A 144,100-nucleotide genomic window follows, 5' to 3' on the forward strand; every position below is an offset into this window, starting at 1 on the left:
GCATATTGCCTAAGCGTAAACACATGCACACTCACAACATTCTAGAACTGAAAGAATATGCTCGTCCCGTAAGCAAGTTTCCTTTGTACCTTCATAGACAAATAGAATGAATATAGACTGTCAAAGGAAAGATGGGCCGCTAGAGCGTGCTAAGTGTTCATCGACTCACCATCTGCTAACAGAAATATCACCCAAACAAAATGCTACCAACATATCAGACTCTTGTTTTGGATGATGTACAAAATCCTGAAATCCTGTAATTTTAACAAAGCCCACTTTTTAAAACGTTCCTGAAATTTACCAAACTCGGCAAAATAACGGAAAAACCCCTACTCTCCAAATGCCGGGGAATTCTCTAGAAGTTGGCAATCCTGGGTCCAACCACCAACTTCTCATGAAAACACTCGCTGGCGCTGCAGCGGTGTGCTCCGAAGCTACATGGCACTCCTAGGGGTGGACTTCAGAATATATGCTAAACACAGCACTGCTGTCGGTCTATATTCAATTCTTTTGTCTGTGGTACCTTACTTCTCTGTGGTGCTATTATCTGTTCTCCACTAAAAAAGATAAATTTAAATAAAAACTGTAGACTTGTTACATTCTAAATGCAATAATGTTTTTTTTTAAGTTCTCTTTGTTATGTTGTTCGACTGTGTTTCCATTTTCTACCAAGGTGAAAAATACATTTTAAATAATAGGCGAGTCAGGGCATAAAATAACATGTTTAACTGGGCGACACAAGTGTCACCCAGTCCTGAGATTTTGTCGCCCAGTGACTATGGGTGTTGCCGGCATATTTTTTTTTTTATGATCCACATTTTAAATTTATTGGAATTTAAAAAGTAACATTATGTAAATATTTTAGAGTAGGGTATTGAGGTATCATTTTGGCCCAAGAGGTTGTGAAGTGAGCCTTTGCCTGTCACAACTTTCTAGAATACGTAATTAAGTGAGATTAAATAAATGGACTATTTGCAAGCAAATATAATAGAAAAATTCATTAAAACATACTTAGAAATGTGTGATTTTCACTTTAATTTATGCAAAAATTCCAGGGGGAACCTTTGGACCCCCCTTTTTAATGGGGGTATCCCCCCCAGACCCCCGGTAAGTCCGGCGCCACTGTCGCCCAGTGGAAATCCCTTAAAATATGCTCTGGGCGAGTTTGTTAAAAAACTTTTATATGGTTCTTTATTGTTCAGTTATTTTGACCCTATCTTCCTTTGTTCATTATGTACCAACTTTTAAATGATTAAATCATGCTAATACATAAATTATATTCATATAATGCATATCCCCCCCCCCATTTTTAAATATTAAATGTTTTATTAATAAAGTTTTCTTTGAACATACACAATATAGATAGGTAGGTAGTATGTGTATAGTCGTACTCAATGGTAGCAGTAAAATATATCTAATTATATATAACCACTGACTTTTAGAGTAGACATAATAATCTATATGGACCAGATGTCGACAAATTGTTATTAAAATAGAAGGTGAATGATCCACTGAGTATGGTTCTGTCTAAATTAAATTCCCCCCTAATTTTTTAATAGGCCTACTGTAATAGTTGGGTTGATATGATTAGCCGTGCTGCGGTTACCATGGTTACCATAGGTTCTGGCGCACACCTTTGGGAGCGCCGTGTAGTTGCCGTAACTATATATTATGGCGCTCCCAGTGGTGTGCGCCAGAACCTATGGTAACAGCTGACGTCTATATTTAATTATTTTTGTATATGATATGATGACTAAAAATATGCTGTAGTTTCCAGTCCTTTCAGTTTTTTGCTCTTTAAACAAATGTTGGCTTAATCAACAGAAATTAGTACCTATTGTTATATGTAAAATCTGTAGGTTAACATATTCATAGTCATATTTAACCACTGCAAGTTACATAAATCTGTATTCCCTTGCCTGTGCTCCTATCCTACATAATCTTCTCAATGTTAGCACTCCATGAGGAGAAGTCGAACCAAATATTAACCTGTTGTTTTGCTTTGTTATATATTTTTATTTATAAATAATCTTAAGTCGCGGTTTACACTTTAGCATGTAATGCGTACTGCGTATACACCCACCGCTCTACCGCTATCCCAGCAGTTACACTATTCGCTGGTAGACGGTGCTGTAAGCGCTGTTGCACCATTCGCGCATGCGCAGACAGTCGCACGCACAGGTTGACGTCTCGAGTTGAGTTTCGCTTCTGTCAGTGTCAATCGGTGGACATTTGTTTTTGTGCGGTAGGTCTGTCGTCTGCTGTTGTCAAAGTGTTGGTGGCCGTGGTGTGTCATGAATTGTTATATTGCTACTTATCGGCTGAAGTGTCACTGCATTCGTCACATGGATTGTAGGAACTTGGACAGCTAAACCAAAGGTGAGGCAGGGCACAGGTGTTTACCACATCTTGTATATAGGTTACCCACTTTTACATCTCACTTCAAGGCAGTCGATAATAGAGATTGTTCAATTTCTCCAGTTAACAAATCCAAATCTGTTTGAATTAGGCTAATTGTTTAGAGGTATCTGTTTAAAAGTTTGAATTTTATCCGTGGTTTGTTTTTTCATTACGTGAAATAATTTGTTCACAATGATCAGGGAGTTGAAAAATCGTCATGCAAAACGTTTTTGTTAAAGGTTTTTTTTCATGTTTTGTTTCAGTTATTTTAGCTATTACCGTAAATATTTGTTCTGAAATCTTTTAAAAGCATAATAATAATGAATTAAAAATTTCCAGTGGTTTTACAATCTCACTGTGGATTCAAAATTAACTGTAGTAAATGCACACTAAATAATTTTTTTTTATTAAGATATGCCTAATTGTTGTTTTAGTTTAAACTTAATATGAAGCCTCACAATTTTATGCGTTAAGTGAATCATTGTTGGTAGGTAGGCTAACCATGTCAACTTCAAGGTATTTAAACTAATCGGAAATTATTAACATTTATATGTTTACTGTTTGATGACATATAACTAAAATACGAGATTGTTGCAAAATGATGTTACACCAACAATATTTATACTTTTCTTTAATTATCCATTGTTGTGATTATTTGTGACTCAAACTCTATTTGTGACTCGAACTCGAAAAATGGTACATTCGCTAACGGATAGAAAAGTAATGAATGCACATTCATTGAGCATTTTGCACTCAGTCGCTCGCTGATGTGAAGAAACATTCGGAAACATTTCATAGAATACTTTTTCCACGCGATTGCAACGTTTAAAAGCATTTTTGGTTGTACAGTTTTAATATAAATTTATTTCTGCATAAAGAAATACATTCCTTGTCATCTTTGCAAAAACCAAAACACCAACAACCTCTTTCCTTTTTTGAGTTGACTCAAAAATTATTTTAAAATGAAAAATGAAAAACATGGTCTATGTGCCCAGCCAAGTTATTATAAGGAACTTTCCTATCAAAACTAAATGTTTAGTAATTTGTTTGAAGTAATTTGTACAATGCACATTGAGTATAGGCCTACAGATTTTAAGTTCAATAGGTTGGCTACCGCGTTTCCCACTTTACAAGGTGTAAACGCATATGAAAAGGACGAATATTTAATAGTTTTTTTTTACCCAGAGCTTGTTTACATTTTGGTTTAAAGTGTATTATTACTTTGTATTAAAAACCCTCACAGTCGACCAGTTTCCAAGTTTTCAGAATTGTAGAGAAACTACCGTTTTTTCTTTTCCTCTACTCACGCAATTAATGTGTATAGTCAATGGCAATACCGTTGGATGCGATGTCCATTGGATTGCTCTGTAAACGATAATAAGACTATCGGTCAATGGTTACTGGTTCTGTCTGTTATTCACACAACACACGACATATCGCGTGTACAATATAGCACACCACTTCTTTCGATGTCATGGGAATTATCTCTTTGTTGTATGACTTGTATGAACTTACCGCTATCGTAGGCATATTCTTTTTATTTGCGTTTGTTTTACTTTCTACCAGTTTGATTTTACTACAGTCATTGACTTTATATCTACACGTGTAGATATAAAGTCAATGCTACAGTACAGCCGTTAATTGTTTTGATGTGCCAAGTGAATTCATGGTCAGATAACGGATATCAACAACTATAAAAAAGTACATGCGTTGTACCATAGTTAAAACTGCTATGGATCATAAACATAAACAAATGAAGTTTTTGGCCCGAAAATAAACATGATTTACCATTGCTTAAATGGAACTGCCAACATATTTTAATGCTATTAGTATAGGGGTTTTGTTTACTTTCGGGCCAAAAACTTCATTTGTTTATGTTTATGATTCATACCGGTATTTTTTCTAGTATTCGTGGATAAAACATACTCCCGTTGTACGTACTACTGTACCACAAAATCAGTAGTTGCAGGAATAGAATAGTTCATCTTTTTACCTCGTAGAAAAAAATTGTCTGATCGAGTCGAGGACATCAGCTGTCCATTTTAAACAGACTTAAAAATGTTGTGAGTGTTGGCTGTTCTTATTGTAATCGATAGGAATACTGTAACTGTGCATTTACAAAATGGGGGCAATGATGAGCATATTGAAAGTGATTTTAACACGCCAGAAGATTACTATAGTTATCGAAAATTAATAAATATCTTACAAATCTTTGTATGTTAATATTCCCCCTAACTACTGTAAAATTTTTAGACTTTTTTATTGTTATAGTGTTACCTAAACTCGTAACACGTAAAATAAGCGGTAAACTAAGTTCGGTTAATTGATTATTCAGGCAGGAAATGAGGTAGTGGTTCTCTTCCTTATCATCAGACTAGCTTCTTATCTCAACTGATAAGAGTCTTGGCTGTTCAAACAAGGTGTTATCATTCCATGGGCAAGGTAGGAAGACATTTTCTCTCCACTGCCTTATCTGTAACCTCTAGGTGGCACTGGTACTGCGTTTTCATATTCGTGCATACGAATCGTATGCATATTTCACAGAAAATCGAAGACCTATAGTTTTAGAACCCTGTCAGGTCGAATTAAATTGAACTCCGAAAATAGTTTAATTTAGGTTACCTTATTGCTCTTATAACTTACAACGTCTTAGCTATAAACAATCATACCTGTTGTACTAGTTTTTCACAAATCCCAACAGGGAAGTATGATTTCCCCCGCCCGAAAGACTTGCCTTGAGAGCCTAGACCGTGACAACCCAGCTAACCATCACTTCCTCTGTCGTTGTCCTGGTACTCCGTGCCCCCCCCCCCCCCCACTCTCTTTATAGCAGAGGAATCTCCTTTTCACTCATTGCCGAGCTTATAAAAGATTATTAAGGAGCTACTATGTGTGCTCTGTAAAATCACAGGGTAAAGAGTATTCCTAGCATTCTAGCGCCGCCTAGGAACTGGACTTGGGCCCAAAAAGTGTTAACTTAGCATTACATCTTTATCACTGTGGTAAGATTCAAAATATCACAAATCTTTAAGGGAATATGACAATCTATAGTTCCAACAAAAGAATCATAATGCCATATTTTTCTTACTTTATAGGTTTTTTTTTTGTCGTCAACCGCGTCGTCAAGTAGTCTCAGCCACTACACAGGATGAAACGTCTGGCAACAGTGTATAATTTCGTGACGACGCGGTTGACGTCGAAAAACACCACCATGAACTTTCTGGTCTTGCTTTTGTTTTATACCAAGAACTGAAAAACTTCCAGAATCTAGTGACTCTCGATGTTAAAAAGCGGGCCAGTGGCCTCGAAATATTCAGTATTCAGTGTTTTCTTTTGTGTTGTTTTGTGTAAAATGTGATGCCTACAATTTTTAAGGTAAGCCTGCTCACCCTGTCCTTTGTCTCATATGTCAACAACTAACTGATTGATTGGCTAGATATAACACAAAGTATCTCATTGGTACAACCAACAAATTATACAATACAGCACAATGTCTGGTCGCTCACTGTTACTGCGTTTTGCCACACGATCTGCGTGACATTACTGACATGGTGGCAAGTAGACGTGACAAATCCTAGTGGAGTGTGACAATAACAAGCTGAGTATTTCCTTAGCTCAGCACAAACCAGAAACCTCTTTGCAGTACGATATATGATACCGTTTGATACTCAGCAATCGTCGACTATTGGGTTGTCCTACGACCGCGATACAGTGAGGAAGGATCAAAACTTGTTGGGAATTGTAATGAAAAACGGGAGGAGTTATAAGAGCTATAAGATGGGATGTTCTAAGACTCTGTAAGTTTAGGGAACATAATATGTGCTATCAGGATGTAAATAGATGTTTCAATGTTTCACAAGCCTAAGGGAATGTTGTGCTTTCACAAAATTGATGGAAAATGTCCGCAAACCTAAACAACTCACCCTCACCAACAATAAACGTCAATCAATATATATTACCAATATATATACAACCATATATAAAACATATATTGAAGCGTATGTGTTTGTTTTCCAATCATTACGACCGAACAGAACCCAACCTATTTCATGATACCGTGTTAAATCTACCCACACTCACACACAGATAACACAAGTATAGTTGGTTTGTCCAATCAGAATGTCAACCAAAACCACTTTTGCGCGGTTTGACGCCCCCATTCACCGAGAGGTCGCGATATTTTTGGAACCAATATCAAATCTGGACGCAAGCCAAAATTTTATACTCACGCTCCCCCTCACTTCATTACCCATCCCATCTCTCTCTACGGCATTCTCTGATTTACAAAATTCCACCGGTATGGACTTTTGACATTTCGTCCCATCGTGGCAGACCTGAGATCAATCGTCAAACTATCATAACTTAAAAAATTTAACATACTTTACAAAAGGTTTTTCCGGGAAGTTGAACGTGTTTGCTACAAATGCCGGGTCGTCCTGAAAAGAACATAAGATTTTCCTGGTTTTCGAAAAATCACAAAATTTGATATTATTGATATAGCTTTAGAGAGAAGAAAAATATTATTACTAAAAATTACTATTGTAATATTAAACTGCAAGTTGCAAAGCAGCCAATTTGGAAACAATACTCTTGATTTTGAAGTAAGAGTTCTTCAAACCGAGTCGGTTTTAGTGTTCCTTATCCTTATTGACCCATCTTATATAATAGTACTTATATTTTTCGATTTGTGGGGTTCCTTTTCTTTGAATCGTCGTTAATACACAATTGAGAAGTTGGAACATCATTCCAGTTTACTCAAGGCTTATAAAAAGAGGCTACTACTTTTACCATCCTTGAGTTTGTTTATCTTCTATTCTGTTAATAGCTTTAAAACTGTAGCTCTATGTTTTTATGGAAACATAAATATCAAGTTTTTTTCGCAGATTTTATAAATAAGTTATTAGTTAGTTAAAAAAACCTTCAATTTTTTACAAATTTGGTTTGGTTCTTTGTTCCCGATTGTACACTGCCACACAGACGATAAATACATTGGAATTGGTTCGAAAGAAGTTTACTGGACTACTTTGACTCTTGGTCCAGTTTTCGTACATTGGTAACGCTTTAAATAAGAGGCAAAAACTGGCTAGTTTTCTATCTCAAATCGCATCACGTAGTTTCGGAGTTTAGAAGTTCCGAAGTTCCGTATCCTTCTCAGACGCTTTTGGATATAATTTCATACTCTTTGGACAACTCTTGATACTGCTTTTCGCGACTTGTCGCGTGGTCTGATCTCCTGCAAAAGACTACAATAATGCATCTCAGTCAGTTCATCTGCAGTTTTCCGCATCGATGAAGCATATCTCCCCCCAGGCACCGACCTTCAAACAATAACACAATGCTACATTCATACAGTTATGATACAAAAGCATGTCAGTGTTTTGACTAAGGATGTGCTGTGATTTCGCTAGTGAACCCGATAATAAGCTCTAAGGAGCTTAGTAGTTGGATTCATCGACTTCTTATATTTATTTAGTTTGTTAGTTATTAGTATTTTAAAAAATATAAAAAATAAATATTCTTTCATAATTTTTTTTTAACCTTGGGCGAAAATTCTATCTAATTTCTGAATGGACCTTATACTAAAAGCGCTCTTCAGAAATAAAGAGCATTAAAATACATAATGCGATGTATTTAATGGATCACGTTTAATGTATTGTTAATAATTGATTATAAGATCACCATTAATTATCATAGTCAAAACTTTTCAAATCGCAGCCGTAGATCTACCCATTGTAACATCAACGGGGATTTGTAATGTATTACAACACAAGTCAAAATTAGCATGCAAAGAATTAAAACACAGCCTAAGATTGTACAGTGTTTGGTTCATTTTTCCACAATACAATGGTGGTAAACTCCTGGGGTTTTCAAAGGAGCACTTACAAAAGTTTGAAGAAGTTCAAAGCAAATGATCTGATAATGAGATGCTTCGCTTCATTTCCTTTTGTCCTTTATGACGCTTTGATGGTCCATGAGAAGTGTTAGTGTAGTTTAATCAAAGGCGGTTCAAGTCCCAAAGGTCTCAACTGCAATTTTCCTCTGTTGTGTATTAAAAGAGTTGTGTATTAAGAGTGCAATGACTGTTTGTGCTCGTAATAAACACCAGATTTTTCCTAACACTATAATTAACTTATAATAACACAGATGAACTTTTTAGATGTAATATAATGTAATTTAGGTTATGTTTTTTGTTACATTATTTGCTTACCGGTTGTTAAATACTACCGGATCCGCGGCTGTGGTTGGTGTAGAAACGTCGACTGTGAAATCAGCTGATTAGCGATCGGGAATGATCCATCTAGAGTGGCAATTAGCTATTTCCGTACTGTTTACAGGTATGGCAATATGATCATTTCCATGCAGTGGTAAGAAAAAAACTATTTATGTACAAATTCATGGGTGTGTTTATTAATCAGGACAAATTTTATTCATCGATGTTCTGTAATAGCATAACACTCTAAAACATGATTAACATGCATATAAAAAGTACCACTTCATCAAAGGTTTGTGAAAATAATGTGTTTTAAAAAAAAAACTGGAAGTTTTCAAAAACCGTCAAACGGTTGTAAACTTTCCCTTAGTTTGTCATTTGGAAGGTTTACAAGCAGTGCGCCTATGTATTTTTTCAGGTCGTAGAGCTCCAGATTTTTTTCAGAGTTGTAGCCCAAAAAAAACTTAGACGGTCTTTTAGTAAAGTTTGCATTATTGGGTCCACATGTCCGAAAACTCCCCTAGCTTTCCTAGACTAAAGTTTGACAGTTTTTACAGATCCCAGAAAGCTAAGTCTGTCTTTTAGTGGGGTTTGCAATTGTCCCAAACTCCAAACTCTAGTTTGACAGGTGATGGTTTTGGTTTTGCAATCCAACATCTGGCTTTGTTATCAAGCTATTCCGACCCTTACCACATTTTCCTTCAGACTTGGAATTCTGGTTGGTATTTTATTTCAGAAATCGTCACGTTTTAGAACAGTTAGGTCTATTATCTTTATGACTGGCCAGAAATCAAGAAAACTCGTGTTCATTTTATCAAATGATGTAATAACTCGTTTTTTAAAACTCGTTCTTACTTCAATAATTAGGCGATTCTGGACCAGATTCCAGTTTTAATTGTGCTATCGAGTAATGACGCTATCTAGCCGCGGGTTTGTTCCCTAAAAAAAAGACATTAAAATGCAAATGGCATAAACACACAAAACAAACACATTCAACAACTGTGTTGACCCATTCATGTATATGTTTAGCAGCAAACACTAAAATAATCGGAATTATAATTCTAAGAGGAAGTTGAACACCGTTGGATATTTATATTGCATCATACTGGCAGTAGTAACTGTTTCCAGAAAAGTACAACAGTTAACAACACTGTAGACTGTTGTGACTTAAAGAATACTGTTCGTATACCTGACCTTGAAGCAATGGTAACTGTATTGTTTTACTAAACATTGCGTCATATCCGTCCGGTAATGTTGTGAGTTTTACGTGGGTTTTGTGTGAGCGTGTATGCATGCGTTAGCGAGCGTATCTTGTAAATGTGAAGAAGGACGGTCTCGTACGGGAATGAACTTTGCAATTAATTGAACTTTTTAACGTTCAACCACTCTATTTAATATTGTTTTGCGAATTTATATAAACCATTTCCATTTTAAGTATTATCTGACACCAAACGTTTATGGCGGTGTAAAATACGTATACATAGCATATTTTCTAAAGCGCGTGGCAACAACAATAGAACAAATCGACTACATTACCCTATCCATGTCAGAAAGTAAAAGGAGGCACGGGTCGATTTCTGTGGTCAGTGTCACATTCAATTGGGTCAGCTCTGAACTATCTGGACCACTGAACCGTATGGTGGGACGTGCAGTGTAATATTGTACAGTAATGTGTCGTTTAAACAATTATATGATTTTTTATGTGGTTATGTGATACGTTATTCAGTTATGTGACTTGTTATACATTTATTAAAATTGTGGTACAGTTAAAACGACGCGTTATTTAGTTATGTAAAGCATTATACAGTTATGTGACCTTTTATACATTTATTTGACTATTTATACAGTTACGTGACTTGTAATACAGTTATTTGATGTGTTATACAGTTATTTGACGTGTTATACAGTTATTTGACATGTTATACAGTTGTGTGACGTGTTATACTGTTGTGTGACGTGTTATACTGTTGTGTGACGTGTTATACAGTTGTGTGACGTGTTATACAGTTACGTGACTTGTTATACAGTTATTTAACGTGTTATACAATTGTGTGACGTGTTATACAGTTGTGTGACTAGTTATACAGTTATTTGACGTAATATACAATTGTGCGACGTGTTATACAGTTGTGTGACGTGTTATACTGTTATGTGGCGTGTTATACAGTTACGTACGTGATTTGTTATACAGATATTTGACGTGTTGTACAATCGTGTGACGTTTTATACAGTTGTGTGACGTGTTATACAGTTGTGTGACTTGTAATACAGTTATTTGGCTTGTTATACAATTGTTGACTTTTTATACAGCTGTGTGACGTGTTATACAGTTATTTGACTTGTTATACAATTGTTGACTTTTTATACAGCTGTGTGACGCGTTATGCAGTTATGTGACGTGTTATACAGCTATTTACAGTTGACGTTATATACAGTTGTGTGACGTGTTATACAGCTATTTGACGTGTTTATACAGCTATTTGACATGTTATGCAATTTTATTCGGTATATTAAGTTGTGTAACGCATACAGTTATGTGACGTGCTATGCAGTACCACTCTGCAGATATGTGATTGTTTGTTAACACAGAATAAAGAGTATACATTGATTGATCTACTATTTTTTGTGGCTATGGACATTCAGTTACGTAACGCATTTATTACTGTTACAACAGTCAGTTATGCGTTATGCGTTATGCAGCAGTGTGCTCGAAGGACCTTGGAGATGTGAACGGTGGGAGAGGCGCGTGTTTAGGTTGGCAACACTAACTGTAATAAAGCTGACAAGAGGAAGAAAGTAAAATATAATTTATAATCATTACTGTGTTATATGTATTTAGATGAAATATTCCACACCCTCCCTTTCTAATCGAGAGATCTTTTGAACAAAATGTTCCTAAACTTTACTGCAACAAGCCATGAATTTCGTTTTGTTTCCACAAATCCTGTGGATTACAACGGTGTGGATTTTTCGGGTTAATCAGATACATAGGTGGAGTGACAATAGTGATATTTCGTATCCGTGCAAGGTGCAGATGCAGAAGAAGAACGTCGTCGTGCCCCTACATGTGGCCGCCATGATGAAGGCCGCTCATTCTCTGCTAATTGAGTAATTGTAATTATGTTGACGTGTTTTCCTCTCTACTATGGTAATTAATTACATTATATATCTATGTATTTTTAATTACCGCTGTACAAGTGATTGCATTTTGACGCCCAATTATTTTACTGAAACAAACATCGATGAGTATTTTTATAGTAGAGTGATAGGAAAATAAAATAAGAATAAAATTAAAGAGCAAATAGTGTATTGCACCAAACAATAACATGGTAAAACAACTAATTTATTATTTTTTCAGGTTTGTGTTGGAGTATGTTTATAATCAAACTGACCTTCGTAAGTACGTACTAATAATTGGGTTTAGAAACAATTAATACAGTACAACAAAACTAATTTCTAAACTTATTTATGCAATTTATTATTCTACCGCGGAACAACAACACAATACAAACTGTATACTCTCCAATTTAAACTATTAAATAGGCCTACGAGTCTATGTGAGTTTAGAAATAAGCTAATGTTGTGGTATTTTCAATGTACACATTTTATACCTTAGATTCAATATTTATTTTTTACAAAGAATCATAACTCTTTAATAAATTACAATGGTCATTTTCCCTCCGTTTTTCCGCTACCTAAAATAACTGGCATTAACAACACCACTTGTTTATTACCGTAACACAGGCCACAGATCGTCAAATCGAATTTCACTGTGTACACCTGTGCACGTATAGTTACCTAGTTTTGCGATTCACATTAAAATGTTTTCAATTTGGTATTACACGTAAACATATAATAGTTAAAATTAATAATAGTTTATAATGAGTATAATATACATGTACGTCAACAGTGATGTCACTAATTGACGACGATGACGTAGTTATAGGGCAAGTATTGACGTCACGAGTAGAGTGATTAATATGACAGATGATGTTTGTGTTTGTGATGGACTACCTCAGGGCTCCATGACGGCACCTAATTTCTTTCAATCAATACGTGTTTAATGCAAAAAAGGTAATCTTTGTTTAGGTTTTTAATACAATTTTTCTTAATATTTTCTGACAAAATACCTTTTAATTATTATGCTTTGTTTCTTGAATCCAAACAAATAAAAAAATGACCCTCAACTTGAAGACTCTTAAGATATCCCAACGATCACATATAGGCCTACGAACTTACAATCAGTTGTACAATTACCATTGACTATATACCGTTGTTAGGCTTTAGTCAAGCCTCTTTACATTTAGCTTACTGTATAAATTACAAAATGAAACTTTGCGCAATTCTATACAAAACGTATACGAACTTTCTTTAAACCCAAACATAACCCTCCTAAATCTACATAAAGCTTCACAAACATCTTTTTCGAGTAAATAAACAAACACCATTCATTGTAGGCTACTGACCAGCTGTTTCATTAACTAAATTAAATTAAATCATGTAAAGATGTAAACTTAGGAAGCATGGCAGGCGTAGCCCTTTGGAAATCAGCCTTTGGGGCAGAGCCCTTAGGAAATTCGTCCATATCAATACTTTTCGGCAAATCTACACACTCTAAGCTTCATTTGTATGTGCCATATGCCTATATTTTTATTTGGTAAATGGCCTTAACCGTTTACATAAAATTTGATTGTATCACTTTAATAATATAATAGATACTAATTACTATGAAATAATATTGCTAAACACACACAGCATGGAAATCCGCTTACTTACAAAATGCATACATCATGTGTAGTAAAAGATTTAATTTTGCTCTTAATAATATACATAACAACCAAACACTGAAATTAAAAATAGTTGCAATCCTTCTTTACGAAATCCTGGTTTGAAACTTCAAATTCAAAAATTCAAATTTAATTATTTGTGATATTATTTCACATTCAATAATTTCAGATTCAAAGTTTACGATTTGTTTGAAAATAATTTTGAAGATAGAGGTTCAAAAAGCAAATTATGTTATGATTTAAATTTGAAATAATGTTAATGTTGCATAGACAAGTGCATCAGTATTTATTAGAAGTTTATCACGTTTTTCTTTTAAGTCGACCTTGTATTATCTGTAGCCAGCTGTAAGATATCATTCAAATTAAAAAAGGCAGAAACCCAACAAACTCTTGTTAACAAAATAGGTTACTCACTATTTTATGATTTAAATATTAACCTAATCCAAAGTGATCTCAATCATAAACATACAAGTACAACACGCCACTAACTGCAAGTACAGCATAACAATCTTTGACCGTATACTCTGATACCATGTACTGTCACAATGTAAGTTGCAACACAATATCACATGGTGCAGTGCATTGTTGCCATAATTCCCGATCAGCTGTTCCACTTGCCGCCATTTTGCTTTACGAGGGAAAGCCCGTGTGAGACCGGCTCCATAGAGTACAGACGTGGTAATTGACTTATGTAACGTATTAACGCACAGGTTTCATAAATGGTGCAATGTTTGGCAAAACCGCTCATTTGTTAGGGAGCGATATCGTGGGAGACTTTGGTTGATCTAGTGTATCAGATTTTTGTACATTTTATATTGTGTAGAATAGCTAATATTTAGTTTGTTTCGATTTTGTAAAATTCTATGATTCTTTGTACGTATGGTTTGAGAGTGTAGTATGTACACGGTAAGGTCACTCGTGTAGTATCCTTATATACAATACGTGAAGGAGATTTCTTCAAAACACTACTCCTCCAATAATAATGGACGGGTTTTTACAAACGATGTGTCAAAATTAAGTATTTTTTGTGTAGACGCCCCCTTTCACCAATTCCTGTAATAAAAGTCTTCGGGCTTTGCCCCATAGGTCTTCAAAATCCCAATGTATTTCTTGTGAAGAAAAGATGTTGTTTACTTAAACAGACGAATAATTTGTATTAATTACTGCTGTTCATAGTAAACACACATGATACACACAAGAGCATTCGTTTTCAGAGTGAGTTCGTTTTCAGTTTTGATAACTTCAGTGGAGTGAGCGTTCGTTTTCAGAGCGAGTTCGTTTCCAGTTTCGATAACTGGAGTGGAGTGATTGATTACATTATCGAGTCGACTCTTTTAAGTCATCGAAAATTGTGGCTGTTATTGTTTTTGAAATATAATGCATGTAATACTTTGCAATTGCTTGATTTCGAGCAACAGGTGCACTAGTGTTTGTTAATTAGGTTCTAAGTATGCTGTTGCAAAAAGATGGCGGATTCTCGCAATTTTCACTCCCTATGTCAAAAATACCTATATTTGGATTTGGAATCACCCACACATATAACACAAGGTGTGACGATTAAACCACTATTTCACTAGTTCCAGTACAAACGAGTTGCTATTCTCACTGCTCACTTATAAACAAGCCCATTTCTTTAGTCTTTACGTTTGTCCAATTTTGTTGAAAACACCTTTTACAACAAAATTACAGCAATCAATGTACTTCATGCAATAAGGGATTTCTCTGTATTCCTTTTTCACAATTCTAACAAACTGACTTTTATGATTGAGGTTTCGTTATTTTAAAGCTTATGACAAATATAGATGATTTAACCAACAACAAATTGTCCGAGATAAAGCAAAACTTCTCCATACATTCATGTAAATTTATATAAGAATTTGCTACAAATTAAGAACAATTCTCCAATCAATTGTATTAACCCCCAAATGACCAGCACTGTGGGATCCTATTCTGAAGACATTGCAGAACACAGGCCTAATCCTAACTGGAGCGAAACCGACTGAGTTAGGACACTTTCTACTGTGCAACCTGCTTTGTCTGGTATCTTGATCTTGATAAAACACAGTGTTGTCCTGTTGCAAATCTATCGGTATTTTGGTAATTAAAATTCTAGTTGGTTACTTAATTAAATATTTATCCGTGTATCACATTTGAGCAAGCACTCGATATTGTTTCACCCGAGCGATGCCTGGTAGAGCGTGATTGGTAATGTATCACCGTTTATCCTGATGTTAAAACTAAATTACAAGTCAAGTCCCTTCAAACGCACGCACCCCCACAGGTCTCCATCGGCACCCGTTTTGCTAACACTATAGATCCTCTTATTAGGGCAGATTGAAATTTTTCGCTTTACACTTAAGGGAAAAAGAAGAAGGCGGTAAAATTTCATTCATGAGCATATAGTTTTAGGTTTTACGGTACAATGTTTACAAGCTGGTTAACACGAATAAAGGGTAAACAAAACCTGTTCTAAAAATTAACAAAAAAATAAAATAAAAAAACTGGGCGAAACATGTTTTGAAAGATTAATGGCATGAAGTGTATTGTGTACACTTACTACTGACTAAGACTAGCCCCATGACTACACCATTTTGACCATTTTAAGACACAAAAATGCCACCGAGTCATTTAGCTATTGTGGTATATAGTCAATGGTAAAAGACAATAGCATGGGGGAACTCCGATCCCTCCTTTGATGTATGCTCCGATTTCCTTTTCCTTTTTGAGGCCAAAGACACCATCCGATCAAAAATAAATTTAATACATAAAATATTCATTTATTTTAACAACTTGTGAACCAGCATGATCAGACTGTGGGAACAGGGGTGTATGGGGTAACAATTGGGGTCTCCCATATTTGGACATTTTTGCAATTTCTTTAAAACTATTTTTTAGAGCTTAGTAACAATAAATTAGTTTATAAGCGTTGCTGTGTGCTTGTCTTCAAACCATTTTGAAGAGCTTAAAAAAACAATAATTTAGTATATTGAGTTTTGTACAATTATTGGTTAAGGGAAAATATAAAAAAACCGCAAATTAAAAATTGTTATGTTATTTCGATGGAGAATAAGCACTACATAAGAATACATGGAGAATAAGGTTGCTTGTTTATGGATATATTTTGAACAAATTTGGTAATTCTTTTTCTCATATAGGCCTACTGTTAACATTTGATCCAAAACACTCTACCCTTCCCTGTAGCAGCAAACCTAAGTACTGGTACTAAACTACATAATGCTTATTTAGAATTAACCATCAAGAGGATTCTATAAAAAAAAGAAAAGGATTTCGCTTCATCCTTAAATTAGTCTGTAATTTGTAGTTGTATGTATTATATGTTGGCGATATACACTATTGTATTTATCATTGTAAAATTTGTGCCTATGAAATAAAGATGATTTGATTTTTTTTATAGGGAATGAATATGTAATTTTTAGGGTGTCATTTTAAGGTGATATTTGAGTGAAAATCCAACCAGACAAATGGTAATTCGCTTAAACTACAGGTTTGCTGTGGCGGGGGTATTTGGCTTTGACTAATGTATGTTTATTTTTATTTTTTCACAGACTGGAAAATAACATAAATAAATTGGACGATATTTATTTATAAACTAGGCTACTGTAGTACCATAGAATATAGATAATATTTGTTCTGGGGTATTATAAACAAAGAGTGAAGTGCACACTGTTAAATCAACACTAAAATAAAAACCTTTATTGTACTTAAACGTAACCGTGCATAAACTCACGTAAAAAAGCTTTAGAATTTAAAATAATATAGAATAATAAAATAAAATAATAAAATCCTTCGTTATGACAGAACGATGGTAAATGCAACATTGTGCATTAAACTGATGTATTTAATTAACGAAAATGTTTACCTTGTACAGTATGTGGTGTTTCGAATCTGCATTGTTTGTTTATTATATTTGGAGTAGTTTTTGTTTATAAATAAACATCCGAACATTTTGATAGTATACTAATATAACACATACTCATTACTCCCTTTGGTATAATACACATAAACATGATTTTAATACACAGCCATTTCACTACGAATAATTTATTAATAACACATTATCTTTGCAGCTTTTATTTGCAGAATTTTTTCAATATTTATACGTCATAGCAAATTTTAAATAAACATTTCGTAAAAAAAATATGTCTAGACATGTATAAACAGTATGAACAAACTTCAATAAAAGTAGTTAAATGTTGGATTTTTTGTTGTACAGTTTCTTAACAAATATTTTGCAGCAATTTTATAAACAAATAATCAATATAACTCAAATACTATACTTAAGTATAATTAAAATCGTAATAATATAGAATGATTATGAATTTTATTCGCCTCTGAAACAAAAATAAGGTAAGAAAAGATACAGAAAATAAAACTATAATTTGGAGAATATATTGCTATCATTATTCCTCTCAGATAGGTAAAAAATATAATTCTCATTAGTAGAAAAATGCCAGTGCTCTAAAATTAATTATTTTCAAATATTAAAAGGAGTGGTTCACGTAACTAATACAATGTAAAACAATATACTGCAATTACCAATTATTAGGATAAGATGGGGACGTTACTAAACCCGTACACCACACTGAACATAGCCCCTTCTTGGAATAAACGTTGCTCCTGCAACTATAGAGACGTTCACTATGTACACAGCAGTGCTGCAGCGAGTATTGCTCGAGTTGCAGGCGCTGAAAAAATAACGGTTCTTCATACTATTTACAGACAATGTAGTAACCCCAATTGGTTACTCTATTGTCCTTGCAACAATAAAAACTACTGTTTATTGTATGTTCTGCGGGTATATCTTATAGTCCCTAAGGAAAAAGAAATCTTAGATCGAGGTTATCAGCTGTGTTAATTATTCCGACTTTTTTTCGAAGAAAGTAGTTTCAATAAAAAGTGTCTGCAAGCATGTTCTCTTGTATCACTAAAATATCTTCTTTATCGTTTGAACTTACATAAAACTATTAAATGGTTGCATTTTCGTCCCTCAAATTTCAGTAACGTGAAACTGGACTCTGGAGCTCGTGTCAAAAGTTATGAAATGTAGGTGAATCTCCAGAGTTTCCAAAAAAAACCTGTAATTAAATGCTTATATTGTTTATTTTTTATTATTTTCTGTCGCATCAAAACACATTAACTTTTATTATTTAGTCTACTTCCTATTATTGCACAGTGCCATTATAATAATATCAAGAAATTGTTGTACAAGCAAAACAGTTAATTTAGGACAACACTATTTTATGGCGAAACACTATTAGGTATTAAAATAGATTTATATTTTTATAAGTTTTATATAATACATCTATTCGGAATATAGTTAATTTTCAGCAGGTTGTGATAGACCGTTCGTTGGCTTACGCGATTGTAATGTAAACAGTTGGTTGACTCTTCTAGACATCAATGATGAACTGATGAACACCGAAAACAATCTCGTTACAGAATTGTAACATCGACGGGGTTTCCAATTAATTTTAATCCGGAAAACTCTCACAGAATGATAACCAGGTAGACTGTGATGTTAATTAATGTAAAAAACTCATAGTGGTTTATGAGTCTCTATGAACTTGAACTTCATTTATGTCCCGAAACTTGCTAATTAAAAAATTCCTTAAGTTGCGCTTTCAAATACTGTAATACGTACTTTAACTCTGTGTGCGTTGAGAATAAATAAAATATTTTAAAAGTAATTTGTTCACACAACAATGTTGTCACTTTAATAGTTTCAAACTCCCAGTGAATTCCCTAAAAGTAATCCCCCTGAAAATACCATTTTGTAATTGTTCCATGCCAATGAATACCGCCATAAGGTTATCTGTATTCATTGTCCATAAGTTACTGATGGAATAGTACAATAATACTTATTAACAAATAGTATTTATTTAGTTTCAATACTTTGGATCTTTGTAGCAGAATACGTTTAAGATGCTTTTAAGAAAAAGTAGTCTAAATTCTGTTGGATTTTACAGTATTGGGATTGAACCCGTTCCTCTGCACGAAGACTTGAGTCATGAACCAATTATTTTCTCATATAAAGGTTTTTCCTAAAAAAAATTGTAAGGAACATAATCAAGAAAATCAGCTGTAATGATGCTCGGAACGACTAAAAACAACGTAGGCCTAACAGTAAACATTCAAGCTTTTTCAGTATCGCAATGACGTCTTCTCCTCTCGGTAAATTCCATGAAAGGATTAGAGCAAAAATTCCCTGGACCTTATACCGCTTCCTGTCAAAGACTCAAGTCAGCTGTATTTTTACCAGGTGACAAGTCGCCCTCGCGGCATTGGATTCTCTGATACGCCAGTTAGTCCAGTAAATCTGTCATAAAATATGGGGTTGCTGTGCAAAAGGTCGGGTAGTTCTGATTTTTGGATATGTTGTTAGTATTGGGCCCATAACATAAAATCCAAGTTATCCACCTCGAGATGCTGCCGCTCGCCACGGGGCGCGCCACTTGTTATCGAAGTATCAAGAATATGGCAATTCCTATTGTTTTTCTCTCAATATCGCGAACCGCTCATTTTACCCAACATTTTATATTATTACATTAAAGAAGAATACATTTTTGACAGTTTAAGCCCAACAGCAAGTATATAGCGTAAATAATGGTCAAAATACAGACCATCAAAATAAATAAATTTTCCAAAGACCGATAAAAATTGTGGTTTTTTTAATATTTCCACAATATAGTTGTTTGAAGCAAACACCGTATTGATTTAGAGAGTATGCCAGTTTATTTGCTATTAATAGAAAATATATGAAAGCAAGATTAAAATTACCCCCACCTCAGCAAACCTGCAGACTAAGCGAATTTCCATTTGCTTGATTTGATTTTCACAAACCTATTTAAATAACATTAGGTTTAACTGGTGCCTAGGTTTGCTGCTATTGGGAGGGTAAAGTATATAAAATAATAATAGTATGATAAGAAACAAATAAATTTACCCAATTTTATAAAAATGTGTCTATAAATAAGGAAAATAACAATAATTAAAAATCTTCGCTATTGGAATAACTTGAGGTTTTTTAATTTACATTTTTTTAATTTTCTCCGTAACCAATAACTGTAAAAAACATGTTAATGTACTAAATTATTTGTTTTTAAGCTCTACAAAATTCTTTAATGATACAATTGTAAAATTGTATGTTTTGAGGGTTAAAAATTTAAAAAAATATTCTTACCGGCAAAATGCCTATAAAGCAACCGTTCCTATGGCCTTATCATGCCGATCATGCTTTGCGAACTCGTTTTAATAAATAAATGTGCGTGTGCATGATTCAATGATTTATATAGGCCATTAAGCAAAAGCAATAGGCTAAGTCACTTACAATACAAAGTAAATGATAAATAGTCCATCTCTTGATTCACAAATAAAAGTAATGTTTGTACCAAATTCCACTAAATCGGATGATGTTTGGGAATCATCGTGTTAACGGATGATAGTAACTTTTTTGGATACAGTTTAGTAAAATCTTTAGTTTTCTTTTTTGATACAGGGTCTCCAAAAAACTTACCTAGTTTGAAAATGTATTTATTTATTGTACTAGATACAAACTACTGTTCGACGACTGATACCATAGAGAAGGCAATGCTGATACATTAAATGAAAGGTAATAAAATAAAAGTTATTTTAACACTATCACACCTCAATATGCGAACCATTTGTAGCCCTGCAGACATGCAAGCTATTTTTACTCATTTTTTTATTAATATTTTATTTTTTGTATTATAATTTATTACCAAAACTATGTTCAAGGTCAAATAGGTGTACGCAACTTATTGCCAACGTACGAAACTAAAACTTTGAAGTATACTCTACACAGCACGAAATGATTATTACTCATCCATTTGAACAATATTATCGTGAGGTATGTTTAAAACTATGGAGTATTTTTCGGACACCCGGTATATATATATATATTTATATATGTTATAACAATTTGAACCAACAGTATTTTTGGCCTCTTAGAATACCAAAATGAAAAAGTAAATCGGTCCCGGGTCTAGGTATTACCATGAGACCTACTGTAATAGCGTATTCCCTATAAGGGAAATTTGCTAATAATCAGCATATCATTTATATTGAATGGTGTGTGTTGAGGAAACCACTATTGAATATTTTCATCAATTTCGTTGTCTCGAGCAATGGGAGAATGGCTCACGTCAACATGTTGCTCACTGTTAATGTTCAACTGACGTCATTTTTTATAATATTTCTCAACTTCCTACAGATTTGATGAGGACGGATCATCCCAAGCGCCCATAAGTTACAACCTTTTGTCTGTTATCCCTCGTCCCCGAGTCAATCCACCAGAGCTTTTCATTGTCTTTATGAGGGCCTGTTCGATGGCCTAAACAAACCAAATTCCACACCAGAACTTGTATGTACGTCTTGTAGTGAAATTTCCGATCTTTATGATTTTTTTTTTGTTCTTCAATATCAATCCTGTATTTCTATTCATATTCAGCATGTCCTGTATAGATGGACGCACTTGGCGTGGAAAAATTACCCGCTGCATGGAAGATCTGTAGAGTGATTGTAATTGGAAGATCTTATTTGCCTGATCTTTCAGCCTCAATAAACTGTTAACTATGTTAAACTGTTTTATTTTGTTTTCATGTGAAAGTATTGTACCCAAAGCTTAGCTTAAATGTTTATGTATAAACATTTGACAGCTTTGGGAAGAGTAGTTTTGCCGTTGAAGGTATATTTTGAAGGTCTGTTTTTCGGCATGTAAACCTACATTTATCAAAACGAGTTAGCGAAGCATGATCATTGAAGTATAAGACAAAACTTAGGAAATTAATTTATGTTTTTAGAAACGTACGCGAAATTCCTAACATTAATGAAATAAAAATGTTATACTATGCATTTGTCCAATCGGTACTTCAATATGGAATTATAGTATGGGGAGGAGGTAGTAGCAATATTTTAAAGCCACTGTTTGTCATACAAAAACTAATTATTAAAATAGCTTTTTAATTCAACAGGCGATTCCCTACAAATTTATTATTCAAAAACACTCAATTACTTTCGGTGCGTCAACTTTTTATCAAAACTTTACTTGTATATACCTACTCCAATCAAGATTCGATAGTGACGCCAATCACACATAACTATCCCACCACAAAAGCTGTAAATGTAGGTATGCAGGTACCCCGAGTTTTCAAGTCTGCAAACCTTATCAATGCTTTTTATATTGCGAATTTTTTGTATAGGAATATACCATCAGAGATTATAGATCTACAGGTTTCTCTTCCAGTTTATAAACGTTCGGTAAGCAGTTGGCTGTCGGAGATTGGTCTCGATCAGTCTGAGACACTTATTAGTTCAGTACACAATACATAATAATAAATACACAAGTACACCAAACAATATTTAGCGTACAGATATTAGTAACTGCAACTCCATTCACTCGACTACCTTTTACTTAGCATTAACTGTTCCTGTAGCTGTCTCATAGCTTAGTTGTAAATAGTATTTTGATTAATTAATTTTAATTTTTAAGAATATTTCTAATTTGATTTGTAATAGAGCTCGTCCTGCGCACAGGTCTTTTACGGCCAATGCGGGACTATTGTTCGTATTTTGTATATGTATATATAAAAAAAATCTTTGGAAATAAAACAGATTTTGATTTGATTTGATCAGGTCATGGGAACGGTTGCTTTATGGGGGTTTTTAGTTAAGAACGGGTTTTTCGTATTTTTGACCCTTAAAACATACAATTTTACATTATATCTCTAGACCATTTTGTAGAACTTAAAAACAAATAATTTAGTACATTAAAATGTTTTTTTTACAGTTATTGGTTACGGAGAAAATTAAAAAAATTTTAATTAAAAACCTCAAGTTATTCTAATAGCGAAGATTTTTTAATTATTGTTTTTTTCCTTATTTATAGACACATTTTTATAAAATTGGGTAAATTTATTTGTTTCTTATCATACTATTATTATTTTATATACTATATTACCCTCCCTGTAGCAGCAAATCTAGGCACCAGTTAAACCTAATGTTATTTAAATAGGTTTGTGAAAATCAAATCAAGCAAATGGAAATTCGCTTAGTCTGCAGGTTTGCTGAGGTGGGGGTATTTTTATTCATGTTTTCATTTATTTTCTATTAATAGCAAATAAACTGGCATACTCTCTAAATCAATACGGTGTTTGCTTCAAACAACTATATTGTGGAAATATTGAAAAAACCACAATTTTTATCGGTCTTTGGAAAATTTATTTATTTTGATGGTCTGTATTTTGACCATTATTTACGCTACATACTTGCTGTTGGGCTTAAACTGTCACAAATTTATTCTTCTTTAATGTAATAATATAAAATTTTGGGTAAAGTGTGCGGTTCGCGAGATTGAGTGAAAAACAATAGGAATTGCCATATTCTTGATATTTCGATAACAAGTGGCGCGCCCCGTGGCGAGCGGCAGCATCTCGTGGTGGATAACTTGGATTTTATGTTATGGGCCCAATACTAACAACATATCCAAAAATCAGAACTACCCGACCTTTTGCATACCAAAATGTCTTATTTTACTGGACTAAGTGGAATGTCGTAGTCAAGGTGTGTCGTTCCCCCTCCACTCACTCCAGCCACTCGTACCGTACGGCTTCGGCTTCACTTCGTTTCGTTCCGTTCCGTTCAGTTCAGTCGAGTTGCCGAGTTGGCGAGTTCTACACATGGCGGACAGTTGACAATAGTGTAACGGCTTTTTGGCGCTTAGCTGTCCCTTAGCCGTTGATTTCGCGAGTTTCGTGTCTATTTGTGTCGTTTTCGCGTTAAATTCTTCCGGTTTTGTGTTAAGTTTAGTGCTGTGCTGTATTCCAAGGTATCTGAGTTGGTTTCTAGGTTATGGTTTGCCTACCTTTCCCCTTGTGGAAGTATACCTTTTACCTGTGCTGACGTTTAGGTGGATTATGCAACAGTATTGATTTTGAAGGCGTTGAATATGTTTTAAATTGGTTCAATCAGCAGATACTGTGCTATTTATGCGATTTGGTGAAGTTACAATTACAAGTTTTGTCAGGCTTTTCCACAAAGGTCTCGGCCAAAGTTTGTTTGTAAACATCATGTTTTTGTTTACGTTGCTTCGTTGATTCTAGTACCTAACGTTGTAGCTTTGTTGTAGCGTAACCTATTCTAATTTACCTATTTTTTAAAGTTATTTTACAAAATTATCAGTTAACTTGTTTTACAAAACTCATTTCAAGTTTAATTACCTTACGTTGTTTCTTATTGCATGATAATGTTAACGAGACATTAGTACCTATTGGATACTTTGCACAGTTTTTTAAATTACCTTATCACATTTTAAGCCTAACTTACTTTATTTTTATAGCTTTCGTAAGTTTTCTTCAATCGTGCCCACCAAAACTTTCAATAATCCTTTGTATACTCCATTGGGGAAATGCAGGCAAAAATCTAGCTAATCATTTATTTCAGGAAGGGGTTGATAGGTATTATAAATTACGAATCAGTGATTATTAGTTAAATTTGTGATACTTCTGTGCAATGGGAGGAACTCAATCGACGCACGAGCCTTTGGATAGATCAAGGAGTACTTCGTTCAAACGACATGCCAGCTGCCGACATTCTAAGGTAGGTAAGTTAACTTTAGGGTGATTACAGAAAGAAATGACTTAACTTAATAAATAAGCTTTCCAACTACTACGTTAGTAAACATATAATCTCAAGTTACCTTGTTATATTTTGTTTAACCTTGACGGAACTGAGGTCTTAAATAATTCGCAAAGTGAATCTGGGCATTATTATTTTTGTTTTACTACGCTTTCGGCTTTAAAAATACCTCGAAATACCAGGGCTATACTACGTCAGTCTAATGGTTGTACATCATTGAACGATTTACTTATACCGGTATTGTTTTCGAGGTGTTGCTTTTATTAGATTCTAGCATCGAAATCGTAGTTCATCAGTTCATCTCATCATTATCAAAGCCAAAACCTAATCGTAGAGACTATAGGTTGGTTAGAGTTTGAGGTAAAACAGCCCCTCAAAGAGTTAAGACTCGAAGAAGATAGAGTTGATGCTTTGGGGAATTGGTAGTTTTATCTTAGTTAGGGTCACTACCACTACTTTTTTATTGCGATTCCGGTATGTTTAACAGTTAGTCTAGTTCATAAACAAATAACACAACCACTCTACCTACATCATTTAGTATTTAGTTCATTCCTATCCAACATTCGAGTTTGAGCATGAGCAGAAGGCTACGTAACTTGCTGCATCAGTTCTTTGGCGTGTTATGTTAGAAGACTGTACCTTTGTCTCCGTATTTATACAGTGCTTTAAACGGTTTGACAACGTTGTAAAAAGAATCCAACTATAGTCACAGTCCTCCCTGTGTGGTGAAGACCCACACGGACCAGGTGGCCTTGAAGACCTGTGGGGAGTACGATGACTCCCAGCTCTGGCCGACCTTCGCTTTTGTTGCTTTTTGTGGCTCAATCCTTGTCTCAGACTTGGGAAGGAATCCGAGGGGAATAGGGGATGCATAATGACGTGTCACGGTCACATCTTGGGGTTGATAGTGTAGGTAACTCAGCTGAAGTCAAAAGTAACAATGATGATTTTTTAATTAGGCTAAACTAATTTTGAGTCAATCTTTCATACCGTAGAAACTCAAATAACTTAGGATACATTACGGATTTAACTTAATAACTATGTAAATAGAACTTTTAAGGTTCCTTCCACAGCTGATCTTATTCCTTGGAAGATTGGCAATACTATGCCTTCACTAAATCTCCATACTCTTATAATAGCTAGCACAATAACACCCGCGACATAAAAAAGGCTAACCATTGTGTCACTTCCTGCGGAAATCTCCGCCCACTCGAACAATTGGAGACTTTTTATTGTAGAAGAAACTGCAGCTGTAATTTGGATTTGACGCTAAGTAATGTAAATTGTATTTTTACCTCCAAAAGCAAATCTTAAAGTTGGTGATCTAAAATGAGGATCAATAATGAATAGCAAAGTAAAAGCCACCTGACGTAACGTGAGAACCGTATGTATCCGTGTCCGGTCAGGTAAGGGGGGGGGGGGGGTGAGGGCAGGGGAGAAACGAAATGAACAGCTGCTGTATTTCTCCCTTCGGTGAGGACGCATCTGTCGTATCGTAGGCATTCCCTCGCTTACCAACAGTAATACAGCAGCACCATTGATAAAACATACTTCCTTTAGTTAGATTTCGAATCTTCGTGGATCAGCTGAAGACAATTTGATTGTTGTGCCTAGTTTCGTCTAGTACTCTGTGGACAGGGGTCGTGTTTTGTTTAAAATTAGTTTCTTGTTATTTCAGTCGCTTAAAACCTCGTTTAACCAAATAAAACGATCTTATGGTAAACAATAACTCGTCCCCTATTAACCAAAAAGTACCTAAAGCACAAATCAAGTAATTTTAACCCTAAAATAATATGCACTAAATTTCGTTGCCACTAGCGATCAATGTTACCAACATGAGCTAGACACGAAAAACGAGTTTCAAAATGTTGAATGGGGTGAGAAGTCTGTGTTAGTTAGTCTATGGCACCTACTACAGTACATCCATTTTAATAGAAAATTTTATGTTATATCACATCAATTGTCATAGTCCTAATGTTATGTTATATCACCTCGGTACCTAACAAGACTCTCATGGGAATTATTCAATAAGACTTATTATCAAGGTTGACTTCTTATCGAGGTTTGCAAAAACATGTAATTAGGAGGGGTAAATCACTTCAAAAGGGGTTTTGAAAATTACACTTTTGATCAAGGATGGCTTGTTAGTTAATACTAAGGGGAGAAAATTCTCGTTAATAGCATATTCTTTGACGATACGACTAATGTTAAAATTTAATAGAAATTAAGAGGGCTACAGCTAGTTTTTGCAGAACTTACAGTAATGGGGTGTCAACTTCATCATCCAGTTGTCAACGGTTAAGATTCTAAAATGTTTTATACAATTCGTGTTTTAACTTTTTAAATAGCATTCAGTTGGCTTAGCCTAACTGTTAAAAATTTGTATCAGATAGTTTAACCGGAAGTGACATTATGGATACAATGACACCATTGTTATTGTTTTAAATAGGTCTACTTAAGCTCATTGATCAAGATAGTGCTAATGTCCGAGATATCATTCTGGTTCCGATGACCTAGAACAACCAACTCGCCAACTGTCATGTCCACCGCACGAGTATGTTGATATTTAGGTAAGTTGAAAAATCCGTGAATACCCACACATGGGGAATATATTCCGAGACCAACAATGTATCTGGGCTGTAATCGCTGTTATGATGTAACATGTTTATACTCAGCCAAGAACACTTTTTACCGTTGATTGCATTGTATTTAGTAATCCATTAAACATTAGAATTTTGTCATTGACTATTGAAATTTTGCATCTCCCCTAGTACTGTAAGTGTTTAATTTCTCTTTTAACCATTATTTTCAGGGGACTAGTTTTAGGAGTTTTCTGTCTCGGTCACTCAAACCCAAATGAGAAAGAAATCGGTGACATTTCGATATATGTTTGTGTAGATTTTTTATTCAATAACTTTATACTAACTTAGGCATCCAGAAATTGGGTGCAAGAAATGTTGGGTTACTCTTTGTGAGGGTTAAAAGAATACTTGTTGCAAATATTGTCAAAATTCCATTTTCATCCATTTTGATTTGTCCCTACTGTAAGTAGCCTGTTGTATGGTAATAGTGGTTATAGATTGGGATTTATATAGGCCTATGGATTGACAGCATACACTCTGTATGAGGCTGAGTTTAACCACTAGGCCTATGTTCATTTAATTTTTAAATAGGTTATAACTTACAATCCTTACAACAACACCATATTGGTTTTGCGAAACGAATGTCTAGGGTTTTTTCGATCTCCTGGCATATTTAATTGACTTAATTGTTTAGAAGAAAAATGAATACATACATTACATAAGTACACGATACACAACAAGGATTTTCCATCGTGTGGTCCTGTCCTATGAGACAAGGAATTTTTCAGGCCATGAATAATCTAGGGCTAATATAGGAACATGCTAGGAGAATTGCTAGGAAGATTTGTTTAGCATTTTTGATCATTTTAAGTAAATTTTAGTAAATTAAATATTCAATTCAATAACGATTTATGCGAGTATGTATCGGGCATACTTGTAAAAGTTTAGTTAACATGAAAATTAACACTTGTAATGCTATAAAACCAACGTTTCTGTAATAATGGTTTAGTGCAAAATGGTATAAAAACGTCGAAGATCTACTAAGTCATGTACACTTAGTGTTCTTAACATTATATTCGTATGTTTTAAAATTAATTTTTACCTGTTTACAACTACGTAATTGTAAAACCAATTTGGAACACAATCTCGTAAGAGTACCTTCACCTTGGATAGATCGGAAGGAGAGCCTGTAAGCTTAGTCAGTCAAGTAGCCTCCGTGGCGCAATTGGCTAGCGCGTTCGGCTGTTAACCGAAAGGTTGGTGGTTCGAGCCCACCCGGGGGCGTTTACTTTTTGACGCATTTTTACTACTCTTAACATTTATTTAATATAATAAATTGAATTATAAATTTAATTCCATATCAAATTCATATTTCAAACCTTAAGGTTTCAATTTAATCATAAATAAATATAACCATAAATTTTTTGCGGCAATTTTTACTTTGCTTTTTTATAAATGCCCACTCCTTTCTGAATATTGTCTCCTGAAGTAACTATCAAATTTTGTTCATGACCCACTTTACTTCAATTCTTCTCGACCAGCCTAGTTTACGTCTTAAGCTTCTTTATTTTTGATCTTCATTTAAATCTGACGGCCCCTTTAACCAATTATTTTCTTATCTCCATATCAAAAATCCTGGTGTTTTATATTCAACAAGAATTTAAAACGTAAGTTATATTAAGCCCCACACTTTTATAAAACAATTTCCACTTTTACTACTTTTATAAAAGTTAGGTATCTATTTCAAATTATTACTGTACGAATAACTGTTCACTATTAAAATGAAATTATAGATTTTCCGATAAACCCACGGAGTTTATGGTTAGATATCTCTCAGAACCAAAAACGCCTTTATCCTTCAGCCACCCTCTGACACCCAAGTCATGGGCATCGATGTTCATGGGTTTAAGAGTAGTTCAAACTGTTATTTATTGCTTAAAAATCTAGTATTTTTCTGTTTATGATTGTCACAACTGCGATTATGAATCGCATATTCGATAGGTGAACAATCGAAAACAACTGACTGTATCAATCATATTTTTTCGTAAATTAGCAGCGTTAAACTTTAAGTTACTGCCAGTTCCTCTTCCTTATTTTCTTTGTCGGGTGACAATAAAACATCCATAGCTATAAAGATAAACTTCCACCTGAAAAGATGAAACGCAAATTGAATTTAACTTACAGAATACCGCCTAGGCTCTCGCTGAAATCTTGGGGAAACGGAGAACCGGGCACCTCTGGCCCTAATCCGCATATAGAAGTTTGGTTAGGTTAGGTTATAAATATGGCCCCTGAATTCACGACCAGTGGCCGGGACCCTCGAACAACAAGTATCCATCCATACTTATCCATGTTTGTTATATATCGATTTACATAACTCGTAATCATTTGTCTGTGGTATTTTACCTGTATGAATCGAATAGGTGCAAAAATAATCTCAATTATTCAATTGGGGTGATTTGTTGTCTGAATTTTAACTATTTAAAATATTCTAGATTCCAAGCAATGGTCAACAAAATTTCAACTTATTTTTTACGTAACCTTCGCAAGTTGTATACAGGGTGTCCATAAAAAACGTTTCAGGACTTTGGGAAATGAATCCCCATACTAAAAGGAAGAAAAAAGTGTATGGGAAGGTATGTCCGAAAATGCATATTAACCCAGATATCCGCCATTTTGTTTTTTATACAAAAATATTTTTATCTGTGAAATTTTTTATTTGACGATTATGAAATTTGGCATAGGCCTACATGTTAACATACACAAGACCTATAATAGAAAACATAATAAAGTTGTTCCGATTGTAAATTTCAAAATGGTGGCCGTTTTAATTTTTCTAACTTAAATAACTCAAAAACGGCTAATTCTACGAAAAAAATGCCAAGAATACTTTTTTTTAGCATTTTTAATTCCCTATCAAACGATACCAATATCAAATAGATCGGACAAGGCAAAGTTAGTCGGGGAACCCTTAATTTTTGCCTTATTTTTACACAAAAAACGTTATATTTCAGTTATCATTTGTCCGATCTTTTGATCTTGGTATCGTTTAGGGATCGATAGGGAATTAAAAATGCAAAAAAAGTATTCTTGGCATTTTTTCGTAGAATTAGCCGTTTTTGAGTTATTTAAGTTAGAAAAATTAAAACGGCCGCCATTTTGAAATTTACAATCGGAACAACTTTATTAATTTTTCTATTATAGGTCTTGTGTATGTTAACATGTATACAAAATTTCATAATCTTCGAATAAAAAATTTCACAGATAAAAATATTTTTGTATAAAAAACAAAATGGCGGATATCTGGGTTAATATGCATTTTCGGACATACCTTCCCATACACTTTTTTCTTCCTTTTAGTATGGGGATTCATTTCCCAAAGTCCTGAAACGTTTTTTATGGACACCCTGTATACATCGATGGTTGTAACACTGCACAGTGTAGTACAAGTGTACAGGTCGCAGATGGAATGCTGAATGTCGTAGTAACCGGTTTCATAGTTGCCTGACACGGGTGAAAGTACGCATACATTATGTCGGGTTACGTACAGACACGTGGAACATACGTTCAACGCGCAATCACAACGTAGGTCTACGTACGAGCAGGAATCAGCTGTCTGTCTATGAGACTTTATAGTAGACTTTTTTTATGTCTCCTCATTGACCTTTCAAAATTCGATTTTGTTGGTTCAAAAATGGATTAAAAGTTAAAGATATTACAAACACTAGCATTAAATTTCCTTATGTACTGCATTAACGACTGTTGCGTAGATATTGGAAATACCAATGAATAAAGTACTCTGTGCTGTTGTTTTCGAGTGTAGGTGTCCCGGCTACCGGTCGTAAATTCAGGGGCCATATTTATAATCTAACCTAACCTAACCTAACCAAACTTCTATATGGAGATTAGGGCCAGAGGTGGCCGGACTCATTCGGGACTCCAGATTGAACAAAAGCTTGATTTCATTCTTAACAAAAAATGAGGGAAAGAGCAAACAGTACGTGGTACTGTGCACAATTTTAAATTTGCCAATTAAAGGTAAAAAGCAAATTTTTGACAGTTAAAAAAATATTTTCTAATTTAAACTCACAAACAAGTACTGTATTTAAGGAACCCTCTTTACATTTTCTGACCTACTTTGTATACAAATAACAAGGTGCATTTAAAATTAAATTAAATTAAATTTAAAAAACGGATTTTGGGCCAATTTACTGAGCGATCTTGGACCTTAGGCCGGGTAATCCAAAAAGCCTTGTAATCCAACTTAGATTGGATTCGTCTTGGCGAACTTCCTGTAATATAATTCCTGTGTCCACTCCTGCAAAAAGTCAAACCAACAAAGTCTGTAGTGTTAAACCGTTATGTAAACAATTTAAATTTATTATTTGTGCTTACCCTTCTAATGAGAATACGATCAATTTCACTATAAATATTAGCTGGTCCATTAACTTAAAGGCGTTTTAGAAATATGCCCCTAATACCAATGAGTGGAGGGGCATCTGAACTTTAAAATAGTATAATACTATTGTGATGTCATCAGTTGTTTTCGCAAAACTGAAATGAATGGATTGCCTCAACGTAAACTTTGTGCAGTACTGGTTTTACTGTCTGATACATTTTGATTTTAACCCCGTAACAGTATACTGAATAGGTATGCTACCTGTACTCTACCTACATTGTAGGTAGCTACTAGGTGATACGTTATCTCCTTTACAGTACGTCGCCGCCGAGGCTTTTGATAACAGCTGATAACTGTAGGATGTTTAAACCAATTGCTTACGTCTACTAGTAGTGTAAACGACCTTTGAAACTCTCTTCTACCGTCATAGACTGTGTATTTGGATGTATTACGGAAGTTCCCCATATTTAGACAATATTTGCTTTTAGTTAAGTGGTTGTCTTTGTATTGGAACGGTTGGTGTTTTATTCATAGTGTACAATGTATATAAATAACATGTTTTCCCCAGTTATAAATATATTTTATTCTTATTACACCGTAATTATTTAGACCACTACTAAAATCCTACTCAGTTTATTTGTAGTTTTCGCTGGGTTAGGTTTTATTAAAACCAAAGCAATTTACCGGTTTCTTAGTTAGTAGAACATCATAAAGAGTGCGAGGATTATTGAAAAATACAACTTTACATAGACCTACTATTTGTTCGAACAATAAGGCTACACACTGTTAACAAGTACATTATATTAATGACAAGCACTATAAATGCAACTATTTAACAGGTGTATTCATGTGTGACCTTCACCTTATTACTATTATCCACTACGTCATACTGTTTCATGGAGCGTATCCCATTATTTCCAATTTTAAAAAGTAGGCCTAAAACGTCAGAGTTTTTGTTTAATTTTTCACAATCACAGAAATCGAGAGTAACTGCAACAGTCGAAATCGGCGAGTCACTTTCCGTCGCTCAGTGATTTTTAGCGTAAAAATTTAAATATAACGTCGTATCAACAGTAGATACTGTATAAATTCTTGATATGTAATGCGACATTCCTTTTGTTCATTAGCGCTATAGAAATTTTATGAAATCAATCGAAGCAGATTTCTTCTGAAATTTATGGTCGCGATCACCCTAAGGGCAGAGTTTACAGTTAACGTGTTGGATTTAAATGAGTGACGAGGTAGTTTCAGTTCGCGTTATTGTGTAGTCAATGGCTGGACACGAACTGGCTAACTTGTCTATTAGGATCTACAATCAGACAGAAAGGCCTTCAACAGGCGAGCATGCGATTTGAACATTTTTAGTAAATTAGTTAGTTACTTGGTTTTATAAGGTGCTGAAACTAAAAAGTTGTCTAGTATGCTAGCACGTACCAAAATAATTGTGATAGTTGGTATTATTACATGAATTCGCCACTAATTCTTGTGTAAAGCAGCAAAACACGTTGATGTTTTAAGCGAAGTTCGTAGCTTTTTAATATTTACCCATAGCATACCAGTACAAATTACAAAAAGTAAAATTTTGAAATGTTGTAATAACGTTAACAATAAACCTATGAAACGAAACATTTGGAACGATTGACCCAGTGGTTCTTAACGATATTGTTTAAATTCCTATGTTGGCACACAATACTGTATACAGTTTGGTATGAGCTGTTAGTGCAGAACTCCTAAAAAACCTTTTAATTTTGTACGGTCTTATTCTGTAAATAATTTTCTGTTTGGGATTTTTCTACATTCAAAATAGGCTCAATTTTATTTTCGTTTCAACCCAATCAGATGATCCAATTCAAAGGTATTCAAGTTCAAACTCGTGTGTAAATGTTTTTTTCAGCTCAAATGTAGAAACGATCATGAATAGGCTCCGCACAGTTTGAGGCTATGCATTGCGGCTTAGTGGTAAAGTGATTATTAGTTTTCTTTTTTTTCGGTTATTGGTTCGTCGTAATTACAGTAAACACCTTAAAGTGTTGGGATAAAAGACACATGGTAAAAACATACTAAACTGCGCAATCGTTAAATAAATCCATGCTAACTCCCCCTTTAGCTCTAGTTTACCCAGCTCTGTTTATGTTTTGATAATCAATGCCTGAACCTGAAGGCTACAACTGTTTGTCGTATACTCGCAGCTATACTCTGATCAGTCGACCATGGCGCTGTAGCTGTTTACTACAGCTTCTGATCGTGATCGTGGGCTTTCAAGGTGACGTCAAGGTCATGTCGTCACGTGACATTACGTCATTATGATGTCATTTGTGTCACACACTCACACATGTTCGTCGTTGAAACTCAAGATGTTTGGAGTTGTGCTGAGTAGATTTAATTGGGGACTAGTGATTAAATACTTAGTATATGAACAATTTGGTTCAACTATACAAATAGTGTTAATTTTCATAAATTAATTTGAGAATCTTTTGTTGCAAATGCTGTAACTTACGACATAAGATTGATTGGTAATAAATGTTTATAAAACGTCTATACAGTATAATGTAACCCCCTTTTTACAGACTTTGTTAAATAAATGAACTTATAATTTAGTTCTATTAAAACACTCTAAAAAGATAATCCAGAAGTGTTATCAAAAGAAAATTAGCTTCTCAATTTGGTAATGTTGAAAATCGATGAGTTGATTATTCCGTAAACTGATTATTAAGATCTTAAGTTATTGATAAGGAGGGGATGGGGTAGACTGGGTCATTAAAACGCAACTCATCCCTTAGCCATTAAACAGACCATTTACTCCATCTAGAGGAATATTAATGTTACGAATCTGCAAACTTGAGAGATAAAGTTAATCAATATAGCAATATTTGCCACTACAGTCCCTCAATTGTCACTTCAGATTGTTTTAGTCATTGGGTTACATATGCACTTTTGAATTCAATTAAAGTTTCTTAAAACTACTTAGAGTGAAGATTTAGCAACAGTACACGAGTTAGTTTCTATAATCAATGGTATTGAATTTTAAGTATTTAGCAAATCAATTTTTATTCCAGCAGTTTAGAAGTGTGAAATTAAGAGAGTGAGAATATTGAACGAAGCAAAATGTTACTACTGCAGTTGTACTTTTTTCCTTGCAGATCAATGTTTACCTCCCAAGCCCAAGATATTGCCCGAGGAGCAGAGCTCTTAAAGTGGATCATGGTGGATTAATTTAAATCATGAACATAAAACCTGCACAGCAAAATAATAACCGATTCATTTTCATGTAGCCCACACGATAAAAATGCATAAAAGAACTCTAGTTAGCATGCAGTTAAGAATTAGTGACGTAAAAAAATATTGGACTGAAGTAAGGATTTTTACGCCACACTACATTATTTTGACGAACTTCCCACGCAAGGATTTAGTCCAGAAAACAGCTGTTTGCCGCCAGCTTATTCAAATGGGGTTTCATTGCGTACTACTGTACTGTAATGAGTTTTGCCGGACACCAATCAGCTGATTATACTATATTTAGGTGGCAATGAATGGTTATAAACAAAATCATAACCTCTAAGTCCTTTAGTTGGTGAAAATATATAAGAATTTGTACAGATTTATTAGTATGGCGTAAACTATCGTACGTAACTCGTCCAAAATGTGTGTACCGGACTCGTATGGTAATCCCGTACTCGACTTCGTCTCGCACGGGAACAACCACACTCGTCCGGTAAACACTTATTTTCAGGACTAGTAACGTAATATACTATTTACTGTGTAGAACCTTTGTGGTAAACTGGTTAATGAGGTGATTCAAAATAATGTTCACCAGGAAACACACATTTTAGGAATGCGACCTTGGACGTGTGTTGACAGTTTAACACTTCCTCTGGTGTCATTGAGGGGTGGTGTAAAATGGAGTGCGTCAAATAGCCCCAGTGTCAACTAGTTGGCGGTCGCTGGGTCAATTGAGCAGCACGTCGGTAAAATGGACCAATTGAATAACTTAGTTAACCCAGGCAATTAGCTCTGGTTAAAAGTTAAGCGTCTCCTTTTTGTGTCGGGGTTGAGTCAAATGGGTTTTAGCACTGAAGTTTGGGGTTGGTAGTGTTTTAAAATGTTCAGATAAATGTATTAGGCCCTACCTTTAATAATCTTTTATTTACTTTACTACCGAGAACATATTATACTTTCATTTATTTCATTAACACTGATACTTCATATACACTTATACTTCGTTCATATTTTTTTCATCATCGTCGAATTCCTATTGAAATCTTCTTTTTACAGATACGTTCGCGAACCTTCCTCTTCTTTTAACAGATACGTTCGCGAACCTTCCTCTTCTTTTAGATACGTTCGCGAACCTTCCTCTTCTTTTTACAGATACGATCGCGAACCTTCCTCTTCTTTTTACAGATACGTTCGCAAACCTTCCTCTTTAATAAATATGCAACCAATTAATCATAAAACGGTTACCAACAATTTAACTGACATACAATTAATTAATGATTATGAGAAGGAACCAATACTGTAATAGTTTTACTTGAATATAAGAGTGACGTCGTCAAATAATATTGTTGAAAATGTCCATTTGTCTTTGTCACTTGATCCAACTGAAATCGCCACATTTATAACTAGTTTATGTAACGAGCTGTGGAAAATCGTGTGACAAGTAAGCATGATAAATTTCATAGTCGAGTCCATCCATTCCACACATCCATTCCACAATCTATTTGTAACTCTTTGTCTCATTTTCGTCGTTTTGCGCAGACAAACTTGTACGTAGCAGCTACAGGTACGGCACCCATTCCCGCCATTTTTCCCAGCGCCAATTATTGCCGGGAAACTCATTTCCTCCAGCTGATAATCTGCACGGTCCGCTCGCCTCGTTGATTACTCCATGTTTCACATTTTAATGGATTCGTTGACCGAACGTGCACGTGATTCGCTGTGATTGGGTTCAACAATGTGAGAGACAACAACTCGCCGCCGGGAGCCAATCACATTATTAGAGTAATTAAATGTCGTAAATTCATACAGTTTAGAGTCACTACGATCGTTAGTATGATGATACTATAACTGTTTGTAAACACCTTACTACCACAATGAGAAAAACTATACGTGCATCAAAATTTCGTTACAGGCCTGTAGATCTCCTTTTTCTGTGCTATTAGATCGGACATCACAAAATATCCAAGATATTTCAATTTCCATTTGATGGTACGATAGTAACAAAATGTTTAGGGGCAAAATGTTTACTTTGTGTTGTACCTTTAATAAGTTATTTATTTATTTGTTGTTGTTTCAGGTATGTGTGGAGTGTGCTAAATAAATTGAAACGGCGTTGGTATGTATTTTTGTTTAGAGATTATTTTATTTTAGTTAGTACTATGCGTGAGCAAATGGGAAATGTTTATTTAGAAGTGTGTGTGGCTAATACACCTTACCTTACTTCCTTTGGCGATTAAAACTAAGGTGTTTGGCTTCGCCAACAATGCCTCTCCAATGGTCTATCTTGCTGTCTCGGGGGTGGTTCCTAATACTTCTAGGTCCTTTAGCACCTTTCATCGAAGCCTCGGCCAGCTGATATACTGTACTTATAATATCATTCCAAATACACCACATAGGACACAATCGGTAGTGTTTTAAACTAGGGTTTAACTCAGTTAATAATCTTTAATCTCCATTTCCGCTACCCCAGCGGTCAGAACACAAGCCGCGCTAATTATATCTCAATAGAGGGGGGAAGTGAAGTACCCTTCCCCTACGAAGTTGAAGTGTCGGTGAAGTGAGGGCGCAATCTGTGTCCGATGATAATATCGTGGGAACAGCCTAAGGCCCCGTTTATGCACCAAGTGCGGTAGCGGTAGCGACAGCGGGAGCGATTTCTAACACCATTGAGTTAAATGGGGCTGTTTATGCACCAAGAGCGATAGCGATAGCGGTTGACCTCCCGCTGCGGTTTCTAATTCGCCCGCTGTGTAGTTAGAAATCGCAGCGGTTGCCTGGAATAGAGCGGTTTCCAACTACATTGAGTCAAATGGGTCTGTTTATGCACTGCGGGAGCGGGAGCGGCTGAAGCCAGGGTTGCCAACTTGATCCATGCGCACGTGCACCTAGGACAAAATAGTTGTGTTAATTATTTGGCAGAGTTTGAGTTGGCAAGACTGTGTCCCCCTTCCATTCTCCTTTAACCAACCGCTACCGCTATCGCTCTTCGTGCATAAACAGACTCATTAACAGCGGGAGCGGGACCGCTATCGCCCCGCTCCCGCACTTGGTGCATAAACGGGGCCTAAACTACCGGGTAGAGTACAAGCACAACACGAGCCGGCTTATAACTCTCACCCTTCTGTCATGTGTTATATCCATACTAACCCTGGGTAGGGATAGTTTTTGAAATAATTGCGAATAAAAAAAAAACATGCATGAATTTCGGCAAGTGTTCCCCGCATCTTTGACGGGTTAAAAAATTTGATATTTGATTATCTTCTCGTTCTTAAAAATATCTGAATTAGTAAAATACATGGTTGCACTTTAATCCCGTATTTAAACCTGAATGAGAATGCATGTTGAGAATAGACTTGTGTTTATAACTGATCAAAAGCGATGTTTGGGTCATTACTATTTGTTACAAACATCAAAGACAGTTAAGTCTAGTTCCAAATATTTGTCAAAAAGCAAATGAATTTTTCGTGGTTGTTCGGGATACCACACAGCGTCCCGTGGTCACGTTTCGTGGTAGTATGGGATGAGGGGGGAATCATTAGGTAGGCAATGTAACCTCTCAGTTACTGCTAGCTACTATATTTATAGTAGTCATTGAGTTGAATCGAGATACTTAACCTACATGCTCAAAAGAAGAATGCTCAGGAAAGATCTCAAATGACAATACTCGCTAGCTACAGGAGGGCACCTAAATGTTAGGCTAGAACATGGATTACCTATATAATTTTTTTTATATTTTCACCTTGCATATAAACTTCCGATTCTAATTGCGTCTCTGTTTTTGGTGAATATTTTAATTTTAATCGCATCGGATAACATAGAACATACTAACTATTTGATTTCGTAAAAATTGATCCGTCTCTACCAACTGATTATGAGTACTTACCGCTAAAATGTACGTTAAATTATTAAACGTTTTATTATATCGTTGTCTTATGTATCCAATTACAAATCGTATTAAACGTCGACTTAAATTACAAAGTTGTTGATGTAATATTCTAAAAAGATCCTAAATTCAAACAACGTCTTGTCCTACTCAAGTTGTTGTCTTGTAACTCTCAATTAAGATAATTAGTCTGGTGTTCGTCTTTAGCTTCTTCTCACGCAACTCGTTGTACCTTAACTCAATTAATTGCAGGCCAATTACAATTCGACTACTAATTGCCTAGTTATCAGAACCATAGCCCAAGTACTCTCAATAAATAGTTGTTATACCATCTTTAGGTAAAGCCAAGTTTTAAAATTTTGTGTGTACTGTACAACTTTTTTTGGTCTATTAATAACTTTTACATTTCATATAGTGCCGCACAAACCTTGTTGGCAATACTATAGCTTAATTCTCCTGGCCATAGGTTGACAAGGTTCGAAACGTCATCCATAATAAAACAAATTTTGTTTGGGTCCAGATAAATTTTTATTTTATTGTCGAATGAATATTTGATGGAAATTAGAAGGCTCTACTTTAAGTTTTAAGTTTGGAATTGTTTTGATTTTATGTACAGTAGTTTGTTAAACAGTGTTGTTAGGGAACTATCCAAGCCCTGTTTTTTTAGCCTCGCCTATCCACACAACTGGTTTTTGTTTCTTAAATATGCATAATGAACTAGAGCTTAATCAAGAGCAGCATGTCGACCTTTATGCGTTGTTCCATTCGCTGCATGATTTAATTTGAAGAAAAATATTTTTCAAAATAAAGTCTTAACCTTATTGTAGGAGAAAACAGCACTGCCACACGCGATGGGTGTGCATGCAATCATCCAAGTATCAAGAACTCGACTGTAATGACAGTGGAGTGAGCGGTTCAAGGCCCGGGAACCGGAGTTTTGCCAACGGGTGTCAGGTAGATGGGGGGATACCTTCGGCCACCTCTTGGTGCGGAGATTTGCCAACGGTGGTGGTGGGAGAAAGAGTGTGACGGAGGGAGGGAGAGCGATTGTCAGGGTTGGTTGTCTACGCTTGGCAGTTATCCGCTTGTCGCAGTGGGTTAGGTTAGGTTAGGTTAGGTTAGGTTAGGTTAGGTTAGGTTAGGTTAGGTTAGGTTAGGTTAGGTTAGGTTAGGATTGGTTAGGTTAGGTAAGGTTAGGTTAAAAATTCAATACATTTCCTTTCACAGTCAGAGGTACATAACTCCATTACTTTTGAACACAATCAGCATCCTGCCTGGTTCGTCCACCCCTAGCGGAAGCCACCCTCACGGTCACGTGTAATCTCTCTCTCTCCCCCTCCCCTCTCGCGCAACCCACAACCGTTGGCAAAACTCCGCAGTATGTGGAATTCATGGATGGGGACCCTTTCTACTTGATACCCGTTGGCAAAACTCCTACACTCTCAAGGCCCATGTTATGGGACCGGTTGTGCAAATTGTGTTCATGATCTCAGGTTTTCAGCCAATCTGGAGTTCATACTCTGAAACACCTTTGTATCTGATGAACTGACGTGACATCGGTGCATCTAAATGCGATGCTTTTATGGCGACTTTAGTTTGTGGACGGGAGTGTAGAACCGTTGATTGGAGTTCTAGTTTATGACATTACTTTATTCTCTGTAAATTGCTCATAATCTATCTATACTTATTTAATACGCAAGCAGGTTTTTTGTGACAATTACTCCTCCGAAACTACTGAACCAATTGACATGTTTTTGGTGTCATTGGAAAGAGCGTAACGTAAAGTTGTGCAGGAAACTTGCTTTTTAGGACAATAATTAGAGAGTGAGGCCTGGGGGCCCTCTAAAGTTTCGTATTTCTCCATAAGATTAACATGGGAAACAAACATTGTTATTAAACTACAGCTGTTGTCAGAAATGCTGTTCTGCTATTTAATTTCATTTGTTTACAAGGAGAATTGTTTTTGGTGCCATGTGGTCAATGAATTATACTTTTGCATATATTTTAAATGCTATACACTATATAAAATGATAGTACCTGTACTGTAATACATTAAGAGATCTTAATTTAAATAATCAATAAGCAGGATTGAGCTTTTGCCTACATGTTTCCTGGTAAGTGTGTTGTAACTGTTTCTCATAGTATTTATAGTATCTTGCAGTAAAACCGGATTTTTATTTTCTGCATTCTCACCCCGTAGCGAAGCACGGGCAGAGAAACTAGTTATTAAAATATGATGTAAATACCTGATTATGGTAATCCATAGATTCTATTCAGCAAATAACTTTGACACTAAAGTAATGTCGTACTCAGGTACTGATACTATGTCACTTGTAGTAATTTCCGGCTAAAATTTGTCACCGAAGAATAAGTAGGCCTACGTACATACGGACATAAATACGACACAAACTCATTTCACAGCTCATTTTGCAAGAGGCAAGCCTGCGGTAAGTTTGCCTCATTGTTTCTGAAACTAGTTACTCAGATTCTTATTCTTATTCGTTGGTATCTGCGTTGTTTCACATATACTGTAGTATATTTGCTTATGATGGTATGATAATGCACATGTTATAAACTCAAATCAACGACTCAATGACTAAGTAGGTATTTTCAACGAATTATAGCTATAGCATAATTACATTTACATGAATTATTTATGAGCAAATTAGTTCAGTTTGAATGTAAGGCGTGCTAAATACCCGTTTTAAATGTGGCCCTGGTGTACAATTTTGTCTAGTTTTTGTTGGTTCCATGGAATGTTGCAAATATCGTGTCCAACACCTAGAAACTGTCCTTCGTTCTTTGATGTGACAAAAACAAGTTGACCCTGTAATTATTGTAGTATTTTCCAATGTGCATAACTATCTAATAAGTGTATCCCAACTGTGCTAGAACATTTTTGTCACTTAGCTAAAAATGTACATAGCAGTTTAAAGTTAATTGAGTTTTGTGTGGCAGAGTCCGTGGTTGTTATTAGTCTGAAAGCCCAGAGACAAATAGTTGGACACATATCGAGGATAAAGAACTAGATAAAGAACTTTCATTGGAACCTTTTAACTATATAAATGACAACACGTGTACTATTTCTCTCTCTTAGTCATTTTCATTTTCTGTTAGATCTTCAGATAACCGTGTTTTTTGACAAATCTTCAAACTTCATTTAATTCGTACACTACTAATAACCATATTATAAAAATATTTTAAGTTATTGCCTTGCTTATTGGCTAACGAATTTGCTCCTAGTCTAGTCACTAGATACTAGTGGCCAGAAGCAGCATTTTGATTCACCAAGCTATTGCCTCCAAAAACACCGCCACTGAACTTTTGGCGGGAACGCCCCTCTACGCTGGAGGGGTAGAACAATGAGGGTAATTGTGGGTCACCATCGCGTTTGGTTCACACGCTCTTGTTGTACATAGAGGTGGATTGTTGTCAAGATCAAGTATTGGAAGAACCTTTCTGAGTAATATTACAAATGCAAATCGGTGGCAGTAACATATTATTTTGGATTTTTTTTTTAGTCCACGAAGTCGATTTTTTCGGAATGTGTTGACCACGAAGTCTAGTTCACGGTTATCTATAGTTCATATGTTCTGTTTTCTTTTATATACAAATTTGTCGTACTTAAAAAAATGGACGGAGGATGTTCACGATTTTTAGTTTTGGCATTAGCTCTGCAGTTTTTTACTAGCCCAGTTGGCAGTTTTAAAGTATTTTCGGGGCCGAGGATGTAGGCTTATTGCACGCTAGGCGTTTATTGGCGACATTATTGAACTTTTTCCGACAATGGTAATATTAACATAGAGTAAACAGAGGGTCCTCTTTATTTGTTATTTTGTGCTGCAATAGACGAAAACAAGCACAAACTTACTTAAATCACCTATTGATTTTGTTATGCTCTGAATATTGAAAAACCCCAATCACAGTCAACAATTAATTTGACTCTTCGCCTTTAAAAACCGATTTGGAAAAAACAACTTAAGGAAGTTAGATAAGTTGAACATTACATGGATTATGTTAATATCACGAGTTTTCCGGAAAATGGCGACTTTTCAAAGGCGGTGGAGCATAGAGGTGTCAAAAAAGCAATTGACAATTTATAAAAATTGTAAAATACTGTACTACGATTGTCTCGAGGTTTAAACTTCCGGAAATCGGTGACTTCGCGAAGGCGTCAGAGCGTAAAAGTGTCTGTCAAGCAGTTTGGTAGTTTTTCCATAGACGATGCACATTGAGGGCAGTTCACCTGACATGTTGACTCTATACTTCCGGTAGGACAGGAAGTGGTGAAGGACAGTTAGCGGGCACCACTCAGCTGATCTGGACAACGACATTGACCTTTGTAAGAAGGGTGGGAATATTTGGATAACCTATATGAAGCTCTAGCAAAAATGTTTTTTCTGGAGGGAAATGAAATGCTGAACTTCAGCATTTCATTTCTCTGCAGCAGGAGCTGCTGTGTCCTGCTGTTGCCTTCAGCAGCTGAAGGCAACAGCAGGACACAGCAGCTGATGTTTGGAACTTGACATTGGTATTTTTTGGCGGGAGAAAAAGGCTTCTGCTAACGAATTGTTCAAGATGTAACAGGAAGATGTAACTTTCCCTAAAATTGCAGTGGAACTTGCAGTGGCCATTGATTGGGTCGCGTGTTTATGAGTTATAAAGCTCTTGCGAAAAGACTATGACTTCTTTTTCAGCATGACATTAATTGGTGAAGGACAGTCAGTGGACTCAGTTGCTTTTTAGTAGAACTTTGATAATGAGATTGGCATACCCTTTTTTAACGGGAGCATGATGTCGCTACTAAAGTTGTTTAGGATCCATGGAAGAATGGCAAAGCAACCTGTAAAAATATAATAAGTTATATAGAAAGTGGAAAAATGATCATGAAAAGTATAGAGGTGGTGCCATAATAGGTAAAAGGACATGTATTAGCTACTCAAAGAATAATGAACGGTAAGGATGAAGGGAAGAAGTGACGAACTATATTGATACGGTATATATAAACTACATGAAGATTGTTTATGAAAGCAGCCTGATGGATACAATACGGGTCTAGCAATTGTTTAAAGAAATATTACACTACTTTTAGTAGTTAACAAGTTTTTTGAAGTAGAATAAACAAAAATAGTAACGAGAAAACGTTATCTTCATAAACCGGACCGAACTAATTCCCAAAATTGTCTAGTTGATTAGTACGAATGATAAATATACAAGGCAAAACTGGACAGTAAGAATGTATAATAAATAATTTAAATATGATTTGTATTGTGACTATTGGTCGAAAGTTGGCGTGTGTGCAAACAGGGCTTGGAATATTTGAATACATCAAAGTCTTGCAAAAAGACGTCGGCTTGTAGCATGCAACTTATTATTGTTTCGAATAGCTGTCTCGGATGTCAAACCTCAAAACATTCAGCTACCACATAATATGCACAACTGTTCGTTTTGCAGTACTTAATGGTCGTGTTGTATTATTTTTGTAGTAACTTTGCCGATTGGGAAAGATTCTTAGAAGGATTTCATCTCAGCTAAGGAGAATCTTTCAAGAAGCTGCTTGGTATGATCATTGACTATTGTATTAATCTTAAAGGCATGATCTTTGGAACCATCTGATGTTATAATTTGAGGTGTATCCAAATTAGAAGCACACTACTGTTTACAAATAAAAGCTACTCATTATGATATAAAGAATTTTTTGGCGTTTGTTGTTGTTGTGCTGGCCATTCATCTGCTAACAGTATACTCCTAATAATTAATAAGTGGTTACGCATCAAACCATCCATATTCTACACATTAGAGCAATTGTTTTGGGAGATTTTAACATTGGTCGGAATAAGTTAAAGAAATTGCGAATCAATATGGTCAGATCGTTTAAACCTACTTCGGCGTCCTATATATTGTTATTGTAGATTAAAATATTTTTGTTATTATATGGAAAAGACAACTCAGTTACCAATTTATTTCCAGTTTTTATTGCTGTAGCGTTAACAAACACGCTATCAAATATTTCTGTAGCATTATTTACCTAACAAATTCATTACCAGATGGAGCGTCAGTCGAAACATTTCTGGTCAGAAAACCATTTCATTTAGCGTCGCGAGAGAGGTTTTGATCTGAACGTGTTCATTACCCTCGACACGAACGTTCATTTATTGAACAAGTTGATTCGTGTTCATCTGTTGAATCATTGTGGGGTACTAAATAAATCAATTTGTGCGGTGAAACCATTCGTGGTAGGCGTGTTTTTTTAGCGTTCTTGAATCGGTTAGGTAGGCCTACACTAGATTTATGAATTTTCTAAACTGCTGCTACAACGCTCGACGATTTGAAAATCTATATATACTTTTTTATTGACAGAAAATAACATCTTTTAACCTCCAATAACAATACTAAAATACCCCCCGCCGCAGCAAACCTGTCGACTAAACGAATTTCCACTTGTCTGAATTGATTTTCAATTAAATAAATTTAAATAACATTAGGTTTAACGAATACCTAGGTTTGCTGCTATAAGGAAACTAATGAAGTGTGTTTTTTTTTTTTTTTGTAAAATATTGATACTGTAGTTTAGTATAAAATAATTAAATGTACCAATGTTTGATCAAAATATATCCATAAACAAGCAAACTACAACATTTTACAATATTTTTTATAAGAATAACATGGGAATTTAAAATTTAATTTTTTTTTTATTTCCTCCGTTACCAATAATCGTACAAAACACTTCTTGATGTACTAAATGAATGGGAGAAAAATTGGGTAATTTTATGTTTCAAGGGTCAAAAAGGAGAAAACCCAATTTTTACCCCATAAAACCCCGTTCCCATGGTCCGATCATGACGGTTCGCGATTATCCAGCCTTACACCTATAAACCAAATTCCATCAAAATCGGACAAAAAGTTACTCAAGTCATTGTAAACACGATAATTTATCATACTTTTCAATATAATACGACTTTCCACATATCCACATCAATTAACTGGAATAACAGCAGAACCGGACGATGCTTTAATCCTATTTGATTGGGGGGTTTATTTCATTTTGATATCTGTACAATTTCCAATCAAATATAACCCGTAATACTGAAAAATATTGATAAGCTGGATTAAATAAGTGATGCTATTTTTAGTAATGGAAAATTTCATTCAATCCAATTTACTATTTGTTACAATATAAGATTTTCCGAGTCTATCTCACCATTCTCACCTCACAATACTTGTTTCACTTCAGTAATAGCGTAAATCTTAATAGTTTCTTAGGTAGGCCTCTCGGTGATTTGGTATACTGTACAATTGTCTTCAAAGATAAATGTCTATAGGTTACCGAGAAACTTGAAGAACTGATGTTGGGATGTATCACCTTGTAATAAAATGATTATAAAATGCTGGATTAAATTCCTTAAACGTTAGATAAATAGTTTAATCGATAAACGATATAATACTTGACCTCATATAAAGTACCGTATTTTTATTTATTTAATAAAGACATTATTATTTCAACTATGAGAAATAATTTTAGAAAATATTTCGCCTGCAAGTGAACTTGTCAGTTAAAGAGGTCATTTTCTATTGGAAAGGTTGAATATTGTGGGTAAAGGTGTTGAAGCGACATCATTATCGTGTACCGCCTACAGTGCGATCCTAACTACTTAGGGGCTGATATTTTGTAACCGCATTGTACACAATACAGTGCGATCCTTACAACTTAGGGGCTGATATTTTGCAACCGCATTGTACAGAATACAGTGCGATCCTTATGTCCTGGAGGATTTGTATTAATATTTTTTCACCACACTATGATGTTTTTGGCTGTATTACATACGTTAATTGGTGGCTGAAAGTTACGTTTTGCTGGCCATGCCAGCTGTCATCGTAGTTTGGGGACCGAGCAGGTTTTTACAGCCCGGGGCCGCAAAATCAGCTGTCCGCTTACTTACTTAAAACATGAATGCATTTTAAATACACAATCAAAATCCATAGCATTGCAATAGAATTGTGTTATTGTCACCGTTGCCTAGCAACTATTTATTTTAATTTTTGCTGATTCCTCAAATTATTTCTTCACATAACCTTAAAGTTGCAGTTGTGTTGATTATCAGTGTGCATTATTATAGTGGTAATAGGGTAACAAAAAAATTCCCAACATGTAAAAAAACTATTACCTGTTTTGAGAGAAAGAATTAATTTTAAATGGAGCGAATGGGCACTTCGGCGTCTCTTAAAAGATATGGGGTTCAAGTGGAAGAAATTTGGTCCATAAAAAAATGTTTGATTGAAAGGCCCGACATCATTAATTGGAGGTTTAAGTATTTGCGAGAGATAAGAAAGCTAAGGGAACAAAAAAGGAAACTTTTCTATCTGGACGAAACTTGGATAGACAGTAATTTAACATTCCAGTAAATTTGGCAAAGACGTCAATGTCGTGTTACCTGATATGAACGCGTCAAACCGCGTGATTTGTCGTAGACATTGGGTCAAACGATGGGATTTTGCTTGTTTTCTTGATTTTTTGCTTAGGTTTATGGTAATAGGATTAATAACTTTAATAATAAGTTGTTTATTGCGATGAATGCTATTGAAACTGCTGTACTCGTGTACTTATTATAATAATAATGTACCGGTAATATGAATTCACCATAAGTATATTCATAGATCAACTAATTATTTGGGATTAATGCTTTCAAACTCGGATTTAAAAAGGATTTTATTGTATTGTATTTTATTGGTATTGTTACATTTAACTAAACAAAAATCATAAAGTAGAAAGGTTATTAATTTGCCTTAGTAACACTAGAAAATGGGTTTCCTTCAATTGTATGACTATGCAAAAAAATATTATGACATGGATTTATAAAAATCATACAGATATTAAATTAAACTAGCAGAGCATCGTGAAAACGACTCTATAGTAATTGTCGCGCGAAACGTTCAAGCGTAACGCCTTCAAACTACGAATAGGCCGGAGCTCAGGGGACTTCTTTATTCTCGCGGACAGTATAGTGCGGTGAAAAATAGCGTTCGTACCACGGACCGAAATGGTTTTGCAGCTCTCGATCGATTTAAGTTCTCGACTTCGTCTCGAAATTAAAAACTTCTCGAGCCGGCAAAACCTCATTTTCGGCCCTAGGTACGAAATATACTATTAACAGTTCGATTCTTACGACCTAGGGGCTAGTTTGTTATGACTGTACCGCTTACAGTACGACCCTTAAAACGTGCGGGTGGGTCTTGTAAGTTAAATTATGTGTTAATCTGTCGTTTAGCCCATTCATAAAATCTGCAATCAAATTGAACAGTTTCGTGATAACATGAAACAATTTATAATTTGTACAACTCATCACTAAAACTTATTGAATGCCTAAACTGTCTATGAATTGACTTCTTTCTGTTAATGATTTCTTGTAAAAAAAAAACTTACCTTAATTCTTAGGAGTGGATTACGTCAAATCAAGACGTTGAAATGGGTTTTTAGGAGATTAAAATATGCTTACAACGTAGGTTGTACCATAGATTAAAAGAAGTAGGTTGTACACATGAAGTGACATGATCATTCAGTGATTTCTTTAATCTGATATGGTATATTTTGTAGCCTCTGCTAAAGATGTCTTGATGTTACATAAAGTTCATGAAAAGAGGTTTTTAGTTGCAGTTTAGGACAGAAATACATATTATATTTGTAAGAACCAACCAAATGATTATATACACAGTAAAATGATACATTAAGAATTGTCAACAATTGTGTTTAATTTGTGCACAATTACAAACCAATCACCGCTGAACATCATTGCTCGAGTTGATCTAAATTGATCAGCAGACTTTAATTGCTTTTCAAGAAGCGCTTCTTTCTTTAACAGCACACTTCAGTAGAGAACTTGAAAGAAAATTATTTAATTTCATTCGATAAATTTTAAACTCACAATATCACGTTTGGTTTTAGTCTCCAAGACGTTCAAAAGTCTGACAAGATTTTAAAATCTCATCAAGTGTGTTAAGTTAACTCACAGTCAACAAAATTAAAAAAAAACTTAAAATTTTCACAGTAAGCAAGTTAGTATTACAAAAAATCAACCTTCTTCCTTGCGTCTACTTATTAATTACAATCGAAAACACACTTTAATAAACATTTCGCTTTGAAACGCTTAAATAGGGAAAACGTCTAGCCTAATTAAATTTCTGGAGACTTGTACTAGTTAGTATACCAGGAGTGGTCCTGGATTAGTACATCAGGAGTATACTTGAGTATACTTATATGTCCAGGAATAGTACACTTGAACCGTTACCAGGTTAAAAACACACCTTGGGTATGCTCAACACCCAGATCATGTTTTGGTATACACCGTTTGTGGTCTGCATTGTAAAACCAGGCTGGAGTACACATTGAGTATACCAGGAGTTCACCTTAAATATACCAGGAGTAGAACTCGTATACCAGTGTCCTAGTATAATTCATTAAATTATGTAATTATTGGAGTGAATAGGATTTTCTGAACAGCCCACCTCAAAAATACAAAAACTTATGCAGTGTCATTGGCAGTGGCGTTTTCACGATGACACCATTAACGTTGACGATGACGTCATAGTGCTGATATGGCATTGGCAGCAGGCAATCAGCTGTGCGGCATTAATAAACATGAATACTCATGTGTTTGGTAACCTGGCTGTATTCACATAACACTAAACACAACAGGTTGTTGTTAACCTGCAAACTTATCTATGTTGGGGCTACTGGGTTATTACATTTTAATTGATCTGTCATATTGCACAGAAAACAGCTGATTTCAATGAGTTGCGGGGCTAAGTATAGTATTTTTAATCCCTGGAATAGAGGAGACACCTGTTTTGTTGCATTGTTATTGTTTTTTTGGTTCAATGCGTTAGCTGACTGGGTTGGCCGAAAAACCGGGAACAGCGCACAAGATTGCAGCATTCTCTGGTGTTTCAAACAACGACCGGATTTCACAAACAGATCAACAATAAGAGCATTTTTTGGGGCGCCTCTCTCATTATTGCGTTCTAGCCAGTTCTAGCAGAAGATTATCAAGAATATATAGCATTTTGTAGTATTTCTGTATCTGTATTGTATTCTGTGATGTTTTATTGCATCGACTCGTGATGGCCCAGATTATATCGAGAGCACGGTGGAGGAGTTATGACAGCGCTGCAAATACCGAACTGCTCTTGCAGAGATTGTGAAAACATTACTTACCTGACCTATTCTATTATAGTTGCAGATCTCTATTGTAATACTGTAGTAGTAGTCCATCGTCCTTCGCGATTATGGTATAGGTAGTGTTCGTATAGCCTGTCCTTTTTTTATTTTGTCATACGTTGCAATGCAAGGAGCGTTGACCTTAAAAACAAAACAATGCATCAAATAATATTTAAATGACTTGAAAACTGGCGAAAATGTTAACTAATAATGAGTGAATGTCGATCATCGTTTAAAATCCTAAAAAGATATTTTTATAGTTTATATAGACCTACTTGAAATAACATTTTTAGTCACAGCCTCGAAACAGGCATACTAAGTTTCTGCTCAAGATTTAATGAATTAAATACCTTCCATAAGCAAAATTAAAACAAACAATTTGCATTTGCTTTAAAATGTAGAATATGGAGTTGTGCATTTCATCAACTTTGTGTATTGAAGATTTTCTGTACGCAATGGGGTTATATACACTTACTAGCTGAACCCGGCAGACGTTCTCTTGCCTTTGACTATTTATAATCCCGCGGGCTTTGCCCCGTTTAACTTCTTAATTTTCAAGATGATCTCGTTCGCATGGCTCAATCACGTCCTGGTTGAAGTTCGTTCGCTACGCTCACTCACCTTTAGGTTGGAGCTCGTTCGCTGCGCTCACTCACCTTTTGGTTGCAAATTAGCTGTTGTCATAAATGTAAAAGAAATAATAGTGCTGCACCCTGTTGGTAATCCTTGTAACTTTAATGCTATTGAACATCATAGAACAGAACCAACTTGTTTAATTGAAACAGCTGTTAAGATTCATTAATTCCATTTCTCATAAGGTTAACATGGGAAACTCCAGAGCCACTGGGGCGGAGCCGATTGGACGGATCACGAAATTGATGGTGTATAAACCTATTCCATGACATTCTACACGTATGTACCAAGTTTTGTGGCAATCGGTTCAGCGGTGTCTGAGTTTATCACTGCCAAACAAACAAATATACAAACATCATCTTTTATACTTATAGATTAAAAACTACGAAATCATATGTGTAACATAAATGACTGAGTGTAACGATTTGCTAACACTGAGTTATCTCGGGATTATCCGCCAACTAAGTGGCAACCGACAGGAGTTAGTCACAGTCTACAATATCCCTAATGTTGTCATTAGCCAACTAAATGTGTACCACCCAGTAGTCGGATTCCCACTATGCAGAACCCCATTGGCTATAACCATAGAATAAACCTGGGTCATAGTGTTGACTGTATACCACAATGGTATTATAAAGTCAATAGTAATTGGTTTTCGCCGACTGTGGTAGTAACGTACAGTAACCGCCAACTATGCGGGGACATACAGTAGTGGGTGAACGACTCATACCACATTATTATGCGTGTCGTCGACCCATCCCCAGCCATCAAATTGTAATCCAAGCAGGGACCGGCGCCTCCTAAATTGGGACTACTTTAATCTGCTGGAAATAATTTTTCTGGTCACCATTTTGACGATTGTTTGTAATCTTCAAACGTATAATTTGAGTGAAGTTTTGTTTTAAAAAAGTAATTCCATACGATTCGTAAGAAATAATTCACATAAAAACGTTAGACAAAAATTTTGGTAGATTATGTATGTTTTTTTTTTTTACAAAATTGTATTAACAACTGTTTTTATTTTCAGGTAAATTTCCCACCCCAACGAAATAGCTGTATATGTAAGTATGAATGGTAAGCGGTCGTGTTTTTTTACCATAATTCAAATTAATAGATTTTTAATATAGGCCTACTTTTAAGTTAAAAGTTAATTATTTTAAGTGTTTAGACAGACTGTCAACCCATATTAACCACCCTATATTTCTTCATTAATAAATTTTAACATTTGCCTTTAATTAACTGCTAAATTTAAAATAACCATCCTTTCTCAATTTTGGCTTTCCATGGGTGTAGAATGGTAATATTTGCAATGAATAGTTTTATTTAATGCAATTGTTATTTTTAACATGTATATATTTCTGGATTTCGCTCAACAAGACGGAGTTTCTACAGTTAACCCCAAATTTATCCATTTTTCAAAATATAAAACACTTTTTTGGAGGGGCACAAATAAATGGTCTCTATGCAAATAATACATACTATTTTACACCTAGTATTGCTTTATTGCTTGATGTCGAATGGTAGTGGGATGACTTTTAAAACTTCAATTAGTTACTACACGGCTACATTTGAATTCAATCCAGTAATTTGTATTTTTCATCTAGCCAAGCACACTTAGTAGAAATGGTTCTAATTTGACACCTAAATCCAACCACAGTGGTCTAATTACATGGTAAACTTCGAGCAAAAAGAACACTACAAAACCAAGTGTATTAAAGTACTCAGTTTTATTTAAGGCACGTCAACTTTCTTATTAAACCCCCCCCCCTCCCCACATACCTGGACCGTCGTATTTGCATGCCGAGGAATTTGTAATGAACCCTTCACATCGTTAGGCCTTTATAGCTGAGTTGTTTTCTGCCCTTCAGGAGTTTTTACTCGTACATTACTGAACTCAACGCAAGTTGAGTTTTGTGATCCCTTATTTTTGCGCAAGTTTTTCAAATAAAATTTAATTTACTTAATAATAGCTTATATTACTTCACCTCAGCTACATTATTTCACCATTGTTCGTTTTTAATATATTGTAGTTGTTAGGACAAAATTTTAGAGATATTTTACGCAGTTTGAAAAGATCTCGTATTACAATTGTCTCAGAAGATTGTAAGGAATATCACTTGGTTCTGATTTAGTCATAGTTTGGTGGTACTGTACAACATAGGCCTAAAACATTTTTACATAGTTGGTTCCGTTGGTTCCATGATAATGTAAATAAATATATAATATATATATATATTTATATATGTGTGTGTATGTATATATAATGTAAATATATACATATACTATAATGTTTACTATGCATATATAGCTTTCATTATTAACATGTGACATATTTTGATCCCCCGAGACAGTAACAAATCACTATTAACGCGTAATCTTCTGCTTGTCATAATTTATTTGTCAAGACTGATCATTACTTTGAACAGTCTGTTAACACTAGATAGCGTTGATATTATTAATATTGTTTGTTATTAGTTAACTTATCGTAATATGATTATCTGACATATGTATTTTTCTTCTGATTTGTGAACTCTCATAGTTTATTTTACAAAACAAAGCCTGATTTGTCAGGCAATATATTAAAATAATAATATTTATCGTGTTATTATAAAATAGTGCGTTACTGTTTATAAAGAAACGTTAGTTAATACCTTTATTAATACTTTTTCATTGAAATTGCGATCATACACAAAGTAGGTATTTTAAGCCAAGTACTGTATGAATGGAGATGAGTGTAGGATGAGTGGCGCGATCTTTACTAACGCCGACATTCCAGACCACAGCCACCTCTAGTGGCTGTGCGTAGACACATCTGTTAATTAATAGCCCATACATCTAATGGCAACTAAGGGACCTACAGTTTATAGTGGAATCCGAACCACATTTTTCCTTGGTATAAACGAATTGGTCTAATTATCAGGATAGTACTGCGGATAGTCGTAGTACTCAATTATACGGACGTTAATCCACACCAGGGAGTATCGCATCCACAGTGCATGCCAATAAATATCCACAATTCGTAACAACCTAGTAGCTGGATTACAGGACGACGCCACCGTCCCAGTCGGTCAATATGTTGTATTACTGGCGTTAACGTATATTTATCTATAAATATTAACGGGGATTTAAGCTTCATAAACGTGCAATTTCAACTAGAAAACATGATTTTAACAATCCCTGAGTCTTGAAGCATGTATAAGAGTTGATTCGATTCATCAAAAAGTTAGCGTCAAACTCCGTAAGACTGAATTTCAGGTCACAATATCTTTGGACGGTCGAAAACAATTGAAGAATTCTCTATTCTTATGGAGCAAATCCAGTTCATACCTTTTTGAACCCTTCAAACCTGAAGGTCGCTGGTTCGATTCCGAGCGAGATCGTCATCACATGTCATCCATCGTGATGCGAATTGTCACTTGGCTGATTATATCTAAACTGTCGATGTTTGATAGTAACAAGACCAGGGTTAGGACCATTCCTCTACAAAAAAAGTTAAGAAATATCAATGCGTTAGTGAAAAAATCTAAACCAGCTGTTCTGAAACAAAACCCTTTTTGAATACTTTGATTCCCGTTCCAAAGACACGGCTAGTTCTCATTGCAATTAAATTTTCTACCAATGTATTTAAAATGGGCCAGGGACTGATGGCACATTTGATATCACTGAAGTACTTTATTGTTGCACTTTTCTCGAATGAGATAAGTTTCAACACGTGAACCCTCAAGGGGTCTCTTAAGATAAAGTAGAGCAAAATATAATGCTGTAAAGTGTTGTGAATAATCTTAACTTCGCTCTCTGAATATTACTCCACAGTGTTGTGCCATGGTGTGGACAAGGGGCCAAAATAATTAACGAAGTACAGAAAATACTTCGAAATTAACCATAGGGATTTTCATTGTATGTCCAGTAAAATTTATTTAATCAGTTTCTTTATATATGTTTCGTAAATATATGACTAGACTGTACTGTAGTTTTATCAACAGCTTGGAAAATGAATCGCCACGATTTGGTGGTCAATCGTTCATTTTCTATTACTATGGAAATTAAGGAAAACAGGGACGGTTGCAATTAATGGTTTAAACGAAACCTTGTGTAAAGTAATTCATGAGAGATAATTTTACCGTTTTAAACACACTAAGGACATTTACTCTGTTTATGGATGCGAAAAATATTTCCTTTTTTAACCATTCGCTCATTTGTTTCCTGAGCAGTATTTTAATTTTGAGTAATATTCCTAAAAAATTTTGAATAGTTTTAGTAGGTACCTGTTAGAATTGTTAGTTTTAAAATTTATCTAGTACCTAAAGAAATTATTTTTTGAATCTTTAAATATTGAATTTAAACATTTGTCTTTGCTTTTTCTACGTTCATCGTTGAAAATAAGTAGTTTTTAATCAATTTACAAATTAGCTCACTCGTCCTTCATCATTGGACCACATGACACTGGCTACATAAACAGCTGATTTTTGTCTATAACAAAGATACGTAGATAATCTCCAAAGGCACTATTTTAGCTTTACTGCCTAAAAATGAATGATAATTAAATCTCAAGTATTTTTATTTAACAAGCTTACAATATTTATTTTCTAACTATATATACTTTTTTTCTAAATTTACAAACTTTATCCATAATCTACCCTACCTAGTTTTAAACCGAGACAGAACTATTTAAACCCCTATGACGGGTTTCCTGTAAAAGAAAGAATTATGAGAGCAGGTGTCTGGTCCAGGTCCGGATTCTTTGACGCAAGTTTAAAGAGACCGAGTGGCAACAATGGTGCAGACAGAAGGCGGCAGTTAGTGCCCGGCAGCTGGGGTCACATCTGCCTCCGCCGAGACTCCGGGCCAGGTGGAGAAGGAGGCTGATGGTGCGGGTGTTCGAGGTACGCGGGTCTGGGAGTCGCCTGTACTTGGGTTGGCGACTCCAGGAGAATCAGCTGGTAGAGTTACAGAGCCTTCTTCGGTGTTTGTTTTTCCAGCTTCTACTTCTGCATTGTAATTTTCATAGGACTTTTAGGATTATCGATTTATTTATGAAGTTAGGAATCTTTAAACTGGTGATTATACGAGAGTGAATTAATGCTCTGGATAAAAACTCGAACATTATTTTGATTATAGTGTTTTTTATAATATTTCGTGGACTACGCGTATGTATATGATTTTTTAGGCTTACAGGTCAGTAGTCCAAATTGAGTCAAACTATAGTGTTTTATTGTAAATTAAACACCGTAAACTGTAATCATATTTTGTAAAGTCCAGAGGTTTGGTCATCATTTTTAGCCCTATACTTTCTTGAGGTAATATATTTTTTTGTGTTCGTACAGTTAAAAAAAGAAGTCGTAGAAATATCCACAAATTAATATACTGTATGAGTCAAATCAAATTCGAATACGGGTAGCTTAGTACATAGTGTTTCTATATACGCCGTTCATTCTTTATACGACTTGGCAAACACACCTGTTTTGAAATATAATTGTAGGGTTGAAAAATGTAAACGCATACCCAACGAAGATACCAAGAACCTTTATTCTAAGCGCTACTTTGTATTTTAAAATTTTGGGACTTTGTGTTATCAGTAGTGGTTGACATCACAGCATTCACAGCTGGCCCGTTATCTCGCTTATCACTGTGGTTTACTGTAATAGCAGCTCATCCTGGCTGTTGCTGTGTGTTTTGTGTTTGTTTGGCGGCATATTTCATGCTCATAGAGCACACCATATCCACTGCCATGCTCACAAAAAACTCCGCCATGCCAGTTTTGGATATGTATATTGATTTTACGTTTATACTAGTATATTCATCGATGAGCAAGCCAAATTTCATCTCACTATTGAAATCTTTGGCTCCATACAGGGGTTTTGTTATTTACATTACAGAAGGCATAGTAATATAATAGTACAATTCAATTCAAGAGGGTTATCTTATGGAAATTGCAAAAACTATTTGTTTTGAATAAGTACATTAAATGAAAGTGTTGGAAGGAAAAAAGGTAATGCAGTTTCACAGTTCACTGTTATTGAACTCAACGTCTCCGTAGTAATAAGTTGTTAATACATTAGGTACAGTCTAAATTATACCGTTATTATCAGTTTCAATTACAACGGTATATAAATTTCTAAGATTCTTGGATGTTATACGCCGATGTCATGATTAAAGACGATAAAAAAATCTCCCCGACAAAATAACGTATACTGTAGTTTCAAAATATTTTCATTATCAATTTCTACAAGACAAAAAAACTCTCCTATCCTTTTTAACACATTCCATATGACGATTTAAAATCAAAGTCAATGAAGCCGTAGAAACACCACTTGTATTTTCTTTACAGCTGAAGTTTCAGTTCCATTGTCTACCTTCAGTATACAAAATATATTTTTTACATTCTTATAAAACAGCTTTAATCCGCTTGAATAACATTTTTATTTGTACTCAGACTAATCAGTGTAATATTTTGAAATGTGGTAGTTCTAATTTTATAATTTTGTCCTATTCAAATTTACCATACGTGTATGGTTGAGTTTGACCAGTGTAAATACGGCGAATACCAACGTTTGGAAACTCCAGCAGATAAAGGCAGACAGGAATGACTATTGACCAGAAGTCTTGATCCCGCATGCCATCGCCTTCGGCAGCATTCCAGCGTACAGCGTCTGGCGGACATTCCATCCCTTCTTTGACTTTAATTGATAAAAGTTACGCTCAATATTCAGGATAAAGTAATTTTTTCGAACCGTCTCTAAGGACCACGGTTGATGGAATTTAAGTAACACTATTGATTCGTTTTGCAAAGACATTAACGAGCTTTTATCTTTTGTTGTTTCTCAACCTCACTCAACCTTTAAATGATTCTAGAGTTAAAGGGTTTTTTTTCTGGAAATGGTTCTATTAAATTTTCTTGTGATCTGATGGATTTGATTATCAAGCTGCAAGGAACATGATGTGAATTACAAATGATTCGTTGGGTAAAGGTTATATGGTTTGTATTAGGTATTGTTAAAAGAGTTATAACATTTCTTGTAGAATACATGTTTATTATTTAGAGGATAATTAGGAATCGTCAACGAACCTTTGTTCTGCTAAGCTATCACTACATATACTTGCAAACAAGCTACGTCATGATAGGATCCCAATCTCGACGATTTTTTGTAGGTCTGATTTTTTTATTGATACAGTTATTAGATATATGTACAGATTGATGTTAGATATTAGAAAATAAATTAACGACAAAATGTTGCCCAATTATTAAAAATTAGGTATTTTAGTTTAGTAGTGTTACATTTCGTTTAGCAAAATGCTACGGCACGTGGGGTCTATGAAACAATCAATTTACATAAATTGTCCAGGCTTGTATCCTCAGATGTTTGAATCATTATAAGCATTGAATTAACTATATAGATTTTAATGACTCGTCCCATATCATTTATTTGCTACTCTAGGACCCATTCAACTTTCTCTGCCTTATGATACAACATGACTCATGCTCTTGTCGGTTCCAGGTAAATGATCTTGACTCACCTACCCGATGACTCACTGACTCATTGCGGAAGTAAGTCCTTTCATGTAATAATTGATATACTCACCGCTCATTTGCAAGTTATTTCTCATTCTCTGGATCACTTTGGATTGATAAGATTTAGACAATCTCTAGTTTGATTTGGAACTCCAGTTAACTAATTTTACATTCACCCTGATATTCCCACTAAATAACAAATGATAACCAATACTGTGAACACCTAATAATAAAGACTAAACTAACCTGTAAATAGGATTAGGAATAAAACCCAAAACAAACAATTACTCATTTGGTTCTAACCCAAGTTTGCAGTTGTTTAAAGAGTCACATAGTACTATTTCGTTTGTTTGAAACAAGTATACAATATATCTATTTAAATTCTTTTTTTACGACAATTTATGGCAAATCTAAATTTAAATTGACTATACTTTACAAATCAATATAGCATTTTTGCTGTAATTTGTAAGTTAGAAAAATTAATTCGTAAAATTCGGTATTAGGGTTTGTAGCCTGATCTATATATATAAAATCCAATGTATGTTTGTTTGTATGTTTGTCCTTTATGGACTCCAAAACCGCTCGACAGATTGTAATGAAACTTTTAGGCATTATTAAGCATTATTCAAGGATGGTTTGTGTGTAGTTTGGTGCAGATCCGTCAATAGGATCCGCCCCAGTGGCTCTGGAGTTTCCCATGTTAACCTTATGAGTACTCATATTTAAATGGAATTAAAGAATCTTAACAGCTGGTGCAGCTAAACAATTTGATTCTGTGATGTTCAATAGCATTAAAAAGTTAATATGTTTACCAACAGGGTGCAGCACTATATATTTTTTTTAATTTATGAGAACAGCTAATTTGCAACCAAAAGGTGAGTGAGCGTAGCGAACGAACTTTAACCTGGAGGCGAGTTAGCGTAGCGAACGAGCTAACCTGAAGGCAAGTGAGCGCAGCGAACGAGCTCCAACCTAAAGGTGAGTGAGCGTAGCGAATGAACTTCAACCAGGACGTGATTGAGCCATGCGAACGAGATCATCTTCAAAATTAAGAAGTTAAACGGGACAAGGCCCGCGGGTTACAGCTAGTATTAACTAAATGTTGCTTAGAATTATCAATTCCATATTTACAAACTTACTGGAAGTTGCAATGACGTAATAAGTTATTGTTTGACCTTGCTTGAATGCTCATGGGAAATTAACGTGTGGTAACGTGAACAACACTTCATTTAAAATTCAGAATAACTGCGGTATTCTTAAATGATGGACTCTCCCCTAAAATTTTATAGTATTTTAATGGTATTTTCTTGTTTTTACCTAGCCTGACGATTTTGTCATTCTACCAATTTGACGACCGTTGCTCAGCTAAAGCTTTCCTAACCCTAACAGATTATGGGCAACATTTTTGAAACTAGGCGAAAAGGATGAGCTCCTCAAAACCTGGATCAAACTTTGATCAAAGGGTCGCCATTTTTTACTTACCTTTCCATGTAGGATTTAGGTTTTAGCCCGGAACGTTTAATTATCCTACGTAATTGAAGAACGAGAGAAAGTTTTTGGTGAGGTACAGTGTGATTTATTTTTAACAGCGAAACTAGAACGGTTTTTTTAATCGTGTAAAACCATTCCGTCCTTGGAACGCATTCCTCGGACGTAATTTACCAGCTGTAAACCATTCACAGCTGCATTGTATGTGCCTTGCAGGTAGACATTGAGGGTCGGTCCTACCTCACGCGTTACGCATCACGAGACGAGCGTAACGCATCACGTGACAACGTAACGCTAGGAGGACAGATGCTATCTATTCTTGCCTCCCTCTCCCTCAGGGGTGCGGCCGCAAATAGCTGCGTTTTTGTGAGGGGCCACAGAGATGTAAACATTGCACTGCAGGTGTTTGTGAAGTTCAATTAAATGTATTTCCTTTTAGTTTCGTGATGTATCAGTCCAGTGAGCCGAATCCCCACTGTGAGGCTGTTCTAGGATTAACTTAATGTCTTCTCCGGACTGCAATTAATTTACGTGTAGAAGTTTAGGCTATCTTATATACGGACTAGCTGTAGCCTATAACGGGAAATAGGCTGCAATATATGCAAAATAGGTGTTGCAATTGGTTGGTCTTTTGGTTTGGCCAGTTGAATGGATGTTTTTGTTCATACAACAGAAATAAGTAACTTACATTTGAACATTGTGTCGATGACTCGATTCAACGATGTTAATTTTAATTTATCCATTGTTAAATATATTACGCCTTACTTGTAGTTGGTCCTTACCATGTATGAATTAATATAATATTACTTCATATTATTATATTACTTCTATGCCCTTAAATACAGGCCTACAAGAAAATATGGTAAACCTTTATTTATTCGTTTATGTTTTCACTCGTTTTTTACGGTTTTAGTAATTTATTTTGTTATTTACTATTTAATTCCTAGTAAAACTTAGTAACAATATAAAAATACAAAATTAATGAATCGTCAAGGGACTTGTCCTTTTCAGCAGTGCACATTAAATGATGGAAGTGACTCTTGGAAATGTGACTTTTATCAATGGTATTTTAAAAATTTTCAGCTTGCTGTCCATATGACTTAAGTCTGACGAATATAAGTCAACTAGAGCACCCGTGCGGCTCAATGAGCCGCATAGTATGAAATAAGGGAGTATGTTTTATCTATCTATGATGAAAAACTCCGAGGAAAACGTTATGCTTAAATTCGAGTAATTCCAGTTACATCTTTGAGTTGTTTAAACACTTGTGAGAAACTAATTTTAAATATCTCTATTTGTGTCGTAAAAGGTTCACCTACATTATTTCTACTCTTAGTTTTAACTGATAACTTCTAATGAATGCTAAACGATCTGCTTCAATTCGAGAGTTAACATGTTACAACAAAGTTTTTTCAGCATTGAGAATTGAAGAAAACTGTTGCCTTACTGATAGCCTGTGTTAAGTAATTTAAGTTTGGGTCATTTTATTTCTTTGATTTGAGACTTCCCTCTAATCAAACAAATTTTATCCGTAGATAATCCTGAATAGTTGGGTGATATCAACCATTTCATGTGCTCCTTACCAACTGGACAGCCATAATCTGCTTTGAATAGGCTAAAGCAGCCACACCATTGAAAGTCGGTTAACGTATTTTAACGTGTTGTCTGTCAGTCACAGTATATGCCCCGCATCAGAACGTTCTCACGTTGTTCAGGGGAATCCCTTTTTTAATACCTGTCCCAAAGATTTCAAAGTATGGATTCATTTGTCGAAATAGGTTGGATAACTCTTGTCTATAAAATTTGGATATCAATTTTCATTTTATCTTTTTGAAAAGCGTATACTGTATTATTTGCCTCTCCTGAATCATAAAAATAATCTTGACCGTAACTACTCGATCGTTAAATACATAAACATTAATTCCTTCACTTATGTTTGGTATAATATTGCCACTAAAACTTTCAATGGCAAATGAGTTTTTGAAACTTCTTATTTTTTACTTGAAATGTCTGGATTGTGTTGATGAATTCAGTCCAAAAACGATGTATAAGTTTGTCCGAGATACGGGCAACATAACCTGGAAGTAAACAATCCATTTGTGTTTTTCTCAATTGAAGTAGACCGAGTAATACAAAAGTTTACAATAAACACATAAGGTCCGCAAAGATTTGGTATAATCTTACTACTTGAACTTATCATAGTCAAGGCATTTTAATAGTTTCTACTAAATGTTTTGAAATTTCTCGATCTGTCAGTGCCAGAAGTAAACATTTCTTGCATGCATTAATTTGATCTGTGATTAGGCAAGTTTACTTTGCCTTAAAAACACTATGTACTTCGTATATTTTTTAACTTCCAAAGTAAGTTGAATAGTAACTGTCAAATATTATTCATCGCACCAAGTGAATGGGTATCTGTTAGACCAGGCCTCTCTTATTCTACTCTCCTCATACGCATAAGATATCTTATTATTAATTGTCTCCTCCTCCAGTTTTCAATATTTCTTCTATGAACTTGAGGCATTTTCTGTAACTGTTTAACTTGGTCTTAACCTGAATATTACAAACATTAATATTTACTCACCAAAAGCTAATGAGTGATAAACAGCTGTTTTTTGTTTTTAAATTGGTTCTGTGTATTTCTTATGGGGAAAACCTGACCTTTGCGAGGGTCTCACGCCCTTAGGAGTAGGAATTTTAAAATTTTAAAACCTTATTGCAAAACTACATATTGAGACGAATCTTTTGACACCTTAAACGTTGAAATTAGTCCACAAATAAGGGAGGAGTTGCGTTAACAAAATACGGCTTCACGTATTATATATATAGATTTTTATTCCAAAGAGTAAAGTCCAAGTGTCAGCCCGTGTGGCTTTGAAGTGTTCGTGACTTGGTGCCGTTTACTTGGGTGTAACTAGGGACTGTTGGATAATGGACCGTGAAACTAAACTACAGCTTGGATACAACAATGGATACCCACACCAGGGTCGCAATCTCCAATTTTATTCCACGAGTTTGTGCGAAAATTGTACAAATCATGATTTAAAAATACTCATGTTATTCTTATTAAGGATAAGGAAACTGTTGTTTACTTTTTATGGATATAGTTCGATCAAATTGGTTTTTATTTTTAATTTCATACCAGATTATTGATATTTTACTAAATTACGAGCTTTAAATTGTCTTCCTTGTAGTATCAAACCTTATTACTTAATGCTACTTAAATAGGAAATAAAAAAACCCTTCTGCCCAATGAAAATTCTCTTATTCTGCAGGTTTGCTGTGGATAAGATATTTATTAACTTAGTGAAACATGTTTGTAAATGATATTATACAGTATTTGATATAATTATCGCCACCGAATTCCATGAGATTGGTTTCTTCTAAAAACAACCTGTACAATACCAAAAAGTAAAAAAAAAAAAATTATAAGATCCAAATACTTCTAGATGTATTGTAATAATTTACGTGTAGTGGTCGTAGCATTTCCGCCCTTGATAAATTGCCTGTCGTGTGCCCCAAATGACACCCTGCGGACGTTTATAACCCTGTTTTATTTTCAACATCCCTTCTAAGGTTTACAAACTCATTTAACCTTGAATGACACATATGCCCTTTAAATTTTTACAGCTTAAAGTATTAGTTGAATCAATTGATGGAAAATAATGTGACTATAAATTATAGGCTAGTACACGTTTCAATAATTAAAATTGAAGTTTGTCATTGTATTTAGACTGACTATGTGTCCCTATAAGAAGATTGCTTATGGCAACGTCTGTAAACATTTCAGTGTATTGTCAATATTTATATTTTATACTATATCCTACAATTAGTTTAATATCAGCAATCAAATGTGGGGTTCTTTCTTACCATCGGAACTCAATCCTACGCTAAACTTACGAAATAGAACTAATTATGAAGTCAGAATATTATCGAGAAAGTGTATGATTGTATGGTATTTTAAATATATTGTTCAACTTAAATGAAAATATGGCTTTGAAATCGATACTTGCACAAAACAAATTAAAGAATCAACAAACTTGATATTGTCGAAGTAAGAAACGTTAATAAAACTTTCAATTACGTTAAGTTAACGTCGTCCAAAGGTTATGACTTGAGTCGTTACATTTGAACAACACACAATATTCGGTAGTACAAAACAACATGTAAAATGGTATACTCGATAACGAGGTAGGTAATGCGTTTGAATTATGGGTAATAAACTTAAGACATTCACCTATTTCCCAGAGTTGCACGAGCGCGGGAAGCTCCCTCATCAAGAGGTTATATTGGCGGGTAATTAATATAAACAAGCCCAGACACTGTCTACTGCGGAACTATAGTGGAATTCTTCATACTTGATGCTTACCGCAGGAGGGTGTATACAATGGCGATGGGCATCAAGTTAAAATAATCGTCTGGAGTGGTTTAATCGAATAAATAGTGTATATACGATGAATACGTAGTAGGTAATATGTATGTTGTAGAAGGTGTTATAGACTCAAGTCACAAGAATTGTCCCAAGTGATGCAATGAAAGATAACCAATGGCCTGATAATTAACGATTTCGTAACAAACCATTCACCGTTGATAACAAGGAGTCTGTCAACTGAAGATGTATTGCGTAATCCATTGGTTGAACAGACATTTATCCGACCCACAAGCGTAAATTGTCAAGGCTATATCTTAATAATTATTGTTATATGAATGAAAATAAATAAATTGCATAACCATTATTAGTGTGCGATGGGATGTCTCATGTATTATTCTAACTAAATATAAACCAAACTATGAAAATAATGAAACACGAAAAAGCAAACTTTAAATAAAAACTAAACTTTGTGAAACAAAAATACTGTAATTAATGTTGACGGGTAAAAATAAACACAAACGAAATATAAAACTATTTTTCAGATATACTGGAAACGTATTTGAATAACAGTAATTGTTGTTGTTGTGTAATTGTTAAATTACTTAATTCAACCACTTTTTACCTCGTTTGATTCTAATTTACTTGGGGAATACGCATAGTAGGGATATTTGCGTACCCTTTAGTTATAGTTGCCTTGTGTTGCTATTTTAACCAAAATATGAGTGAAGAATGAGTGTAAAATGGAGTGAGATGCCTTGTGTAGCTTTGTTGCTGACCAAGACCAGCTATAGTTCATTTAAGATGAGCCAGGGCCATTTTTAAAGCTTATTGGATCAGCTGGGTCCAGTTTCGAACCATCAAAAACCATACACTCTCAGGACCAAACCTGCGACCACTGTAAATTAGGCGAGCACTCTCAGCTTTATAAAATGTTTGACATTTTAAATTAAATTGGATCAAACTCAAAAACCACATTACTGATTTCAATGACTTCAGTGTACATTTCTGGATTTCTACTACTAAAGCAAATCTAGCAGTGCTTTCACGTGGAACGTAAAGATAAAGTGTAGCTACGTGAGTCATACCTGACACGGGTTTGATGCCACAAATACCACAATAGAACGAGTTTGGAGTTAGAGATCTGTTGAGCCTCTCTAGAGCTTTGTCTTCAAAGTGGAACAAGTAGAAGCTTCAGTTGATTCCGGGAAGAAGTGTTATTTCTGAGGCATCAAGCTGTAATTGGAGACTTAGTGAAAACCTCTCGCATTGCATATTGTGGTGGGAACATCCTTTGTCTTGCTTAGGTATTATAGAAAAATCATGAGTGCTTTTTTTAAGAGATTAAATTTATTTTTTTTGTATCCTTCCCCACGGTGCTGGGGCGTAAACTCTAAAAAAATATTATTACGTGGAAAACTATAAATTGAATGCGTGCATGAATTACTAAAACTTTATTTCCCTTATATTTAATGTATGATGAATATTTCATCGTATATTTTAGGCATTCTTTGTTGCAAAGGAGAGGAAAATAAAATTCACCTTCGACCTTTGTAAAGAGGGTCGTGATGTTTTCTTGTCTTAGTACATTAGAGCTGTACATGCTCTGTATCTCGACCTTTTCTGTCTCCACTGTACCGTATATGATGACTGATCTCGTATATCTACATTGATGAAACTTTATAAGTTTTAAAGTTTGGTCACCATTTTAAAAATTCAAACATTCTTCAACCGACGAACTGTTTAATTTGGATGCAGTTTATTCGTAGTTTGTGGTTAGGCAATTTGTATTAAACATGGATGTCGTGGCTATTTTTTTTTTCTTTCAAATCTCTCCTTAATTACGAACTTGTACTATATAAAGATACAAGTTGAATGATATATTTATCTAATACCCCCGCCGCAGCAAACCTGCAGACTAAGCGAATTTCCATTTGACTGATTGGATATACACTGAAATGTCTACTTAAAATATTACATTTATTCCCCATTTAAATAGAATTAGTTTAACAAGTACTTAGGTTTGCTTCATCAGGGAGGGTAAAACAGTTTTTTTTATTTTGTAAAATGTTAATAGTTAGTAAGAAATAAAAACATTTTCCAAATTTGATCAAAATATGTTCATAAACAAGCAAACTACAACAGTTTACTTATTCTCCATAAGAATAACATGGGAATTTTAAATTTACAATTTTTTTAAATTTTCTCCGTAACCATTAGGCGCATAATAACACTTCAATATACTAAATTATTTGTTTTTTAAGCTCTACAAAATGGTTTGAAAAGAAATTGCTAAATTTTATGTTTTTTGGGTCAAAAATGGGAAAAACCTATTTTTACCCCATAAAACCCCCCGTAAACCCCTGTTCCCATGGTCCGATCATGCTGGATTGCGAACTCGTTCGAATAAACGTAGGTTTACACGTTTGTACCAAATTTCATCAAAATCGGATAATTTTTGCTCGAGTTATCGTGCTAACGGACATATATATATGAATTTGAACGGATGGTGTTTTTGGCCTTTAGGGACCTCAAAACGAAAAAAAAGTCGGTCCCGCGCCCAGGTCTTACCATGAGTACTACGGTAATAGCTTATTCCCTATATGGGAAATTCGCTAAAAGGCCTAAAAGGATCGATTTAAACGAAGTGCTTCATTTTTAAATGTCCATTTCTTGCCTGTTTCATAAATAAGACAAATTCTTTTTATTCCAGTTTGAAAATAAAATTTCAGTGACTGATCGTTTTAGGAGCAAGAGAGTTGTGGAGGAAAGGAAATAGAGAATGAGTAAGAAAGAGAGTAAATGATGTTGAAAATAAATTTGACAGTAAATAGTAAGTTACATCAGTAATGCACGTAAAGTGTCCACGTTGCCCTGAAGATGGAGGACTAAAGTATCCGAAACGTCGGAAACTTATCCCAGACAACACGCTTCTTACCGTACGTCATTAGGATTAAGTCCATATTCTTCACCTCTCTGAATGACTTGAAATGTGCAAGTTCTAAGTAAAACCAATTAAGAAGCTGAAAACCTCAGATTTATTTACACCAGACACCAGATACAATTTTACGACGGGCAGATGTATGTAGATAATAGCCAGCAGCAGTGACGGTGACGTGGTAGATGTTGATAATAGATGGAGTAGAGGAGTAGATGTGACAGGCAGGACCTCGTAGGCGTGCTACTATCCAGGAAGTGTGAAGTGTCCTTCATCATTACTTTGTGACGTCACGGCGCCTGTCACCTGACACGTCCTTACCCCGTCGCAGCAAACCTGCATTAACACTTCACGTTGCTGAATAGTTGAAAACTGGTTGAAACAGATTCAATTTGACACCTTTTTACGTACAGGAAGATGGAAGAAAGAAGACTGTACTAGAATTTGTATTCAAAGGATTTAAACTAAAGATTATGAATTAAAGATTCTATCTAGAGCCAGAGCTCATCATGTTTCGAAACTGGACCCAACTTCTCCTATGAGATTTAATAAATGGTTCTGGAGAAAGCTGCGCGCGCACTACGGCGGCACGGCACGGACGGGCGGGCGGCACGGCAATTTTTAAAAGTTAAGCAGCGGCTACACTTGCCCGATTCGGTCCGGTTCGGTCCGGTCCTCAAAAATGCGGAACAATGCTTCCCATGTTTTTAAATGGAGGTGGCTACACTTACCCGATTCGGTTCGGTACGGTCCGGTTCGGCGCGGAACAATCGTCCAGGGAGCATTCATCCGCATTTTGGCGGAAGCATTCGGGGCGGACCGGACCGAATCGGACAAGTGTAGCCACCTACTCCCGAAATTCGGATGAGGATCGGGGGGTTCCGTGAGCGCTCGGCTATGAAAGTGATGAATTAAATTAGGAAAAATAGTTATTTCTAGGACATAGGCCTAAGAATTTAGGCAATAATGTTCATATATTGCCTCGATCATGGAAGACGATAATTATGTCTACACGACCGCGGCAAATAGTCAGAATTTTGTCGCAATATCGGGAGACGATTACAATGTCTACACGGCCGCGACGGATTATAGGAAGTGTACCGCGATTGCATGCAAATACAACCACCATTTTTTTATTTTTCATTTTTTTGGCACCCCCAAAAAAGCCAATTGCCTCGCGCCTTGGCACGTGCCTATTCGGTAAATCGGCCCTAGCTAAACACCTTCTGTATTGCTGCACTTGTGCCCCGTGCTCGTGTGTGTCCTCCAAAATATTGTACAAGTTTAGCTACCTCTTCTGGCCGGACCGAAACTATTCGTACAAGTGTAGCCACCCCTCACAAATTCGTGCCGGACCGAACCGAACCGGACCGGACCGAATCGGGCAAGTGTAGCCGCTGCTTTAATAACATTGAATGTCATATGAGTGCGCCCACTACGGCGGTACGGCCGGCAACGGACGTTCGGCAGCTTCCGCCGTTTGTTAAAAAGTCCGGGAGACAGAACTCCAGGACATTTCCGAGCTGCCGTGACGCCCGTACCGCCCGTACCGACCGGGAGCACTGCACACCGACCGGGCGGGCGGCACGGGACATCCGCCATTCGCAACTGATCTCTGTCAAAGTAGCAGTGTTTTCGTGTGTTGTAAACATAGATGTTAGTAAGTTGATTTTTCTCGTTGAGAAAAACCCCAAACTGTACAACATGCGACATCCGGAATATTTTAATAACGTCCGGCGTGACAGTATATGGGCAGAAATATGATCTATTATGAAACAATCAGGTAAGTTTTACACATGATCCTTCTACAAGATCAGGAAACAAGGTGTGGAACTCTCCAAAACTTAGTCTTTTCCTGTTTATGTGGTGTATCTAAAATCTTTGCTTGCACCTTCTTGCCACCTCTTCCTCTGCTAAAATTAAACCATTATCTACATCCATCTTTACTCACAAATTTTAGCTCGCAGACTGACAACTGTCCTAAATTGCGGATGTGCGGATGTCCCGTCCCGTCCGTCCGTGCCGTGCCGCCCTAGTGCGCGCACCCCCTCTTAAAAATGCCGTCCGTGCCGTACCGCCCGTCCGTGCCGTGCCGCCGTAGTGCGCGCGTAGCTCAAATAAACAACAGATTTTAGCCAGTAATGAAGCTATACATATTTTCACTGAATTCTACGTTAGCCCTGCATTCGTATTTAGTTTAAAATATACCAAAACGTCTGTTTAGTGAAGGATATGTCCTTTGGTACAACAAAGAAGGTAAATTGCTTTTAAAAGGCCATTAGCTTAAACCATGCAAATTGTAATACTTCATCAGTTAATATATTTGCACAAACAGCTAACTATAAAATAAATAAATTAAGGGAAACTCATCAGCACAGTGCTAAATTATGACTTAACGTTCTCTCATGAATTTCCACTACCGGTACCCTAAACCAATGAATCAACTCTCCTCAATACCTAAGAACATTCTGGACAACATTTTAAATTTGTATGTTACAAAATAAGCTAAACATCTCAACATACCTGTATTCCTATTGTGGTTCTATCTATCAGAGACAAGTGCAATCAGAACTATAAATAGAAAACAGAATGCTAAACTTGCACAAACAATAGAAGACAGTGGGTTGTCAGCAGTTAGCAGCGTTGTACTGGAATAGACCAATGATACCAACGCTGTCGTCTGTTTGGCGATGTATTTGCATAATAACACACGGGTGAAGCTGTTGCACAACATTATAACAGGGCATGAGCGTCATGGTCTTTTGATTAACAAATGAAATATTTCTATAAATATACTCTGTTTATATTTTTCGTACTGAATGTTTGCTAATTGAGGGTTGCAAATAAAATTAAATAACAACAATAAAGATTCGGGGCAAAGGCATCAGACGGGATGAATTTCCTTATCGACCCTTCACCATTTTATGTTAGAGTCGCATCATTGACTTTATATCTAGGCATACACGTGTAGATATAAAGTCAATGGTCACATATAAGGTCCTAGAAATCCTATTATGGTTCAAACATGAAATAAACATTCTTGTCATTGTATTGAAATGAGAAATTAAGCGTGTTAAGATAAGCAAACTATGTAAAAATATTTAAATATAAATACACTTTTACAATAAGTAATTCCGTTTTCTTTATGTTAGAGAGAAAACCGGTATTCCGTAAATGTTCCAAATATTTTAACTTTTCACTAAGCCCTTTTGTCTCATTGAAAAGCTCAGGAGCAACACTATTCTTTGCACATTGTTAAACGGGAAATTATCATTTACATTTTTAAAGGTTAGAGTTATGCAAACAATTTGAACATATATTTAGTACATGATTCCTATTTATACGTGAAACACAAAGGAAGAAATAAATTACCAGCGTGGTGCATGTTTTTTTAACTGTGTATGTAAGTTGCTCTCCATGTGTGGGTAATTTTTTCAGAAGAGTAATTTTAAGTATTCTTATCAATAGAAAAATAAAGTTACCACTAAACCAACTACTTTCAAGGAGACGTGGAAACAACGTCGGTATAATGACTCTTATTTATCACAGAAATTGCGACAATGACAGTACTGAAATACCCTCATTATGTCCCACTATGTAACCTTCAGAAATCTCCGTTGCTGGGGAAGAGGAAATTATACAGAATATTGTGATTCTGCGGCCGGTGAAGTAAAGTTTTATTTCTTGTATTTTTTTGTCACATAAATTATTGCTGGAAATTATATTGGGTAGTAATATTTTGATCTGGTTCGTTTAAACCGGTAATATTTTAAACCGGCACATTTTATTTTATGTTTAGTATATTGATTTGTATACAGTTGTTCTAAGTTAAATATGGATATGATAAAACTTACATTTAAGCTTTTTTGTCACCTTAAGTTCCAATTTTTGTGACATTTTATTTCTCACTCAAACCCGTATAAATCATTGATTCCAATCCGTCTAATGATAGTAAATTGCATTTGCTTTTTCAACGAATTAAATGAATATTCGTCTGTGGTCAACTACGGCCAAATACAAACAACAATAATCTTATTTATGTGATGTGTATTTTCTCTTTTCGATTTATATCTGTTAAATGTTTGTCAGACAGGTGAAACGCTTATCACGGGTGTTGTCACAAAACCCATTAAAACGGGTTGCAAACGTAAACGTAATGTAAAATGTATCTTTGCGGGGGCAGACGTGCCTGGTTTTGACAATTTTACGTTTTGATATGTTGTAATTGAGTAGTGAAACTGTCATGGGCGTCAGCAGTGAACGCTATCTCCGACACTTGATGTTTGTTTACATAAAAATACTAGAAACATATTTTCAGGTTTTTTTTCGTGTGTTTTTAAATGTTAGATGCAGCCGTGTAGGGAGGACGGTACAAATACATGTCAAAGAATGTTTTTCTTTGGACGTTTGGGCCTCAAACCATCTGGTAGTTTTTTGGCTAAGTATTTATGTCTATTTATTTATGCGATTCGAAAGTTGAAACCTTTAAAAACATTTTCGAACAAATGTCCTAAAACTATTTTCATAATTTTTTTGTATTAACTTATAAATTTTTACGTGCTCTATACTTGTTCTCTAATAACAATGTTTATACACTATTCTGTTATTCACGTCTATCGTTTAATTTACCGTAGTCGTTGGGTTTTAAAAAGTCTCATAAAAAAATTATTTTCTAAATTCCAATATTCTAGTGGCAATATGCTATGCGTTTTCAATACTTTGTACTTAACATTTTGATGCACAAATACTACATAGGCCTAACTGTAATTCTTCTAATTTAGTTCAAACGATTCAGGAGTAAAAAAATTTTACAGGAATTTGTAAGCACGAACACTACTAGGCCTATTTTAGCTCATTGTTTGACCCACGTGGATCTTAAGTATCTTTTTTGTCCGCATTTGATTTACGGTAGTTTATTTTTTTTAATGCCTCTCGATGGGAGGAAAACGTGGTAGTTACCAACTTATAATTTAAATTCTAAAGTATCTTTAAAAACGAAATTAAATTTACCTACTTTGACTATAGTGAAGGATTGAATTACCTACGATTGCAGAATATAGAGAGAGTCGGTTAATGAGATACTCGTATTCTGTCTTACTCTATATTCTGTGCTTCCATATGTTAAGTAACTTAATAATCCATGTGGTTGGCGTGATAATTTACCATGTTATTGGTTGATTTACCCGTTTGGAATAACAGACTGCAAAAGCACTTCTCTGCTGAACTGTGGAGTGTTGATACGATAGCGAGTTGTGTTTGTGTTAAAACACAGCAAGCAAACTCGTCGTCAAGCACATGGCTTGGTTGCTTAGTTATACCATAGTATAAACATACTCCCTTTGTCTGTGGTTATACCTAACATTACATACATTGGTATGTACCTCTTGGATACTGAAAATTGACATATCGTCATGGACCAGCTGTAGCCGATGTTTTATTCAAACAAAACATAATATTTGCGTCCCACAGAGTGTGCTGTGTCGAACTTGTATTTTATCCTAAAGTTTACATTTTGTTTACATAACGTTACTATTCCAGTTTGGGTTCGTTAAAAAGTTAACGTATACGATAGAAATCAGTTTAAATTCAGTGCACCCTGTCAGTGGCTCAATAATTCAAGAAAATTGTACAGTATTTCGCAACTGGCTACATCTTCAACTTGTGAACGGGACTCTTTTAGTAGTCATACCTTTTAGTAGTCACAGGATATAATTGGCTTAAGGTTTTCAGGAATTTCCCCCATAGGAAATATAATTCCCCACAAGAGCAGTATATCCATATTCAGCTCAATAATCAAAAGAAGAAAAACAATAAACCGTTTCGTTTTACAACACACATTATTTGCAATAACCTCTCTTTCAAAGTAAGTATGCATTTGAGATTAACTCGAACCTTAAACACATTCAAGAAGCAAGGGCCATCGAAGCTGCAAAAAATACCTATTACACCCAATGTGATTCAACATTTATTGGTCAAACAGATTTTAATCTATGAGACACCTCAATTTATTCCACAATCAAAAATATTTGTACCATAACGATACCTTATATATTTATAAATAAAAAAAACTTCGAACAAGTTCGTGGCTCTGTTTAAGGAATAACCGAATCCAGAAGAATGAAAATCTATTGTCATTTCAAAAGCAATATAACGTTATGGCCGAGGAGTGCTATTTGAAACACCCATGTGTTGTTCTCGTGCAACAATACATTCTCTGTTGTGGACAATGGCCGCCTCAACAATGGACCAATAACTGATCTCCAATAATACCAACACCGCTCTACTCCATTTGCCACTTCACATGTTTACATTGATTGTTGCTGTTGCGGTTCTGATTGGGCGTGGATTTATTTGATGCTTGTTTAATTCAACACATTTACCGGGTGACATAACGGAGAGTGTGACAGCTGGTAGGCAACGTGTTAATGGAAATGGGTGTAAACTTAAATATCTTTCTCCATAGATTTGCATTTTCTAGTTTAAAACGAAATTCGACCGCAATCTACACCCTCTAAGCTAAGCCATTCCAAGTTTCCATAAAAAAATATATGAAGTCAGGTTTTTGAATTAAGTTAGTTGCTGCATGTTAATTATATTGTCACCACTTCCTGCGATTTAAAAGCTATGCCATCAAAAACTACAATTTATATCCCTAACATTCCGTGGAAATAATACATCAGTTATACAACAATACCTAATAATAATCCCACTGTATGACGCATACCTGCATTGCCTATAGTAGATTCAAATCATATGCTTCAATAAGCATTCTGTATGCAGGAGCGACTTCCTGTGTTAACTTGACGTGAGCAAGCGAGCAACCAGGGTGGCGAGCATGTGTGATGAGCAAGCGAACATTGAGCAGTCGGATTAACACGTCATTGTGTACAATATTGAATTAATTTGTGGGAGCTGTCATCGGAATCAGGATTAGCTGTGTTTATTGCGGCTAGTTATGTGTACGTGTTTTGGGGTTCTATTAATCCACGTATAATTTTCGTTGAGAATAGCATAAATGCTACAAAACTAAAAAGGTAACTTATTGTGAAATTTAACACCTTTTAAACTTTTCATTAAAAAAATGTCATAGTGTGAAATCTACCAAAGAGAATAACATCAATCAGTAGCACCGTAGACTAACCAACACAAGTAGACTTCTCATCCCATTGTAAATTTTGAAGCACGTTTTTCGTGTCTAGTTCATGTACGTGACACAAAGGCGCTAGTGTCGATGAAACTTTGTTTCCATTATTTTAGGGTTAATTTCTTGATTTGTGCTTTACTGTTTGGTTATATAACTAGGGTACAAGTTATTTTTTATGATTAGATCGTATTATTTGGTTAAACGAGGTTTTAAATGGCTGTAATAACGGGAAACAAATTGTAAACAAAACACGACCTCTACATAAACCGTACATGAACTAACAATAAAATTGTCTTCAGCTGTTCCATAAGGATGAGAAATCTACTAAGGGAGTATGTAGTATGTTTTATCTATGGTAGCACATTCTTTGCGTAAACCTTTTTGAATAAAACAATTGACTATAAAACATTTGGTACAGCTGGTCTTTGTGGATGTGATGGCAACTTCAGTATCCAAAGTCAATGGCACCTGTACATATTTTCCCTGTATGAAAGAGAATGTAATGGTGGTATAATTTTTTGACACTCCGTAAAACCGGTATACGCCGGTTATGTCCCGAATCAAAGTCAACTGATTCATGGTTGACTTTTCCTGTTTATAAACTTGAATTTTGCCTTGTATAATACAAAAGTTGAAAACTCACATCAAAATAAACTACTCATTCGTTCATTTTACTATGAGTAACTATTTATAATCATTACTCTTTATTGATGATCCAATATTTTCAAATTACGTTGTGTTTTTATTTACTTTGATGAATAACAGTGGCAGTATGAAATACGGATTGTCTTAAATCGGCATAGGCCTACTTGTGTAGGATGAGGGTTTACCTTGGACATATGTCCCGTAATGTCTATGTGAAGGGCTTTTGGCTTTAGAAAATTAATTATACTATTATACTATTATATTATTTTAGATAATAGGAGTGTCTTGTTAGGGAGTCGTTTAGCACAGACTGTGTCGTATTTAGCTTGAGCTGTAAGCTGTATTTTAAGCAGTTTGAATGTATGGTGGTAGATATGTGAGAACTGAATAATAGAAGCTTTGTCACAGAGGGTCATCTAGTGCTAGCCCGGCTTTTGAGAAGTCATGGCGATGTATTTAAGTGAGGTATAACCAACCCCACTCTTCAGTTTTAACTCTTTAGGTATTAAGTGTGGTATACAGTACTATGTATATTTCTAGGACGTATTAAAACAGTTCATTATGATGAGCTAATTTATGATTTATGTTGCAGGTTTGTTTGCTGAAATCATGTGTTTTTCTACAAGAGTGAGTAAACCGTTGACAATATCGTTTTTGAGACACCCAATCATCTTGTACAATATTCAAATGTCAAATTAGTTACTCTTTACATTATACTAGTGTATTAAATACACTTTAGCAAACTTTGTATTCCTAGAAACAACTAAAGATGTTGCTGGGAATCAATAGTTCAGCGAATCGATAGAACAAATATATTTAAAAAAGTAGGATTTATAATGTCGATTTTTTTTACCAAAAACCTAAAAGAATAAACATAGCTGAAGTTTTTTTTTTCATCGTACGCTGAACATTAGGAGATAATTTGACCTCAGACGTTTTAAAGTTAATCTCTCGAGGCTTTCAAAACCTTTTACCTTACAAATAAAGTTTAACAATAACTTTTGGATGTAAACCACCACGTGAGAGGTGAAGAGGGCTTATGTAGGTAAAAAGCATGAGGTCTTAAAATTGCATAAATAAAGTATTAGTAGTTAATCTTCCTTTAAAAGATATTTTCTGTAATTCTTCCAAATATCTACTTGATCAAACACAACAAACATTTTAAACGAGAGAAGAATAATACGTGAAACTAAATTACTACCAAGTAGCAAGTAGGTGTAGCTCATGAATCTGTATTTATTTATTACCAGATACTGTAATTAATTGAAGAATAATACTTGAGGGAGCGATCGCTTTAACTAAGACAGTTAAATATTGACTCTGTATACAACTAGTTTTCTTGTTAAATGAAAATGCTTGAATAAACAAAGTCAAGATTGACTGAAAGAGATAACGTTTCAATATTTTCTTACTTTCAGGGCAACAATGTTTAATATCTCTACTAATTATTCTTCTCGGAGAGGATTTAATTTTCCTTGATGGAGCTGCTTCGAATGAAAAGTGTGCTGTTATTGTTTAAGTTTTCGTAGATCTGTATTTTGCATAAGTTAATGTACATAAAATTTATTTTTCGTTTTTATTATATACAGTCAAGGCTGTGTTGTTAGTTCTGATATTTATGGTAAACTCATTCAATTACTCATAAGTTTATCAGTAAATAATTAACTAAACAGTCAAACACTCCATAATTTAAAATCTTACTAATATTATAGATGTGAAAGTTTGTGTGTTTGTTTGTTTGTTTGTTTGTTTGAAGTTCAATCACGCATAAACCACTGGACGGATTGGGCTGAAATTTGGCATGATGATAGCATACATTCCCGATTAACATATAGGCATATTCCTATCTCAAAAATCCTTTCGGGCTCCGCCCCAGTGGCTCTGTAATTCCCCATGTTAACATTATGAGTATTTTCATATTTAAAGGGAATTAAAGAATTTAGTCAGCTGTTTCAACTAAAAAAGTTGGTTCTATGATATGGAAAAGCATTAAAAAGTTATAAGATTTACCAACAGGGTGCAGCACTATATTTTTTTGCATTTATGAAAGCCGCTAATTTGAACTAAGCAGCAACAAAAAACTGTGATTCGCAATGAGAACTGTCGAAGTAGGATTGTTTACAGTTATGTTTATGTTTTTCATTTCATGAATAATTTGTGATATTTTGCGAATTGTTGATAATTTATTTTTCCTATTGTTTAGGTGAAGTGGTAGAACATTATGGCTATGGTAGATGTGTAATACTATAGAATACTGTAAATTTAAAAAAGCAAATTTTATCAAACTGTGTCCTCCCTTATTGCAAACGCAAAGCTTGATTATAACTGCAATACGCATTTTATACTTATATTCCAACCCCGTACGAAGGACGGGTACTCTGCTAGTAAACTATAAACTTTAATATTTAAAATGCAATTTCAATTTTAAATTACTAATATTTGGCTAAACGAGAGAAAAACCGCTACTAATCACCAATAAAATGTACAAAAATGATTCCAAAATAAATTATATACATTTTTGCTATTTCATCAACATGTATGATTGGACGATTGATTTATTTGGTTGATTTACTTAACTCTTCATGTAGGCTATGTATCCAGTTTAGGAAATTCAAAAAAAGTACTCCTAACTAATTTTAGGTCTATCCTGCTTCGTGTGGTATGTTTTAATTGAGAAAAGTCTTAATTTTTAAAATGTTGATTAAGTTAACCCGGCTACACAATTGGTTTTCCTTTTTATTTTCCCCCAATTTTCAAAGGATATTTCATCATATATTAAATTATTCGTATTTAATTACATTAGATAGTTACTTAACCTCATCATCACCCCGACTTCAGTTTTAGTTTCAAATTTCCAATCCGCAATTAGTGGTATACACGTTATCAAGCTCAGCGGAGTTCGTTCGTTTAACTCTTAATTGCCATGACGTCACCAGTGACTTTGTGTTATCTAAAGTACTTTTACCTGATTCCAAAGGCTTTGCACATAGAAAACTCTTCTAATTGCTCTTAATCTTAGCAGAAAAAACGCTCCGTTGTAGTACTGTAACAAGATAATATTCAATCCATAAAAACACATTGAAAAATATTATATGGTTGAGTTCTTTTTTCGATAAAATTTCTGGATAATCTAAATTGAATGCTATTCAGTATTTCAGTAGGGATTATTGATCTTCCTGCAATAGGTCAGCCTCGTTATTTCATTAACGATATGTGGAATACATTTCTAACACAAACCCCATTTAGGAAGGTATTAGAAATGTATTTTTATGCATTAACAAAGTGATTTAGTCCTAATGCTTCCGTTTTTATACTAGCCGTTGGTTATTGTAGTGTCTGTATTTGCAACTACTTTTTGGATGTTGATAGTTGAGGTGGTCAACGTTGCCAAATTTCCATTTATAAGTATACATAAATAAAGCTGTAAATAAGACATAATTCCTTGTAACTCTGAAGTTATTAACACAAAAAAGCTTGAACTTGTTACGAAGTTTTGTAACCACGAGTTTTCTCTTTGGTTTTGTACATATGTTTATATTTTATATTTGAATCGTGTTTCGAACAACTTAGTTTATAAAAGCATTGTTGAACATTCTTTCTGAGTGTAAAAAGAAAAACAAACACATTTGCAATACAATTCCTAAATTAATTAAGGCCGATTATTCAGACAAACCACTAAAGTTTTGTTTGTCCAGTAATGTTGTTAAGGTAGTTGTTTTTTCTCAATTAACACTCATCCTATACTCATATTTGGGGAAATACGCACCTATGTGGTATTCCCATCTCAATTATTGATAATTGTTAATTTATTGTGGTAAAATGAGCTGTGTAAAACGGTAAAAAGCATAGATAGTTTTATTAACCATTTTATTCAACCAGGACTATTTTCTACGGCTTAATCAGCGAACGGCTATTTTACCATACAAACGTAACAGAAGTGAAAATTTTGAATGTAGCCTACAGATTTTTTCCTCGACCCCGCGTGATCCTTTTTATAGCGATAACAATAATACTTTAGTCCTGCATTGCATTTATTGAACATTCTGTTGCAGTATTACTAAAATTCGTTAAGTATTTTTTCAAACCCATTTAATAAAAAGTAGTTTTATATTTTCGTTGCTATTGGCAAGCGATTGCGGACATTGTTGCTTGCTTATTCCCCTGTAATGTTAATGTTCTCTACGGCGCAACCGTCTCAACCAGATGTTGGAATACACTGGCTCTATTGTTGTACCTTCGAGGTTCTAAGGGAATTAGAACCATAATTATCCTCGTCTATTCATCTTGTTGAAATCAACAGATCGCCGGTATATATGTAGTACAACGATGGGTTTTAATTTTATTTCTATATATTATTACAATGGCATTTCTTTTTCTAAATTTCATCAAGAGAATAATTAGTAGAATTTCTTATTACTTAAACGTTTTGGCAGTAAAAAACCTGTAAATTAATGGCCAAATTTTAAAATTATTTAACATTTCTTTCTGTTTTGTATGTTTTTAAATATTTTGCCTCTGATGCAATGACTATGAATCGAATCTGTGAAATATTTTTTCATCAACCGTAGGAGGTTACTCGTTTCGGAGCTAAATTTACTCAATTAGAGTGTTTAGAGATACATTTTTAAATGTCAAATTGTTCCATAAACATTTATTATAGGCCTACGGATGGTACGCTTGAAAAGCTGAATTTTGTGTTTTTACAAGTATTTAAACACTTTAATGTGGATGTGATGTATGCAGCATTTATAAAATAATAAAAGGAATGTTTTTTAAGAGTTTGTTGAATTATTTAAGGATGTAAATTATTTTGAATTATAACTGACCATCAATCAGTTGGCTGTTGCATAAATGAGATGATGGCGAGCTCATCAATTTTTCATTGCCTGGAACTTGATTAATAGAACTGTACTGGTTAAATCGATATTAATATTTGGTGATAAACGATTTTATGAAAGAAAAAAATAGTTTCATTCCTGTTGTTAATACATTGCGTTATTTCAGGTATGTTTTCGTCTGGAATATTAAGAGTGTGTTTTTTTTCGCTATTTACGAATATTTATCGTTATTTCACTAATTATTTTAGAAATACAGTAAAGCCCAATAGAATACTAATTTGAACTTGCCTATCTGTTGAAAGCTGGCATTGTAACGTAAAACAGCGCATTTAGTAAAATTCACCCTGAGAGAAAAACGTTCATTCGATCTTGGTGCACTCAAACATGTCCACACGAATCACAAACGATTCGTTTTACACACAAAACAAGCTTCAAAATTTTACAACAAGATTAGAAATGAACTTTCAGTTCTTTTGGTTGCAGTAAAATGGATCTGCATCTCACCGAAACCTCAACAGTTTGAACACTATTGGTCCATTTAATTTTATTTCTCGCCTCGGCAAGGTAATCAGACATTCAAATGCTTCTTGTGGAAAATTGCTTTGCAAAGAAAACTTTATTGGGTGTTTGCAATCGTCTTTGCGTCTTGGAATGATCGAGTGTTTTATTGTTCTTGAAAAGTCCCTGGGAATATTCAGCTGATAATAATGGTAAGGAGTCTACGAAGACTTTGGATTAGTTATTCTGTGTATAAAATCGGCTTCGCCCTTGACATTTTTTACGTTTTTAAAGAATTATAATTTTGGTCTAGTCTCTAATGTCGAACAGTTTGGTAGCATCATTAATTGACAGCCTAAATAGCGAATGGCATAAATTAAATGCCAACTTTCAATAAATAATTACATATGAGTATGGAAACGATCTATCTTGGAATCAAACCTTCAGATTTGAAGGCGAGCTCAAAAACCTCACAATGTCGGCCTGGATAATGTTAAACCAATGTTAATTATCTACTGATACCTTTTGATTAAAGCTCTTATATTGCTCTCGCATCATTACAATAAAAATCTGTGAAAAATGGGGGTGGAGAGTAAGGTAACTTTTCCTATTTGAAGCCTACCCCCCCCCCCCTTCCTCTTTACACAACCCTTATTCCCAGTCCCAGGTGGCGTTGTCAGGATATATTTGGCTTTTTGCCTCTGTCGTCGTTTGGGCGTGCAGTGTGAAGATTACATTTGTATGGATTAAGTCCCTCAACGCTTTTCGCCTTTTTCATCTTGATACATTATTTGCAGCCTCATAACTCATTTATTTTTGAGCTGTTTCGATTGTAGGGAAATCACGCATCCAAATTTACATATTTATGAGTAATTCCAAAAATAATGTGTCATTTTTTAAGTCTTTCCTAATACGATAATGAACCCATCTTTATAATCAAATTGTACGCACAAAACTTTCACTCTTTGTCGTCCTGTATTCGTTGAATAGGTTTGTGTATGAAACAAACGTTATAAAGGGCTGTTTACTATAGGTCCAACAAGATCTAAGGGCATAATATAGATATCACGTCACAGAGGAACTTGCTTGTCAAGGGAATATTGTACTGTACGATCAAATTTCCGAGGGTGTTTCGAAGGATGTTTCATAAATGATCCCCACGTTGAAGTTGGTTGGAACGTGTGCTAGTTAGAACGTTGGGAGGAGTTGGTTTGGATCAAAAACATTACATGTACGATATGTGCAATGCACTTAGTGGTTATTAATTACAATAACACATTATTGGAATACACAATGTATAAGTTGTTCGAGTCAGTTTATTTATATTGTCAATGATTAGCCTAAAGGCATTAGTATGAAACCTTGCAAATACAGTTTTGTTATGATAATGCGATTATACTTAAAACACGGAAACCCCTACAATTCTGCAATAATAGTAATGTTATTTTCTATTGTAACTCCACTATTAGTCAATCAACTAATTGTTAACTTTCTGACATTTTGCCGGTTGAACTTTAAAACTAGTTATCCCTGAGGACTTGAGTGCTTTCTCATTGAGTCAGTGTAGTGTATATTTATGGTGGTTTTAATATTGAATACCAACTCACGATGTGGTAGGATTATTGAATGTATTAATTCCAAGACGAACGTGTAAAGTCATTTCAGCTTATTCCGCTTAACTTCGATTGACTGCCGCAACTTATTACCGCTCTAGTGATTATCACTTCTGTCTTTGAGGTTAGAATTCGAATCCTTCCAAACACCAATAGTTTTTACGTTTTTACTATTCCGTGCGATTTATTTTATTTTTCATATATTTTCCTACTAGCTGTGATTTATTACCATTTGATCCAAAAAGTATAAATTCGTTCATACAAGAAGAATCTTGGTCGATTTATAACTCACAGTGGATGTGACGGTGATTTATTCGATTGACTGGGAGAGCGCGGTTCTCAAATTGAGGTATTGATTGGAAAACTCTGTTTCCTCTAGAAACGCAATTGAGAAACGTGTTGGCTAGATTCGCATTTCTCTACGAATTTTATCGCTATTTCTTGATAACACCAGCGAGTTTCGTCGAAGAAATTTTATTTCTCCGCTATTACATAAATTGTTTTTACAGTTGTAAACCCTTTTCTTAATATTAACATGAAATAAAAATTCTTATACTTATCGTTGTGATTGTTTAGTATCAACGAGTCCATGAATGGATTTCGGGTTCACCTACGAGTTCACAGCAATGTCATTAAGCGTCAAGTAAGAAAATTAAAACAAGAATAAGAAGCTGATAGAAAGTTAACGTATCTTCAACAGTCAGTGGTATTTTGATTATGTTTAGTATTACGCTATTTATATGTAATTACGAGATGAAGCACTTAAACAGCTTAATAAACAGGGAAGCTGGAAACGAAAACTGCTCTGATTTCCTGGAAAAGTTTGGTTTGCTTTAGGGGTGTTGGTACTTAATTGTTGTTTGTTCGTCGACAAATACATTCTTAGAGCTGAAGCTAGTTTTTCTCACTTAATTACTAGCCAAAGAGTTTGTGAAGTTATCTTTTTCCAGGCTATGAACTCTTTGATTTGAAACCAAGTTATTTTTACATTTATGTGTGTAAGTTTAACATTCCCGGTTTGTCAATGAAATGAAAATGTGGCTTTGTAACGGCTTTGATTATAGAAACTCTGCCCTGAAGTACACACTCCGTTCGAATGTTAACATTGCAGTCAGTCAGTAGTTCAATTAAATCAGTACAATTGTATTTGCCCAAAGAATAATCTGCTGTAAATCCCGTTTTTACGCCAAATGTTTAATCATATACTGGATTTGTATTGCAGCACAATATACGTTCCTATTAACTACTATTTAATGAATTTAATATACAGCAAAATATTAGGTTTTCTGAAACATGAGGCTAATGTAGAAGAGAATCAGGCAATTATGCTACTAACTACTAAAAAAACCTGTAGCAGTTAATGTATAAAAATGGCATACCTTCTTCAGTAGTCAAAGTTGTTAACTGAGTTGCAGGAATAGGTTTATATGAAGAATAGTGAAATGAACCAATGAACCAATGTCTCCAAAAGGATTTACAGAATAATGACAAAACCATATAACTAATAAAAACTAATATACGGTAGTTTACTTGTTCATCAGGTTAAATATAATGGAACATCTATGGTTATGACTGTGTTGTTTCATAGTGGTTATCCGTAGTTGGTGCGGATATCCAGCAAAACGTTATGGGTTTACGGTTTTTTCTGAAACCATTACTTTTCCTCCATTGAAAAAGCCACTAGCGTAAACATTAACAAAATAATGTTGGTCCGAATGCTTGGCATATAGAAACAGCTGGTCAGTTTGGCCATTAACATGTTTTTATACAAGGAATGTTGTGTTGAAACTGATTATAAGAAACACTGAACCATCCTACGCTATCCTTACAATATGGAGGTCAACGCAAACAGCTGACTGTGGCCAGACGACAGACGGCTCAGTGTTGCCAACCTTGACTGTTGATAATAACACTTGATTCATTATACTGTAATTAATGAGCTAACATAGATTTTGGTTCCAGCCAGACTTTCAAGTCTGATCCTATTCCAAATACTGTAGTATATTTTTAAGCGTGTTTGAGACGGAATATGTTTGAGGAATTTGATGTGGACTCTGTAATTTTTCCTGTATTTTAGGGTAAATAACATAATGAAAACACCATTGGACTGATTTGCTCGACATTTCACTCAAACGTAGATACTATAACGAGGAAAGGTAAAGTTTTTTTTTTACGTTTTGATATTTAAATCCAGAAGCTATCTCAGGCCTTTAAAGTTTGAAGGTGGGAACTTAAGGAATAAATAATTATTGGAAAACACTACAGTATTTGCTAACTCTGCTTTAATTTAAAGAGGTTCATTGCCCTGATCTAAAGCTGGAATTGTAGTAACGAGAATATTTTCCGCAAATAAATGGTTTTGTTTAGATTTTATAAACTATAATCAAGGTAAAAAATTAAACCCTTTTTAAAAATGTTAATCCTACATTTTAAATAACTCTAGGTATTATTTTTTACGTTCTCGCCCCGTAACCAGTGTGTAAAGATAGAAGTGCATAATACAAATGAACGCAAATATGTGTTTTTGGCAGTTAAACAGTTACTGTATTTTGCAGTTTGGTTTCTTGACCGAATAGTATTCTTGGAATAAATATCGCCAAGAAACCGTTGGATTGTGCGAGGGCTGACCTTATCGTGGTGCCCAACGCCGCCCTACATCCATCTATTGATCACACACGTCAACAGCCGTCCTAAATCCTCATTGCCCTTGTGTGGATTGCAAATTAAAACCAGACTTTAGTGTTTGATTTTATCGTTGTAAACTTGAATAATAACCCCCGCTGCAGCACACCAGCAGACTAAACTAATTTCCTTTCGTCCAGTGTAGTTAGATTATTATTAGAATGTCTTTAAAAAATCCCCAACATTAGGTTTAATGAGTACTGTACTTAGTTTTCTGCTACAGAAAACCTAATTATTTTTTTTTTTTTTGAAATAATGAATACTGTAGTTTGGTATGAAAAAAATTGTAGTTTGATAGCATTTATCCATACATTTATCTTACATCTATTTTACTCTGCATAGTACTTGAAGGTAAAACAATTTTAGAATTACTCAAAGTTGGCAGTCGAAGTTTATGTAAACTCGGAGAATTTGACGTAAGTGGGAAGTGCTTTGAAAACATCCCTGAAGCACGATCTTCTCAATTATAGAGCCGGTAATCAAGAGTGTTCCTTTGTCCGCCGTTCCTCCCGTCTCAGTTCCCTGTTCCATCGTTCCTCTGTTTATAATGGTGGTTATTGATGTAAATTTAGTAACGACTCAAACCTGAACTGAAGCACGATGTATGAAGAGTGTTCCTTTGTCCGTCGTTCCTCCTGTCTCAGTTCCCTGTTCCATCGTTCCTCTGTTTATAATGGTAATTATTGATGTAACTTTGGTAACGAATCGGTAGCAACTCTCAACAAACCTGAACTGAAGCACGATGTATGAAGAGTGTTCCTTTGTCCGTCGTTCCTCCTGTCTCAGTTCCCTGTTCCATCGTTCCTCTGTTTATAATGGTGGTTATTGATGTAACTTTGGTAACGAATCGGTAGCAACTCTCAACAAACCTGAACTGAAGCACGATGTATGAAGAGTGTTCCTTTGTCCGTCGTTCCTCCTGTCTCAGTTCCCTGTTCCATAATTCGTTTATAATGGAGGTTATCGATGCAACTTTGGTAACGACTCGGTATCAACTCTCAACATTCAACAAACCTGAAGCACGATGGTCTCAATTATAGCTGGTAATCAAGAGTGTTCCTTTGTCCGTCGTTCCTCCTGTCTCACTCCCCTGTTCCATAATTCGTTTGTAATGGAGGTTATCGATGCAACTTTGGCAACGACTCGGTATCAAATCCCAACATTCAACAACCCTGAAGCACGATGGTCTCAATTAGAGCTGGTAATCAAGAGTGTTCCTTTGTCCGTCGTTCCTCCCGCCTTTGTTCCCCAATCCATTGTTCTTCTGTTTATAGTGAAATATCGACACAACTTTAAATACGAATCGGTAGCAAGTCTCTTTTATGTACTATTCTCACGCTCTTAAATAGTCTAATTCCATGTGTATAATTTTGGCAATGAAGTTAATTGTGTCAATGAAATCCTTATGTATCTTATTTACGTACAAATATATTATTGTTGTATGTTGTACGCTTTTTCTCAATTTACAAATTTTTTTTATTGGATGTGTTGAGAAATATCTCAAAAAACTCATTTAACCGCGCTAGAGACATATATTTCTACATACTTCTGTATGTTTTCCAATTCAATGCCATCATTCAGAATAATAGGCCTAAATCAATATTTGTTGGACATATAAAAGCAGAACAAATATGTCTGATTCTAAGAAGTTACAGAAAAGTTAACTTTTAATTTTACCTTCCTCTCATTACTCAAATGTTTGCTCTGTATTAACTGAAATGTTTTGCTTGATTTACAACAGTGTAAAAAACTTAAATTTAATGGCAAAAATACTTTTCTAATTTACGTCTTATGAAAATAATTTCAATGAACAAATTCAATGTCCTCAGGGACAGATTCCAACAAGGATACTTTATGAATTATTAATGAGTCGGTAAGACATGGTTGAATCTCAATGAGCAACCTTCTATTTTAAAACAGAACTATTTTTAGAAAGCATTTGTTAATTTGTTTGTTTGCACTTCATTTGCAGAGTTTTTGTTGTAAAATATTATTGATCTCATTGGTGTGAACCTTTTTATTTATATGGTCTACCATTTTCTAAACTTGTATTCTCTTTAGTACTTTGGACATTTTTTTAACGGCGGATTTAAAGATTTTAAACATAAAAGGGTGGTTAAAGTTTCCCTCTCTTTGCAATCACTATGGGGCTGGATTTTTGTCAGTGTTATTTTGAAAAACAATATATATATTATCCTCTTGATTAGTTTGATTAGTATTATTGATTAGTTGATTAGTAGCATGAAATTTTGTCATGTCAACGTTACTCAATGCCTGTAAGTCTCTATTTATTTATTTGCATGTTGAGTATGCCCATATGATCTGTTTGAATATTTTTGACCTTTTACTGTCATTTTTTCTGATAGGCTCAATGCTTGCATGGATAGATTTTTTTTATTTTTGATCTATTGTGACTGCCCAGACAAAAATCTTTTGTCTATTAGTTTTCTTTTCTTGGTGGAACTTGGACCTCATTGTTGACTTTGTCATATGCATGTACCTTGCAAATTACGACAATAAAAAGTTTCTGATTTCTGATTTGAAAAGTTGAATTTAAATTAGTTAGAAATGATTTAATGGTTCCATACTTTAAAGTTGATCTGTGCTTAAATTTTGTGATCTTCTACAAGATTTATAGAAAAATTACAGTTGTTCATAGCATTTTTCAGAAAATGTTTTTATAACTTTGAATACCTTATTAAAGTTACCATATAACTCATCAATTTATTTTTTGTTGAAGAAACCTTAGCAAATTTGGTTTAGAAAAATACCATTCAGACAGGTTAGTAAACATGTACTTATACATATCTATGTCACAATACTGTTTGTGGCAAACTTGATTTATATTTTGAAATTAAATAAAAAATATTTATTCATTCAGACAATTTTGTTAGAGCCACATGGCCCATTCGTAAATTTATCCTGAATTATTTTGGAAACTGTATAACAATGATAATCAATGTTTTTTATTTATAGACCCAGTATTACGTCTGTAAAATTATTTATTTCTTGTTTGTATTTGCAGCTTGTAAATCTGTTAAATTAAAACATACTCTTTCCAGAAGTAGTTGACTGAATAACTGTGATTGATTGCTAAAATAACCTAGCCTGCCTAATGGAAATAAATTATAGCCCATGTATATTTAACCAATTCCCCGCTGTGTCTTGCTTGGATAAAAAAAAAACTCTCAAATTAAATAGTAGGCCTATAATGATCAAAGTTTCTTTAGACTCTCATGTGTGGATGGAATGAAATGAACTAAAACCGACGTTATAAGATAAAGGAATAGAAATAAACTTGACAAAATATACAGAATTTTTGTGTAGTTTTCAAAATATTGCAAGGTAAGCCAAGTCCAAGACATATGTAGGGTCAGGATAAGACTGTTTCTTATCTTTTGTCTGCAGCTTAAGTCTGACAGAAACACCTTGAAATATTACAAGGTATCTTGCAGAAGGCTTCTTTTGTCTCTGACTATTCTGCTTAGGTATTTAATGTTCCATAAACCAGTGATAAAATTATAAAATATTTCTCTTGATACCGGTACCATATTTACTCAACATGACTAGTCCGGTTTTTCTTTTTAGCGAATTTCCCTATAGTCTATAGGGAAGTAGCTATTACCGTACCGTAGGTGGCACGGTTTTTTAAGTATTTAAGTAGCTAAGACCTAGGCCCGGGATTGATTTTTCTTTTTAATTTATTTGCCCGATTTTGATGAAAAAATTTGGTTTAAAGGTGTAAGGCGGGATAAACTTGAATGAGTTCGCGGGTTTTACGGGGGGGGGGGGGGGGGGTTTATGGGGTCAAGATTGGGTTTTTCTCATTTTTGACCCTCAAAACACCAAATTTTCCAATACAAATACCAATACTAATATATACAAATATAAACAATACAAAATACACAATACAATATATATACAATACAAATATAAATGTGGGAGTGGGAGGGTTTTGTAGTGTGTTTTTGTACGGTTTTTAGTAAAGGAAAAATTCAAAAAAAAATTGGAATTCAAATTCTTATGATATTTTTATGGAGAATAAGTTAACTGTTGTAGTTTGTGTTTATTTCTGGATATGTTAATCAAACCTGGCCAAATTCTTTATTTTATACTAAGCTATTAATACTTTACTAAAAGAACACACTTTGTAAACAAGGCTAACTCCATCCCTTTTCTTACACAACCTCTCTTAATTAGCTACATGATATTCCCTTTAAATTTTCATTTAAGTGACTTTAAATAAGATTACAATCAAGGACAAATCTGTATGAAAGGACTCCATGGTGTTTGTGTCCAAGAATGGCAGAAGCAATACCCATTATTGGCTGTTGATGCTATGAAGCCATCTAAAGTTGGCATCGATACCAAGTCCATTACCCCATTTACCAAGGTTCACTGAATGTTCCTTTATTGGCTTCATTCCATGCTCAAGTTACAAATTACGTTTTTCAATTTTAAACAATACTATCAGAAGGTAAATTAAATTTGCATAGGTTATAGGTTATTTAGGAATATTGCGAGATTAAAAAAAGGTATTTTGATAGTAAAGTATACGTTTTGAATAGTATGATTTTATTTCTTAAATTCAGTTACTATTACCTTTGACTATAGGCTATACGTTTTCTGTGACATAGTGCGGAAAACTGCCCAATTCAATCAGTCAATCGCCCCTGTTCATTCTACTTCTCTAAATCATTTGAACTATTTGGTAAAATAGTAATTTCATTGAAACAATATTCAAATTAGATCATGTTGTATCTGACACTTTATTCTGTTTGAGATGAGATTCATTTCATTGTTTTGTAAAAAATAAAAATAAATACAATTATAATATTTAATCAGCTTAGCAAGTTTTTTTTCGAGGGATTCAATATTATCCATCCCAAATCATTATTTACTTTGCTCTTCTTCACTCAAACCGTGCTTCCAAGTAAATTGGATTTCAAGGGAATTATATCTTCAACAGGCTTTTAGTGTTGGACCTATGATGGCACTTAGTGTAGTTAAAGGCAAATTGAGTTTTGTGTTGGACATGTGTTTGTGTTGAGCATGTTTAATGCTTTGATACAACAGATCCAGACATGATAAATTTCTATAATTAACAGATTTTCTTTGAAAATATCAAGAATAGATTTTAATTTGAGATACACATTAATATTGTTTATTTTAATCTGATGAAGGCGGTGAAGTTCTTTCTTTAGAAACAGTTTTTGTATCTTTCATTTTGAAAATTTTAAACTGTTTAATGGCTTACTTACTTTCCGAAACATTTTCAACGAAGCTGTTGAGAAAGTATTGAGTTTCTTTTCCTGGATCATCATTAAGAATCTTCACAAAGGTATTAAGTTCCCTGGTTGCATTTTTTAAATTTGTATAATGGTATAAAGTGTCTTTAATATATATCCGTAGAGAGAGCCTCATTTTGATATAAGGTTTTTGGAGGAATCTTTGGTAATCCTCAATGACTTTTCTTTTGTTTCTTTTCTCAAAATTAGGGCCTGCCCTTTAAATTGAATTTTCATCCAATTTTTTTTTTCACTTATTTTCTCAAAAATTATTTTGTCAAATATCCCACATATATCTCTAGGAATTTTCACAAAGGTATCAAGTTTCCTGAATACATTAATAAGAACACCTTGTAATGATATTGAGTTTCTCGGAAGCCATCTTTGAGACAGCCTCAGTAACTTTTCCAATAAGCTCTGATTTCTAACTATTTGGTTCATGAACCATCTAAACACCATTCTAAATTATTCCAAATTATTCTACAGGATATTTTTTCGTATAGCCTTATGGTTTTGTGAGATGGGATGGTAAATATTATGTATACTTCGTCAGATGTAGTATAAGTATTAAATTAAACATTCCATCGTGGTTGTTTTAACTCTTCTAAGGTCTTCGACAAATAAATTAAATTTTTAAGCTGTTGTCAGGATAAGTTAAATACAAACACATTATACACCTAACAACAAGAAGAAAATATCACAGACAGGAGACAGGTCTATCAACTGCACAGTGCATATTGTGAGCACCAGGACATCACTGGAAGCATACTGAACACATTACATTACATGACACATTACATACTGATGTAGTCTCAGGGTTGTCATCTGTCTTATTATCAGCTGATACAGCTCTATTGCATTGGTAGAGGAAAGTGTTGAAAATATGAAAATATGATTGTTAATCAAAAAACAAATAATAGCGCTGTTGTTTCAAAAAAACGTGTGTGCTGTCTCTAATTCTGTATTCTTCTTTGAATATATTGTTCTTTTGTTTAGAGTTTAGAGTAACAACTCTTTATTCTGTGATACTACATCTACCACTGATTGTTGTAAGCTGACGTTGTCTGTTTGTTACAGGGCCGCTCCCCTCGTAGGATGGACCGACTGCGGCGGAGTTTCCGTGACAGTTTCCGCCGCCGCAAGGACCACGTTCCCGAGAGCTCCAAGCCTCATCAGTGGCAGGCAGATGAGTCGGCTGTGAAGGCAGGCACTTGCCAGTTCCATGTCAAGGTAGGCACTGATACTTGCCATGCATAGTGTAGTAATAACGAGACCAACTGGTTAAGGTTCCAGAAGTCATACACTAGCGATGACTGGACCTAGGTTACTCCAACAGACATAGTTTTCTACACAAAATATCATTTTATTCATCCTGTTTGGCTTTAAAGTATCTTATTCTTTTGTTTGGTTATCTATACAATATAAAGTAATGCAATCTTTTGCTATCTCCATCTCACTAGTAAAGATTTGGTCAATTACTGGAAGCTTAACATAGTTTAATGTATTTTGAGTAACACAGGGGATAACATCAATGAGTATCTGCATTATCAAATGAATTATGGTTAACTTTACCTATTGGCAGACTAACCAGAGTCGAGGTTTAAATGTTAGTAAAGTAATGTCCCTGTTTTCTGTTCAATTTAAACTATATTTTATTTTTAATCTGCTATGTACATGGTCTGACTTGATAATACTAAATTCCAATAATTCATAGATTCACAATAGCACAAAGCTTTGGATCTTTCAGTGAACAAGATCAAACAAAAGTTTACGCTGGAAACTTGCACATCGTTAAATTCAAGCCACATCACAAACACTGTAGCAGCGAGGACCAAGTCTTTTCATGAATTATTTACACTCGTGGACGTTAGTTATGTTAAAGAGCAAGAGACATCAAACCACCTGACTCTAGAGAGGTGTTTGTGTACTCTACGATGTGCCATGTAAAGGATTACATTGCACGGTTAACCATGTAACTTAGTAACGCTTTGTATCCAACAGTCAAACATAATGGGATTTGTTGATTCACATTGTTACAAAACACCAATTGTTGACAGTGGACGCCAAAATCAATGTTTCTGGAAACATGACTATTATTAGGTTTACTGTAGTAACGAAATCTGTTTGAGAGGAATTATTACTCAGTTGTTATTTTTTCAACAAATATGTAATATCGTAATATTTAGCTTTGACTGTCCAATATTGAGATGTGTACTGTGTACAACTTACACCTTAGATTATAGGTATGCATTTTTTTAGAACAATTTTAGTAAAATCTTTGATAACTTTTTAATTTACTATATTATCTGTTTCAGTATCTCGGATGTGTTGAAGTTTTTGAGTCAAGGGGAATGCCTGTGTGCGAAGAAGCGCTTAAAGTTTTACGGGTAAGTTTAACAACAGTCTAATAGCTTGTGTGAAACTAAAACCATCCGATTAGTCAAAGACCCAACTCAATTTATCTTAATTGCCTTGAAGCTTGAAATTTATGAGTCAGCATTCGATAAATTTTAAAGTTTGGTTTTACGTTGTAAGATAACTTTAATTACTACTTTGTCAGGCCTTTATCTGTTTAAAGTTTATACGGTGTGCTTTTTGCTTTGTCTTTTTTATTTACTTACTCAAGCCATAAGTTAATTTTAGTATTTGTCTATGAAAAAGAACCAAGCATTTAACGTCAGTATAATTTTTATTTCGATCAATCTATATTTTCAATATTTTGGTTCAAAATTTGTACAGCTCCTAAATTGGTGAAGTTTCTGATCATTTTTGCAATAATTTTTTTCTTATTTCTTTTCTTATTATTAAATATCTGTTTAATCTTATCCAAACGTGAATTTTTTAGGAAAAAATAGTTTATTTGTGTTCACATAGTGGGTCCTATTCTAAAAATGAAATGACGAAATTTCCATGTTTGAAACACAAAGAATTGAAAACCTAATTTAATGTTTTGTCTTTTGTCCATTTCCCCATAATAAAAACCCACATAAATGTGGTGGCCAAATATCATATGGAAATCAAAACTAGATCACAAAGAAACTTTTTAGCTTCTAGAAAAACTATATTTAGATCTCTTAGTTTCTCTACAAGAAAACAAAGTCACAAGACATACAATATGTTTGAGAACTTTGCATGGTGCAAAAAGTAGCCGAGAGCTGAGATCAGGTGATAAACCGGTCTTGACTGGTTTCTCTTGTTTTCTACCCAGACATTGGCTTATCCACACGTGTGGATTTCATTCTGCTTCTTGGGAACAATGTTTTATCTCCTGTGATAGGCCTATCTTTTGAGTAGGTATTTGGTGACTTGTAAAATATATACATATTGTAAAGGATAATATATACCTACACAATAATTTGAAAATGGCTAATTCATAATTGATGACCCATGTCATAGGTTTAATGTTTCAAAAGGTTGGGACCGTGTCAAAAACCGTTGATAAATGCCACTAGCATAGTAGATAGATACAATGTAAAAAAATTAAAAACAATAGCAACCCCTCACCCAACTTAACATTCAAACTAAACAGAAAGTTATAAATAGTACGCTGAATTATTTATAGTTTATTGAACCTTCGTACAAAATCTGTTGCTAAACTAGTAAATGTTTAAAAGCACAAGAAAATTTCAATAAATAAGAAATCATTATAATTTTGTATCACTATTATCCAGTGACAGTCTATTATAAGTCCCAAATTTTAGATTGTGAACAGATTAACAGTCTATAATAAGAAAACTTTATAAATTCTTAGTATCATGGTATCATTAACACCGCCAAAATTATTTTTTTAGTTTTGTTTACATTCTACAATCTTAGGTATTCTTAACCTATACCTTGTAATTCTGTATATATTTCTGCTATGTACGAGTTGTATGAAATGTTTGTATGTTGCAGAACTCTCGGCGGAGACCTGTCAAAGCTTTACTTCATGTGTCAAGTGATGGACTAAGGGTAGTCGAAGACGAAACCAAGGTAAACCAATCACTATATCACATAATTCCATTAAGGCCTAAATCTATGATGTTATTTGAGTACCTTTTTATAATATATTTAACCCTAAAGAACCAATTACATTAGTCTTTTTTTCTTTGTCCCACTTTCATATTCCAGGACGCTAGTTATAGCCCCCAGAACTGCTTTACACATTACTTAGGGCTAGTTGTAATGGGTTGGGGCATTATCACATGGATAAAATCCATTGGTGATTGGCGGGATTTGAACCTGGGACCTTTGGAACCGAAGCCCAACACTCTACCACTAGACCAGCTCGCTACTCAAGCCTATGTGTAGGTCTAATGTTATACTGTACAAACTTAGTAATTATTACATGGACAAAACTTGATTCAAAATTATCTTTAGTTAAAATTCAAGTTTAAAACAAATGAAATAAGGATAAAGCAAATCGATCATGTCGTACAATCCCAGCAATTAATTCATATAGCCTCGCCTTTGGCTAAAAACATGGTGGGAAATGTTAACAAAGCTTCTATTCAAACTCGACAAAACTGTTGCAAATTGGAAGGATTTACTGAGCTTTGAAATTGGATTTTTAAAGTGGTTGGAAACATATATTAATAACTTTCAGAGAGATATATGCTCTCACACTCTTTGTTTAAGGTCAGAATAGTAACAATTAGTATAATTAATTTCATAATATATAAATTCTTTCTTAGAATATATATATTTGTTAAATATGTAACTTTAACAGTTATTTCCATTGGGAATAGTTCTTAAAATCTTGGATACTTTTCAATGTGTGTTATACCATTGACTATGGATTGAAGTAGACCAAAACCCATGCTGTATCCAGGTTTTAGAATATAAATTATTGTTTATTGTTGTTAAATTGAGTTAAATTGATCTGAGTGTACTTTTATGAATTACAGATCTCCGTTGTAATCTTAGGTAGGCTATATTAAAAATCTTGGCTACCTAAGATTTGTTGGACGAACCAATGTAATATTAAACTGAGTGTACTGTTATGAATTACAGATCTCCGTTGTAATCTTAGGTAGGCTATATTAAAAATCTTGGCTACCTAAGATTTGTTGGACGAACCAACGTAATATTATACGTTGGTGATAGCATTGAGTATAAACCTAACCTTATATTGGGTTAGGTTTATACTCAATGGTGATAGTAATATAATTACCAATGTAATACTATTAAAAACGTAGGGATAAAATATAATTGTACCGGAGCATACTCAACAAAATAGTCGGTCATTCAAATAGGTTATTCTGATTCAAAGCCCATCTTAAATTGCATGGCAAATTTCCAGAATGTACTAAGATACAAATTATTAAAATATGTCCCAACAAAATTTAAAAGATCTATTTCAATGTCAAACAAAATTTATTTACGAGTCACGTAAAATACTGCGACACCATTGGACAATGTAATTTTTGTTGATTTATTATGGGTGTTGTAAGATATGAAGAATCCAATCTGTAAAAATTGAAGGTAAACTGAAAATGAATTATGTCAGAAACACCTGGGCTGGACAAATAAGGGTGGGAAGAGAGGGGATGGCTTCATCACCCTGAAATATTGGCTTTGCTACAACCATCCTCACTCTACAGCATCTTCTATAATCCTGCTTAAGTTTACTGGCTAACTAATGCTTTAGTTCAGAGACAGTTCATAAAGTAATGCAAGTCACACCAGACACTATCTCTGAATGATTGGTTTCAAAACTCTTTGTATTTAAGTATTTAAATTTCAATTAAGATTTCCCCAATGATTTTGTACTAAACACTTTGTTTTGTTGACAAAAACAAAAAATTGGTCGAGAATAGTTCGATAGAATTGCTGTTTTTAGCTAAAAAGTCTGTATCTTAAAAACTTAACTCTAATACTAAACAAACTAAAAATAAATGTTTATGTGTTTGTTATTTGTATCTTTTTGTATGCCATTTGCATTTTTAATATTTATCAATGTAGGTCCAAACCATCTAAACCCTGTATTTGTTACTATTTAACATTAACCTTATGTTAAAAACATCATCAATTGACAGCCTAATGAAAAATAAAATTCATCTGGGATCAGAGTTGTTTTAAGTGACAATAGCTAAGCAGCATTGTGTATATTACTAGCTAATTACAGTACATTTAGAATTAAGCATACACAAAGAAATGTTCACCAGACAATTTAACAACAAACATTGAGATTCTACTCAAGGTACTGGTTGAGTTAGTTGCATCTTAGAGAACACACTGAGATTTGCAAGTGGTAATTACAAAACTGAAGTTACTTGTTGCGGTTGTAATGAGATACAAGTTGTGTCTCAAAGCTGTCTTTGAGCTAAAAGTTTCCCTGTGCAACTTGTCAGTGATAACTTTGATTGTTTCAACTGCTTTGAGATTAGTTAGGCTACTAGTTGGTTCACAGATGAAGTTAAATAATTATTTGTGAAGATTCGACAAATTTTATTAGTTAAAATGACCTCATAATAAATCCCTTTGTCTACAGTTTTTTTTTTTAAGTAGCGTTCCTCGAAGAACTATTTTTTATGAAACTATATTGTGTTTTTTTTTTTCAATTGGTCTTACTAGGTAATAAAAAAGTGTCACAAAAGACTTTTTATGAAATTGATAGTGGAAATAATCTTATAAACTTGGTTTATTTGAAGCAATGGCAAACAACGCCAATGGTTAACACGTTAAACAACGTGCAATGTTAATGTTTTTTTAACTTAATTACTTATGTTTTATAATCAATCCTTGTCTCATGGACATGGAAAAAGACTTTCCATTAATTAGCCCAATTGAAGCCAGATAGCTGTCGTTTGGGTTAGATTTCACTGTTTAAATTGTATTCATTGGTTACAGTCAATCATTTAAAGATTTTAACCAATTGTTTTTCAGTGATAGACATTGTTTGTGTTAACATAATCACCTGACCCATATATTAGAGTCCTGATAACCCGAACTAATTGCGACAGGACCCTGTTCAATATTGCCGTATTTTATGCAGTACGATTTTGTGAAAAGAATTTTATCAATGTATCTCTTATGACTGTTAATGTCCATATATTCCTCCCTCTATCATCCCATCACTGATAATTTTCTACGATCGGGTTCTTCTTAATACACCACAATCTTTAAAGAGAACCAACCGAATAGAATACTGCTAGGTAGTTTGGATTTACGTGCCACTCGGATTGGCGAAGTTCGGATTAGCAGAAATCAGTTTAGCTGGTTTGAACTAGCTTAGTTTATACTAGCGGAGTTTGGATTAGTGAGATGACTGTATGGGGATACAGTGTGACCAGGTAGATAATGTCTTGAGGAAAGGAAAATCAGTCTGCAGCATTCAACATTTCATCACTCATGATTAAATAGTTATTTAATATAGTCAAAGTTATTGGATTGTATTTAGTTACAATTATCGAACTCATCACTTATTCACCATGTTGCAGGGACTGATAGTGGACCAGACGATAGAGAAGGTATCGTTCTGTGCGCCAGACAGGAACCATGATAAAGGGTTCTCTTACATTTGCAGGGATGGCACCACTCGGCGCTGGATGTGCCACGGGTTCCTGGCACTCAAGGAGTCTGTAAGTCCAATACTTAATAGAATCCACAGTTGGTGCTTGATAATTTGACTAACAGTCCAAAATACTTGGTAATTTGACTATGTGTTGAGTTAGTCATTGGCCAATTTCTTCATAGTTCAAGTTTTGTATTCAATAAAATTGTTTTTTTGTATAATGCCTAATGGGCTAAAGGCTTGACTTTGATTGCCATGTCAAAGAGTACATTATAAGTTGACTTGTATTAGCTTGTGAATTAGTTTTGGCACCATATTTGGAGTAATATATGACAACTTCTCTTGTAAAAGTCAGATTTTTTAGTCAACAGCTGTCATCTTAACATTGTGGTTGTACACAGGGTGAGAGGCTAAGTCACGCTGTGGGATGTGCGTTTGCCGCTTGTTTGGAACGCAAGCTGCGACGAGACAAGGAGTGTGGTGTGACGATGAGCTTTGACACCAGCAACAACACGTTCACTCGAACTGGCAGCTTCCGACAACCTACTATCACGGACAGGCTCAGCGAGAAACAGGAGAACAACAAAACCAACTCTGGTAAACACGTGTATCTTTATAAATTACAAACAATTAGTACTTTTAAAATTATTTGAGTAAGTTTTAAAACATTGGTTTTACTGACAGCTTAAATGATATCTTAAAAATTTTCAAGTAGGCCCTATATGAATTTTGTGACAATTAGGTCCCTCAAACTAGGTACTTGATCTCAGTAACGATTTCTTCTGCCATAATTATTTCTATTTCATTTTAATAAAGGAGTCAAATTGATATTTGAGAGAACTTTTCTGTCTCCCCATATTTACTCTTCAGGAGATACATACATACATATCCTCTCCCGGTCCGATTATCTTCAGGACTGGGTGTTCACTAGGCCTCTCCGTTCTTATTCTGTTCCTCCACAATTCCACTTCCTCCACAAACTGACATTGCACTCCTCTTGCTTCCACATCATGTTTCACCTCGTCGAACCACCTTCTTCTGGGCCTTCCTCAAATAAATAAATAAATAATTCTTTATTGTCACATCAACGTTTTAAATCATAGCACAGCTAAAAAACAGATGACATTGTCAAAATTATTACTAACTTAACCTAATGTACAACAATGTGTCTTATGCATAAAAAATGTTTGTAAACAAGTTGGCAAAATGAGTTAAACGATGACAGAAAAAAAAATTAGTTTCTATGTCATACAAAATAGAGTCATATTGATTGGTTAGTTTCATTGAGGTAATCATTAACACTGTAATACGTTTTGCTAATCAGAAAATCAGCAAGGCTGCTTTTAAAAGATTTATTATTAATTACATTTTTTAGAGTTGAGGGTAGTTTATTAAAAAGTTTTTTTCCCATGTATTTAGGTGTTTTTTCTACAAGCTTCAGTCGGTGTCTCGGATATTGGAAATTATTTTTAAATCTAGTGTTATATATGTGGTCAAAGTTTTCGCTAATGTAGTCATCAAAATTTGAATGCACCGCTAACAATGTTTTGTAAATAATCAAATTTGGAATAGTCATAATATTCAATTCTTTAAAAACTGTTTTGCACGAAGATTTCCATGGTAAAAAAGTCATAATTCTTATAAATTTTTTTTGAATTTTAAAAACTTTTTCAATTTCAGAGGCGAACCCCCAAAATTCAATTCCATACTGAACTATTGAATAAAAGTAAGCATAATAGAGCATGACAGAAGTTTTCAGGTCTATAGAATTTCTTAAGCATAACATTTGAAAACAGGCTGAATTTAATTTTCCAATTACCGACTGAATGCACTTACTCCAGGTCAAGTGTTTATCAATATATAGCCCTAAAAATTTTACATTATCATCAGTTGGTTGAGATTGATCAGTGAGTGCCATTGATTGAGGTGTACAAAATCTTACAAATTTGGTTTTCTCTTCATTCATTTTCAATCCATTGATCTCAAACCACTTCCCCAATTCGGTTAGGCTTTCTTCAATTTTATGTTTTAATCCCTCATTGTTTTTTGTTTTAACTACTGCAGTAGTATCATCTGCATACAGAATTAGATTATTTGAAACATTTTTTGGAAGATCATTGATATATATAAGAAATAGAAGAGGTCCCAAAATCGAACCTTGAGGCACACCTATTTTAATTTTTTGCCATTCTGACTTTACTTTTAAATTATCTTTACAAATGACTGTTCTCTGATAGCGATTATTTAAGTAAGATTTCAACCATGACACTGAATTTCCAGAAAAGGGATACGACTCTAGTTTTTTAATGAGGATATCATGATTGACACAGTCAAACGCCTTGGATAAGTCACAAAACACCCCCATTGTGCTATGCGACTCATCCAAGGCCCATGACACCTCCTCAACAAAGTCTGAGAGCGCTCTCATGGTGCTTCGACCCTTTCTAAACCCAAACTGTTTGTTAGACAAAATATTGTGGGTTTCCATAAAAGAGGACATTTGGTAAGAAGCACATTTTTCAAAAACTTTAGAGAATGTCGGTAAAAGTGAGACTGGACGATAATTGTCTGGATTATGTCTCTCTCCATTTTTGAAAAGAGGTTTTAGTTCAGCATATTTTAAGTGTTCAGGAAAACTACTATTGAGGAATGATTGATTTATAATTATAGAGAGTGGTTCTGCAATGAATTTAGAAGCATTTTTGACCAAATTTAGTGGTATTTCGTCCCACCCTGATGATTTCTTATTTTTGAAAGATTTAATAATTTTAATAACATCCTTCACGTCAATAAATTGAAAGTCAAATTTAGGGGTCTGTCTTTCATCCATTGCCTTTATTGTTAATTGTACCGCCTCACTTTCAGAAGAGGACAATCCAATTTGGTTTGTTATGTTTATAAATTTGTTGTTAAAATATTCAGCAATTTCCTTTGCATTTGTAAGAGATTTATCAGCCACCTTTATATTTGCCAAAAATTGAAATTGCATTATATTTTTGGCAAAATGCTCTGGCTGGATTTGATCCCTAATACACCCCATAGGTGAGCATATTAAGGTCTTCAGGTTCTTCGTTTTGAAATCCTTTGCAAGTTCTTCAAATGCCTTGTCATAACCAACACCAGATGATTATGACAAGGCATTTGAAGAACTTGCAAAGGATTTCAAAACGAAGAACCTGAAGACCTTAATATGCTCACCTATGGGGTGTATTAGGGATCAAATCCAGCCAGAGCATTTTGCCAAAAATATAATGCAATTTCAAAACTCGACAAAAGCGACCATCTGCATTCTATTAAAAGAAGAAAAATCAAACAGGGTGTTAAGAAGAGGACTCTCACACATGGATCTTTTCAAGCGTCTTGATGAATTGTTCACGGACCATAATTACAATGCAAGCGCAAGGCTTCATCAAGCATCACAAGAACTTAATCTTGAAGAATCGGCATCCACTGACATTGGCACAAGTTTACATCCTTCCGACATCTGCTCTCCTACTCCATCAGTAACATATCCACAACAAAAAAACATTACAATAGGTCCAACAATAGATTTAACTTAGCCATAGAAATTAAGGAGTCGTGTATATGTAATAGCTATCATAATTCTAACACAGATACTTCCATGCATAACCTAATCGACCCCTGGCCTGTTTGTAAAAATGATATGTGTAAAAAAGATTTTGTGTGGTTAATGCATTTAAATATTGAAGGAGGGATAATTAATAAAAGAAATGAACTGGAATTAATTTTAGAAAATTCAAACATATCAATTATCTGTTTAAATGAACATTGGCTTAAAAATGATAATATTGGCATTTTAAACAGTTTTCCAAACTACACTCTAGCTCATTTTTATTGCAGAAAAGAAGGGACCCATGGGGGTTCTTGTATACTGATTAGCTCAAATTTGAAATATAGTGTAAGGCATGATTTGTGTGTTTTCAATGAAGAATCAATCTTTGAAGTTTCATGTATTGAAATTGAAAGTTTAAATATTATTGTAGCTTCTGTTTACAGAACACCTCATGTTGCAAACTTTAAATTTTTTCTTTATAAATTAGAGAGCTTATTAAAACTTTTAACAAAGGCCACAAAAACCAAGAACATATATATTACAGGAGATTTTAATGTTGACATTTTACAAGACTGTAGCCAAACTAGACAAAAATCTGACTTTATTTCTTTGTTAAAACAATATGGATTTAAATGTAATTTCTACCAACCTACCATAATTACAAATTCATCTAAGTCATGTATTGACAACATCTTAACATCTGAAATGAAATATAAATCTCCAGTTACAATGAATTTGGAGTTGGGCCTCTCGGACCATAGGGCTTTATTTATAAATATTTCAAGTGAAATTAATAAGCCATACAAAGAAAATAGAAATAAAAAATGTAAGAAAAGAATTTTTTCCAAGAAAAATATTGATATATTTTTAAATAGTATACAAGCTACAAAGTGGGAAGTATCTGTTAATAACTGTTTTGAAATCAACTGTTCAAATTTTTTTCAAAAATTCCAAAGTAAATTTGAGGAAGCATTTCCTCTAAAGTTTTATAGTAACCAAAACATAAACAAAAAAAAACCTTGGGTCACTAAAGGTATTAAAATATCTAGTGTAAGAAAAAGAGAGCTAAGCAGATTGGCTAAAGAGTCAAATAATATTGACTTCATTAACTATGTTAAAGAGTACAGAAAGATTTTTAGACAAGTGTGTAATAAATCTAAGAAATCATGTAACGCTAGTTTTATAAAAGACTCAGAACATAAAAGTAAGGCTGCTTGGGCTATTATCAAAGCTGAATTGGGTTTGGGAAAGAGTCAGTCCTCTTGGTCTTCTTCCATCCATTCGACGTTCACTCATTCTTTTCGGGATTCTTTCATTCTCCATTCTTCTTACGTGGCCAAACGATCTCAATCTCGTCTTTTCTACTCGTTCTCTCAAACTTTCTCCAACTATTCCTCTTCTCAGCTCTTCATTGTTCATTCTGTCTACTCTTGTTTTACCTTTTATTCTCTTATAAACTTAATCTCCACTGCCAAAACCCTACTCCATTCCCTCTCTGTTATGTTCCAAACTTCAGCATTATAGGTAACTGTCGGTATATAGTATGTTTTGTACATGGTAACTTTAGCTTTCTTTGGTATATCCTTATCCCAGACTAGATGTCTAATACTTTGGTAAAATCCTGCACCTTTCCCCAGTCTCGCCGTCACCTCTTGCGCCATCCTTCCATCGTTTGAAATCACCGTGCCTAAATATCTAAATTTTTCAACCAACTTAAGTGGTTTTCCTTCTACTTTTAAAGGTTGTTCCAACACCCTATCTCTTCCTATAACCATTGCTTCACTCTTTCCCTTACTTATTCTTAGTCCCCTCTCTCTCTCATAACCTCCGCCCATTTATCTAGTTGTCTTTTTAACTCTCCTTCATTTCTTCTTGTATCAGGAGATACAATTTGCTTAAAATAAAGGGCTTAATTTGATTGGTAAATTATCAATTAGGTGAAGAAAAGCAGACAATTTGATGTTGTAGTAGGCTGTTTATTTGAAACAAAAATATCACATAAACAGTTTCAGTTTTTAAATAGACCACATGGTAATAATATTACACAAGCTCTATTATACAGTTAACATTATGGAGCCAAACCATGGAACGATTTGAAAGTAGATTCCTTCTTACTTGGATAGCTAGTACAGGAGCTAAAATGTTCAAAATGTTGAAGCATCAAAAACAGAATGGATAGTTTTTCAAAACCATACATTATGTGTCAACATTTTTGTATACTGTACTGCAGTGTTCAACTAAATAGAAATAACAATTGTAGGGATTGTGTACCGTATAAGGCTACATTAAGGTGACTTACGAGGAAATTTATTTAAGAAAGAGCCGTTTTTGTGTACAGCTCTGTAGGTTGCCTGTACGCAACAAAAATCCTCCCTGGTTTCTTGCATAATTTGTGAACAGAATGACACTATTTGCAGCTCTGTAGCTGACGCTTATGCTTCGCTTTGTTAAAAATTGTTCAAATTGTTGAATCTCTGCTGTGTGCAAGATGAGGTCAGTGATACGTTTTTTATTACAAGAATTTTATCCGATACCGACATTCATCACCAAATAACTGAAGGTGGCCCTGGTGCAATGATAGAGGGGAAAAGTGCAGAAATGGGCTAGGGTGTTTAAAAATGGGCTGTGTAAATGTTCATTTAGAAAGGAATTGTGTTTTTTGTGGGAACACTGGATTCTGACTTCTGACCACAAAGTAAATCACCCCTGCTGCAGCAAACCTGCAGACTAAGCAAATTTCCATTCACCTGATTAGATTTTCAATTAAATCTATTTAATTAACATTATGTTAAATAAGAACCTAGGTTTGCTGCTATAGGGAGGGTAATAAAGTGTATTAAAAAATATATTAGCTTAGTATAAAATAAATAAATTTGCCAAGTTTGATCAAAATATATCCATAAACAACCAAACTATAGTTCGGCCGCTTAGATAGCGACCTACGAGCTAATGCTAGCCAATGCTAGAGGAGGTCGCTATCTAAGCGGCCGAACTATACAATAGTTGACTTATTCTCCATAAGAATAACATGGGAATTTTAAATTTAAAACTTTTCTAAATTTTCTCCAGAACCAATAACCATTAAAGGACACTTCAATTTCATGTAATCAAAAAACCTATTACTGATCTTATCTTGCTCGTGGTGGGAGGGACAACAATTCCAAAAATCTTTAAAACACTTAGCGAAGCGTACATCTACAGATCTGTAAATGTTGTCATTCTGTAAAAAAATGGTGCAAGTAACTGGGCGAGGAGCTCCATTGTGGCGTACACGGGAGGTACGGACATGTCCGCAAAACGGCCCTTATAAAATTGCCCTCATATTTGTAGGGATGAAAAGGTACAAATATAAGAGTCTGTGAGCACATGTGAAACATTTAAAGACTAAAAGAAACAGATTACTGTAAAATGTAACTTCTTAAAACAATCAATGTACATTGCTCCATAAAATCTGATTGACATCCTGATGTGTTGTAGAAGTGCCAGTAGCCACGGTAGCGCCTCAGACGCAGACAACACCTAAGCCTATCAGCAACCCTCATGCGATAGAACGACCCCACGCCAACATAGCCATGCTACAACGACAAGGCTCCTTCCGCGGCTTTAACCAGCTGAACCAGGTAATGTAATGATACTTTACTTTAGTACCTACTTTGGCCAAACTATTATACATAACTTTGTTTTATGTTGTTTGTTGTTGTTCCGGATCGGTATGACAATCAATAAAAGGTTAAATTACCTGTGTCCGCCGGTCGATCCTAATGTATCCTATTACAGGAGATGCATTTTGGCAAAATTAAATCGCCATCATCAGTCCTAATATAAGGTCTTGAGCTCCCCCATTAGGTGCGTCTTGGAGTTTTTTAAACACATACACAAACTGTACACTTTTACACATGACGAATAAAACATAAATACACGGTAGGCCTATTTTTATTTTTACTATGGACATGTAGACGCGCGTTGGTCTTGTGCCGAGTCTCGACTGAAAACCCCCATTTAAAAAATGTAAGTTTCCCAGCCATATACAACACTGATTCAAGGTCTTTTTCCCGGTTATCAAAACTCAAGAACAATTCTATACACAAAGAATCTCTATTTTCATTTACGGGTACCCTACAAATTATTGCACTTGCGATTAATTAAATCCGTTATGTAAGGAAAAATGTTTTTAATCTTACTTGGTTTGGATTTGCTTTCAAAACGAGATCAGAGTTGGTTGCGGTATTTGTAAACAACATTCAATGTAAACATATCAGTGACAGCTAGAAGAAATAATCTGGATTCGAACAGCTGTTCGTTATTTCATAGATGGATATGTGATAAACATTGGGAGAAAACTTTACAAAAAATCGCACAAAATTGGGTTTTTAAACGTCCGTTATTTTTTTTTTTTTACAAAGTAGTGACGCCATATTTTAATGGCTAAAGACAATCTCGCCAATCCAGTGAATACATTAAAATGATTTGGAACTTGATAGGTACTCTCGTTTTTCAGGAGAAGGCCGAGTAAAATGGCTCTTGGGCCGTGACAGACAGGAAGACAGACAGACAGAAATTTAGATGAGACTTGTTTAGGTTTCTTTAATGTATAAAACGTAAAAATAACCTAAATGTTTATGATTCTGAGCAATGTCCAGACAAAACTCTAATTTTATTTATATAGATATACAGAGTGGGGAGGGAAGTACCCCTACTTTTAAGATGGTGCTGTGGGTAGTAGGGATGTGCTGGAGGAGTGTGGTTGGGCTCAAATGACGCTGAAGCTTTAGGATTTTCTACTAATTTGTTTTGATTTTATGTTTATATTTTGTTATTTCGTTAACAAAAGTTACTATAACCCATAGTCCCCTTGGTAATTTTTTTTAAATTCATTTTTATTGTTTTTTTTTTGCTTATTTTTGTTATAAAGGGATTCTGCACATCTACAGGTAAATATCTTTCTAACAGTATGCGTAGATTTTCCCTGCGATGCAAAGCACACAAGCTGATAAAAAAGGTTTTAAAGAAACGTGCTTGCTTGCCTATTAATATACAGGGTGAATAAAAAGTCAAGACCCGCCCCCTCTAATATTTTTCCAAGTAAATATACTAAGATATCCTTTTGGTGGTCGTGCAATCTTAGCAAGAGGTTTCATTTTATTATTTTGAAATTTTTGAGTATCCCCCCTTAAGGGGGGATTTGGGGGGCAACTCAAATATTTTAAATGTAAACCCCCTTAAAGTGACACCTCATTTTGAAGTGTTTACAAAAACTTAAAGAATGGTGAAAACTAGAGGTCGCTATCTCTTCTCTATCTAAAATGGTAGCCCGTCAAATGTTGTGGAAAATCAAGGGTAAAATTGGTTCGTAATGGTAATATTGGCTATCATTTTGGATAGAGAAGAGATAGCGAACTTTGGTTTTCACCATTCTTTAAGTTTTTGTAAAAACTTCAAAATGAGGTGTCACTTCACTTGATGGGGGTTTACATCAAAACATTTTTAGTTGCCCCCCAAATTCCCCCTTTTGGGGGGACACTCAAAATTTTTAAATGTAAACCCCCATTTAGTGACACTTAGTTTTTAAGTGTTTCAAAAACTTAAAGAATGGTGAAAACCAAAGTTCGCTATCTCTTCCCTATCCAAAATGGTAGCCAATATTACCATTGAGAACCAATTTTACCATTGATTTTCCACAACATTTGACGGGCTACCATTTTGGAAAGAGAAGAGATAGCGACTTCTAGTTTTCACCATTCTTTAAGTTTTTGTAAACTCTTCCAAATGAGGTGTCACTTGAAGGGGGTTTACATTTAAAATATTTAAAATATTTTTTTATTATTTGAGTTGCCCCCCTTTTGGGGGGATACTCAAAAATTTCAAAATCATAAAATGAAACTTCCTGCTGAGATTGCACGACCACCAAAAGGATATGTCTGTATATTTACGTGGAAAAATATTAGAGGGGGGGGGGGTCTTGACTTTTTATTCACCCTGTATAGGATTTCACTTGAAGGCTTTGGTTTACTTATCGAAACTTTAACTTTTTCAGGCGAGTCCTTTTAAGCGGCAACTCTCGTTGAGGATCAGCGACTTGCCGAGCAATTTGGAGCGAACTCGAGCAATGAGTCTGCAAGTAGATGACTCAAGAACTCCAGCACTTATACATCTGAAAACTCCAGGTACTGTAGAACATGGTAAACACATATTACTGTAGAACATGGAACATGGATAGTGTTCGCGGATAACAAGAGCATTCTTCAATTCCTCTTTAAATTTAATTTTCTAGGCCTATTAAATATTGTAAATATTTTTTCTCACTGAGATTTTTGAATAGTAATTTTTAAGAGGGTAACATCCAAAAATGTCTAGTATCCATATGGTTGTAAACATTGATTCTTGAATTTAGACTCTAGAATAATTATTTTTATAAAATTATATTATAGGCTCTCGAATTTCCCTGATTCACTTTGGTTCAGACCATTCAGTAACTGTTATTTATTATATCTGGAGCATTGTTAGTTGTGAAGTTAAACTTTTTATTAACAATCAGATAGACCAGTAAGATTACTTTTATCCTATTGTAAATTCCACTTTTTCAAATTTTCTTGGTCTTACCTTTATTTGTTGTTATTCAAGAAGTTGGGGAAAAAGGAGGTGTTTTAGTGCTATTTTGCTTAAACATTCAGCTATTTTTACGTTTATTTCTTTATTTCAGAAGGCATTAAATGCCGACACAGATTATTATCTTTACCGTCGGCTGCTCTTTGTGAGTTTGATAAAAAAACAGTTTTTGACCCATTATCTCATTAGTATTTAGAATATCGTCTTTTCTAAAGTATTTCCTAATAAATTATCTTATTATTCGTGTTGTATAGTATGTAATTGGTAGATATGCTTGTTACTGATTGATTGAGTCAACCTTTGTATATTCGGATACTTAATATTTATTTTGTAAATATGATTATTTGTTAAATCCATTTAAATTTAGTTCAATTATTGCTTGTGTTGTACATAACATGTAAAATCAGAGTATCAAACATTTAGTTAATACAGTAGAGTCTAACCCTTCCGAACCGACTGGGGCCGAATCCTGTTAGGTTCGGATAAGTGGGAATTCAGAATAAGCGGATTTCTGTAATAATTGATCATTGCAATCGCAGATCACGGTTTTGCCGCAATGGCAGAAGATGTTCACGGACTAGCTGTTACCTCTGAAGATTTTTATGTAGTCGCGCCTAGCTTTTGTTTTCGCGATCCCATAAAACGTTTGCAAAGATGCATAATCAATAAATTGTTCAAGGTAATGTTCACAGTTTTGCCATGATAGCGGGAGACTATGCTGATGATGTCCCTAGGACCACAGATGATGTTAACGATTGTACCATGATCATGTAAGATGTACCTATTTGTTTCACTGCAAACAAATGTTCTGAATTTCATATTAGCTTTGTACTTTAAAGAAATAATAATAATTTCCAAACTTGCGTCGGGAGATCATCGGTCAGAGGAGAGTGGCAAATGGCATTGATCTTGAGTGAGAACAATGACCCAAAGTTACTGGATGGCTGGCGCTGTGGTACTTGAACCCCTTTAATCTGTTGCGTTTGAAAACTTAAGTGTAGAGATTCAAAATAGGCGGATTTAAAAAATACAGGATTCGAAAGCAGTTCTCTTTTAAAACCATTCTTTATGATTTGAATACAACAAACTGCAGCATTTTGTTAGTAGTTTAGCAGTAAACTCTATTAGCCAATTAGAGTACCTAAGATGATTTAAGTTGAACAATTTCTGGCCACTGGAGATTTGTTTCCGTTTATGATGATTGTGATAGTAACAATGTTACTATGTTTTGTCAGTGGTGGTTGATAATGTTGTGTTATGTTACAGTCAGTCCTATACCTGAAGTGTCACCACACAGTGACAAAGCAGACCCTGTCAGTGCCATGTGTCAACAGCTGTCTCAGGGACTGTCAATGTTACTATGTTTTGTCAGTGGTGGTTGATAATGTTGTGTTATGTTACAGTCAGTCCCATACCTGAAGTGTCACCACACAGTGACAAAGCAGACCCTGTCAGTGCCATGTGTCAACAGCTGTCTCAGGGACTGTCAATGTTACTATGTTTTGTCAGTGGTGGTTGATAATGTTGTGTTATGTTACAGTCAGTCCCATACCTGAAGTGTCACCACACAGTGACAAAGCAGACCCTGTCAGTGCCATGTGTCAACAGCTGTCTCAGGGACTGTCAATGTTATCCAACAATGATGACTTCCTTAGTTCTCTCAACAAGGTGCGTTGTATTAGCATATTCAATAATCACTGCTAACAAAAATTGTTGAGCGAGGAACTGCTCCAAATGGGATAACTACAAAAGCCACTGATTTAAAAGAAATTTTTAGGGTACTGTCTTTCATAACAGTGCCTGATCCTGGACGTTCCTATGGTGCAATGCCTTAAAACACATTATTCTCGAAGCAGTACCTGCCTTGACATTGTACTTCTTTCGTTGCAGTGCCTGCCTTGTCGTTGCATTCTTTTTAGAGCAACCCTGCCTTGGCCTTTTAGGCCCTGGCCACACGAGGCGAATTTAAGCCGCGCGGCTTATCTTCGCGCGAAGTTAAGCCGCGCGAAGTGCCTGGCCACACGGGGCGGATGAACCGCTTCCTGTTGGGTTTTCCCAGTATCAGTACTCTGTTAAATAGTTCAGTCCACTCTTTTTAGTCATGGACAAAACACTTATGTTAGTTTGTGTATTAGTAGCTTGTGGTGATCTGGAACCAAATATTAAATAAATCATTTGATCCATCCCTTCATAACAGAAAACCCATTTTTTGTGTTCCAAACCTTTTACGTGCACATGCGAAACCATAGTTCGGAGTTTGTATGTATCAAACATTGTTTGAACACCACACAACCGGTAATAAACAATCAAAACAAACTCATAAAACCACTGGAAATGTCCGAAGAATATCTCCGATAAGCGCGGCTACCGCGCGGTCGAACCGTATCGTGTGGCCACTCTCATAAGACTGCATGTGTCATCCCCTCCAACGCGGCTTAACTTCGCGCGGTCGGGGGACGACATGTCGCGGCTCAACCGCACATGCGGCTAAACTTCGCCTCGTGTGGCCACTCTCATTTGATTCAATGTGTTGTCGAACCCCTTAACTTCGCGCGGCTTAACTTCGCGCGGTTAAACCGCCTCGTGTGGCCGGGGCCTTATTCTTTTCGGTGAAGTGCCTGCCTCAGTTGTATGGTATCCATTTTGGAGCAGTGCCTGCATTAGTCATATTCTTTTCAAAGCAATGCCTGCCATGGTCATATCCTTTTTCGGAGCAGTGCCTTCCATGGCCATATCCTTTTGGGAGCAGTGCTTTATCCTTTCATTCCTTTTGCAGCAGGACCTTAACCATGTATTGTTTTCGGAGCTGTGCCTTTTGAAGGAGTGCTTATCGGAGCAATGTTACGCTCAGTAAAAATTATTCCAATAGAAAACCTGAAAGTTATCACTTATCGAAGCCTGATTTTGACATTGCATAAATGGGTTAAAATATTGACTGCTGGCGCGAGAGTTTTTTTGGTAACGGAATTCACTGCATTGCATCATCATGTAATCTTGAATTGCTTAGTGTAAGGTGATGTAAGTGCAAGGGATATTTTTGCACCAGCTGCACTTTTCTTTGCTCTTTTGTGACCTGAGGTTGTAGTTTGTTTAGCATTCACTAAACCATTTACCACTTCTTTTCTGAAATAATCTATTTTTCTAAACTAATTATTTTTGGTAGGCGTATCCAGCCCTTTTGTCATAGATTCCCCCTGCAGTAGTTATTATCAAGGACCTGTTAGCCTGTTACTCTTTTAGTGCTGCAACTTGTACAACTTTGTTAATAAAAAGTGGAATGCACTACATGTTATACTGAGGCTATTTGCTAGTTATAACAAAACATAAAATATTATTGCACTCATCTTATGGGACGACGTTCTTGCTCACAGCTGCAGTCAGCCATTACACAATTAATTTTAAAAGTTTACTGGGTCCAAAGATTACTCCCCCCTCTCTTGTCCCTAACAACGATTCTCAACCTAACATAATGGTAATGGTATAGTGACAAATCTGCTGCCAAGCAAACAAAAACAGATTATTTATTAAGCATGCATTAGCCTAAATTCAGTGTTTTGTTTGGGGAGGTGAGCACAAGATTATAAAGTTCTATAATTTGAATTAAAAATACATAGTTTTTTTTTTATTATTATTAAGATGGTAATGGTAATTGGCCGGCCTCTTTTGGCATCTTCATGAGCCCCAAATTCTCTATACCACTGGTCTGTTGCCCATTTAAATAAATATATCTCGTTTTCATACCAAAAGCAGAATCGAATCATCCGAAAACATTTGACAAATATATATATGGTTGGGAATCGTATTTTAAAGCTGTAGTCCACCAGTCAAATTTTAGTAATATTCACAGACATTTCCAAACTAGTACCAAATCTTGCCAACTATCTCACAAATTATCTTTGATCATATTTGTGAATAGGATCTTAACACTAAATGTTTTACTACTCTCAGTAGACTCCTACTAATTGGTTGCAAATCAATCATTGTTCTTTACTTAAGTGTGAACCTCAAAATATTTGCCCACCCGTGGGTTTTTTTGTAGCCATTAAGCTGTTAATTTGTCTTTTTTTTCAATATTACTTTTTGTTTCAGCAGCCGCCAGTGTCAGACAGTGTTGCAAAAAATCTGTTTCCAACCAGTTCTACCACACCGGGTATGTCATAATCTTCTGAGTTGTTATTATAATAGGAAATCAAAATGATAAGTTAAATGAAAATATTTAGTTAAATATGTATTTAGATTGTAATTTTAACCTAGCTTTATTACAGTACTCTCTCTTACACATAAACCTAGGGATCAGACCCTGTCTCAACCGTAAAAGTCTAAGGCCGGTTTCACACGAGCCACAAACATGCCACAATCGTCGGCAGAAACGCACCACTGGCAGCGGTCAATCGCGTGGGACCTTTCAGATGGCAAAAGCATGATTCCGCAATTTCCTTTAGTTTATCGCCATTTCATACCGCACCTCCCTGAAATAAACCAAAACACCAGTCCGCTTGGAAAGACTACGAGTGCAGTTCAGTGCTACAATGGACGATGAAGAAGGCTTATTTTTTATAATGCTTCTTCGTGTGATACGACGTCATAGAGTAATTATTTGAGTTATCTTTACATTCTTGGTCCCACAACACTGGCCTACACCCTACTTCTACGATAAAACGGTCTGTGTCAAAGTCAGACATAACTTATTGTTATAAAAGTAAAAAAAAAAATCAGGAAAAAACAGGTTGACTGGTTGTTTTGACTGTCTGAGTGGCAATGCCGCGTTCCAATGTTAAGTGAATGGGGCTCTTCTTTTCTGCGTCAGATTGTGATTCTTGCGCGACAAGCGCGCCACAACAGTCAGAAGCGGCGTTCCACGATTGTCGGGCGTTTTATAGCTCGTGTGAAACCGGCCTAAGGTTACGGTCACACTAGTCGCTGCGGCCTGGTCACTGTATAAAATCACACAGTGTTTGCTGAAAATTGTCAATCTACATAAAAATGGTTTTTTCACTAATAATTAATGCAAGGTGTGACACAACTATTTATATTTTTTTCAGACTTGAAAGCGAACATGAGCGCCCACAATGACTCAATCCTGTCATCAATAGACACGCTGAAGCTACAGAACTACAACAACAATGTGAACAACGTGACTAACAACGCCACCCCTGCCACTGTGTGGTCACCCCCGACAGCTCTGACGCCCCCCGCCACCCCTCCTCTGCCAGCCTCACCACTCCCCCCCGTACGCAACCTGCCTCGCCCAGACCAGTGGCTAGGAAAGGTGAGATTATCAGCTGATTTTGTTACAAATGGACCTTTCAAGAAACAAATAACACTAATATCACCTCACATCTGTCAAACAATTCTCTTTGCTAAAGCATTCCAGCAAACCAGACATAGGGACCTACATCATCAAACAACATACAGTAGACTCCCTCTTAGTCTGTATAACTGTTTTTTTTTTTTTTTTTTTTTTTTTTTTTAAACCGACGCCCCCAAAAACCCGTTAAGATAGATTGTTTGAATGCATACTGTATACAGTATTTGTCTTAAATTTAGGAGAGCACTGTATTTATACACGTGATCACTGGTCTCAAATCTTTCCCACGAGAACAGTCGTTTCAGTAACGCCCACTTCCTGCCGATCTAGTCCGGTAAACTGATGTCTGGTTAAAAGGTATCCGGATAAGAGGGAGTCTACTGTACATGCATCAGACTTCACCTGTCCAATCCACAAGTGAACACCCACATGAAGACAACCCTCCTTATAAATTAACTGCAAATTGTAACCTCTCCAGAACACCTTAAGCAAGATACCAGTCCGATCTAAAACAAAAACAAAAACAGGCTACTCCATTTGCCAGAAATTATTTTGGGGGAAAACAAAGATACAAACATAATGTATTTTTATAAACATCCGTACAACAACATCCTTGAAACAAACTAACAAACACACAAACTTTCAGCTTTATAATACAAACTTTTAGCTTTATATTATTCCCCTAATTAGTATGATTGTTGTCATAGTTAAATCATGCTATGAGAAAATGTGTAAACTGTCCAAATATGTTCTATGGCCCACAACTTGATGAACATTTCTCTTGTGACAGGTGGCAGCAGTGACTCTCTCTGGCAACTCCCCCGCTATGAGCAGACGAACACCGATGTTGTCTCATCATCTTCGTGCACATTCTCTCGGTAAACACCCTGACCACTTAGTCTTATAATAATCCATTTGTAGGGATTCTGTAATGTATATTTATTTACGTGTGTATTTTAAAACAGGTTGAATGCTTTGGTGTATGTCCTTTGCAACTATCGATCACTGAAATCACTTAACTTTACCAATCACAGAAATTACTAAAATTTAAGTCTTACTTTTTTACAAAGACTACAGAAATAAAATATTTATAAACCACCTCTTTGTTCTTCATCTAAATTTAATACACAAGAGTTTTCCTTCTATGATATTTTACCTATAATAACACACAGATAAAATGCCATTTAGGTCCTTGTTCATAGATTTACTTTTGTAGATACATTACCAGATGTTATTGTTCAGTGGATTTAGCAGAGCAGGAATGATTAAAGTGTTAATGAGCTGTTTTGGGTACTGTTTACATGTGTGACAGTGATTTCCATGCAGTAGCAGGAACATGATTTAGGCCCATTCAGTGAAGCAAAAATAATTTGAATGTTAAAGGTTCAATTCCAACCAAGATGGATCTGGACTCAGATTCCATTTTTCATCGGGCTACCATTAATGATGGCCAAAGGTCGACATTAGATAGTTACAAGATCAGGATTTGAAAATTCCTTACAAAAAAACTAGAAAATGACAATGGGTCTATATAAACAGAAAATGAAAAAAAGTAATGGATTACTGTTTAAACTATGCCTTAACCTTTTTCTGAGTTATAAGCACTAAACTGTTACCATTTGATATAAGACGATAACATAGAGCTTATGTCTATTGGAATGTTCTTCAATTGTTACTATTAACCAACAGCACTAAAAGTTTTGTTTTGAATCCACAGGGTCGGCTGAATCATATTACTCGCATCAAAATACAAACGGCACAACAGACCCTTTTGACGCTGAGTGGGCAGCTATAGCGTCGAGAAACGGCCAATCACAGCACAGCACTAATCCCTTCCTGACCAACAGCCCCACGAACGGAGCTACGCCGACGACCGCACCTGTTAAAGCTTTCCAAGTACAGATGTGAGGGCAGGCCTACAGGCATTAGACATGTAGCTACTTGTGTTATCGGTTTTCCGCTCGATCGTTTCATTTTAAGCTTCCAAGGTATGAAATTTCACAGTTGTGTATGGTTGATGAAATGTTTCTAATTAAATAGAAAAGATTTTACCTTAAGTTTTGCGCAGGTACTATTCTTTTACTTTTTCAACACAATTTAAAAGTACTTAATTTCATTCCCTAAGTTATGTATAAAATGAAATGGAAATTAAAAAATAAAACTTTTAAAGTTGAAATGTTATATTTGAACAACGGCTTGTATGTCTTAAGGACAGATTGTTATTTAGTCAGTAAGTTGTAGATTGTAAAAGACGAGAATGTTGTGAGTTAACAGATAAATCTAACGATGTTGGTAACTAAGATTTTCACTTTGTTATCTATTGATATTTAACTAAAAATTTTAGTATGTTGTTATTATAGTACTCTATTCCAAATTCACTTTTCAGTGTGGCTTTTGCATTATGTGTTTTTTTTTAGGTATTTACTGTTACCGATCTTATTGTTGTAAAGCTTCAAATAACTGCTGTAATAGCTGTTTTGTTCTGAACAAATTTTGAATGCATTATTTATTTGAACAAGTTGTTAAACCAGACCTTATAGCATTATACCTCAATAGCTTGCTCTGCAATATTTTCATTCAAATCTAGCAGAAAATTAGTTTCTTCCCATTTAAGCTATACTTAAATTTGAATTTGGCAGAGTACAATATAAGTAACAAATTGAGATACATATCATGTATATTGGAGGTGCTTTCGGTCCAGAAATACATTAGAAATTTTGAACTTATTAAATTATTTTAGTTTTCATTATGACTGCCATTTATTTATATTTAAGTTTAATTATTTTGACCTAGATACCAGGTATATTCTTATACTTTTATACTATATTAAAACTACTAAATACTCCTAGTCTTAAGTCCGACTATATAAATTGTGGTACTTAAAAATACAGTAATGTATTAATTTGCCAAAGTAAAACATATGCAGTTTTTATTTTCACTATACAAATCAGTCTCATTTCTAGTTGGTTTTATATTTATACGTAAAAATAATGTTATTTGTATATTAATTGGGGGTTTAAGTGAGTGTTTTCAAAATTTGCTTCAAATTAAATGATATTCCCCTCTAACTAAGATTGTTGAAAAATACTCTAATCTAAAATATGGTGCCTAAATCGTCATGTAGTCTTGTCTGCTAGCGAATCTTCTTTGATAAGAAAAGTAGAGCTTTTGAAGCCAACATTTTGAAAAAAAGAACGTCGTTTATCTTACCGTGTCTGAAAGCATGATCATACAACCAAAACCATCAATGTCGTATACACTACATTCCTCGTAGTTTAGGAAAGCATTTAAATTGACAATTTAGTGAATGAATTTAGTACTTAAATACAATTTTGTTATTAGTGTTTGGTGTATTAAAGTAATTTGTGATAATGTAAACTATTGTATATTTTTTATAAGGAAACTCTGTTGGATTTAAAATGTATAAATATTTTATTTAGTTCGCTAATAACTAGGATTTAAGTTTTTATTTGTAACGTAACGAATCCACTTAAACTTACGATAGAATTTATTAATCAGTTGTTGATGTGATATTTATATTTTACAGATGTGTGTACCACAGAGATACATAAGTGGTACTTAAAGCTTTGTTTATTTTCAATGTTTTCATTTCAGTCAAATCCGTCTTATCTTTGACCAGCGAAATGAATATTGTAGATACAGAACTTGTCTACTGACTTCACTACTAAAATTTGCCAAAAAAGGCTGCTTTCCAATTAATGGATTCAGTTACAGTGTCAATACTTTAGGAAAACCTTGGGAAAAATTGTGTAATGATCTGGAAAAGCAATTTCATCCTCTGGCATACATTGTAAACAAGTAGTGAAATAGAATCAGCCAAAAAGTAAAAACCCATATCAATTCAACTGGAATGTCTAAGACAAACAATAGCGAGTTTTCCTTTTTACTAGTTATAAATATTAATCTAATGCCAGGTTACTCAAAACTGTAATTCAAAATTAATTGAAGTCTATGTTGTTTGGTCGGATAAGAAAGGTTTATTTTATTCTAAACAACTGCACAGTATTTTAGACAGTATACTGTAAGTGTAACAATAGTTTATACATTTTACGTTTTACATCCATTAAGTTTAAGCTTATATGTTAAAGTTTACAAATTGAATGTCGCTAGTTTGAGTTTGTTATTCAGGGTATAATCACTGCTTAAATTGACTGTCCTTAAAAACCCCCACCTTATCTTCAGGCAAATTACTTGGATGTAGTAATAATGAATAATTAAGTGTCTACAGATACTATACAGAGCTGTGTTTTAAAGATAACAAAAGCCAAAGAAATCGTGTGTAGTAATTATGTTAAAAGTTAAAAGGTATCAGAAGTGGATTAACTGTGAAAGAAGCTGATTGTTATCTTTCAAACACAAAAAATATTGCTTGAAATTTTGAGTTCAGTTTTAATAGTTTTTGTTACATCAAGAATTTAAATACTTATTTCCTAAGTAATTTTTAACCACAACAAACAACATGTAGCATTTAATTTGCGCTTTCAAACCCAAAACCAGATCTAGTGAAACCTTTTAATTCCATTCGGTTAAATGTCATAGTAAGCTTGCTCACTCTAACTTAAATTTGTCAAATATTACATGATTTTGTATATATATGGTAAATGTTATTATATCGTCAGTATTCTTTTTGTAAATATTATTTTCTTGTATAGTTTATAGTTTTTCTTCAGCTCTTTGTTACATATTTAACATAATTTGTAAACTTCTAAATTTTTAATTGTCAAAATACACATGGCCTCTCAGCTCACTTTTATAAATTGCTCACACTTTTTTAAATGTAATATTTTATGGGAATTCTGCATTTTTATATTTTTTTAAAATGCTTTAGTTATAAAAAGATACAAGGAAACATGACTTATTTTATAAGTTTTTATTTCAGTTTGCATATTTTAAAATTCCACAACTAAAAACTTATAATTTATCTTTTTATGTCTCTTATACTCTTAAACACCTTATACTCTTATTTACCTCCGAAAAACGTTAAAACAACTTAACAAATGTTGAAATTATTGACAGTTAGTAATTAAATGTGTGTGATTGCAAAGCAATATCTCTTATTTTCATGCCAACAATAATAATATTCCAGACTTTTTGTATTTTGTTTAATAATTTCAATAAAATATAGTTTAAAATTGTTAACTAAAAAGAATTGTGACACCAATTCTACATCTTTTGATTGTATATTCTAGAAAATTTTGATCTTACAATGATGCAAAAAATCAAAATATTCAGTGAAATATTGGTTTAATCAGTATATAAAATCTTAGCCACTCTATTATGTCCACACTTATTTCGCATTAGAACTAATGCTACATTCTGGAAGAAGCAACATCCGTTTAAAAAAAGGAATTCTCGACACCCAAAAAGTCTGTCTATTTATGAATCAAAATTGTTTATAAGATTTTAGGTTAACTTATAAAGATTAGAAAATTAGTTTTATTGTTAAATACTTTTATTTCCATTTACATAAAGGTATTTTTTTTACTGTTTGATAAGAAATGCATATTATTTTCCCAGTTTGCAAGTACTGTAATAAATAACAATGGAATTTTAATTGTATAATATTAGCAACCTTTAAATGAAACTGTTTCACTACACTGACTTTATGCGCAACATAAAACTCATAGAAATTTAATTAATACATTCAATTTAATTATAGAAGTGTGGATACAAGGCACTTACAAATTTTTACCAAAAATAACTAAATAAAATCCTGGAAAATACTTGCTTCAGCTTATTTGCACAAATACCTAATTTTTTTAATTATAATTTTCGTGTATGTACTTAATTTTTTGTACAAGTGGTTTACCGTACAGTATATTTTTTTGTACTTAGTTTTAAAAGTATTAAAGAGGAAATATAATTTTTGTGGCATTTCCATGTAATTTTGTCAATAAAACTGTATATAATTATTACAATGTATATGAATGTTTATTTATTTCGAAATAATAGCGATTTAACCCTTTGTGCTATGTGGCCAATATATGGGACACAAGATAAACAAACCGAACTATAAACTTCTACTCACAACTATGTACCTATGTAATTAAATATTAAATATTAAAGCTATTAACCTTAGAGAAAAATTGTGAACTACAGCTAGTACGTTTCCTTGCTTAATCTGACAGTGTCATCACCTATCGGCGACAATGTTATCATGGTAATTTGCAATGCAAGTTGGTAAAGAGGATCACGTAAAATCAGTGGACTGCCATGGTATGTATGGCATTTTGTGAGTTGCATCTCAAATTGGGCATTTTGTTTATTTCAACCTATCATACATGTAATGTGTGTGCGATTCCAAAAAAAAAGTTAATACGAAATTGGGATTTTATCTTCTTAAGATGGATGAAAAACATTTTGAAATTCTGTATGCAAAACATCAGTGGCGCTAAGAGCCCGCAGGCTCCCACGCAAGTTTGTTCACCGGGCCCTACCAATAATCTTTAAAAACATTATCACAGGTATTTCCGGCAAAAAAAAGTGCAATTTTGCTTAGCATGACATTTTCCGAGGCACCGAGGCGTCATCATCGTCTTCCATGATCGGGGCAAAACAGTGAATAATTCCCGTAGTCATGGAAACATTATCATAGTCTACCGAGCTTGCAACCAAATCTAGGACATCATCGTCTCCCATGTTTGCAGCCCAATCCCTAATATCACCCGCAGTGAAGGAAACATCATTTTTTTCCGGCAAAACCCTAGATATATCTCTTGTGGAATAAGAAACGTCATCATCGTCTTCTACGATAACATCATAATCTAGAATATTTTGAGGTCAAGGAAACATTTAAATCGTCTTCCACTGTAGTAGCAAAATCCTGAATGTCTCCTGCGGTTGTGTGGACATCATTATCGCTTTCCGCAATCACATCAAAATATTGAAAATCTCCTGCGGCCGCGAACACACCATCATCTTCACCCGCGGGGAAATGTTCTCGTCGATATTCGCAATCGCGGCAAAAGCTGTTAATCTTGTGAGCGTGATCTTTGCCGAGATAAAAGCTTTTACTTTTTAATGGGTTTTAATAGGGATGTTGCGATACCACTGTCTTTCCGATATTTGGTATCGATACCGTATCGCAAAAAAGTATCGATACCGGCTCAGTATCGGAACTAAAGTATCGATACCGTGAGTATCGGATCCATTCGATACCAGTGACGTCATATTCTGATTCACTGATCGTCGATTAAAGTTCACTCGTGTTTTTTTAGTGTGGCCTTGGTTCCAGTACAGTGCAGCCAATATAGGATTCGAATTCAAGCTGTTAAAAAACTACCTAAATATGTAAAACATAAATAAAATTAACCAAACATAGCGAACCTTCGTTTTCAATTTTACCTTTAAGTAAAAGTTCAAGTAGGCCTAAGCTTACCTTATGTTCTAGGACTATATAATTTATCTTTTCAATAGACAATGTTATTATATTACCAACGTACAACATTCGTGTTATCAGTCTAAATTTAAAAAAAAGTTTTTTTAGTTAAATAACTTTAATCTTTCGAGTTAATTGTTAAATATAGTCCCTGGTTTAATTTTATTTGCCTAACACAACGTTGCTAACATTGACTTGTAATAAAAATAACTCTGCAACCAAACCCTTAAGTTGTATCATTGACTAAATATACGTCTGTAGATATAGGCTACATATTCAATGGTTTTACTTATAGTTATGTAAAGTTCTATGAATGAATAGTGAATCATAATGTACTCAAACCACATATCAGACAAGCTAGATTAAAAAAAAAAAATTATTTGGGTTAAAGTTTGTTTCTTTTTTGGTTCACTGTTGCTCCCGCCTTGAAAAAAAACCGCTCAGAAGGCACGAGCGTGGCCATTTTACTCAGATTTGTCAGAATTTACCTTCCGATACTTACGATACGATACTGGCCTCTTGGTATCGATACCAAGTAAATATCGGAACAACCGATACCGATACGATACCAGCAGTATCGCAATAAAAGTATCGATACCTACTGGTATCGATAGTATCGCAACATCCCTAGGTTTTAAGTATTGAGAAAATCGGCTCACGCTCGATTTTCTGCCTTCGTGCTTGCTCAAAACCAGGCTCTGCTCGGATCTAAGATTGACTGTCACACAGTCATTCAACCTGCATGGACTGATGACAATTCTTTTACTTAGGTTGGTAGAGAATTTCTATCAATTGGTCAAGTAGTATCAGTTTAGCTGTTAAACTACTTGTCCTAGCACTCTTACTGATTTTAACAAATTTTTGTCATAAAAAACGTATGCAGGGTTGGTACGGTCAGGGAAAACCTGGAAATGTCAGGGAATTTTGTTGGGTCTGGAAAAGTGAGGGAATTTTGGAAAAAATCTAGAATTTCTCTTGAAAGACTACATTTTTTAAAGATATGCTACATTTTGCATCTACGTCTCAATACTTGGTCAAAAACATCGATTTAACAAAAACATCGGGAACCTACCATCGATATAAAAAACATCGAACATCGACAGATATTCTATCATCACCCTCTGATTACTGGCTTTAATTGAACGCACCGAGCTCCCAGTAGTGTTTCTACATGACCAAAAGAATATAATCCCGGTCACTAGGTTAAGAAATCCCGTTTAATCCCTTAAGATTTTTTATGTTAAATTCTGAGTGTTAAATTAGACATATTGTGTTTAAATAGTTGTTTTAACATTGCTATTATATTTTGTTAAGGTAATTTTTTCGATTGGGGTTAGTTTTTTTTTTTGTTATAGCCAAAACTCCTTTTTTATCCCACATCCCCTTCAAATCCCGCTCATGCTCTAAAAATCCTGTTTTTGAGATAATAATCCCACGTATGGAAACACGGCTAGTACCGCGATCCGCGGAAGGATAGGCCTACATTCATCGTTTCAATTTCAATACAATACTGAATACAATTCCTCATTGAATTTATACCAATACTGATTCAACCTTTAATAAACTAAAAAAAAAACTGCACTTGTAGGAGTTTATAAAAAAAAATGTATTCTGTTGAAACATTTAATAGTTTGGTTTGGTACTACTTTTTGTCTCCGGTACAAGCATGGTAGTTATTTTTCCAATATCACATGTTTCTTCCGATATAAGCCGATGATATCGCAAGCAAAATATCGATATATATATCAGTATCAGAAGCGCCTATCGTCTATCTGCTAGTGTCAAGTCAAGGCCAAGTAGAACATAAAGTGTGAGGTTAAGTTAGTTGGTACTCTTAATTTTCCAGATTCCAGATGTTTAATTCTTTTCTTATTGGTTTTAAGGAGTAAACTATTTAGGCCTACATTTGTTCTAATAATTCAAAATTCTTAATTCTGACTATTCGATATCGTCTTACGGTATACCTGGAAAAAGTATAATATCAGTCTGGAAAACCTGGAAAAGTCAGGGAATTTCATTTTTCAAAATCAGTACCAATCCTGGTATGGTAATTCTGATATAAGTATTGATAGGGGGCCCGGTTGGCGGAGCCTGTCACACCATCGCGGGCCCGGGTCTTGGTAAAATATTCCAAAAAATCCCGGTCATGGCTCGAAGGTGCCCGGCCCTCCTAGCTATCGCCGCCGCTGCAAAATATATACAGGGAATATATTTAACATAATTAGTTAAAATGAGGAGGTACATGACCCCTCTTATTTGTAAACATCAGTGGCGATTCTGAGACTTTGTCAAGGGGGGTCTACAGAGTATGGTTTGGGGGTGTGGGACAAAAAGGGAGTTCAGTGTAAAAAGATTTGGTTATTTTTTTTTTTTACTTTCTAACGCCTTTTTAAACGTCTAGAACTGTCTACAAAAAGTCTGTTAGGTTTTAAGATGAAATGTATGTTTCAATTTATTATTCCACGTTCCAATCTCCCCCTTTAGAATCACAATTTGTAAATATTGAATAAATTAACTTAAGTAGGTAGCCGAGAGAAGATATTTCACAAATAAATCTATAAAAAAAACCTAAAAAATTTTAGGAATGTTAAATAATTGTATGGGGTAAAGTTTTTTAAGTGACACTACTCTACTATATATGAGACCCAATTGGTGTTTCTAGACCACCGTCTGTCTGCATGATAGCTGCTAGACCAATCACAGCCAATGTGTATGCCCTACTTTACTACCACAAAAGCATCATTTCTCTAGCGTACTCTGATTACTGGAATTGAAACTGAACAAACCGTTGTGATTTCACTTGGTGATTTGTGGTTATTTTCTTAGCAAATCAAGACTCATTTATTAAATCCTGAGTTGTTCCTATTTACATGATTTTACTCCTATAGAGAAACATTTGTATTATCATAGGGTTGTGTTGTGTTTAGATTTTTATAAAATCCTTATCGATTGGTAGTACAGTAATGATCTGTTACGTCTGGGGGACGTACCTGTCAATGACATTTGGACAAAGAAACATCTGGTCTAGGTTTAGTTAGAGCGCTAGACTACCGTCCTGTAGGTCCGGGGTTCAAACCCTCAACCAACAACAGTTTTTAGCTATTAGAAGCCTATTTATGATTCATACATCATGCTCTATAAATTACAGCATTTTAAAACGTTTTATTTAAATCTAGTAATAGTTTTTGAAATAAAGTATCAGCATTGAGCTCATTGTTGACACTAATTTTCTTAACTCCTGCTAATCTTTTAAATTTAAAAAAATCGGTTTTTCTTTTGCCAGTTCGCTTGGCTCTTCTGCCCGACCGATTTTCATGATTGAGGTCTCAAATTGAAGGTATGCACGCACAGATTTGCCATCAAACATCGGCATAAATGTATCTATAATCCCACTCGACATATACGTAAACGAAATTTGCTCCCCATGTATTTCTTATGGGAGTTAAATTTGGGTTTTCTTTTCCAAGTTCTTTTGGCTCTTCTACCAGACCGATTTTCATTATTGAGGTCTCAAATTGAAGGTAAGCACGTACAGATTTGCCATCAAGCATCGGCATAAATGTATCTATAATCCCACTCGACATATACGTAAACAAAATTTGCTCCCCATTTATTTCTTATGGGAGTTAAATTTGGTTTCTCTTTGCCGAGTTGGTTTAGCTCTTCTACCCGACCGATTTTCATGATTAAGGTCTCAAATTGAAGGTAAGCACGCACAGATTTTCCATCAAGCATCGGCATAAATGTATCTATAATCCCACTCGGCATATTCATAAATGAAATTTGCTCTCCATGTATTTCTTATGGGAGTCAAATTTGGTTTCTCTTTGCCGAGTTCGTTTAGCTCTTCTACCCGACCGATTTTCATGATTGAGGTCTCAAATTGAAGGTATGCACGCACAGATTTGCCATCAAGCATCGTCATTTAATTATCTATAGTCTCACTTGGTTTATACGTAAACGAAATTCGCTCTCTATGTACTTCTTATGGGAGTTAAATTTGGTTTCTCTTTGCCGAGTTCTTTTAAGCTATATTCTACTTGACCGATTTTCATGATTGAGGTCTCAAATTTTAGGTATGCACATACAGATTTCACATCAAGCATCGGCATAGTTTGATTCATTTTTTAATTTAAGATGTATTTCACCAGTTATAATTATATAATCCTATATATTTCAGTCTAAGAACCTTCAGTGAAATACTGGCTTTCTTTTAATCTATTACTTATTCAAATCGTACGAGTTTAAAGCTGATGCAAGGCGAACAACCAACAAAGTTTTTTATTTCATAAGTGTTTTCTATGATTACAAATCAATAGCTCCAGAGTATTGTTCATGTGTTTTATATGTTTTGGACTCAAAATTATCAGTAAATTATAGGCTTTTAACTATTATTTGTTTAAATCAAGTCAAGTTCAAGATATTGTATTACTCAATAAAAAATCATAAATTTGATTATTTGTCAGATGTTATATTGATTTTAACGCTGCGGAGAAGCATGGGTCCTCTAGTTCAGTATTATTTCAAATTGTCCTACTCATCTACATAGGAAATTTTAGCTCTGATATTGTACTCGTACTTAACCTCCTCCATCACAAACTGGAAATATTCTTATGTTCCACACATTATTTCACCAATATCATTTTTTTAGTCTAGAAAATTTTATTTGAAGCTCTAACTTCATCTGTGTTATTAAAATTTTGTTTTTAAAAAGTAGAAATCTTCCAATTTTAAACTATTGAACTGAAAATAACAACTACAATTTACTCTCTGAACTGAAAAAAAATTGTAATCTTGAATAAGTTAATAATCTGCTTGAATGATTTGTAACTGTTCAAGGAACTTCAAAGAAATCACTGAAATAGATTGTTTGACGCCTTCACTTAAGCTTCTTTACTGCTCTTTTGAAGTTGCTACCTTTGAAACATTCAAGTGACAAACCACAAACCATTGAAATTGTTCCACTTGCTTTTAAAGTATCTTATAGCAAATTAAAAGGTATTACAACATGTCTTTTCTAAACTTATACTTTTAAAACATATTGTACAACATACAACTGAGACTGAGAATATTTCTACTTGTGTTTATGATTTCGAATGCACCCAATAAGGTCACTGTAGTTTGTTATTTCACCACAGGACTATTTATTTAATTACATTAAGATAATGCAACTTTCGTGTTTCGAGTTATTGCAATTAATTAATTACCAACAGGGCTACTATCAACTCAAATCGCAGGCTAAGTCAAAGGTACTTGGAGATCTCAAGAGTTCATGTCATAAGCATTAAACAATTTCTTTATTCATTTATAATAGTTTAGTTGTCGTCATAGTAAATTTAAATAAAAAAACTTAGCACCAAAGTACTAAACTCATTAATCATAGTTTACCAGCCTGAAATGATTCATAACAAATAACAATAGATAATTTACAAATGAATGACATAAATAAAATTTAGAGGTGGAAGCATAGATTAAAGAGTTTTAATAGTTAATAGTTTAATCTATGGTGGAAGATACCTCCAAAAGCTAAGTACAGTAGCTAGTCATTGAAGTCCAGCCTCAGAAAAAAAGACGATACTCAATTCTTAATTTCGTGTATGTATGCATATATTTTATTGCAGACCTTAAAATTCTCTAGAAAAGCATTAATTGTACTACAGTTTCATGAGCACAACAATTTTGCTCCTTCCACACATACAAAGCTTTCTGACTATATATCTGTCTCCATTAAAACTACCAAAACTGAATACTCCCATTTTCAGGGATAGCATACACTATGCGTGATTAAGATATAACAGGATGTAGGACCAGTATACCTTAATGCCTTAATTCTCCTCATTCCCTTTGAAACACTTAAAATAACGATACAAATTCTCGTGGAGCCAGTCAAGAAGGACACAACGCAATAGAGGACAAAAGGACAAAACCAGCTGCCTACATGCGACGAGACCGACATCGTAAAGTACGGTAATAGACTTCAACTGGAGTTTACGACTTTGGCTTTGCTATGCCTAATTTCTGCATTTTACAAGGCCTACTTTCTGTCTTTGTCTTTGTTCTAATATCATACTGTAACTACCAAACATTTACTGTACGAATACTAGTTACTGTAATTTACATTATTTATAATGGAATGGTGATAAATCTTCCCCTAAATTGTTGCTGTATTGATGTCGGTGTAAAGATCACCAATGTAGAACCAGAACCACATACAAGAAAGTAATTGAACGGCCCATGCACTTAACCGTCAATTGATAAACAATGAAATCTTTCAATCAATAACTTTCTTTTTTAACCACATTTCCTCCACTTAAACCCCATATCTTTCAGGAGACGACGAAAATATTTTCGTCTAATATTCGAGTATTATATCTACAGTTACACGTCTATCAAAATTACACGTCTATCAAAATTATTCATCTGCATTTTATGGTAATCAGCTTTGCATTTTTCCCAGGTGTACACAATTTTCCAACGGAGTTTGTTTTGCCAGCTTTTATAATTATTTTAATAGTTTCTTTTCTGAAACTTTTTAATAGCTTTTCATCATTACACTTATTGTCAAAACACTACTGTCCCCGTCTAATTAAATCCTTCTCTCCACTAAGTATAGTCCGTATAGTCGCACCACATTTTCTTATCCATAGCTGCAAGCAAGGTCCAAAACCAAACATAATTCACTGCATGAAGACACGAGACTGCACTGAAGACGCGACCATCCACTATAAACACAGATATGGGTAATGATGTTTACAACAATAGGCCTACAGCTGTTTACAGACATGTGGAGGCGAGGCGCCCTGATAGCGCCTGCAAATGGTGCACGATTACCCCAACACAACGCTGCAAGTCGAGGTTGGTCGAGGCACGGTCAGCACGTTGGCGAAATGCAGTGCCCGTAACGGTAAAATAAATGCAGACTCAATAACAAATATAATGGGCACTCTAAAATGTAATTAAAACTGGTTTAGAACCGCCGACATAAGGATCAGAGGCAGTGCGAGGTCTCTTACCCACTTGCGCCTAAAAACTAAAAAAAAATACGTTTGTCAGAGATTTACAAAAACGAAACAGTTTATAACCAATAATATTTTTTTAAACTGTAACTATGTACCATTTTCCTTCTTATTTGCTCGTCTAAAATATGAAAAACATAATAAAGTAAACCGTATGTAGACCAGTTCAAAAGTACTTGAATGGTCTGAGGTTTAAAGGAGTTATGCCCCCTTAATTGAACAATTAACTATAATATACCATAACTACTGACAAACATGTGTCGTGACCAATACCTAGGATCATTCCTTGGTAATGCCTCGGCCAATACCACCGTGTATCGGTCCAGCGATGTTTTTGTCGCAATCGTGTCTGTCAGAACTGGCAAGTGTCAATGTTCAGGTGAAGATGTTTTCCTCCCGTAAAAACAAATCCCCCCCCCCCATTCAATTGTCGTAAAAATACGAGAGGGTTTTCAGGAATTCAATCTAGAGTAAATTACTGGAGCATTAACTTTGAATGTTCACAAAGATATTGTAATACAAAGAGAAAAGGTGTCAAATACTGTAGTTGGTGGCGGTTGTAGCTTTGATAGTGTTATAATTCAATTCAATCAATAGCTAAATCATTTTGATTTATTTTGGAAAACCATATGTTTTATTTGTTGTTTATTTACATAAAATAAAATTTAAATAATTTAGCCATACTTTTAATTGGTAGATTTTATTTTGAATGGACAACTATAGATTTCATGTTATTCATTGTGACCCTTGGTTGGAAATATAATTGATAAAATGGAAGAATTACCTTATCCAACCACAGTTGCTAGTATGACAACTAGTTTCGTTCCTTAGAACATCGTCAGGTCATTCATTGTATGCAACCACATCTTCAATGTATGTATGTACATTGTGGTATGTCAAAAGATTCTTTAAAAACACTGTCAGAATCACATTAGTAAAAACTAGTCATGTTGATCAAACTATTAAAATTGAATAAAAAGTGATAAAACTGGTTAAAACTGTAAAGGCTGGCCAGCACTCTCTTATCACTGTCACTGACTAAATAAAACTGACTGAATCATGAGGTGTCTTCATCTTCATCTCTCCAGTGCCACCTGTATTTCAGTTTGTTTTGTTCTTCTTATTTGATACTTCTTTGATTTGTAGCTTGTCAATATATGTATCAAAAATAATATTTGACTGGAAGGAAACCTGATCATTTAAAATGTTGAATGGGTCGAGTTTTTTAGCTTTGTAGATGGTGAATTCTTCTTTGACATCAAGTTTAAAACTTTTTGGTAATACTTCAACTATTTCCATGTTCTTATCAATAGATGTGTAGTTGTGTGATTCTGATATTAAATGTTCGGCATAACTGGATAGCTGATGTTGTGATCTTTTAGGTATATGTTCTTTAAATCTTTGTTTGAAAGATCTTCCAGTTTGGCCGATGTAGTACTTTGGACAGTCGTCACAGTTAATTCTATAAATGCCTGATTTTTCATAGTTGTTTGTGGCAACAGGCTTGGCGTGGAAAAACTTTTGGAGTGTATTGTTTACGGAATGTGCGACAGTCGTATTGTTTCTATTAAATATTTTGGTGATGGCGTTGTTGATTTTTCCATAGTACTGTATTTTAATGTATTTCTTCTCTGACTTTTCTTTGTTGATGTTCATGTTCCGCTTTTTCTTTTGTATTATGGAATCAATCATTTGAGGTTTGTAACCGTTTACTCTGGCGATATGCTTGATAGTGAAGTATTCCTTGTTATAAGCTTCTTGGCTCAAAGGGTATGATAATAGTCTATGGACCATGGAGTTATATGCTGCGAGTTTGTGTGACCAAGGGTGGTTTGATGTTTTATGAATCGTGTGGTCTGTTGCAGTTGGTTTTCGGTATATTTCAAAGTCAAAATTGTTGTTTAATTTCTTGATTGTAATATCAAGAAAGTTGATTGCCTCGTTTTCTTCTAATTCTAAAGTGAACTTTAGGTTGCTATGGATGTTATTGAGTTGGGATAATATTGACTGAGCCTGTCTTCTATTACCATCTACAATGGCGAAAATGTCATCAACATATCGGTGGTAAGTTGATATTTTAGCAAGTGTTCGATTGTCGGTTGTGAGTATATGTGCATTTTCAATGTGATTGAGGAAAATGTCAGCTATGAGGCCTGATAATGGATTGCCCATTGCTAGTCCTTCTTTCTGGATATAAAATTTGTTCTCAAATTCAAAATAGTTCTGGTGTAGAACCAACTTCAAAAGATCCGTGATTTCATCAATCTCTTTTATGTTTAATTTATTTTGTTGTTTCAAATTGTTCTGAATGATTGTTATGGTCTCGTCAATTGGTATGTTGGTGTACAAATTTTGTATGTCGAAAGAGACCATTATTTGAGTGTCTCTGATGTTCATGTCCTTGATTTTGTTGATGAGGTCTGATGTATTCTTCAAACTTCTATTGTTAACCAATTTTATTTCTTGAGAGATCTTATCATGTAAAAGCTTAGATAAGTTGTAAGCTGGGGCATTGATGAAGTTGACTAAAGGTCTGATTGGTTCATTTAATTTGTGGATCTTTGGTAAACCTCTTAGTTTTGGAGCTGTTGGTTTTATTGTATTGGTTTGAATTTTTTGTTCCTTGTTTAGGAAAGAAGACTTGTTAATAGCATTTCGGATGGCTTTGTTATATTTGTCTGTTGGGTCACTGGGGATTTCAATTATGTTGTTTTCATCAAAGAAATGTAAAACTTTATCTTTATATATGTCCTTGTTCATGATGATTGTAGTGTTACCTTTGTCGGCTTTAAGTAACATTACATTGTTGTCATTCAATTTCTTTTTAAGAGTCCGAGCGACATTTATTTCATTGTTGGACTGTTTATTTTGTTTATTTAAATCCAGATGTCGTTTGATTTTGTCATGAGCTAAGAATCTAGTTTCATTTTGTTTTGCTTTGGGTAGACATCTTAATGCAACCTCTGTGTCAATAAGTAAAGGTGTGCAGTCCTTGTGTGGTAGGTTATGTTTCAGGCCTTTATCTAAGAGTTCTATTTCATTTTGTGTAAGTTCAATGTCAGTTTTGTTTACTGTTCTTGCATGGAATTGGTGACTTTCATTTATGTGATTGAAATTGGGTTGATTCTCAATAAGTCTTTCTAATTTCTTGTCTATAGTTTGTGATTTTTGAATAGCTCTTGGTTGTAGCCACTCTTCAGTGTTCTTGATAAAGGAATCAAATTCTATTGGATGTAATATGCTGGCAAGTTTTAGGTGAAGTTGTAATATCGTGCTGTTGTGCTTCAGTTTTGTTTTATACAGCTCATCTATACTATTTTGCAGCCAAGTTCTTTCTGCTGTCTTTTTTGCTTTGAGAGCTGCATGGCTTTTACTGCTGACTTTGACATGAATGTATTTGGGAGTTATATTGTGACTGAGACATGTTTTATTGAATCTAATTCCCTCTATGGAGTTGATAAGCTGTAGTTTTGTGTTGCGATACTTATGTGTCACTGAAGCAATATTTGCTGAAGATATGTTATTCATTGTGACCCTTGGTTGGAAATATAATTGATAAAATGGAAGAATTACCTTATCCAACCACAGTTGCTAGTATGACAACTAGTTTCGTTCCTTAGAACATCGTCAGGTCATTCATTGTATGCAACCACATCTTCAATGTATGTATGTACATTGTGGTATGTCAAAAGATTCTTTAAAAACACTGTCAGAATCACATTTGTAAAAACTAGTCATGTTGATCAAACTATTAAAATTGAATAAAAAGTGATAAAACTGGTTAAAACTGTAAAGGCTGGCCAGCACTCTCTTATCACTGTCACTGACTAAATAAAACTGACTGAATCATGAGGTGTCTTCATCTTCATCTCTCCAGTGCCACCTGTATTTCAGTTTGTTTTGTTCTTCTTATTTGATACTTCTTTGATTTGTAGCTTGTCAATATATGTATCAAAAATAATATTTGACTGGAAGGAAACCTGATCATTTAAAATGTTGAATGGGTCGAGTTTTTTAGCTTTGTAGATGGTGAATTCTTCTTTGACATCAAGTTTAAAACTTTTTGGTAATACTTCAACTATTTCCATGTTCTTATCAATAGATGTGTAGTTGTGTGATTCTGATATTAAATGTTCGGCATAACTGGATAGCTGATGTTGTGATCTTTTAGGTATATGTTCTTTAAATCTTTGTTTGAAAGATCTTCCAGTTTGGCCGATGTAGTACTTTGGACAGTCGTCACAGTTAATTCTATAAATGCCTGATTTTTCATAGTTGTTTGTGGCAACAGGCTTGGCGTGGAAAAACTTTTGGAGTGTATTGTTTACGGAATGTGCGACAGTCGTATTGTTTCTATTAAATATTTTGGTGATGGCGTTGTTGATTTTTCCATAGTACTGTATTTTAATGTATTTCTTCTCTGACTTTTCTTTGTTGATGTTCATGTTCCGCTTTTTCTTTTGTATTATGGAATCAATCATTTGAGGTTTGTAACCGTTTACTCTGGCGATATGCTTGATAGTGAAGTATTCCTTGTTATAAGCTTCTTGGCTCAAAGGGTATGATAATAGTCTATGGACCATGGAGTTATATGCTGCGAGTTTGTGTGACCAAGGGTGGTTTGATGTTTTATGAATCGTGTGGTCTGTTGCAGTTGGTTTTCGGTATATTTCAAAGTCAAAATTGTTGTTTAATTTCTTGATTGTAATATCAAGAAAGTTGATTGCCTCGTTTTCTTCTAATTCTAAAGTGAACTTTAGGTTGCTATGGATGTTATTGAGTTGGGATAATATTGACTGAGCCTGTCTTCTATTACCATCTACAATGGCGAAAATGTCATCAACATATCGGTGGTAAGTTGATATTTTAGCAAGTGTTCGATTGTCGGTTGTGAGTATATGTGCATTTTCAATGTGATTGAGGAAAATGTCAGCTATGAGGCCTGATAATGGATTGCCCATTGCTAGTCCTTCTTTCTGGATATAAAATTTGTTCTCAAATTCAAAATAGTTCTGGTGTAGAACCAACTTCAAAAGATCCGTGATTTCATCAATCTCTTTTATGTTTAATTTATTTTGTTGTTTCAAATTGTTCTGAATGATTGTTATGGTCTCGTCAATTGGTATGTTGGTGTACAAATTTTGTATGTCGAAAGAGACCATTATTTGAGTGTCTCTGATGTTCATGTCCTTGATTTTGTTGATGAGGTCTGATGTATTCTTCAAACTTCTATTGTTAACCAATTTTATTTCTTGAGAGATCTTATCATGTAAAAGCTTAGATAAGTTGTAAGCTGGGGCATTGATGAAGTTGACTAAAGGTCTGATTGGTTCATTTAATTTGTGGATCTTTGGTAAACCTCTTAGTTTTGGAGCTGTTGGTTTTATTGTATTGGTTTGAATTTTTTGTTCCTTGTTTAGGAAAGAAGACTTGTTAATAGCATTTCGGATGGCTTTGTTATATTTGTCTGTTGGGTCACTGGGGATTTCAATTATGTTGTTTTCATCAAAGAAATGTAAAACTTTATCTTTATATATGTCCTTGTTCATGATGATTGTAGTGTTACCTTTGTCGGCTTTAAGTAACATTACATTGTTGTCATTCAATTTCTTTTTAAGAGTCCGAGCGACATTTATTTCATTGTTGGACTGTTTATTTTGTTTATTTAAATCCAGATGTCGTTTGATTTTGTCATGAGCTAAGAATCTAGTTTCATTTTGTTTTGCTTTGGGTAGACATCTTAATGCAACCTCTGTGTCAATAAGTAAAGGTGTGCAGTCCTTGTGTGGTAGGTTATGTTTCAGGCCTTTATCTAAGAGTTCTATTTCATTTTGTGTAAGTTCAATGTCAGTTTTGTTTACTGTTCTTGCATGGAATTGGTGACTTTCATTTATGTGATTGAAATTGGGTTGATTCTCAATAAGTCTTTCTAATTTCTTGTCTATAGTTTGTGATTTTTGAATAGCTCTTGGTTGTAGCCACTCTTCAGTGTTCTTGATAAAGGAATCAAATTCTATTGGATGTAATATGCTGGCAAGTTTTAGGTGAAGTTGTAATATCGTGCTGTTGTGCTTCAGTTTTGTTTTATACAGCTCATCTATACTATTTTGCAGCCAAGTTCTTTCTGCTGTCTTTTTTGCTTTGAGAGCTGCATGGCTTTTACTGCTGACTTTGACATGAATGTATTTGGGAGTTATATTGTGACTGAGACATGTTTTATTGAATCTAATTCCCTCTATGGAGTTGATAAGCTGTAGTTTTGTGTTGCGATACTTATGTGTCACTGAAGCAATATTTGCTGAAGATATGTTATTCATTGTGACCCTTGGTTGGAAATATAATTGATAAAATGGAAGAATTACCTTATCCAACCACAGTTGCTAGTATGACAACTAGTTTCGTTCCTTAGAACATCGTCAGGTCATTCATTGTATGCAACCACATCTTCAATGTATGTATGTACATTGTGGTATGTCAAAAGATTCTTTAAAAACACTGTCAGAATCACATTAGTAAAAACTAGTCATGTTGATCAAACTATTAAAATTGAATAAAAAGTGATAAAACTGGTTAAAACTGTAAAGGCTGGCCAGCACTCTCTTATCACTGTCACTGACTAAATAAAACTGACTGAATCATGAGGTGTCTTCATCTTCATCTCTCCAGTGCCACCTGTATTTCAGTTTGTTTTGTTCTTCTTATTTGATACTTCTTTGATTTGTAGCTTGTCAATATATGTATCAAAAATAATATTTGACTGGAAGGAAACCTGATCATTTAAAATGTTGAATGGGTCGAGTTTTTTAGCTTTGTAGATGGTGAATTCTTCTTTGACATCAAGTTTAAAACTTTTTGGTAATACTTCAACTATTTCCATGTTCTTATCAATAGATGTGTAGTTGTGTGATTCTGATATTAAATGTTCGGCATAACTGGATAGCTGATGTTGTGATCTTTTAGGTATATGTTCTTTAAATCTTTGTTTGAAAGATCTTCCAGTTTGGCCGATGTAGTACTTTGGACAGTCGTCACAGTTAATTCTATAAATGCCTGATTTTTCATAGTTGTTTGTGGCAACAGGCTTGGCGTGGAAAAACTTTTGGAGTGTATTGTTTACGGAATGTGCGACAGTCGTATTGTTTCTATTAAATATTTTGGTGATGGCGTTGTTGATTTTTCCATAGTACTGTATTTTAATGTATTTCTTCTCTGACTTTTCTTTGTTGATGTTCATGTTCCGCTTTTTCTTTTGTATTATGGAATCAATCATTTGAGGTTTGTAACCGTTTACTCTGGCGATATGCTTGATAGTGAAGTATTCCTTGTTATAAGCTTCTTGGCTCAAAGGGTATGATAATAGTCTATGGACCATGGAGTTATATGCTGCGAGTTTGTGTGACCAAGGGTGGTTTGATGTTTTATGAATCGTGTGGTCTGTTGCAGTTGGTTTTCGGTATATTTCAAAGTCAAAATTGTTGTTTAATTTCTTGATTGTAATATCAAGAAAGTTGATTGCCTCGTTTTCTTCTAATTCTAAAGTGAACTTTAGGTTGCTATGGATGTTATTGAGTTGGGATAATATTGACTGAGCCTGTCTTCTATTACCATCTACAATGGCGAAAATGTCATCAACATATCGGTGGTAAGTTGATATTTTAGCAAGTGTTCGATTGTCGGTTGTGAGTATATGTGCATTTTCAATGTGATTGAGGAAAATGTCAGCTATGAGGCCTGATAATGGATTGCCCATTGCTAGTCCTTCTTTCTGGATATAAAATTTGTTCTCAAATTCAAAATAGTTCTGGTGTAGAACCAACTTCAAAAGATCCGTGATTTCATCAATCTCTTTTATGTTTAATTTATTTTGTTGTTTCAAATTGTTCTGAATGATTGTTATGGTCTCGTCAATTGGTATGTTGGTGTACAAATTTGTTGGTGTACACTCCGTCGGGTAGCGGCGTAGTTACTGATCAATTCCACAACTGCCAATAACGATAAACTTAACATTATTCAAGTTTATTTTTTTAACATTTCTTGAACCTTGGAATAAACTGGGAAGCTTGTACACTTTAACCTCTAGGTCAATTTTATTTTGTTTGCCTCAAAATAGCTTAAAATCGCTCACTTAAGCCCGTCATTTTCATTTTTTTTCGGGGAGAACCGCAGACCGCCCTCATTTGCTGGGAGGGTATTCCTTACCTCCCATGCCCCCCAGTGACCCTCCCCACAGAATTCAGGTCTATAGTGCGTTCAAACAGCCGTGGCACCTGAGGGATTAGGAGACTCCAAGGGTTTTCATGGGGTCTCCTAATCCGTCAGGTGCCACGGCTGTTTGAACGCACTATAGGACCGCTCTTGTACTCTTTAACACTTACAGTATCTTTTGACACCAACCTAAAATTTGAAACTTTTCGACATGTGCGCACTCAAACGACTCATTCGTCACTGAGATTTAACAATTAGGCGATTCTTTAAGTTTATAGACCACTTGCTGTTATGGCAGAAATATTTATTTGTGTAACTACTGGGCGATGTACCACTTTGCTGCACATGAGAGAAATGTTTACGCACGAGCCGTATGCGAGTGTGGAAAGTTTCTCGAGTGCAGCAAAGGCAGTTTGTACTCATGTTACACATAATTTCCCTACAGTTACTATAAATCATATAAATAATTAGTCTTTCAAATACGTGTTTAGGTTGGGTTAAATCCAAACATTGAACGAAATGGGAAACGCTGCACCAGCTGATCGTAGTCATATCATTAAGTATTGCCAACTTATTTTCAAGCGTACACGTATTACATGCCTTATAAAAGCATACTGTTTTGTGTTGTTTGGTAGGAATACTGGAGTGCGGCAACAAAAGAGTGCGGCAAAAGTAACTAAATGCAGCAATTAGCAACTTTCTGTGCTATAATCAGTGCAAGGAAGACCACTTTCCCAGGTGACTGTAAAAATTATTTTCTATTCAGTCCCAGATATTGAATTCGCTTTGTGTGTTCTTTGCCCACAACAGTATTGACCTACATATCACCATCACACACGTGTTATTTGCGGCGGAGTGTTGACAAAGCTATCGTCTCTGACAAACAAAATAAGTATTTGAATTGTTACTATACTCTATCAAAGTTGGAATACAAACGAATCACAGTATTTATTCTGTAACATGGTTGCACTTTGAATTATCACACGACAAACTAAATTAAAAACTTACTTTAATAGCTCCGCTGAGCGTCGATGTTTAATGAGATAAGTTTATGTCCCTAAACAGATTTCAATCTTTAGTTAAACTTAGTGATACACTTTAGATGAAAATCTGTTTCTATTATTGTACTCCAGACTAAAAGACGCAAAACCTCGGAAGTTATGTCAATTTTTTAAATAAAAAATGTAGCGAATAGAGTTATAGTAGCATTGAGTACGTAACTCAATGATAGTAGTTTTAACGATTTAAACTCTTCATTTCCTTTCGACTTTACAACATAACTCACAGCTTAAACACACGAATATTTAAGTTTCATAATTATTTATTTCCTTAGACAATGTTGCCTTCATAAAGCATGTTTGAAGCTGTATTCAGAATCGATCATGATAACTGCAGAATCACAAGATTAGCTGCTAAATAATTATAGTGCTAAATGTAGTGAAGTAATTAAGTTACCTACCTTAAAATAGACTCTAAAGTTTATCGTTTGATTTTAATACGTTGGTCACTTGCTTATACTGAATAAAAGAACATGGTTTGAAGATTTTATTACAATTTTTACATACATTCCAATTGAAGCTTGTAGTTTGGCCAAAACCAAAACTAACATTACATGGTCCCAGAAAAATATTTAAAAACCGCCGCTATCTTTCTAAAAATTACATGATTAATTTTAAAGCGTTAAAGACTTCGTAGTCATCTTAAGGTGCAGTTGTTTACAGTATTTTTGTACCTTACCACCATCATGCTCGCTATCACTATCAGCGTACCAGTACTATCATATAGTACATGGATACTATTCTAGTTTCCATGTTAACACGTTGGGTGCTGATGACGGGAATTCCCGCAGTTGCTTAACATTGAAATAAATGCAACTTTTATGTTCAAACATGTCGACAGCACAAATAGTGTTAACAGAGTAAATTCAAGAAAGAGTGGAAGGGAACTAATGAGGTCATAACCGAACGAAGATAATGTGACGGTAACTATAACTAGTTCTTATCACAGAGCTCAAGTTAGTCTTTCCTGAGGCAAGGTTAATTATGTGCGCACGAGACCAGCATTGAACCAGACAATTTAAATCGACTACGTGTCAGGGATCCAGTGCAAAAACTAGTTCCTCAAAACATTTGATATTATTAAATTATTTAATATTACTTCAGTAAGAATAAATCTCCGTAGCCGTCTTAATAAGATGCGAGGAAAAAATGTATTATAATATGTTGTATTTAAATTGTAAAATAGTTTCCCTTGGAAGAACCCCTATCATATTCTTCCCCGCCCTCAACGAAATGTTTGTACCGGTTTCACATGTTTGTACGAAGTGTTTGTAACGGTGTCACATGTTTGTACGAAGTGTTTGTACCGGTGTTACATGTTTGTACGAAGTGTTTGTACCGGTGTTACATGTTTGTACGAAGTGTTTGTACCGGTTTCACATGTTTGTACGAAGTGTTTGTACCGGTGTCACATGTTTGTGTACGAAGTGTTTGTACAGGTTTCACATGTTTGTACGAAGTGTTTGTACCGGTGTTACATGTTTGTACGAAGTGTTTGTACCGGTTTCACATGTTTGTACGAAGTGTTTGTACCGGTGTCACATGTTTGTGTACGAAGTGTTTGTACAGGTTTTACATGTTTGTACGAAGTGTTTGTACCGGTGTCACATGTTACTACGAAGTGTTTGTACCGGTTGCACATGTTTGTTCGAAGTGTTTGTCCTGGTGTCACATGTTTGTACGAAATGTTTGTAGCCAAAAATATGACAACTGAGCAAGACGAATTGAGCTTCCGAACGAAATTCCAGGATGAAACGGATCATAAACCATGACCTGTCTCAACACTATCGAATGTAGGACATTGCGCGACGCCAAGCGCAGTATAAATTTATAGCTTCCTAGTCTTTAATGTGTTTCTTGTTTTACGGTTTGTTTTACGTCCGTCGCGTCTATTTTCTGCAAGGTTACAAAGATAATTTTTATCGTAGGTGCAGTAGGTAATAAGATATAATTCTCAGAAAACGGTCCCGGCCACACGAGGCGCACCTACACCTGACAAACTGTTTTTGACGAATGTGAGCTTTTCCTTAGAAATACAAATAAGTCCGTATCTTGATAGTAAGCCCTAGATAATAATAAGACCAGGGTTTGGTCCGTTTTCTTACAAAATAACGTTTAACATATGCCAATAGCGTTGAAACCGAAAAGCCTATTTTAAATAGTTTTTAGAGACCAAGATTCAATTTCAATTCAATACTTTAATTAAGATACTTACCTAATCACTTGCTGCGAAAAGGTATTAGCTGTAATAAGACGTGTACCATGTTTCAGACTTTTTATATTTAGAGTAGTATAGATGTAGTTTCTATTTAACAAATTTGCAAAATTAGTCGGTAAAATAAACTTACCACGCAGCATAAACAGTAAATGCAGTAAAAGAATCATGCCGTAGAAAAGTAGTAATATTAAATAAGAGATATATCTAAATAAAATAAATAGTCTTCTTGACTATTCGAAATATGCCTACAATTCAAGCTTAAGCTTCACTCTGAGCTCGCTGAGGTAACACAATAAATAGGTTATTGCTCTTAATTGTGTGATGATATGAACTATACACACTTATGAAAATATCAATCACGAACCTATATTAAAAGAAAAAGACACAAACAGGTCACAATGTGTTCTGGCAAAAATAAATGGCGGTAAACAGAATGTGTCGAATTCAATGAGAGTCGGGAATTGAATTGGCGGAAGCGTCAACCGCACGATTGACTGACAATTGACATACCAGCAATATAAATTCCTGCGCACTCCAGACGCCACAATAGACTTGTAATTTATCACGTGTCTGAGACTGGGCTTGCTCTTCATGCGCTGACAGACATCTCAGGTTTCGGACAAATCTTACAAAATACTAATAAACTATAGTAGCTAAAGTCGGATGTTTTTGGTGAATTTTCTTACTAAAGAATGGGTACATTCATAGTAATCTCCAAGGTAAGATCTATTGTGGAACATAACTTGTGCATTTTTATGCTCCAAGTAGCCAATAACACCATACCCTCAAATTGATTTGTGTTCCTAAAGATATTCATTTCAGCAACACTTAATTCTACTAAGCTCGGTCACCTAAATAAATTGGCAAACAGAGGTAGAGTTTTGGGCAGAGGGTTGCTTAACATACGACTTACGGGTATTTTATTTAATTTCCCCATACAGTATTTCTTATAAACTTAAAAACAAATGTTTACTATTAAAATGATTTTTTATGCTTATGAAGAAAAATCCTTACTGAGCTAATATTATTTGTACTGGTTCCATTGATTCAAGGAACTCCTTTTATGAACCTATTTTAATAAATGCCGAATTTACTATAATACTGTATATATACTGTACGGTACTGAATGTATATAGTCAATGTAAATACTCAAGCAATTTTTAATTCTTTAACTCTAGGTTTTCTGCGACAAGGCTATGCAGCAAGTTTCAAATTACATCACAAAACAACGCGTCTATTTCATGTACAAATCTCCCAGCCCGTTACTAGGGGGATACATATTTCTTATCTACATCTTCTCCATTACCTTGTACTCTATAATTACTTTAACTACACCTTTGCCCCCGGGGCGTTGCGTCGAGAACCGCATTGTTTGCAGCTTTTGCATTATTCGCAACTGTAACTGTACTTTATGGTGGCCTTGGCATACAAGTCCCAATGATAGACCTTTCCTCGGAGAACTTTTGATGTACTCCAGAAAGAAAGTTATTACGTTCCCTTTTTGTTTAGCCATCCATCCTTCTGCACAAACGAAAATCAACTTGTTTTGTCAGTCTAGAGTTTAGACCGATACATCTCCAGTTCCAAAGCCATCCAGATCCAAGGCGTTCTTCGGCTAGCCTCCCATTCTCCCTGGACCCAAACAGCGACGTCTAAATTACAAAATCCACACCTAACTGTGCAATGTCCAATTAGTTGACTGTGTCCGAACCTCCAAAATTATGCAGTTGTTTGAACATAATTCACGAACCATTTAAACATCAACATCTGCCACTTCACAGAACTTCATCACCAACGTCAACCCACATTGTACATACTAAGATAATAGGATGAGTATGGTCTACCTAACAACCTAAGAACAGAACATAACCTCCAAACTCTACATCCACTAATTTGCTGCAACAATAACTGATCCGTAATGCATATGCTTTGTTTTGCAAAATACTAAGAACCTGTTAAAGTCCCAACCCTATATCAGAGTCAAAACGGAATCCAAAGTGAACCAGAGTGAAGAGAACCAAAAGTTGCTCAGTCCCAGTTATCCTTGACATTCTAGAACGTAGTAGACTCTAGTCCGGGACCGTTTTACTCATAACTTCAGGTTAGGCTTAAAAGGTTGATGGATTATCAGTACGTAAAATCCATTGGTGATTGGCGGGATTTGAACCCAGTCCCTCTTGGATCCACTGCAAAGTCACGATTACGTATGTCACGTCTCTATTCAGCTCACATCTTGAAATCTTGTGTATACCTCATCTATCAAGGAGCTTTTTGTTTTGTTGAAGTGTTCTCGTACACCATTCATGTCTCGAGGACTTGTTTGTGTTAGGATCGATAAGGATAACCGGTTTACGGTCACAACGCATCTTAGGGAATTCAAAAAATTGCGAGTGAATCACATGTGTACAAACTGTATACCGCAACACGTAAAAAATAGTTTAATAAAATATACTACTAGTCTGTTGAATACACCATTTTAATAACTAGGCCTATAATTTTTTCTTACTCAGTCAATAAAAAAATCTAAACATCGACTTTTCATTTCTTTCTTCGGGTTTAAAGTTAAAACGAAAGTTAAAACGTATTTAATTTCTTTGTCAATAAAGAAAAAAAGCAAAAATTATGTTAATAGACTCGTAAGTTTTATTTAAATTTATGTAGGATTTTTTTACATTTTGTATGTGTACAAAAGCGTCGTTATTTGTTAAAACTGTATCTGCATGTATGCAACGTATATAGGGAGAAACCTTTGACTTATTTTTTATTTTAAATATTTACCGGGAACACGGTTTGTTTATACTCAAATCCGAATCACGTAGCATTGCAAGTTTGGTCCAGGACGAGTGTTTGTTGCTGTATAAGCAATCAGAACACAGATTGTTCTCAATACTGTACCAGGAAATGGACAGCCAACTGAAGCATGAGCCACACAATTCATTAGCTTAGAAAATTCCTAAATTCTTCAAATTTTCTATTTTCTTGGTGATTGTGATTATAATCGACGAAATAATCGATTGCTAAATACATTATAATAGCATATAGAATTACGAATATTAGAACATAAATGGTATGGATAATATTAAACAAATTATGTCTTTGGCCTGAAAGTAAACATTATTTCACATTGATTACTTGATGACATCGGAACTGTTTAGACCATGTTTTAACGTTATTAGAATAGGATTCTGGTCGATGTCCGGTAAAAACTCATTACAGTACAGTAGTACATAGTCGATGGAACCTATGAAAACCCGATTTGATTAAGCTGGCGGCAAACAGTTGTTTTCTAAACTAAATCCTTGCGTGGGAAGTTCGTTAAAACATTGTAGCATTGACTATTTATTATTGTTGTTATAATATGCGATTCCCAAAATAACATTCAGTACAATGTTATTATTATGTTATGTTGAAATGAAACTAAGACTCTTTTTTAAAGACAAAAATCAGTTTGGTTTTAAAAATACAAAATTACATTTCAATATATTTGTCTTCGATATGTATAATTACTCAGTAATCATAAAGTTCCAGAAGGAGCTTTCTATTATTATTCATCCCTCACTACTTTACGTTAATTGTACCGTGACTAGATTAATATGTTTTAAAGCTAGACACTCAATAGGTAGAGTGCTTAAGATAGAAACAGAACATTACAGATACTCGAGAAACTCTGAAAATATCAATATATTTTCAAAGTTTCTCGAACCAATGCTTCAAACACAAAAGTAACTAAACTTGACAGGCTTTGCGGAATATTGTTGATCTTACCTATCCTGAAACTAACTTAAGTAAGACGGATTCCATTCGTAAAGTTGTAGTTGAATTGCCATCATAAAAAGTAAAATATGTAATTTGCTGAGTTTTACGACTTATAAATCTATAATAATATTATGTTATATTGGTAAATGTGGTTTCCGTTTATACAGGGTGTCTTGCAACCATATGAACAAACTTTGTCACGTTATGCAGTACTGTATGTCAAAAAAAGTTGAGTGTATAGTAATATTATTTTGTAAAATTAACGGTTTTCATAGAATTTGGCATCAAATATTTTTAAAATCCGCCATTTTTAAACGGTTCAAGAGCTTTTATTCATATTTTGCACAAACATAGTGGCCAATAAGATAAACATGTTTACTGAATTTCAACACTGTAAGTCAAACCGTTCAGTAGTTATGAATGTTATGACATATGGACCGAAAACGGAATGAGATAGGACACATGTTATATTACATATATTTTTTTGACACGCTGAATAACGTGACAAAGTTTGTTCATAAGGTTGCAAGACACGTATATCTCTGTTTATAATTAATCTCCAACAATTGGTTATCTAAACTGTGATATTTTAATACATATAATACACAATCCGAATGTGTGTGTTTCTATACGCTATATTTCGAGGAATCATTTATTCTGTTCAGCGAGCATGTGAAGCACATTGACTCAACTGACTGCACAGATCATCGTTGAATAACATTTCTGACAACAGGAATGAATTGTTCAACAGACTGAATGTGTGCATCAACCTGCTTAATGCAAACATTTATATAAAGGACTGATGAGTAGACAAATATACTGAATGCCAGTAATTTATCCTGTTATATGCAGTTATTTACCGCTTTAATTGTAATTGACCTATTTTAGTTAATCTTCTTGTGATAGATCACCAGGATTCATTAGTGAATTTTATTTTTTATTGGAACCTATTGTTGCGTTCCACTTAAATTAACACTGATGAGTGACACAAGTGGATTAGGAAGATGCGTTGCCCAAGAGAGATACAGCCCAGAGATAATCTTCTTTTCGGAAACATATTGTCCGAATCTAGCCAAATCTAGCAACAGCAAAAACTCTTAATCTCATTCTAAGCAATCGAATATCGAGTTATACCCACATACCTGTGGATAAAACTAGTTATTTCCATTGCTAGTAATTATTGCCTTATTGCCTGCTAGGAAGTCTGCCATTATCCGTCCCCTAAAAAAGATCTCATCCCCAACCTTGGTTGGGGATTTCAGGCCGATAAGTATTTTGCCCGCTCTATCTAAAGGCCTAGAAAGAATCGTTCACTGTCAAATCACTGAATTCATCACAGAAAACAACATTTTATCTGACTATCAATCTGGTTTTAGGACAGCACACAGTACAGAGACAGCACTCCTTCGAGTGACTGAAGACATAAAACTTGCTATGGAGCGTCGACAAGGAACGA

General features: G+C 34.6%; 1 protein-coding gene and 1 non-coding gene across 4 annotated transcripts; both read left to right on the top strand.

Annotated features, from left to right (window-relative positions):
* Nucleotides 1-2,211: 2,211 nt before the first annotated feature.
* Nucleotides 2,212-115,723, top strand: LOC128985999 (protein numb-like). 3 transcript variants are annotated; one of them, XM_054406046.1, is made up of 14 exons: nucleotides 24,099-24,262; nucleotides 24,877-25,032; nucleotides 91,087-91,239; nucleotides 92,325-92,396; nucleotides 93,904-93,981; nucleotides 97,431-97,571; nucleotides 97,906-98,101; nucleotides 104,556-104,698; nucleotides 107,113-107,242; nucleotides 109,225-109,352; nucleotides 111,774-111,834; nucleotides 112,727-112,953; nucleotides 113,783-113,870; nucleotides 114,710-115,723. In XM_054406046.1, the coding sequence occupies exons 2-14, from the start codon at nucleotides 24,946-24,948 to the stop codon at nucleotides 114,898-114,900; spliced, it is 1,695 nt and encodes a 564-aa protein (XP_054262021.1). In that variant the 5' UTR covers nucleotides 24,099-24,262; nucleotides 24,877-24,945; the 3' UTR covers nucleotides 114,901-115,723. The 3 variants fall into 3 exon arrangements, with proteins under 3 accessions (XP_054262023.1, XP_054262021.1, XP_054262022.1); XM_054406047.1 differs by having other exon boundaries at nucleotides 111,777-111,834; XM_054406048.1 differs by lacking the exons at nucleotides 24,099-24,262; nucleotides 24,877-25,032 and adding an exon at nucleotides 2,212-2,379.
* Trnan-guu (transfer RNA asparagine (anticodon GUU)) lies at nucleotides 28,864-28,937 on the top strand. The gene has a single exon. It is a non-coding gene; the product is annotated as a tRNA-Asn (tRNA).
* Nucleotides 115,724-144,100: the final 28,377 nt, after the last annotated feature.

This window comes from Macrosteles quadrilineatus, unplaced genomic scaffold, assembly GCF_028750875.1.
Source record: "Macrosteles quadrilineatus isolate MER2022 unplaced genomic scaffold, UCM_ALF_1.0 Scaffold_2__2_contigs__length_208266976, whole genome shotgun sequence".
Classification (NCBI taxonomy): Eukaryota; Metazoa; Arthropoda; class Insecta; order Hemiptera; family Cicadellidae; genus Macrosteles; species Macrosteles quadrilineatus.

Coding starts and splice junctions, on each gene's coding strand:
- LOC128985999 (XM_054406046.1), top strand. CDS start 24,946: ATGGGAGGAACTCAATCGACGCACGAGCCTTTGGATAGATCAAGGAGT. Junction 91,240..92,324: donor CTTGCCAGTTCCATGTCAAG/GTAGGCACTGAT, acceptor TATCTGTTTCAG/TATCTCGGATGTGTTGAAGT. Junction 104,699..107,112: donor GCTTTAACCAGCTGAACCAG/GTAATGTAATGA, acceptor TAACTTTTTCAG/GCGAGTCCTTTTAAGCGGCA.